Source organism: Ipomoea triloba, chromosome 4 (assembly GCF_003576645.1).
Source record: "Ipomoea triloba cultivar NCNSP0323 chromosome 4, ASM357664v1".
NCBI classification, from domain to species: Eukaryota; Viridiplantae; Streptophyta; class Magnoliopsida; order Solanales; family Convolvulaceae; genus Ipomoea; species Ipomoea triloba.
In genome coordinates this window covers 31,762,139-31,863,110 of record NC_044919.1, presented here as the reverse complement: position 1 = coordinate 31,863,110, position 100,972 = coordinate 31,762,139, and the positions used below count along the sequence as shown (strand labels likewise).

Here is a 100,972-nt window from a genome sequence, read left to right as displayed (position 1 = left end):
TATATATATATATATATATATATATATATATATATATATATATATATATATATATATATATATATATATATATATATATTAAATACTATTTTTGTGTAGGCTACCATATCTTTTCTTCGTCCTGAAATCGAGAATTATAAACACAAGAAAAATGTACTGACGATGCAGAAAGCGTCATTGCAAGAACAGTTGGATAGTATCACTCACATATCCAATCTACTTAAAGGTCGGTTAATAATCTCAATTTAACGCTTATTCATTCTTAAATCATATATTACGAGATTTTTGTGAATATTTTTTTTAGAGGAAATTGATGCGATGCAACGTGAAGTGCAAAAGCTTAAAGAGTTTCACGACACTCAAAAATACCAGACTTTTCAACTACAAGAGTATGAGCAAGAGAAGGAAAACCGCCCACAAGTTTTAGGAATGACAATGAACCAACAAAACATTTGGGGAATTGAGCCATATCTCAACATGGAACTTTGGGGCAATTCCATCTTCAATAATCCATAAAACCCATATTTGAAATGTTTATTTCCGTTTGTGGAGTTTATGACGTTCTCTATTATTTATTTATTTATTTTTAAAATTGAATTATACATTTTTACATTATTATGGAGTTGAGATGTTGATTTTGTTTTTTTGAAAATTAAATTGAGATATTGATTAATTACTCTCTGAATTAAAATTTTATTCTTTAAATTTCAAGTACCAATAAGAATATATAATCTTATCTTCTTTAATTAGCATTATACTTTTAAATTTGTCATCATACATCTTAAAGTAATCTTATCATATTGTATTGTGATACAATGATACATAACTACAACCTAATACACCCTAAAAAACTAAACATTATATTATAGATTGTTTTTAATAACAAGTTATCACTCACCACTAGGGATGTCTAGATTGTTTTTAATAACAAGTTATCACTCACCACTAGGGATGTCAACGGGGCGGGGTGGGGGCGGGGGACATCCCCCCATCCTCGCCCCCGACTTTCTTCCCCATTCCCCGTCCCCGTCCCCATCCCCGCCGGGGAAGGGAAAAATCCCCCATCCCCATCCCCACGGGGATTATTTGGGGACGGGGAATCCCCACCCCGTTTATAAGTTATAAAAAAATTTAAAAATTAAACATTAAAAATATTTAAATAAATAGCGCGTATATGTTTATCTCCAACTTAAAGTTGTATTTAATATTTTGCAATTAAACATGTTACCTAAATATGCATTTCATAAGCATGACGTACAACGACAATAATACTTCTAAAATTATATATATTATACACAAAGTAATACATATGTGTGTGTTGTGTGGCTATACATACATAATAAATAAATAAATATATATATATATATATATATATATATATATATATATATATATATATATATTTCGGGGACAGGGCGGGGCGGGGAGAGTACTCCCCATCCCCGTCCCTGTCGGGAATTCAAAATTATCCCCATCCCCATCCCCGATCCCCTATTTTTGTCCCCATCCCCTCCCTCGTAGGGGCGGAGAATCGGGTTCCCCGTCGGGTACGGGTACAATTGACATCCTTACTCACCACATGTCAATTGTATATGGTGTGTCATTTAAGAATAATCACATAGGCTTACCAACTAAGCAAGCAATGATTGCCAATAAAGTAATATAATATATCCTTCGGATTGGCCTAATCATGATTGATTATGAAGCATAACCCAGAAAATTTAGATAAATATTTAATGTAATATGTTTATTATTATTCTTTTTGACGCAAATTATATTTAGCCAACCTTACTGCTTAACACGAGTATAGAACGAGGACGGTAGCTTATCAATGATTCCACTTTAAGGGTATGTTTGAAAACTTGAAAAATGATTTCATTTTTTGAATATTCAGTGTTTGGTAAGAAAAAGGAAAATGTGGTCAATGAAAATTAAGAGGTTGGTCAAAAGAAAAGAAGGCCTTTTTTCGAAAAATGACTTTCGGACTTTTTTCCGGAGCCTTCATCTCTTCCACACGGCTTGCCCGCGTCTTCTCATCTGTGCTTTCGAAACCAGCCTGACTGGTTTCGCGAAAACCAGTCGGCCATACTGGTTTCTGCAACCAGTTTGGATTGGTTCGCGAAATCAATTGGACTGGTTTCCGCAAAACTAGACTGGCCGATGGGTTTCGCAAACCAGTCGATCAACTGGTTTGGGATTTATTTATTTATTTATTTTTGTTTTGGAAGATTTTGTTGTGTTTTCTAGATATTATTAATTTGTTATGAATGAATGATTTGTTATAATTGTGATATTTTTATTTTTTTTTGGATTGTGATTTTTTTCTTGTGTTTCTTAAATCATTTTATTGTTCATTTTCTGAAAAATGAACCAAACATACAAAGACAGTTTTTTGCAAATAATTTTCTGCTGCACACCCAAACATGGTCATTTTTCTACTTTCCAAACACACCTTAAATATTTTGAAAAGTTTTGTTTGGGTACCAAAAAAAATAATAATAATAATAAATACAATCAAAAGACAAGAAGAAGAAACGAATGAACCAATTATGTACATTTTAACCCTTTGAGTCATAGTGTTAGAGGTGTCCAATACAATGAGGTTCTTTATATTGTTCAACAATTGATCTAATACGTACAACTTCCACCAAATCAGTATTTTGTCCTGCTCACAATTTTAAATCTTAATATATACAAAATTACATTACTTAATATTCACAATTTTTAACTCTATATTCACAATTTTGTTATATAGATTCAAAAATTGTCTTATACTGTTCAATATAGAGTTATGAAATTGTAAACATAGTGTTCTAAAATTGTGAATATGGACCCGAGTCCATGACATAACAACCGCCAAATCCCTACCAACATTCAAGAATCTTTTTTATTAGATCCTCTCAAAGTCTTGAAACTCACTCGTAAAACTTTTAGTAGGCCCAATTCTTATTATAAAGTAGTGTTGTAAAAATCGCGCCTAGGCGCTTGGCACCGCCCAACCATAGCAATTTAACACCTAGGCCTCACCTAGTTGGTTGGCCGACTCGGCACTGTATCGGCCGACTCGGCACTATATCGGCCAACTCAGCTAAGTTAACTCGGTTGATTTGGCCGAGTTATTATTATTTATTTATTTTATTTATTTTTTTACAATCTCAGAGACATGTGTAATTGTGTGTGTGTGTATATATATATCCCTTGCTAATATATGTGCACACATTATTTACTTTTTTTTTTTTTTTTTTTGTATTCTGTCTAGGCGCTAGGCAGGCTTCTGGCGCCTGACTAGCACCTAACGTATTTTGCAACCTTTCTATAAAGTCAACGATCTACCTACTGACATTAAGGATGACAATTTCAATCTGTCTGGCAAGATATCTGTCCAACGTGGATTGATTTTTTGTGTAGTGCGTGGTGGGTCAAAGGTGAGTCTTAAAAAATAACCTATTATACAATGGGTCGGATTGCATACACGTTTATATACAAAACCCGCATAGAAACCAATTCGACCCACATGGTGGGTGTGTATAGCCAAATAATTATTAATATGTAGTTAATTCTAAAAGTTTTTGTAATTGTCATTAACATTTTACTATTTTTTAGTTCTAAAACTAATAATTTAGTTTTTTTTTTAAGTAGCACTTTAATTATTATATTTGAATATGTTATGTTTTAGCATAGCTAGTGAATTTTATTATGTGTAAATAATTTAAATATTATTGTTAGTTTTTGAAAATTTTTAATAATATTATAAGCAATGGTATCCGTATTCGGTGGAGCAGGAGTGAGTTTTGAAAAAGTCAATCCACTGCGAGGTCAGTGGTAGATGAGGGTTGAAAAAACATAAGGTGTACGTGTCGAGTGGTGGGTGTAGCCATCTCCAATCCATTGTCATCCCTACTTCCTGTAATGATTGTTAGACCTTTGCTATAACATTTACTAAATATTTTTGGCCAATTATTTACTCCGTATTTCTTAATGTTTTTTCGTTGAGTTAATGTCTATAAAGTCGCATTCAATACAATTTTATTTAAGAAATGATCGACAAAAATATAAGAGAAATGTTAAGATTGATATCTAAAAAAAAAATGTACACCATGATATTTATTCAATTAAAGATTAAAATAATTATCCATGAGAGTGTAGATAAGATGGTCACGTCTTTTATAATTTAACCATGTCAGGTGTTCAAGCCAATCTACGAAAAAGTGCTTGAAACAAAATTAACCTCAATATGTNCTACTTCCTGTAATGATTGTTAGACCTTTGCTATAACATTTACTAAATATTTTTGGCCAATTATTACTCCGTATTTCTTAATGTTTTTTCGTTGAGTTAATGTCTATAAAGGAAAAAACATAAGGTGTACGTGTCGAGTGGGTGGTGTAGCCATCTCCAATCCATTGTCATCCCACACTTTTTTTTTTTTTTTTTTTTTTTTTTTTGTATTCTGTCTAGGCGCTAGGCAGGCTTCTGGCGCCTGACTAGCACCTAACGTATTTTGCAACCTTTCTATAAAGTCAACGATCTACCTACTGACATTAAGGATGACAATTTCAATCTGTCTGGCAAGATATCTGTCCAACGTGGATTGATTTTTTGTGTAGTGCGTGGTGGGTCAAAGGTGAGTCTTAAAAAATAACCTATTATACAATGGGTCGGATTGCATACACGTTTATATACAAAACCCGCATAGAAACCAATTCGACCCACATGGTGGGTGTGTATAGCCAAATAATTATTAATATGTAGTTAATTCTAAAAGTTTTTGTAATTGTCATTAACATTTTACTATTTTTTAGTTCTAAAACTAATAATTTAGTTTTTTTTTTAAGTAGCACTTTAATTATTATATTTGAATATGTTATGTTTTAGCATAGCTAGTGAATTTTATTATGTGTAAATAATTTAAATATTATTGTTAGTTTTTGAAAATTTTTAATAATATTATAAGCAATGGTATCCGTATTCGGTGGAGCAGGAGTGAGTTTTGAAAAAGTCAATCCACTGCGAGGTCAGTGGTAGATGAGGGTTGAAAAAACATAAGGTGTACGTGTCGAGTGGTGGGTGTAGCCATCTCCAATCCATTGTCATCCCTACTTCCTGTAATGATTGTTAGACCTTTGCTATAACATTTACTAAATATTTTTGGCCAATTATTTACTCCGTATTTCTTAATGTTTTTTCGTTGAGTTAATGTCTATAAAGTCGCATTCAATACAATTTTATTTAAGAAATGATCGACAAAAATATAAGAGAAATGTTAAGATTGATATCTAAAAAAAAAATGTACACCATGATATTTATTCAATTAAAGATTAAAATAATTATCCATGAGAGTGTAGATAAGATGGTCACGTCTTTTATAATTTAACCATGTCAGGTGTTCAAGCCAATCTACGAAAAAGTGCTTGAAACAAAATTAACCTCAATATGTTATTATTAGTCAACTAATTGAGAATATTTGTAATTAGACTAAGTAAATAAATAAATAGACAAATGACTAACCCTCACACAAAAAATTAAATATTAATAAGGAAAAATGATTTTCATAAGAAACCGCCCGACAGTATATCCATTAGAAATTAGAAAGTGGATAAAAACAGAAAGTGACGTATAAACAATCGTAAACCAATTAAAAAACAGTGAAATTTGTTGAACTCTAATTCCCCAATCCCCATTTTCATCGCCGATTCATCTCCGCCATTGATCTGTGCACCACACAGCAATGGCGTGATTCATGTTTAGCGCCAAAACCTGACAAGCGGTAGAATCCCTTATCCTACCCACCAGATACACCTTTCCTCCCAGGGCTACCGAAGTCATTTCACATCCTTTGATTCCTCAATTGTAGCAAACTAAAACGATCGAAGAACCGTCAACAACTTATCGCTGCAACAGTGCGGCTATGGTGTGTAGTCTTCCTTCTAAGTCTTGCTATGGTTTGCTGCATAAATTGAAAATTCCCAGAATCTTGAGTTGCTGAGAATGCTTTGTAGTTTATGGTATATCTTTCCTTCAACTTTATTCAAAGAAAATCTCTTAGTTTTCTACAGTAGTTTGCGAAATTATCGTTTTTGAGAAGACAAGGTTTTTGTTAATCTGCAGAAGCGGAAAGGTTGGAATCTTGTGTACTGAATTGGATTTTTCTCGAATTAATTGTTTCCGGTGTTTCTAGCTTGTTTGTGGATACAAAAAGTTTGAAATTTTATGAATTGCTGCCAATAGAAAGGAATTTTCTGGCAGAAAACCTGTCTCCTTTATCTTTATTCTGGGAATTTTGAGCTATAGAGCTCTAGAAATCTCTGGCGAGAATGGCCACCATCAATGAAATTGCTTCGCTTGCGTATCTAGGATTGACTCAAGGTCGTTCCTCAAGAGGCTCTGGTTTTGTCAATTCTCCGAAGTGGCAGAAATTGAGAGTTCATGCCTGTTTCAGGGTTTCAGCTTGCATGTCGGGTCAAAACCCTAGTTTTGCGGTTCCTCGAAAGGGGAAATTTCGGGAATTCAGGCTTTTCAATTCGGTTGAATTAGATAGCTTTGTTACCAGTGATGACGAGGAAGAAATGGGGGAAGGGTTTTTCGAGGCGATTGAGGAACTGGAACGGATGACGAGGGAGCCCTCTGATGTGCTTGAGGAAATGAATGAGAAATTATCTGCCAGAGAGCTGCAATTGGTTCTGGTGTACTTTGCTCAGGAAGGGAGGGATTCGTGGTGTGCATTGGAGGTGTTTGAGTGGCTTAGGAAGGAGAATAGAGTTGACGAGGAAACAATGGAGCTCATGATTTCGATAATGTGTGGGTGGGTTAAGAAGTTGATTGAGTCGAAGAGTGAGAGTGGGGACGTGGTTGACCTTCTGGTGGACATGGACTGTGTAGGGTTAAAGCCGAGCTTTAGTATGATTGAGAAGGTGGTTTCTTTGTACTGGGAGGCCGGTGAGAAGGAGGGAGCTGTGGCGTTTGTGAAGGAGGTGCTTAAGAGGCAGATTGCTTACTCTGTCGGTGATTCTGAAGGGCACAAGGGTGGTCCAACAGGCTTTCTTGCTTGGAAGATGATGGTATGATCTATGCCTTCTTTTAGCATTCGGTTTATTTTGATGGTTGCCTTATATTTTGTGGTCCAATTGCTGTTTTAGTGTATGTAGAAAGTGTATCTTCTTGTAATTTAAATTGCATAGAACTGTGCTAACTGTATTATTGTCGAAGTGTCTGACAAAATTCTTGAAGTTGTTTTTGCCACAAAGGTAGTCTTCACAAACTTCATTGGTTTGGACACTTCTCTTTCAATTGAATTGAAAATTATATAGCCGTTGCCCGTTATGTTTGCTTCCATTAATTTTTGATTTTCTGTCGAGCAATCTATACAATATTTAAGATTTCCTTTTAAACAAAAATTATTCTTGACTCTGAAATCTGATCTATGACTGTACTGTAATCAGTATCAACCCAGAAATTTAGCAGTTTGTATTGCTGCAATTATTGGAACCCTGTTATCCGCACCATGGGAATATGCCATTCAACTTTAGTTGTCTAGGTGAAGTGAAATGCTCTTAATGTTCTGCATTGTGAACACTATGTTATGTTCAGATACTTGGCAAGATAGGATTAATAATGTCACCGTTTTAGTTTTCCTGTGTTCATTAACGCATTATTTGTCAGACATGGTTACTATTGGCAGCAGGATGAGTTCCAACTTCCAAGGCATAAAAAGTTCTCATCTTAGTAAATTATTTGTACTCAACATGATTAAATCTGTCTTTGGGTGATAAGGGAAACTCGCAGCCACTACCTGAGGGTGTGCACTGGGTAAACCTCGCTTTGTGACCCTAGCCGGCAAAGGACCACAAGGAGATAAACCAGCCTAGGTTGCCCATAGCTGACCAGCTCAAACCAAGTAGGTCAATAGGCCGCTCCCACTAAGAGTCGAACTTGGAATCTTGTGGTTACCAAACAACCTAACTTTGCTGGGGTTCCCCCATCTTTATGATTCAAGATCAGATAATTAGATCCATGGTTCTGCCTCGTTATGCATAGTTTAAAATGAGAAGTGTTTCTTTTATTTTCACTCTCTGGGGTTTGCAAATCTATGATACTACCCATTGTTTCCATGATCTAGGAATTAGCAAAAATTATTAGTTGCATCTTTTACTTGAAAGTATTTCTATTGCAACTATTTTGGTTGCTTTTAAAATTTTCAATTTAATGTTCTTCCTAACGGTGATAAATACTTCTGTCAGGAGGAAGGGAATTACCGAGAGGCAGTGGAATTAGTGGTTAACATGAGAGATTGTGGATTGAAGCCAGAGGTATACAGCTATTTAATTGCAATGACCGCTGTGGTAAAAGAGCTAAATGAATTTGGAAAAGCTCTACGGAAGCTAAAGAATTTCACAAAAGCCGGTCTAGTTGCTGAGCTGGATGTCGAAAATGTTGCTTCCATAGAGAAATACCAGTCAGATCTTCTGGCTGATGGCGTGCGCTTGTCCAATTGGGCAATTCAAGAGGGCGGTCCATCCCTCTACGGGGTGGTTCACGAGAGGCTTCTTGCAATGTACATATGCTCGGGCCATGGAGTCGACGCCGAGAGACACTTGTGGCAAATGAAGCTTATTGGTAAAGAAGTTAACAGAGACCTTTATGACATTGTATTAGCTATATGCGCCTCCCAAAAGGAAGCGGGCGCCATAGGAAGACTACTCACCAGAATGGAGACATCGAGTTCTCTGCAGAAGAAAAAAACTCTGTCTTGGCTGATGAGAGGCTACATCAAAGGCGGGCATTTTGAGAATGCTGCAGAAACACTAACGAAAATGCTCGACTTGGGTCTGCACCCGCAGTTTTTGGACAGAGCGGCTGTCCTTCAGGGACTAAGACGAAGCATCCAACAGTCGGGAGGGCTCGAGACTTATCTCAACCTCTGCAAACGCCTCTCAGACGCAGAATTGGTTGGCCCGTGCCTCGTTTATCTGTATATAAAGAAACACAGGCTTTGGATAATGAAAATGCTTTGAGTAACACAGGAGAAGGAAGAAGGTGTGGATTCTGAAGCTCATTATTTGTTCACCAGAATGTGTATAATATGTACAGTTTCAGATGGCTTGAGAACAGCCTGCTGATAGTGTGAGGACTGGGCTCTGTGACTTTCTTGAGAGTTTCTGAACACTGTTAAGTTTCTGGTTCTCAAGTCATCATGCCCATATATATAGTCTGTAAAAATAATCAATAAATCTCAACGGTATAAAAGAACATATTTATATAATTATTACAGAGTATATCCATGCTCCAGTTTCTGGCTTTGCTTGACTATATTCTAAATCCCATGAATTTGATCTCTAAGTTCATGAGGAGATAAATTGTACGGAGTATTAATTTTGCTTCGAGACTCAACATCAAACTATTTTAGGTATATTTCATTGCACATGTTGGTGTTTTTGTATGAGTTAGAGGTCTAATTAAATAGAGTTAGATATAAACACTTGGGATTGTGTTTGGTTTATGGTTTACATACTATGAATAGGAATCAAAGTCATAGTTAGTGTTTGATTAACAACATTTTAAAACGTTACTATGGATTTAATTACCCTTTCAATTAAAAGTCTCATTCCTTAATTAAAAATATGTATCATTTCATCTTATTGGTAATTTAATTTTTAAGTTTGAATTAGATTTTTGTTTTGATTTTTTTGTTCACATTGGCACTTTGGGGCCATTTTATTATGATCAATTGCCTTGATTTTTTTTTTTTTACATCTTTTAAATTTTTATTTCCATTACAAGGTCATACACAGCTATTAATATTAGTAATCATTCCATTTCCACTCTACTACCAAACATACAAAATACTTTCACTAAAACCTATTACCATTACCAAATTCTCATTCCAATCATCCAATGTGCAAACCAAACACATCCTTATGGTGTGTTTAAAGCTCGATTTTAACCTTTAAAAAAATCAAGTTCGACTGGTTGAAGTTTAGAATTGTTTGAGCTTGGACGGAATGGACTCAACCGAGAGTTTTTACTTTTTAGGAGTATTTTATTAGTATATGAATGTAATGGGTAAATTTATAATTACATATTTATATTATAGGAATTTCTTATGTGTTGATTGTTGGGAAAATCCAACTTGCTGTGACAAATGAAAATCACAGATTCGGTACGGTGCACAAATACAAGATAACACAATAGTCAAAAAATAAATAAATATGAGTGACACACAATTTATGTGGAAAACCTCAAAATCACGAGGAAAAACCACAGGACCACCACCAACAATATTTATACTATAACAAATCTTGAGTACAAAATTTTAGACTACCACACGAGCTAAACATACAAAAATCATCAAAGTTTTAGGCTACCACACGAGCCAAACATACAAACCCAACATTGATGTGCTAGACATAACTTTATAATGATATTTCATATTTGGGTTGTATTAGATACTTGTGCCGATACTTGTCAACCTCTAATGATAATATTTTATGCAACCGGATAGACTTGTCAATTTGTGTAAATAGATTCGTATTAACACAATAATGACACGAATATAATAAGGTTGAACACGGACACCAACTTATTAAAACTAATGAGTTATAATTTTAAACGTGTTATAGTTAACATAATTTTTATTCATTAGACAAGATATGACACTTTAGAAATGTTAATTAAATTTTTTTTATAAAATAAAACTTTAGATTTTTTTAAAATCTACAATTAAATCAACAAAATAGTAAATATAATTAATTAATTCATTCATAACATACTATAATATTCATAAAATAATAATATAAATTAATATCTAAAAATCATATTTAATCCTAATATTAATGGGTTTTGAACGGTCAATCCGTTAATGACTTAGAACAGGTTAATGCTAAACACTATCCCGTTAATTTTGTGTTTGATTTTGTACCATGTAAAGTGTCATTAGACCACAAGGTACTTAATGTTGATATACATTGTTCTAATTTGAATTAATGTGATCTCGTTATTTTTTTTTATTTTTTTTAAACCTTTATGTTTTATACTCCATATATGTAATATAAGAAATTTTCTCAAATGACTTGTTCTCGTGTTAAATTTCTTTATGTTTTATACTCCATATACTCCATATAAGATTTATTTAAAAAAAAAAAATCTTTTCTCGTGTTTCTAAAACTGAAAAAAGCAAGAATATATATATATATATATATATATATATATATATATATATATATATATATATATATATATATATATATATATATATATATATATATATTTCTAAAAGCAAGAATCTCAAAGAATATTTTGATTATATTGACTAGTTTTTTTTTTATTATTATTTTTAAATAATGACAAAAAAAGTGACTTGTAACAAAAATGTCTTTCAATTATTATTATTATTTTGACAAAAAGATAAAATATATAGAAATATAAAATCTCAAATAGAAGTCAATTATAGGTTAACCTTAAAAAATAATGTAAATATTTGAGAAATTGAAAATAGAGTAATTTACAAGTGGCATGACTCACTTGCTTTGCATGCATCTGATTTAGTTCATTGAACTGAGGAAAGGCATGGCACGTGGCTGACACGTTTCGGTGGAATGTGAAATGCTCAAGTCAAATGATGTTCTGTTTACAACATTAGCAAATGCTCTGTATCATAATATCATTGCTTGCAGAATTTAGTCACAAATCTAAAATGAAAGTAAGATTAAGTAGGTCCTGTTCTAATTTCGAGTATCAATTTTTTCTTTGAATCAATCAATTATAAACAGTTTAATATCGCCTCCCATAACCTCCCATTTAAGAGAGTCACCCGCTGGACCACAAGGTATTTGGAACAATTTATGTGAATTTACCATTTTGTAATTTTTTTGTTGATTAGGATTATAAATAAGTTTTACATAATACATATTTAAGTAGTGACTACAGACTTTGTCATAAATCAAAGATTAAGTAAGTGCATGGTTGAGGACGACCCAATCAAATTGATCGGACTGTTGAGTTGTTTATTGGTATTCTTGATTGAGCCGTTCAGCTATGAATAATTTAAATTGATTTAATTTATTGTGGTACTTTGCCCATTAAAATAACAATATACTAATTTTACTAAAAATGGGCATTTAAATAACGATTGTGGATCCAACAATGAGATGGTGGCGTGGTGTGTAAAAATTATGGATGGACCGACTAACATTATTATTGTTGTTGTCGACAAAAACTGGCTGTAATCTGTGGGTGTGCGCTAATTATGTTTTAGCAAAGTCAAATGTAGGATGGAGTTTATGAATCTTTCACGATTCCCTTCCAGCATAGAGGGGGTGGATTTCACTATTTTGCAGTTTACTTTATGTCAATTTTCAATGCTGAAATTACTCTCTTGATCAAATCGTTCACAGCATCATGCTAAAATGTTACGGAGTACTTTTCTTTTCCCACTTTATTTAATTTTTGTTTTTAAAATATCAAATATACATCCTGCATTCCTACGTTTAACAAATAGTGTAATTAGATCCTCAAACTAAAAAAATAAAAATAAAAAAATCAATGAGAATCTCTAGGGGTGTGCATTCGGTAAACCGAAATTTTTAAAACTTTAACTGTTAACCGAACAGATCTTTTTACTACCGAATTAATCGAACTGAAGCTTTTTTTATTATCGATTGATAAACCGATTAACCAAAAGTTTTTAGCTAAATTTTAAATTCTTAAATTATAAATAAAATTAACATTACCAATTACATCAATGCATATAATAATAAATCTATAAAAGAAATATACAATAACAATACAATAATAACACTACAAATATAAAAACACAAATTTAAAAAGTGTAAGTATAAATAATAATTAATCAAACTATATATNATATATATATATATATATATATATATATATATATATATATATATATATATATATATATATATATATATATAATTTCGGTTAACCAATATTTTTTAACCGAATTAACCGTTAATCGAAATTTTATAAAACCTTTAAAATCTTTAACTATTAACTGAACCAATCCAAGTATTTCGATTTAAAGAAGGGTTAATCAAAATTCTTCGGTTCAGTCGATTAATCGAATTTTTACCAAAGTTGCACACCCCTAAGGTTCTCTAAATAGTCACTATATGTCCATCAACAAACAAGACAATCATGGCTATCCAATTCTGAAAATGAAGGTAACCTTTTAGTTGTTTGTCAATGAAAATGTGTAATTATATCCTCTAACTGAAAACATAGAGTCATACTCTTAGGGTGTGTTTGGAAAGCAGGAAAATGGTTTCTGGAAAATGATTTCTGGAAAATGAGTCATTTTCCAGAAAATATTTTCCTTTCTTGTGTTTGGCTGTAGAACAGAAAACTGTGTTGGTGTGTTTGGCTCATTTTCCAGAAAATGAGTAGGAAAATGAACAGAATTATATAATTGAATATTTTAATTAATTTGTTTAAATGTAACAACATTTATAACAAATATACAATCCAAAAAATAAAATAATCACAAAAAAAAAAAATCACAACAAAATAATATCTATCTCATAAAAAAAATAAAAAATAAAAGTGGCCGACTGATTTCAGATGTCAAATAAAAAAAATAAAACTCATAATATCTATCTCATAATAAAAAAATAAATTATTACTTAAAAACAAAAAGAAAAAGTTGAAGATGTCAAGAAGATGAAGAAGTTAAAGCATTTAGGAGGCATAAGGAGATGGAAGAAGCAAAGGAGAAGGAAGAAGCAAACTTCAGGAAAATGACTTCCCCCCAAAAAAAAAGGAAGTCATTTTTCATAAAATTGAGCTTATTTTCCATTGACCAAGAAGTTCATTTCCATTGACTCTATTTTTCCCTCCTTCCCAAACACCAAAAACCCGGAAAATGATTTCCAGAAATCATTTTCCGGGTTTCCAAACACACTATTAATCAAGGAAAGGTTTTGCTTCGAAAGTCACATGAGTAGCCGAGTAGGTACGTATTGGCTCAAGGGAAATTGTTACTTATAAGAATTGAATTAAAATTATTTCAAGAATTGTCTCTACGAAAAAATTCATTTGTCATTTGAGTTACCCTTTGGGTCAAAGTAAAATATGGATATGAGAGGAAATTATGGATATATCAGCACAAGGCCTTTGCCACTGACTCACTGCCACATCAAGTTGATTAGGAAAATAGCATTTTTTTTTAAATTTAAAACTTGAGCAAAATAATATTTAATTTAAGTGTCATCTTATACAACAAACCAAATTTTGAAACACTCTATTCTAAGAAGAAAAAGTTTTTTTTTTTTTAATAAAGAAAAGAAACTCTCAGCAGGAATTGTCTAGTGGATGGTCTTCTTTATTTGAACCGGTCAATTATGAACAATCTAAATTAATTTTACCTCTTGGTGATCCTTTGAATTTTGATGACTAGGTCACAATATGAGATTTACTCTCTGTACACATTCAAAGTAGTCATTGCACGTCTCTCTCATCACTCAAAAAAAAAGGAAAAAACTCTTGCTTCAAAATGAGCGGTTCAATCACTTCAATGAGTAAAACATGATATTTATATCTAAAGGTCGCGAGTTTAATTCTCGGTAATATCAATGAAGGCAATACATAAACAAAACAGCTTAACACGTGACAATAATGCCTGAAAATTTGATCTTTTTCGTACCTGCACAAAATTTTGGTATGCAATAATAAGTAACAGTAGTTCCAAACATATACAAAACTCTGGAGAAAAGTTTTGTTTTATATGTATGGATATATCCACCAACTGTACTGAAATAATTAAACCAATATATAAATAAAAAAAGAGCTGAGTGGTCGGACGTGGAAGGAGTTGCCACCATAAACATCATTTTAATTCAATTAAGAAAAATAAGAAAAAAGAAGAATATTATTGTTTTTCTTAGATCTAATTGTTGTTGTCAGAGCTTGCAATTATCTTGGTCTTAAGGGTCCTTGTCCCTGTCCCTTACCTGTTCACAATTATTTAATGATAAAACATTTTCTCACGTCTAACCTTCAACAGCTGGTCTGATCTGATCTGTGTATCCAAAACCCAGTTTTTATATCACCTGAAAATGATAATAATATATAATATGTCTTTCTTAGTGTCTGCAGCCACTGTTTAACAGGTGGAGATTCATTGTATGTATGTATGTATGTCTGTCTTGTGAATTTGGTGAACCAAATTTTGGCTATTTCCAACCATTGGTCTGGTTTTAATTTGGAAATTTTAATGTTGTGGTTTTGGTTTGCTTCCAACATTTGATATCCAATTGTGAACTGAACCACGGCTGCATACAGAGTGGTTGCCAACTAATTGTTTAGAAATGATTGTGTGTTTCAACTTTCAATAAAAGAAACTTTGTATTTTACATTGGCGAATCTAACTTGATAGAGAATATTTTCTGAGTATACCTCCCTCTATGTATCCTATACATGCTCAGTATCTGGTCATGTCATCGAGGGGAATCATTCCCCGACTTTAACTGACCATAAGCTTGATATTCCCGATCTAAATGCCATAATCGAGCTAAATAAGGATTGCAGTAGCGCTTTGCTGTTTAGGGACTGACCTCAACCTGTTTAGATTGAGACGATCATCTCGAACAGGGCTACTTGAGTGTTTAGGCTTAGATTCTTGGCCTAACAAAACCCCATCCTAATGGGCGATCAGGGATCTAAGCGCACGTGGCTATCGACGATGTTCCCGTACCCACTGACTGCATGTACAACACGTGTCGTCATGCCGAGAGCCTGGCATGTGTTTCCCTTCCTCCGCTATATTTAAATACCGCATTTAATGCAAAAAAGGGAGGGACTTTATGACATTTTCACCTACCACATATTAGCTCGGGATTCTCTGACCCCAATACATCATTTATTGAGCTCGAGACTTAAACCAACAAACGGACTGTAATAGGGCCCAAATACAACCCGACCCCTTAGTTCGTAGGTTTTGGGACATCACAACGTATTTACACTATCAATACTGAATGGATGACGATATATATAATTCCTTACTACATCAAGGCCCACAAATTTTGGAATCCCCACTAAGGCCATCTCCAATAGTGGGAATTGGCACAAGTTTTAAGAAAATAAAATTTTGGAGTCAGACTTTGGACAAATGTGGAAGGTGAAATTTAGTAAGATATTTCTCCTGCAAAATTCAAAATTTTGCAGGCCATGTGGGCCCCACCTGTGGGCTTCATCACTGCGCCTCACTGGCGTGAGGCGTAGTGATGCGCCCAGGCGAGCGCATTAATCTACTTTTTATTTTTTTTTTATTTTTTTATTTTTTTGAGTCAGCTTTGTTTTATATATTTTTTTTTTCCTTTTTTTTTTCTTCCACCTCATCCTCTCTTTCATAATCACACTTACAAAATCTCCTCAAAATCTACACCAAAATTTACTCTATTGGAGAAGGCCTAAGAGGGATTCAATTACGCACTTTTTTGTTGTTGATATTGTTGGTGTCTGACTTGATTTCGTTAGTTTGATATAGTTTTAACAAAAGAAACTCTATATGATATATCGGTGGATCGAATATCTATTATGAGTGGATGAAGTACATAATTCTTCAACGCATCAAGGCCCTCATAGTTTGGAAACCTCACTGAGAGAGGTTCAATCACTTTTTTTTTTTTTGCTGACATTATTGGTGCCTTTAGTTTGTGTAGGTTTTTGTTTTAATTTATTGTATAAAAAATATTTTATTTAGCGTGTTGCCTTTAGATACCCTCATGTTTATTCAACGATTACTTATTGATGTTGCGCTTGAGGTCATAACTGTGAAAACCTTTATTAGTTGGTTTTAGATGTTCCCCTATCCATTAAGTTTATCCTCCAAAAAAATGTTTTGTTTAACGTGTTTCGTTATGATTAGCTATTAAAAAAAACACACACACACAACACACACCTTTCGGTTAATGATTGGTCAGCTAGCTAATTAGGATATATTTTTGTTTGACAAAGATTTGTAATGGTACTCTAGAGTTCAATCAATCTTAACATTTAGTTTTTGTATTAATGTAGTGATACTCCTCCGTTAAGCAAGTAATTAAGCTATTGCTTTATCTCTTCACTGAATATGATTGAGTTGATTCGGTGATATATATTTAGTATTGTTTTATACACATTTATCAAAGAATAAAGACAAGAAGATTCACATTGAAATCTACTTATAAGACATCAAATTATCTACTACAGTGCTATGATAGCATCGTTTTTTCACACTTGTAGACAAATTGATGAAGAAATTGAAAAGATACTCCACTAGAGAATTTCAATTATCATACACAAAGAAAAAGTTCAAGTTGCTTCAATATCTTATCCACCTCATCCTTTTCTCCAATCCCTTGCTAACACAAACCTACAAAAAATATCATATGATTAAAAGGAAAATATCATTTGGAATGCATTTTTTAAAACTGTAATTTGTGGTAAATAGAGATTTTTTTTTAATTTTTTGTTGGTAGTGATCAATACTGGTGCTAATAATATTATATTGAGTAGGTGAAACATGATTTTTGTACTAGAAGATCATTAGTTCGATTATTGGCAACACTCTCTCAATCGAGCTTGTCGCATAGGGCCTTTTGATTTACCAAATTTAGTTGTTTGATCATGTTGACAATTTAATTGTTTGATCATGTTGAAATGGAAGTTTGGCAAACAACTTTTTTTCCCTTAATTAATTAGTTGGCCCTAATTAGTTAAAATTCGAAATGTTGAGTAGCGTTTCATTATCAACTTATTAGATTTTATTTTAAAAGATTAATTTAGCCTTGAAAAGTCATAAAATCTCTACGCACTCTCAGACAACGGACTATTGTACACCTCATTCTCCTTTTTCTTGCATCCACTTCTAGCATTTTTTTTAAATATTTTTTATTTTACATCCAATGGAGGAACCCCAAGTATCCACCTCTAACATTGTTACAGAAAATCTCGTTCCCGCTTTGTTGGTGAGGCGGTGATACCTCTACTAGACTATAATATTATACTTTTTTGAGGTATTATCATCCCCACCTCCCGTTTTCAATTCAAAAAAAAAAAACAAAACAAAAACAAAAACATATGTAGCATTAGTTGCTCTCATGAAATTTGTGACTTCACAAAGTACTATAGGCATCATGTCAATAGTATGTAATATAATTATATATATTGTCCATGTTATATCTGATATTATCAATGTTATATTTGATATTACCAATGCTGAGCCATAGAAAAATTCGTGATAAATATAATAATTCTTTATATTTATTATAATCACCTTTAAATTGATTAGCAGATTATTTAGATGGGATCAGTTAGACAGTACAAGATTTATATAATAAAAAAATATATATGTATGTACAAGCAGGAATAATATTTTATTTATTAAAAAAAACCATAATTATAATCACACACGCAGCATGATAAGAGTGATACGACAGCTTGGCATTATTATTCGGCACAAAATATTACAAACAACGGTGGATTAGATCCACCCTCCACATATTGTTTTACCCTATTTTTTATTTTCTCATTTGCATCATCTCCAAGAAAAAAAAAATGAAATGAAATGAAAAAGATTCACCATTGTTGGATTCAGTGGATGAGTCCATAGGGCTTCATCATCAATTCATCACCACCTTCTCCACTAAAATCTTGTGTTTATGCAAGGGGGAGTTGGGATCATTGATGAGAGATTTTGAGTGGAGATTTTAGATTCATTGATGTCTACTTCAGGGCCTGAGAATGAAGTCAAACAAGGAGACAACAGTGTTTCAAAGTCGAGATTTGTGAATCTATTTCGTCAGTACTCTGTTCATCAAATCTCCAGTAGTATGCGGAGTTTCAAGCTGAAGGACCGGTGCAAGACGATCCAAGTCCACGCTTTTAACCCGTCGGAAACTTCCACTAGCGGCGGCGGCAAGGTGTACCGGCATCATCAGGGCCATCCCACGATTAACTCCATCCTGTCGGACTCGCTAGAGATCGTGTCGTTATCCGCGGCGGAGACGCTGATGCCGTATGGGCTCCCCACTACTGCGTCGCTTGAGCCGCCCATTGACCCGTTTCTCAAGCCCGTTGATTTCGTCGAATCCCTAGCGGGGCTCTACCGCCGGGTCGAGAAAAGTCCGGATTTTGGGAAGTTTTGGGTGTATTTGGAGCAGTTTTCGGTGCTGTGTAATCTGGGTGATCCGAAATTGCTCCGGCGGTGCCTCCAATCCGCTCGTCAACACGCCGTTGACGTGCATTCCAAGGTGGTTTTATCGGCGTGGTTGAGATATGAGAGAAGAGAAGACGAGATGGTGGGAAAATCTTCTCTAGATTGCATTGGAAGAATCATTGAATGCCCCAAGTCTGCTTTGATTCATGGGTATGATCCGGATTCGGTTTTTGCCCATTGCAATTGTTACCAATCACAGAATCAGGCCTGTGATCTAAGCATCTCAGATGGTAATATTTTCCATAGACCAGACGAAAAGGATGGGGAAGTGAGTTTCTGCATTGGCAATGAGGTGATTACCTGTCTCAGAGGTAAAATTGCTGCTCTCTCCATTCCTTTGAAAGCTATGTTGTATGGTAATTTCATGGAGTCTAAGAATGAAAGAATTGATTTCACCTTTATTGGGATATCTGTGGATGGAATGAAAGCTGTGGAAATGTTTAGTAGGATAGGAAGATTAGATACTTGTTCACCGAGTATAGTTCTAGAGATGCTTTCTTTTGCAAATAGGTTCTGTTGTGAGGAAATGAAATCTTGTTGTGATAGTTATTTAGCTTCATTGGTGTCCGATATCGATGAGGCATTGGTTCTTATTGATTATGCTTTGGAGGAGCGAGCAAAGCTTCTGGCAGCTTCTTGCTTGCAGGTGATACTTCGAGAGCTCCCGGGATACTTGTACAATTCGAAAGTTTTGAATATCTTTTGTAGCGCTGAGGCTAAGGAGAGATTGGGGACGGTGGGGCATGCTTCGTTTCTGTTGTATTATTTCCTTAGCCAGGTTGCTATGGAGGATAATATGGCATCGAAAATAACGGTTATGTTGTTGGAGAGATTGAGAGAATGTGCGAGCGAGAGGTGGCAAAAGGCCATTGCGTTCCATCAGTTAGGTTGCGTGTTGTTCGAAAGGAAGGATTATAAAGAAGCTCAATGTTGCTTTGAGGCAGCAGTCGAAGTTGGCCATGGCTATTCTGCTGTAGGTATTGCGCGGACTAAGTACAAACAAGGGCAACGGTTTTCATCTTACGAGATAATTGATGGTATGATCTCGACGTATAAAGCCACGGGGTGGATGTATCAAGAGCGTTCTTTGTACAATCTTGGCAAACAAAAGATTTTGGATTTGGACGATGCCACTAAATTGGATCCCACGCTTTCTTTTCCATATAAATACAGAGCTGTGGCAATGGTGGAAGAGAATCAGATTGAGGCTGCCATCTCAGAGATAAATAGAATTCTTGGGTTTAAGGTCTCTCTCGACTGCCTTGAACTGCGGGCTTGGTGCTTTATTGTTATTGAGGATTACAAATCTGCCATCAGAGATATTCGGGCATTGTTAACATTGGAGCCAAATTATATGATGTTTTCCGGGAAAATGAGAGCTGACCACTTGCTCGAACTCCTCGGTCTGCATGTTCAACAATGGAGTCCCGCTGATTGCTGGATGCAGCTTTATGACCGATGGTCTTCTGTTGATGATATTGGTTCGTTGTCCGTAATACATCAGATGCTACTAAATGATCCCGGGAAAAGTGTCTTACGATTTCGGCAATCTTTACTTCTATTGAGGTAAATCATTTTAGATAAATCTTCATATTAATTTCCTCTTTAGTTGCCACCGTATGCTGTACACTCTAAATTTTGAAATATGGATGAAATTTTATTATAATATTTCTGTTTATTGCACTTTACGAAAAAACGCTAATAAATGTTTATTGTTGATATCACTGATGCTATTAATTGCCAATAACATACCGACATCGAATTGTAGGTTGAACTGTCAAAAAGCTGCAATGCGCAGCTTGAGATTGGCTCTCAATCATTCTAGCTCGAAGTATGAACGACTAGTGTATGAAGGATGGATTTTATATGACACAGGACACCGTAAAGAAGCGCTTTCTAAGGCCGAGGAGTCAATATCTCTCCAGAGATCATTTGAGGCCTTCTTTCTTAAAGCATATGCTCTAGCAGATACGACTTTGGATTCTGAATCTTCATCGTATGTGATCCAACTGTTGGAGGAGGCCCTCAGATGTCCGTCGGATGGTCTTCGTAAGGGACAAGTACGTCCATTCCAACATTCCCTTGTTTTGATGTGTGTCCAGTTGCGTTTTTCATGTTTTGTATGTTTATTTGGCAGGCACTTAATAATCTCGGAAGTATCTATGTGGATTGCGGTAAGCTGGATCTTGCAGCAGACTGTTACGTCAGTGCCCTCGAAATCAAGCATACGAGAGCTCATCAAGGCTTAGCACGCGTTTATTATCTCAAAAACGATAGGAAAGCTGCTTATGATGAAATGACAAAGCTTATAGAGAAGGCACAAAACAAGGCTTCGGCTTATGAGAAACGATCAGAATATTGCGATCGGGACATGGCAAATAGCGATCTCAGCATGGCAACACAATTGGATCCTTTGAGGACTTACCCATACAGATACAGAGCAGCAGGTAGTATCTATTTCCCTTACTTTTGCCTAGGTATTAGGAAGTCGGACCATATAATATTCGTTCACTTGTTCACTCGTTCATTACTTCTTTTTCCCTTTTTCTAATATTTGCAATGCCATGCATCAGTGCTTATGGATGACCAAAGGGAAACCGAAGCAGTAGAGGAGCTTACAAGAGCGGTATCTTTCAAACCCGACCTGCAAATGCTCAATCTCCGAGCTGCATTCCACGAGTCCATGAGCGATTACACCTCGGCTCTCCAAGATTGCGAAGCAGCACTCTGCTTGGATCCCAGCCATAAAGACACCCTAGATCTCTACCACCGCACACGAAACAAAGCCACCACTCAGCATAAAGTATGCGCTTCTTTCTACAATCCAGCCGGTCTGGGATGATCACTTCGGTTCAGGGGCGAAAAAGGATCCACTCGGGATTTACCCTCGACTTGACTCTTCAGAAAATTGGCTTGTCGTTTGATCATTCAGTTGCAAGGTTGGTGATAACTTATATTACAATGAAGGTATCTGTTGGGGTGCGAAGAAAATGGAGTGTGTACATATCTCATATCTGTTGCAGCATTACATGATTGCTTAGGATCCTGACAATGGGGGTAATGTAGTTGATCCAAAAAAAAGCATTTCACGGCAAACAAATATCACATGAAATGTTCCCACGGTAAACAATCAATTTTGTGGATCTGTCTCATTGTGAACATCATTGATCCTTTCAAACAGATAATCAAGAAGTGCTCAAATTTTCTGCTCTACATTTTTCTTGAAAGTTTCATTCATGTTTCACAAGACTTTATTATTGTTTGCTGAACAAGTTTAGTACTGCTACAACTTAATGGCACAGATGACAGACCTCTCTGGCATTTGTCATCACAATTTGCAGATTTCCATGTGATTACACAGGACTTTTTACTTACTTTCCAACTATGCCAGAGAGGCTGATTCTACATAGGATTTTTTTTTTTTTTTTTTTTGAGTGAACGCTGAAAATTTACGATCACTATTTAAAAATGTGTACTGGGTAAGTTCTGTCTTGTGATGTTAATTGGTAAAGGATCACAAAGAAGTAAATCAATCTAGGTTGTTTTTGACCAGCTTTAATAGACTCACTCCTGTTGAGAGTTAGACTTGTCCAACTTAGCTGAGGTTGTCTGTTCTTACATATGATATTGTTTAGTGGAAAGCTTGAGGAAGAAAAATTAATGGCATTGGTTACATTGCAGAGAATTCTATATAGACAGCACACTGAAATACAGATGGTAAAGAACCCATTACAGATACATATATATATATACACATAACAGGTTAAAGAATCAATCAATCAGCACCATTCTTGATGGAGTCAAGTTGGCAGGGGAGGGGAATCAAAAGGTTAAAAATAATAACAGTAATAATAACAATAAGAATGACAACATGGGCGGATGACTTTGTAGTCTCATGGCATAGGCGTGAGACTCTTTTTACGAGGTCTGGAGATTGGTTAAGGTGAGTTTTGCTGTAATTTAAACCGTCTTAGATTGAATCAGTGGATAAAATCTCGAGCTCAGCCCACCAAAGAGGCGAAGTTTTTGGCATTGCACCATCAGGACCCATAGCTGTGATCTCCTTCAACCTGGAAACAACCTCTTTCACAGCTGGTCTTTGTGTTGGGTCTGAGAGGATGCAATCTTTCATCAGAGCAAACAGTTTCTCGAGCTCTTTCTCACCGTACGATTTCAGTGTAGGATCCACCATTTCTGTGTGTCGCTTCCCTTCCTTCAAGCAGCCTGTTACCCAGTTTTCAAGGGAGCCATTCCCATCAGAATATGGAAGAAGTTTACCGGTAATCATCTCAAATAGTATCAACCCAAAGCTAAAAATGCAGTCTTCATCTTCATCAGATGATGGAAGATCTGATGGCTCTGATGCCCCTTTCTTTGCTGCAATCACTTCATTCCAGAAGTTGAAATCTGATAACTTTGCTGCATAGTCTTCTGTTAGGTAAACAGAAGAAGATTGCAGGTTTCTGTGAACTATGGGAGGGTTAAGCTGGTACATATACTCAAGGCAGTAAGCAATGCCCATTGCTATTCGCAGCCGCATTGACCAATCCAAGTGCTCGGATTCCTTAACTGCAGACAGCCAGGATTCACATTAGTTGAGGTTTGTCAAACAAATGACAGAAACATGGGAATTAACAGACAACTTACTATGCAGATGTTCGAAGAGTGTCCCATTCGGGGCGTACTCAAACACCATCATCCTTGTGAAGGGATTTTCCTCTTTGCAATATCCAATAAGGTTCACAAAGTTCTTGTGGTTTATTTTCGATAAGGTGTCGATCTGAAAACAAACGAAAGTAATGAAATTTCAGCAATTTATAACCTTCAAATCATTTCAAGAACATTCGGGTTACTTGACATAATGACATGCCTTGTTTCTGAACTGAGTTTCCACATTCTCTGACCAATCTCCACCTGACCTTGCAGCAGTTGCTGTCACTGCTATTTCAACGCCACTCGAAAGGGTGCCTTTGTAAACTGTGCCATTCGGCAGAGAGCCAATTATGTTACTGAAATCTTCACAGGCCGTCTCAAGTTCTGATCTTTGGAGCTTTGGCACACCTGCAATATAACAAATTGATCAAGATTTGATGTCTAGAGATCCTAATACGTTCTTTGTGGGGAGCGAGAACTAACCTGTAACAAATGCTTTCTGCAGCTGTCCACTAAGCCCCGTTGCCCATGGTTTAACAGTAACAACCTTATTATTTCGGCAAAAGAAATACATAAGGGATCCAATGACTACTAGTACAATTGCCCCAGCTATACCACCTAATACATAAACCATATAACGTCTGAAGTTTTTTGCATATTTTGGAGCTTCACTCGGGGAAGGAGCGGGAGGAAGTGAGACAGAAGAGGTGTGCTGTGGCCTGGAAACAACTTCTGGACCTACAGAAGGCTTTGGAGCTGGACTTTTTGGAAATGAAGGAGCTGGTGAAGGGACGGAAAATTCAGACGGGGAAGGAGATACAGACATGGGGATTGAGGGAGGAACTGATATAGATGATAACGGTGCTGCAATGGGGGAAGAAATTGGAGCTGCAGAAAAGGATGGCTGTGGCGATGGAGATGGAGACAATGATCTGGAATTCCTTCTACCCCGTGTAGATCTCTTATTTCTTGTAGGACCAAATGATCCAGTAGCCTGCAAAATCCTGCGCAGACCTTGGTCCCCGGGTTTCCTCTCTGCCCTGTTCAACATTACAATCCACAACACATCACTCTCAGACAATCTAAAGTCTATGAAGAAGAACCATTTAATGTAATCTACCATTCAATCAACCTCTGAAAATTAACTTTTCTGGCTATAACTAGCAATGAACTCAAAGAATTGAGGCTCATAAAGGATTTCTTAAAACTAATCTACATCATTCACCAGAAACAAGGCTGCTCTTTGCAGTTAGCCATTTCAGCAGCACCACTTAGAAGGCTTTCATCCACTTGAGACTCAGAAAGGATTCCAAGTTCATGAATTTCGGGTGCTGTGCTTCCAATATATTTGTTGTTGTCCAACAGACTGCAAATCATAACCATGGAACACGAGTTACATAAAACCATCAAAAGCTATATAGCCTTTAATACTACCTTAGCTCCTTGAAGGATCAACTCACAGGATTGACAAGGAGAAGTTATTGCCAAGATCTATGGGAAATTGGCCACTAAAGTTATTGTGCCCCAAATCCAACACTTCCAGTGCCTTCAGTTCTCCAATATCTTTCGGAATGATTCCAGTAAATGAATTGTTGCGTAAAATTCTGCAGATATGAGCTAAGAATCAGACTGACTGCATAACTAAGCTAACTTTTTTTCATGACGAGAGAAATTCACAATTATCCTGAAACACGCCTTGTGACCTTAGTCGACAAAGGAGCACAAGAAGATAAACCATTTTAGGTTATCCATAGCGGGCCATAGCTAACTGCCTCAAACCAAGAAGGCCAATAGGCTGCTTCGGCTGGCACATAACTAAGCTAATTTTAAGACCATGATTCATGAGAAGATATCCTTACATGACTTGAATATATGTGAGCTTTGAAAGCTCAGGTGCCAAAGTCCCTCCAAGCTGAAGATCTCTCAAATTTCTGCAGTTATAAACATATATACATTCAATCCTTAATATCATGATCAGGGACAAGAAAACATGGATCATCGTATCAGAGGAATCACTCACAACGTTACAACTTTCCCATCCGAACACTCAACCCCAAACCAGCAACACGGATTCAAATCCCCATCGCCATTATACTTCCAGCTTGAAAGCGCCCCAAACGGATCTTCAATCACTCTTTCCTTAAACCTCAACAGCGCCAATCCTGCAATCAACGTTCACACTTGATCAAACCAAATCCCTCTCTAAAGCTACTAACAAATTTAAGATTTCGGACCAAACCTTCGCTGTTGGGCGACCAACACAAACCGAGATTATGATGAAAAACGCAGAACAGTACAAACGTTGTTGCTAAACGAAGCTCGAAACAGCTCATCCATCTCCATTTTACATCCATTTTCTTACCATAACAGCACAAATTCAGACGAACAGCTTACAAAAATTAGCAAAAAATGAAGAATCTGCTTCGATTAAAATATAATATACAGCAGTAGTAATACTCGTTCAACGGAATATAATAAGGTGGTGGATCAAATGAGAACAAAAGTGATTAAAAAAACATATATGAATACAATGGAAACGAGTGGGGTTTGTTAAAGCGCAAGCTATTATGGGCGAGTAGTGAAGAAAACGCGTCGGAAAAATCGGTGACGACGGCGTATGAATTGAAGGAAACTTACTGGAAAGCGGCGAGGAGAGAGAAAATATTTGGAGGTGAATGCAACTGGGCAATGAATTGAATTAATCGGCGATGAGAGTGAAAGAGAATCGGTGGGATGTTTGTTTGATCATTGGACTCAGTGGCAGCTCCCCTTTCTCCATGGATACATCTCTGATTCTTCTTCACTTTCCCTCTTCAATTCTTATAATGGCGCCGCCGTCCGAGATCCCAGTATGGAAACCACGTGCCGTCTCACGTGCTAAAAACATTCTCCATGTTTTATATGGGATATTTTTGTCCAATTCAAAAATAATAAGGCAAATTTTACTGTGGATCATGGTCGATAAAAGAAACGGCTTAATTAATTCTGTTTGTATAACCTATTTAATTTTATTTTAAATGCATTGTAATCTCATTTCAACTTAATTAAAATTTCATTTTATATCAACTACAGTTTCATTTAACATTATACATACAATAGTCTTATTACATTGAGATATGCTATTAAATTTTATTTTATACGCACTATAATTTTATTATAACATATTTTCTCTAAAAGCAATTGTTAAATCATATGTAAATTTTCTTGATGATAGTAATAATTATTTGTGGATTAGTTGTGTATATGGTGGTTCTGGTACGGTGGAATAATATATATGTATGTATATGCTGAATTAGCCCAAATTAGTTGGCCATAAGTTGTTTGACCTGATCGTCTCACTCTCATAATTACTGCTCCAATAATATTATGGTGAAAAGAATAATATTATTTGCATGGACTTTTAATATCAAATATTAGTATATTATATCTTCATATAAAGTCCTATATTATGGTCAACTAATGACAACATGGCCAATTCACTATAAAATGGATAAAATAGCTGCTCCAATTATACCATTCTCAGTTTCTCACCAAGCTTTATCTAGTGATTAAAATTGAAATAAAAAATAAGTTATCCAACTATTAGAAAAATATAATTAGGCAATTAAACTTCAACAAGTTTCAATTGAAATATTATTTTTAGTGTATTACTTGTTTATTTTTCTTTAAACGTTAATTTTTAGTGTGGTATGCTCATTTTTAGTATACTAGCTACTTAAAAATTAACCTATATTACATTAAAAATGAATCTTTAGTATATTAAGATAAATATTTATGTCCCCAAGATATTTATTTACTGGATGCAAAGCATCACTTAAAGCTTGCTTTTAGCAACCGACCAGGTGAGAGTTTGATCATTGTCATGAATATTGAGGGTTTGGGTTTGAGTTCGGTTCCTTTGTGTGCAAAAGTATGTAATTTAATGTCTAATATTAGAACTAGATTGACTCGATTTACATCTTCATTGGCCTGTAAATTAAAACAAGATTAACAATATAATTTGGCATCATTATTATTTTTTATTATCTATGATAAATTTGTCTTAACCACTTTACTTGGACCTTGTATTTTTTTATACACCCATATAAATATTTTTAAAGAAAATATTAAATTAATAACGTTCACATGCTCCCATTTGAACGAACATGCATGTAATATGAATATTGAATAGTACATGAATACTTTGAACAAATCTAGGCATTCCAAAGATCTCATTGTTTTTATATCTCAAACGTAGAGACTAAATCCCATTTTTTAAGAGAAATTACAAAAGTTATTTAGAACTAATTACATGAAAAATATTCCTCAAAAAAAATTACATGAAAAATATAATTACACGAAAAATTTACAAGAATATATAATGTTAGAATCGACTAGAAATATGGTAACCCCACCAAGTTAATTGGATAGTCGACTTGATAATTACAAAGTTTAAAGTTCGACTTTCCGTGAGAGCTGTCTATTAGTTTTCTTGATTTGAGCCGATCACAAGACTGAATTTTCTTGTCTAAATTAAAGAATCCTCGTGATCCTTTATCAACTAGAGACAAAGCTATTGACTCTGTTACAATATAGTATATGTCCATATATATATATATATATATATATATATATATATATATATATATTCAACCTATTGAAGCAGAAAGTGTAAATAGTCAAAGAAAAATTAAAGATAGATGTGATGTTCCAGTATTCCCACTAGGCACTAGGGACTAGGGATGTCCTAATGGAGTATAATACATCAAACTTTTAAAAATATAAAGGTTCATGATTTTGACAAATCTTGAAACAAAAGAAAGGGAGGGTGAAAGTAGAGAAGGGTGACAAGGATGGTGAGTCCATTGATTGGTAGTAGTGTTAATTAATTGATTAATTAAGGACAAAGGAATACGATGGTTGATTAATCCTTAACCAGTTGCATGTATACACTTGCTTTTTGGTTTTGTCTGCAAGCTTGATTGATGATGAAGCTCTTCTCATCTGATCTGCCCTGGTTTCTGCCCTCAAATTATATGAAAAATCCCTACATTTATATTTCAACTTCTATATCATTGGATTATAGGATAGTTCAAGTAGCCCAATAATTAAAACAGTAAAATTTTGTATTTATTAACTGGGCAAGTTGTTAATCGGTTGATAAGATGAACTGATGAGAAAGTCTACATCTAAAAGGTTACTACTTACTAGCTAGACTAGACTGGCTAGTTATTGGGATTGCAGGTTGGCACGTTGTCTAATTGAGATAGTTGAATAGACTGACGGATTGACCGCATCATCCCTCCAGCCCACATAAACCCACTTGTCGCTTGTCATTATGACTTAGACAGACTTATTGTAATAAAACATACAATAACTAAACTAATTCTGTTCAAAAGAGGTGACCTTCTCACTAGCTTAGTCGATCATGTTCAGTAGATATCTTATACTCTCATTCTTACTTATTCATTTGTATTTTTGTAGTAATCAATCGAATTGCATTGCTCTATATATCTATCCCAGATCAACCAACTGACTTTGTATGCAATGAATTGGTTGTAATGAATTATAGTATACAAATAATTAGTTGTAATTCCATATTGTAGTGGTATATGATAATTTTGAATTATATATAGAAATGTATGTAGGGATTAATTTAATCAGCAAGTAGCTAGAGTAAAGGTCACGGGCCAATTCTTGCAGCTGCTGCCTATGACATAAGACATTGGCCAATATAATTGACCATTCACCTCTCCAAACTAATACCTAGTCTTAATTAGCCATTTGTTTATAAGATAGGTTGCCGTCACATATATGATTATTATATTTTTTAAATTAATACATTTAACTAACAATTTGAACATGAGAAGTTTAATTATTGTAAAATTTTGAGTTTGAGCTTATAAATATTATAAAAGACTTTGCAAAAATTAAACTTCTCATGTTCAAATTGTTGGCAATAGTGGGACAATAGTGAATCTTGGCACCGCACAATGCGCGTCTTATAAGGGTTTTAGTATAATTTAGATTAAGAGTTATTAAAATGTGATGGTTGAGAGCGACTCGCAATTGGCTATTAAAAAGATTAATAGAAAAATACACAAGGGAACTTTCTTTCATATTGGACGTGTTATAAATATGCAAGTTGATTCAGTAGAATCAGATATGTGTATGTGTTTTCATATCCATCGTGAAGCAAATTATTGTACAGATTAGTCTGTAACGCAAGTAAGTCCTAACTTATCTTACCTACTTATTTTAGACTCCACACCTGATGAGGTCCGTCTTATCTTGATATGAGATAATATTAAAATAACAAGAATAAGAAAGAGGCTTAAGTCATCGCTTCAAATCCGATAAAGATTTTTTTATTTTCCACGAAACTCCTGTAATAATCACAATTTGTATAAAACTCATGACCAAACAACGAGCTGGAAGAATTCTTCCAACCCCGATTTAAGTCTAACCAAAACTCGAGTGCAAACAAAAAAATAAAGCATATAAAAACGGATTGCAACAGAAGCTTCCATATTGAACCCATGACCCGACAACAGGTTAAGGAGTGGTCGGACCCATAATCCAATAAACTTTTTTATGAGCTCGGTGGTTTTAATGGCAGATGGAGCCAAGAACTGTGATCTTAGTGGGGTTCGTTAGATTAGCAGTAAAAGGACAGCATACCCTCCGATCCTCTTCTTGAATCCACTTAAGCTAAGTGTGAAAACCATGCCTGACCTTAAAAATGGCAACGTTTGAACTCTGCTCTTTTACGGCTTCCAAGGAAGATAATCCTTCGTTGTCTTTTTATCAGTTGCATCTCACCCCTTCCATACAATTTCGTGTTGGTTCGCCTGTCCACATCAACCATACTAAATCTCGAAGAACCCTTCCTGCAGCTTCAACCTCACAAAATATCATATAGAAAAACGAAGAAAGAATATAAGGGCATTAGTCGAGTGGATGGAAAGTCTTACTTAAAACTTATGTTTTTTTTATGGATTTGATTACTGTCACGAATATTAAGAGTTTGAGTTAAATTTTTTGTGCCTAAAAATGTACAATTTAATTCTAATTCTTGAAACTAAATTGTCTTGATTTATCTCCTCACTATCTAAGATCGCATTCATGGTGTCTATAATATAGTACCAACAAAATCAAGAAATATGAGTTAAAATTAAAATAATAATAATAATATGTTCCCATTTTACGTAGAATCTGTCATGTAATGCTAGGTGATGGCGTGGTTGAAGGTTGTTGGCTAGCCACAATTTAAGATTTTATAAGTATAAATCTATGACAAACATTTTTTTTTTAAATTTGTGTAGTCTAACATGTTATCGGCTTAGGATAAACAATTTAAGCACTACCGTACCTATGATTTGGGATTAAAAAAAAAAATTAGCTTCAACCTAATTTTTATTTTATTAAAAAAAAAAAAAAAGTCAATGACGTTAGGGTCAAATTCTGTAAATTTGATGACGGATTTTTTTAACTTGAGATATAAAAATATAAAAATATAATATTATAGATTGTCAAATAACAAAGTGTGTGTAGGATTTGAATCAATTTGAGTACATACATTTTGTCTATAAAAGAGAGTATAACAATAAGACAATTGTAAATAGTTAGATTCAAGGAGAATGCAGAAACTACTATTTATAGCAATATCATCTTGAAATACTTCTTCTTTTTTTNAAAAAAAAAAAAAAAAAAGAAGAAGAACAGAGCACTTAAGCAAGCATGCAATTTAAGTATAAATTTTCGTAGTCCTAATGAGATCTACAAAGACATCCTAAATAGACAAAACTGAAAGACATTTCTCCATTCAAGAGATTGGCAAATTATGGTCCACACAGCTATGTGGACCATAATCAAATGTACATTTTTAATGTACTAAATGTACATTATTTTTGTACTGAATGTACATATTTTTTATACTATAAAAATATGTACATTAAGTATACAAATAATGTACATCCCCTGAATATAATGTACATTATTTTTATACTGAATATGCATTATTTAATAGTATGGTCCACACAATAATGATTGCAAAAGATTTTAGTAGGCCTGAAATCATGTTTGGGCTGTAACAAGTCTATTTCCATTCAAAGTATAAACCCATTAAACGGAAAAGTGCCCAATATTATATGGGCCTGAATACCTTAGCGGAACACAAAGGTCAAGAGTGCTGTACGTGTGGGCTGCCCAAAAATAAGCCCATCAAACAATTTGAGGGAAAAAAAAATGAATTTTTATTGATTAAACGCAAATTACATCATAAATTAGGGTTCACATTACATGATTGATGGGGATATTGGGTGTGGGCTGATTTATTGGGCTTGTGATGGTGGGCTGGATTGGGGTGTCCACGGAGGGGTGGGCCCGGGTCAGTGGGGGTGTCGCCGGCGGCGCGCCCAGTGCGCGGCCGAGCCGCGACCTGGCGCCACCTCGCGCCGGCCAGGCCGTGGTTTGGCGCCACCCCGTGCCGGCAGTGTTATAGGGGGTCGGGTGGCGTGCGTGCGTGGGCTAGGTGGCACGCTTGCATGGACCACGTGGCGCAAGGAGCTGGAATGAGATTTGAAGCGTACGCGTGGGCGAATCTGAGAGGGGGGGAGCCAGTATAAACAGGGGGGCTCGGGTATTCATCAGAGACATCAGAAAATTGGCAAATACTACGGTCTAGTGGTATCGCTCCTTATTCTCAACTCCCTGTCGCGGGTTCGATTCTTATAATTACTTTTGTAACCGCCTGGGTCCTAATCTGTTAGACCCGGCCTTCTGTATCTGGTTTATGGTGGACCCGATCCGTTAAAACCATCAATGATGAATCTTGTACCAAAGAGACATTGTTAACAATGTCAATCAACGGATCATGTTTAATAACATTATTATTTACTATATTTATAATATTTATTTTATATGTTCATAAACTTAAACTTTAATTCACATAAACTCTAAATTACAAGTATATCTTATATGTTTTCATTCACTCTGTAGCATATTCATAATATTCTTTTTATATATTCATAAAAACAAATCTTATTGTACATAAATTTTACACTGCAAACGCATCCAGTATAATAACATTCATCATATATTTGTTCTATATTATTATAAATCTAAACCTTAATGTGAATAAACGCTAAGATACAAGTACATTATACTATATATATAAACGCTATATATATATATATATATATATATATATATATATATATATATNAAAAAAAAAAAAAAAAAAGAAGAAGAACAGAGCACTTAAGCAAGCATGCAATTTAAGTATAAATTTTCGTAGTCCTAATGAGATCTACAAAGACATCCTAAATAGACAAAACTGAAAGACATTTCTCCATTCAAGAGATTGGCAAATTATGGTCCACACAGCTATGTGGACCATAATCAAATGTACATTTTTAATGTACTAAATGTACATTATTTTTGTACTGAATGTACATATTTTTTATACTATAAAAATATGTACATTAAGTATACAAATAATGTACATCCCCTGAATATAATGTACATTATTTTTATACTGAATATGCATTATTTAATAGTATGGTCCACACAATAATGATTGCAAAAGATTTTAGTAGGCCTGAAATCATGTTTGGGCTGTAACAAGTCTATTTCCATTCAAAGTATAAACCCATTAAACGGAAAAGTGCCCAATATTATATGGGCCTGAATACCTTAGCGGAACACAAAGGTCAAGAGTGCTGTACGTGTGGGCTGCCCAAAAATAAGCCCATCAAACAATTTGAGGGAAAAAAAAATGAATTTTTATTGATTAAACGCAAATTACATCATAAATTAGGGTTCACATTACATGATTGATGGGGATATTGGGTGTGGGCTGATTTATTGGGCTTGTGATGGTGGGCTGGATTGGGGTGTCCACGGAGGGGTGGGCCCGGGTCAGTGGGGGTGTCGCCGGCGGCGCGCCCAGTGCGCGGCCGAGCCGCGACCTGGCGCCACCTCGCGCCGGCCAGGCCGTGGTTTGGCGCCACCCCGTGCCGGCAGTGTTATAGGGGGTCGGGTGGCGTGCGTGCGTGGGCTAGGTGGCACGCTTGCATGGACCACGTGGCGCAAGGAGCTGGAATGAGATTTGAAGCGTACGCGTGGGCGAATCTGAGAGGGGGGGAGCCAGTATAAACAGGGGGGCTCGGGTATTCATCAGAGACATCAGAAAATTGGCAAATACTACGGTCTAGTGGTATCGCTCCTTATTCTCAACTCCCTGTCGCGGGTTCGATTCTTATAATTACTTTTGTAACCGCCTGGGTCCTAATCTGTTAGACCCGGCCTTCTGTATCTGGTTTATGGTGGACCCGATCCGTTAAAACCATCAATGATGAATCTTGTACCAAAGAGACATTGTTAACAATGTCAATCAACGGATCATGTTTAATAACATTATTATTTACTATATTTATAATATTTATTTTATATGTTCATAAACTTAAACTTTAATTCACATAAACTCTAAATTACAAGTATATCTTATATGTTTTCATTCACTCTGTAGCATATTCATAATATTCTTTTTATATATTCATAAAAACAAATCTTATTGTACATAAATTTTACACTGCAAACGCATCCAGTATAATAACATTCATCATATATTTGTTCTATATTATTATAAATCTAAACCTTAATGTGAATAAACGCTAAGATACAAGTACATTATACTATATATATAAACGCTATATATATATATATATATATATATATATATATATATATATATATTCATTGTATAATAAGTTCATAATGTTAAATCTATATATTTATAAAAACAAAATTTAATGTAAATAATCATTATACTATATATACATTGGACTGTAATGTGCATTGAAGAGTGCAAATGGATGTTAATCATGTTACCGTAAAACAACAACATTTTAAATTAGAATGCAGACCTAATCCATGATATAATGTTTATCGTTTAATATCTAAACATTATCAATTATTAGATCAAATTGAAACATGAACCAAATATGCCAATCCTAGTAAAGTGACATTAAATATGATAAACTTATGGACTAAATATGTGATGACAATCATGTGCTTGATTCCAAAACCACAAGACAGAAGTGACATATGTATTCGATGGCAAAACATAGTGGGAATGAATTTATTATGGTTTTTTGTTTTTTGACAAATGCAACATCATCACGTGTCTCATGTTTTCACTTGATTCACGACCACCCAAATCAAGAATACAGACTGTTATGGTCCTACACTTCTAAAAACTCCATTCACCCATTTACAGAACAAACTAAGTTACACTTTCAAATCGAGAAACCCAAAAGAAAATAAAAGGACCGGACTACAAAATGACATAAAATGAGGGGGCGGGGAGTGCAAATATTTTGTTTCTTCTTCTTTTTAACCTCGTCCCTCATGATTGATGACGTCATCCTAGCTAGAGCCAAAATCTAATCGCACGGTTCAGAGGGGCGCACGGGAGCAAGAAGGGCAGTTGATGAGACCGCTTTGACTGCAGGCCGTACAAGTCCTGAAGCCGCACTTTTCGCCGTGGCTGACGTCACACTCGTCGCAGAGGATATACCGGTGGCCGTCGCAGAGCTCGCACGTGTCGGGGTTGGCCGGCGGCAGCCCTTCCACGCACTTCTTCAGCTCGCCGGACTCGTGGAGGCGCCGGATCTCCTCCGCGCCGCCAATGTGCCTCCCGCCGATGAAGACCTGCGGCAGGGTTAGTTTCGTCCTTTCACGAACCCCCAGGATCCCCTGCAGCTCCTCCCGGAATCCGGCGTCGGCCGACAAATCCCGCTCGTCGATCGAGACGCGGAAGCTCCGGAGGACCGACAGAACGTCTCGGCAATCCTCGAACGTGCGGCGGACCACGCGGAGGCTCGTGAAGTACACCACTATCCGTTTCTCGGCCCCCGGGAGCGAGATCGGCGCGTGCGATTGACAAGTCGCATTATTCGATTTGTTCTCCGCCGGCTGCGGCGGCGATAGAGCGCGTAGAAACGCGTTGGCGAGGCGGACGCGGTGAAAGATGTAGTGCTTTGCGAATTGGGTCGGGTTCCGGCAGCCGGAGTCGTCGGCGATTAGGGTTTGGATGTCTTTGAAGGAGGAGCAGGAGAAAGTGTTGTTGCTACGAACCCGAATCTTTGAGTTGGTTCGAGTTAGCCACATGGATTCGAAGAAACAAGGTTCGACTTTTCGAATGAAATTCGATCGAGAGATTTAAGGTCGGGGAAATCTATATATTGTGCCGGAAATGAAGAAGAAGAAGATGAAGATGAAGAACAGGAGAGGGGAAAATGGTGACAGGCAGGCGCAGGAGTGGGTTGGTAACTGTTAAGTTGGCTTTTGTACTCCCCCATTCATATTACATTATTACTCATTGAAGGAAGAGATCAGAGAGAGAAATATAAAATCTGAGTTTTATTTATTCCATTTTTCATTTATTATTAATTAGGGGAGGATGGTCATTTACCTACTACTTATATTATATTTCATATATTTTATTTTAGTACTAATGACTAAAAAATATGAAATTTTCAATCACTCTTTCGACCATCTAACAAAATTTTAATATTTTTTTAATTTTTACAATCACGATTAATGGTGATCGACCAAAAGGATACATGCATAATGAAACAACCAGATGATACATTTGTTAATATATCATTCTTCTTGTTCAAGGACGTGCTTCTCGAGTAGGGCTCGTCATGAGCTAACAATGAACCTCCAGTATTAAACGTGTTAAGGAATACTCTAAAAAAATGGTTGGACCTATTGAGCAAGGTTATATGCTCGAATAATTAGTGCAACATGTGTGTAGTTGAAATATTATAATATTATCACATGCTAATGTATATTAAATGTAAATTTATTTTGAGTAGTCTAATTTTCTCAAATAAAACAGAGTAACATTAGCGATAAAAAAATTCAATAAGTCTGACACAAAATTTAAATTACCTCTTAAATATGAAAATACGATATCGGTATTAGAAAAATGCTCCCCCATTCTTACAATTATTGTTCCTTATTATTCACCCTATTTTTCTTAATATTATTTATTTTTATAAATTACTATTGAATTGACTAAACATACCGTTATTTGTATTTGGATTAATAGGACAAGGATAACAAATATAGTATACTGATAGAGAATGGTTGGTCAGATGTTGCTGTTTAATGAGGTGAAGGGGAGGTTTAAGGGGTGAGAGGTCCTGTTTTAAAGGTGGGATTAGATGTCAAATGGCTGAATACAGGGTAATAATAAATATCATGAAAAATGTTGAAAATAGGGTTCATAATACTTGATATGAGGAGGTATTTAAGCATCATTGAATAATGAATATTAGTTAATATGTCGTGTATAGAATCATTGTTGTAGCACATGAAACGAAATATCATATCAGAGGTGTTATCCGATCCAATAGTAATGTACAACTAGACTTTTAGTATTATATTCATGCCTAGTCTTAATACAACTAGTACAAAGATTCAATTTCCTCCATTTGAGCCATTCTTTTGCCATATCAACCATTGATAATTGTACTTAGGGAGCAATGATACACATTACCTTACCCAACACAATCTTATACTCACTCATTTATGTAACAATTTTTCCTTTGATTTATAGAAAAATCCTTAGTCGCTATGTAGCTCGATTTGCCTTGTAATCCTAAGTCATAAAGGACGATAAAAAATGTAAACTAGCCTAAATTGTTCATAACTGATCGGCTCAAAGTAATAATAATATCTTAATTTTATAACATTTCGGGTTAATTAAACACGAAAATGGTATACCAACTAAACTACTTGATATTGTTTCAAAAAAAAAACTAAACTACTTGATATATAATAAAATTGAAGATGTACATTTATGGGACCATAATTATGATTTGGGCATAGTCATTGCAAAGGCACAATCACTAAGACATGACAACCCCATGCTACATCTCACATGCGTCGTCCTCTTTTGGTAGAAGACATCAGATTCCATCAACAAAAGCCTCGTTTATTATCCACACATGATAAAGACGGATTGGATAATAAAAGAAAACAAAAGTTTACTCTTTTCCATTATTTGCAATAATATCACTTTTCCACCTTATTTTGTATATATTCATATTTATACAATTAATTCAATTAATAAAACTAGCATTATATTTCTTATGTTGTCTAATACATTTAAACTCAACCAATAATAAGAACGTAAATCAAATCATATGACTTTACATCACATGTTCAAACCTTTTCAAAAATAAATTGTTATACATTGATAAATATTCTCGTAAAAAAATTAAAGATCTCTTCAGGATGACAACGGGGTAGGACAGAGGTGTGGAGTATACTCCTCGTACCAAACCAAACATCCTTCATATCTAGATACAACTTTCCATTTCTCTATCTCCTCATTCCAAAACTACCCTTCCCTATTGGGATACAACGTAACTCCTCATTTCTCTCCCTTCCCAAAAGGTTGAATTCCCAACCCCAAGGGCCACGATAACTTGTTTGGACACAAAGACTAGATATTTGCTTACTACGCACAATGAGTCGCCTACTACTGCTGTTGAGACTCGATCCCTAGTCTCTTTCTAAATTTCACTCCTATGACCAACTAAATTCCAACCCGGCCCATAGATCCCAGTGCTCAAGGGTTTCTTTAGTTATCCGAGGCCTTGATTTAGTCCTGAACATATTTTTATTCCTTCTTGCCCACTTTTTCTCAGGTTATTAGCTAGCACCAACAGCTGTAGATTTAGTGTCTAAGTTAGATTTGGTGACCAAATGAGAAGGATCCAATGCATGATAATGAAATATGGTTTAGACCACACGTACAAGACTTGTGGAAAATAGTTAATAAAATATTGGTATGAAGCAAGAGTTGAGATGTCCTTGTTCTTTCCCTTTTATTCCCTTGGGGGGACCATATAGTATACATAATTACTGTGCCCCAACATTGCTTTGTATGTTGTAGCTAGTACTGGTAAAAGCAAGTAAAATAATTCATCCAACCAAAGTGAGTGCATTCTGAAAAAGTTCCAATCCCATGTGTTTCAACCAAAATATATAACTTAAAGTGCAAATCCTTGAACCTGCTTCACATGATACTCCACTTTGTTTTCTTCACCCTCACTACTTCTTACTTATCATTTTGAGGGTACAATATCATGTCATATTTTTAAAATAGAATAAAATTTGTGAAAAATATAAATATGTATTATTGTATATCATTGTTAATACTGTAAAATTTTCTGGAATAAAAAGTTTTTTTTTTAATTATTTGGTACAAACTAATTGAGTATAATACATAAAAATTAGCAATAAATCGTTTTACCAAGGATAAAAAATCAATAGATGAAATGAGACAATACTCCGAAAATCAATAATTAGGGATGTGCAATGGTTAGTTTTTGGTTAATTATTGGAAAAAAAAAATTAAGATGATCATAAATTCATAATCAACTCAAAAATCATAAATAACATACATTTTTTAAATTTCATAACTAATAACTGAAAATTGCACACCCTAAAATTGAATTTTCCTATAAGCTCTCAACCATCAAGATAGACATGATTGACCCGTAGCTAATAAGTGAAAAATCATTTTAAAAAAAATTATAATTGAAAATTTTGATTGATTTGATTATCGGTCCTTGGTTTTTTTGGTGTCTTGGTTAGGGGTGTGCAAATTTCAGTTAACCTACTGAATCGAGGAATTTCAATTAATTGTTCTTTAACCAAAAAATTTCTGTTCTGGTAATGATTAAAGAATTTGCAAAATTTTGGTTAACAATTAATTCGATTCGAAACTATCGGTTAACCGAATTAACCGAACAGTTAACCAAAATTATATACATAATGGGCCGAATTAATGGGCCAAACCTTTGTGTCCTCAACAAACCAACTAAGTACAAAATACTTAAATGGTGGGCCCATTATACATCCCAATTAAGCCCAAGATTGGATTTGCAATTGAATTCCATTGGGCCAGTGGAGCCCAATAACAAAAGGGGGATAATTTAGTCATTCACGCTTTCGTCTGTATACGGACACAAATATACAATCGAGCTAAGTAGCAGATCACTGTCGCCGAGAAGTAAGCAGAGAGGCGAAAATGGAGGAAGGAGGAGGCAGCGATCCTCAGAAGCCGACTGCGATTACTGTGAATGTGAAATTCGCCGGAAGGAATATTCCGGTGGAAGTCTCCGCCGACGCGACGGTCAACGAACTTAAGTCTCTACTTCAGCCGCTCACAAATGTCCTCACTCGCGGCCAAAAACTCATCTCTAAAGGTTCGCTCTACTCGCAGAACACTTGTTAGCTGAAATAGTTCGATCCGATGAATTCAATTCACGTTTCTTGTGCGTAATTTGTTGTGTGGATGCGGATAGGGAAATTTCTTGGTGACGAAATGACACTGAGGTCCTCGGGCATTGTTAATGGCTCCAAGATCATGCTCATGGGCGCCCAAGGTCTACACCAAGGGGTATCTTTCTCTCGGAATTTCATTTTGCACTTTTCTGTTTTTAGAATTCTCATAGCATATGTTCGCATGCGATATTCAATTTTGTTTTGTGTGTGTGTTAATTTATTCATGGCAGCAGAAATTTTCCGAAACTAATCACATGCAGTTGAAGTGAAAATTAGTGATAGAATAAGAGATTAGGATTTGATTCGACTAAGCCTTTATTTGTGAAGGAATTATTATGTTTTATGTTTCTAAGGATGGGCCAATTACAAAAGAAGCTTCACCATTGTCAACTGTGAGAAGGCCACGTGAATCTCATGGACCAAAAATGGAAAAATCTCAGGTTTATGTTGACAGGAATGACCATGAAAAACGGTGGAAGGCTACTGGGGTATTAGGATTATCTGATAGAGGTCTGAAGGTAAGATGGATGCACATTATCTACTATCCATCTCTTATAAATTTTTCTTTTAATGTTTGAAATATATCACCAGCTGAATCTATTGTGTCTTATTTTCTTGAATTCTTTACTTGTTTTTGTTTTCTAATTGGAACTTGGAAGGCCATTCCTGATGAAATATGGAACTGGGGACAATATGCTAGACTTCTTGATTTGAATAACAACTCAGTGAAAGATGTTCCGGCTAAAATTAGTTGTTTGGGTTCTCTTATGGTAAGTAAATCCCCCTTGGTAAAGTTTTTCTGAAAAAAAAAAAGAGCTTTATTTTATTAACTTATCCGCAATGGTGGTAATATATACATGTTGGTTTAATTTATAGTTGTAAATTATTTCACAGAAACTATTCCTTAATGCGAATGGCATTGAGGATAAATCTCTTAGCTGGGAAGGGATAGCATCTCTGAAACATTTGGAAATTCTTTCTTTGAATGAGAACCAGTAAGTTGCTTCTATTCCACAAAGATTAATTTTTCCATTTCTAATTGTCAAAGATGACCAAAAGTTACTACTAAATGCCTTTAAGGAAGAATATACAACTCCTTTATTAACATTAATCATCCTTCCGGACCTTCCCTCCCTAACTTATCTTGTTGGTACTCCTTAAAATTTGGCTCCATATGTATATGCAATTAAAAGTTCTGATAATATTATTTAATGGCTCTTACAAATTACAATGATTACTTTGGGTGATATAGCAGTAAATAAGCCAGAGCACCCTAAGATAGAGACTCTGCACACATTTGGAATTTTATTTAATCCGTCTCTTTAGAGAATAGTATTTTATTTATTTATATTTGCAAACATCTTCTTGTTATTTAGCTGTGTACCAAGCTATGAAGTAAAAATCATGTTGTCTGTATCTGGAATGACATGCAGATTAACAATTATACCTTCCAACCTGGGCGCGTTGAGAAGCCTGCAGCAGCTTCATATTGCAAAGAACAAGTTAACCTCTCTCCCCACTGAGATAGGCCTTTTGACTGCACTTGAGGTTTTGAAAGCCAATAATAACAGGTAATATGCGATGGGAAATTGGTATTATTCCATGTGCACCTCTTCTCTTCCCCACTGACTGACTCCCTTTTCCCCATGGAATGGATATTCTTAAAACTAAGGGTCAAATGTTCTCGTGTCTCTAGTGTCTGTACCTTTTACTTCTTTTGTAGTGCAAACAAATTGTTTGTTTGTAAGTTTTCATTTTGAATTGGTTTAATGTTACTCATTCTTCTATTTGGTCAGATGATTTTATATATATATTTTCCCTTCAATTGCTGCTAATATCATATGTTGCTCCCAGTTTTCTTTCATTTATCCCCTTCCTGAAATTGTAAATTGATGGGTGCCCATCAAATTCTAACTTATGAATATCTAGCGTACAACAGGTTAAACACCATTCCAAATAGCATAGGTGGATGTGCTTCTCTTGTTGAGGTATAACTCTCTATCTCTCTCGTTCATTTATTCTTTGATTTCTTTCTGTGCATTATCATTTGAACATTGCATAATATTTGGAATATCCACCATCTCAAATTTTACTGGTCTGTTAAATCTCGGAGTTACATATATATGACTACTTGGTTTGGTGCAGATTGATCTTTCCTGTAATCTTCTCACTGAACTGCCGGATATGCTTAGCAAGCTGAAGGATTTGAAGGTCAATCTGCCTTAAATTTCTTTGACATAATGTTTATTTTGCCTCTTTTATCTTGTAACTCGGCCTCTGTTACAAGGAAGATGCTTAATCTGACCTCCCGCACAGTAATATGTTCAGCTACATGTGTACACTTTAGAAAAATGGAACTGCTGGAGGGTTTATCCTCATACATGTCTGTTTTTATGTAGGCATTGTATCTCAAAAACAACGGTCTTACATCTCTTCCTACTACTATATTCAAATTCTGCACTAAACTCTCAACACTGGATCTCCATGCTACTGAAATAACAGTAGATTATCTACGCCAGGTTAGCAAAAATTATTATACCCTACATTGAAGTGTGACATTTTCGTTTTGTCTCAAACTCTCATAACCTATATATCTTGACAGTTTGAAGGATGGGATAGTTTTGATGAGAGGAGGCGTTTAAAGCATCAAAAGCAGCTGGATTTCCATGTGTCTAGCTCAGGCCAATTTGATGAAGGTGCTGACAAATACTGAACAGTGCAAAAAACTCTTGCATGAGTTGGCTGTCGGATGATATCTTTGTACTCCATCCATCACATTGGCAGTCATTCCTGACCCACGATAGATACAAGTTCAATCCCCTTACCCCCAACATTGATAGGGATCTACAAGCTTCTGTTGCACAAGGAGGGCAAAAATGACAGTATGTAACTATAATTGTATGTGCTTATAGATTTGTATTTGCTATAGAACACCCCATTCCCCAAAGGATAGTTGTTATGATTTTGGGGTTAGCGATATCACTATATGACTATAAGCAGGCAGCCATGCAATGAGCACATAGCGAACTATTCTCGCCTTTTACTAAAGATATCACTATATGACTATAGTTAACGTGTTTAATTACAATTTTTTTTTGAGTTAATTTCACTTTTTGACCTACATTTATAGGTGACAGTTCACTTTTAATTTTATTTTTTTTTTTGAAATTAGAACATCCACTTTTAGTCCTTTATCTACAAAACTATTTTAATACTGTTAAATACAAAGGCATTTCGATCTTTAATTACGGATTTTTTCAAAAAAATAAACATAAAAATATAGTGGAGTCAACTCACTTTGTATGAAAATGATCGAAATGTCTTTATTTTCAATGATATTTCAATGATTTTGTTGACGGATGAGTAAAAATGGACATGTCATATTAATACTAGAACTAAATGTGAATATTTTGATTAAAAAAAATAAAAGTAGATTGTCACATATAAATCTAGAACCGAAAGTTGAATTAATTCTTTTTTTTTTTTAATTTAAAAACCTATTTATATTTTGATATAAAATTTAAGAACTTATTTTTTTGAGTGCTAGTGACTCTGTTACAATGTAGTATCTGTTCATAATTACTTTCTCAACCTAATGAAGCATAACTCACTCCCATCATCAATGTGAGAGTGTTAACCGAGATATCGGAATTACTTTCTCAACCTAATGAAGCATAACTCACTCCCATCATCCATGTGAGAGTGTTAACCGAGATATCGGATGTCACTAGACCACAAAGTCTTTGGCATTTAAGAACTTATTTAATCATTTTTCTTACTTTTCTTAAAAAGGCAGGCGCTTGAGAACAAGCAGAAATAAGTTAAAGACAGTTTTTTTTAATGAAGAAATTTAGATGCTACTAATCAACCTAATGTCAGCACCAAATTATACCCGTCTACCGTGTACAGGTTCACATAGTAGTTGCCTTCAAAGTTGTCCAGTTCCTATAGTACAGCTAAATTGACACTTTACTAATTTAACACTGCGTGATAATGGTATTTTTTATGTTTTCTTCACAATAACATGTAAATCAGCTTTTATAGTGAATTTATATAAATTATAAACCAACTTCTAGAAGAAGAAATCTCGCTGATTAATAAGAAATGTTACTGGCACAAGAGATTTAAGTACTCGAAAAAGACAGTCAATCTGAACAAAAGTCGTAGTAGAAAGTGACTGATACGTGCCCAAAAGTACGGGGAAAGATGGATGTCAGGGGAACATACAAAGAGCTCGCTCTATCGATAGTAAACAGATATGAGAGGGATGTCGATGTCATTATCATCATCATCCTCACACGCAACCACAACATCCAAGTGCCTACGATATGGCGGCAACTCCACCTTGGCGACGTCCCTTGCCAAATCCACTACTTTCTTATCCATTCGCTCCTTGTGCCTTGGAAACATGCTGTTGAAAAGCAGGCAGCTTCCACATGAAATGCTGTAGGCATTCAGGCCCTTGTCTGCAAGCCATTGGATAAGCTCCTTCAGTGTCGGGTTGTCCTTAATAATCCATCTATCCCAAACAGTCCAGCTCATATCCTTGTGCTTGATAACCTTCGGGGGGACAGGTTCAGCCATGGAAAACAGAGGTAGTGCAAGGTTAGCGAATGTGTTGCGATAGTCCTCCACTTTGTGGCCCTCATCTAGAACCTTGTACAGCTCAAGGCAAACCAAGCCAGTAGCCATTGCTGTAGAGGTTGCAATTGCAGGGATAATCCTTCCAGCAATAAATTTGGCTTTCAGCTTGTCTACTTCTGGTATACTGTAGTTTCTAGCCCTCATATTAGCAAGCCCAGCAATCATATCCATATGGTAATTTGTGTCATCATCCTGCTTAAAACAAAATATTTTCACAAGTTAAATTTATATTCGAGTTAAAATATAATATAATAATTCCTAAAAAATGAATATAATTAATAATTTCGACCTTCTCAAATTGAATAGGCTTCATCCTGAAGTTTGGAGGTAGATTCTTCCTACACTGTTCCACCTTCATTATTAGTTCATTGATAACTGCAGCATCATCTATTGACGAAGTAGTAAGACTGGTGGCCTTCTCATCAGTCTCAATTTTCACACCTTTCTTGGGTTGAAAGTCCGGGACAATGATACTATCAACAGCTTCAGCTAATTTCTGTGGTTGCTTGGCCCAGTCAGGAATAGGGATTCCATATGTCTCAGCACGTAATATGGATGCAGCCAAAACTAAATGGAGATGGCTCTGATCTTTAGAAGAGAACTGAAGAGGTTGAGGGAAGCGCTTAGGGGCAGACCAGAAAGGTGCTCCAGTACTAGTTGCAGCATCTTCGGGAAATGTAAAAATCAATTGTTTGACACGATTTGCAAAATAGTCTTCAAACCTGAAAAAGAAGAGAACAAAAACAAAGTCAGGAACTGTAGAAAATGATTCTTTTATCCAACTTTATTTTTGGGGGAGAAGGGCTTGGCGGGAAAGGAAAATAAGAAAGCACTCCATAAAGATTCCGGGAGAGAACAAAAGACAAAATGTTGGCTGTCATACTTGTGTCGTGCCCATGCAATGCAATTTTCGAAGGTTTCACATCTTTCCCTGTCTAGGCACTCAAGAACACGTTCCAAGTTATCCCTTGCTTGAGCATCACCAGCTTGGATCTGCGCAGATGTATACTCACTTGGATTAGAGAGATAAGCATTTGCTTCAGCGGGTGTCTTTTCAAGCAAGCCCTCAAACTCTGAACGGGCCCAAGTCAAGCAATGGTCAATGTTGTGTGGGAAAGAATGCACAGTGCACATGGGTGCTTGCTTCTCTGGAGGATCTCGTGATGCACCATAGTTTTCTGTCAGGTGAGGGATGACCATTTGGGTATTGCATTTGGCACCAAGGGTTCCTGACTCAAGAAGTGGCTTCTGGAAATACAAGCATCTCTGATCAACATAGAGCCTAGCATTGACATTGTCAAGTGCATTTATGACAACACTAAGATTCTCCCAATAGGTATCATCAAACACATTTTCAGTTTCAGGACCCACACGGTTCTGCAGAGCTTCAATATGGAACTTAGAATTTATTGATGTAGCAGCAGCAGCAGCAACTGTGGATTTGGCCTGCCCAATGTTCCAATCACGGAAGAGGAACTGTCTACTAAGATTACTTTTCTCTATCACATCATCATCAGTTATTGTTAGTTTTCCTTGACTGCCACATGCAATTCCCATGAGGGCCAAGTTCTTCAGAAATTCACATCCCAGTGCACCAGATCCAACAACAAATACCTTGGCTTCTTCGAGTTTCTTCTGGAGCTTTTTCCCAAAAACAGCAATTTGTGCATCATAACGACTATTCAAAGGCATAAAATCACTAGGGTCCAGTGTGTCAGTAGGAAGTGACTCCACAGAATCAAAGTAAAAGAACTGCAAAAAGATAATGGAGTAAATTAAAAGCCAGCTTAAATACATAAGGGGGATAATACAAAGGGTAAACGGGGCAAAACAAATCAATCATTGTTAGACCTTATTAAAAAGAAAGTACAAAGGGAAATCAGAACCTGAAAAAGAGGATGAAACTTCCCAGAGCATGCCTTCACAACCTCCTGCCCAACAATACCACCAAACATAGCAGCCATGGGGTTAAGTACAGCACGTGCACCAAAGGATAAGTGTCTAAGAAGTTTTGGGTTTATATCTTCCAATTTTGCATCTCCAGAGCTTTCATTCATTGCACTGGCAATAGAGATCAGTTTCTGTGCATCATCTTCAGAGCCAGCTATGGGGAAACGTCCCAACTCAGACCTGAACTTATCCAGTGCTTGGAATGCCAAATGCAGAAGTGGTGGGCGATCAAACTTTGAGAAATCACTAAGAAGAAAATCGCCAGGGTCCTTAAGTGCTTCACGTAATGGTTTAAAGTTCAAAATTTTTGGTTGCTTCACCTGAGTCACTATACCACCTCTTTCATATGCACCAAACTTTGTTGTATCCTCTTCAAGGGTGAAAGAATAAGGCCTAGCAGTTAGAATCTTTCTTGGCTTCCCATCATTAAGTTCTGTCATGCCCCGAACTTCAGAAAATACAACAACATCCCCATCCTGAAACTCAAGCCTCTCATCATCCACACATGACACAAGAGCAGGGTTATCATTGCTGATAGAAGCAATGATGCCTGTATGAGGTTCCTCGCCATCAACATCAAAGACTGCAAACTGAGGACCAAAATCACAGAATATGCTTCCAAAAAGGCCTCTAACATCAGCTTTGATGAATGCAATTGGTGGTTGATTTGTATGACAAAAATCATCAAATTCAACTGCCTCCTCTAAGCTTATATCAGTGAACACCACAGCCTGCATAACAATTATCATTATCAAGATGAAGACACATGATACAATATATAACTATTAGACTAAGCAGTGTGACACTGAAACAGCAGGATAACCTTGCCTTGCCAGAAAAATTATCAACATGAAAAGTTCAAACAGTGCTTAAGTGCATGAAAACAAGTACATGTTACAGAAATTTCAACAGTGGTGTAAAGGTTAAGCAGTAATAAGGAGTTAACATCAAATCTAAAGTGTTGAATCAAACCAAGAATTGATATTAAACAAAAGGACTATTTCTGCATATGGTAGCACAAGAAGCCAAATAACATAACAAGATTGTTCCAAATGGATATAGGCAGCTATCAACTACAATCTGCTCAAATTGATCAAAAGTAACAGAGAGGTACACATACATAGACATACATAGCAGGTAAAACTTCATGCTAGATTCCAAGTAAGTATTGAATTATATCAAAAGATACATTACGTCAAATCAATTGAGTTTACATAGTACAAAAAATTAGACAAATATTTATACTTTTAGTCATTAAGATCTGTAATGCTACAGCCCACCAAAAAGTAAGGCTTTACAGAGTAATAATAATGACACAGAAAGAAGTAATAATGTTCCTTTACATAGGAAAAATCAACTCACAAGTTCCGTATAGAAGAATCTAAGTAATCAATTAACGAATCATTAAGGTCAAACCAACAAAAAGTCAAAAACACAATTCATGCAGAAACCATGAGTTCCATAGATAATTGAAGAGATGAAAATGCACTACCTGAAACTCAGAGAGCTTTTCTTTCGTCAGTTTTGTGGTCAAGGTTGAGACAATAACAGCATTGTTGAGCTCTTGAAGTTTTTGTACAGAAGCAAGTGCCCTATTCTTGCCAACATCAGTCTCTGAGAATAAAAAATTGCTTGACAAATCCCAAAGCTCCACCGTGCCTTCATCATGCAGTGTCACAGACTTCACACCAGCAAGGACAAGATTCTTGGCTGCAATAATATCAAAGTTCAGAAATCAAACATGTGCAAAGCTAAAATAAGAAGTTCACACCTGACAGGCCATAAAATGCACCAAAGCACTGCTTAACATTAATATTTATATAAGAAAGTAAGTTTCACACACATTAATATGCACAATGAACTGCTTAGAATAGCAGCTTCAGTAATTGAAAAATGACAGACTTGAAGTCCTTCAATTGCTTGCTGTTAAAACCTTACCTGATTAAGAACTCATTAGAAGATGAACAAAGATAATGAAGAAGGTTAAGACATCCAGTTGGTTAGTACAGAAAATACAAGCTCCCATTTGACGTGATCAACGGTACAATTAGTAATGACATTAATGTTCTGACGTTCTGTGTTAGTTCAATTGCGTGATTCAAAACCTCATTTATATAAATTTACTTTAAAAGTAAATTAAGATCATGAGGTAAGCACAATCATCTGAATTGAAATATGGACACATGGACTTAACTCCTCTCTATTTGAAGTTATATCAGGCAACAATTACAACAGTGTTGTAAAAAATTGGCCACCTAGGCACAGACTAGGCCAAAAGTAAGAATGGGAAAATCAGTCTTTTAGGTGCTTATATTTTTTTAAAAATTTCGTTTGTTTCGTTAAAACAACATAATTTTGAGCTGAGCAAAACAAACCTAAAGCAGCATCACGGCAATCCATCACATAACATGTATTTGCCTACTTGGATATTGGATTCTGGATATTTGTAGTATTTCCTGTGTAGGAGATTTGAACATATTATGTACTGTGTGTGTAATTGCTACTTTGATGGATTGTATGTGTTATCAATGTTCAAAAGGCATTTTTGAGGCGTGCCTCAGTATGAGGCGTTGCCATTGCACCCGAAGGCATACGCCTTGTGCAGGTGAGGCACATCAGGGCTGTTTTTGAGGCAGTCCTAAATATTTGGACTGTAACTAGTAGGCCCAATTTTTTTTAATTGTTCCATACAATCTAAACCCTAATAATAGTAAAAGAAGGAAAAAGAAATAGAAAGAAGAAATCAGCAAGCGTTCAGACCAGCAACCTTCATAGACCAGTAGTGATTTGTGACCTTATCGGCTCTTCGAGCAATTGCAACATCAATGGTGAGAGATGCCAACCTTAGTAGAGCAGTTGTGACCTTTGGCAACCTTCTTCCAGCCATTTGTGTTTGAGATTTTTAGTCTTTTTAATGATTCTTATTAGTTTTGATGATATCTTCAATTGGTTGTTGAACTTCTGAAAGTATTTATTGATATTTTATGGGAACACTTTAAGGCTGATGCATTGAAGCCCCTTGCAGCTTACACCTCGGCTCTCAAATAAATAATCTCTTGAGGCCCATTTATGGCTTTTTAAACCTAGTGTGTTATAGTTGGAGTATTATGTGTATTATGTGCTACTGAATACTTGTATGTTATGGGAATAATACTTGCTAGAAGTCTTAAAGAACCAGGTATTTTTTTAGCTAGGCCCCTATCAAACACCAGATGAGTGCCGGCAATTTTTACAACATTGGTCCAGAATAATCTTAAGAATGCATAATTGCTATTAAAAAAGCAGTAGCACAAGCAAAAAGAGGGGAATATCCATAACCTATGGTATACCAATATGCCAAATGATACAAGTTAAACAGAACAGATACCAGAAAGGTCCAGAATTACTAAATTACTATTGCAGTATAAGGTGAGACCAGGGACAAAATCATAGAGCATAACCACTGCAGTATGCTACATAAATGAAACCTAAGAAATGATCATTTTGGCATGGGAAGTCCAAAACTATATAAGCAAACTGAATAGACCGAACTCAGCAATTACAGATTCACTAGCAGGTGAAAATCTTGAAATCAAGAATGTAATCATAGCCCATAACAATGTATAACATTCAACTAATGGCTGAAATGTGCAGGTTAGACTAGAACCATAGGCAACAAAAACATAGTAATATGATGATAGTAGGTAGCATAAAAATCCATACCGATCTCAGCACCAAGGCCTTGCAATCCCGAGACAAGAACATTGGAAGCAAAAAGCCGGCGCATAGTCTCGCGTCCATACACGGCAAGCTGCCGGCTATGGAGATCCTCGTCAATGTCGTGCGGATTACCATCATCAAACGCCATGTCCTTCAGCGACGGCTCACCAACACTCTTACTGCCGCTGGCGCTACCGTTGGTGCTAGAGCCGCTCTTCCCTATGCTGTCGGTGTCGCAGGAGCCGCTAGTCTTCTCTGTAGCTGCGGAGGAGATCAAACAACCGATCCGATGCTTCTTGACGACGCTCTCGGGATCAACGCAAGTGCTGCTACCGTCAACAACCTCGCCTTCCACAGGTCTCTTTCTAGGAAGCATATAGTGCAACACGCTGCTGAAACCTCCACAAAAACCCAAAGAAATGATCAAAACTATGCATGTAGTCAACAAATTAAGATCCGGAAATTTCAAGAACGAAATTCCAGCTACGATCGGTAACATCAAAACAAATAACCACCACCACCGCCTCGTGAACAGTGCCATAGTCAATCGATTGAATCTAAGATGATCTAAGAAGCAAAGAACAAAAATTAATCTAAAGAGATACAGAGAGGGAGAGAGAGAGAGTACCGATTGGAGATGAGGAGAAGAAAGGAATGGAATCGGAGATGGAGAAGAGAGCAGCAGTGATTGAGTTAGGCTTCGGTTTTGGATTTTAGCTTGGGGAAGGGTAACTTGGTGAAGAATTTTCATAGGGGGGAGCGAAGGGTATTTACGGGATTTGAAGGGAAAAGAGCTTTGTGTTAGGGTTTTGCGAAGAGACAATAGTTTCTTATCTATGGCCCTCTATGGAGAAGGCGATACAGAGAGAGAGAGAGAGAGTGGCTGATGGACCATAACGGGGAAATGGAGCTCCGGAGACAAGACGCGTTTCTTTTATACGGCGTCGTTCGTGGATTGAGATTAAGTGACGTCGTTGCTCCTGAATCTTGATTCAAATCATAATTATTGCATGGACCGTGGACCACAGTCTAAAAATAGTATCATTAATTTTATTCTTTTTCCCACGACTCACTGCAACATACATGTTTATAACCAGGGCCGTATCTGAACATGTTTAACATGTGCAGTCGCACAGGTCCCAAAAAATTGGGGGCCCCATATTTTAAAAAAAAATATTTATATGTATATGTAGTTTACAAAAATTTAGACTAAATGTATAAAGCTTGGACTATTTGTGACAAGATGAAATTGAACCCAATTGACAATTGCTCTAGAAACAAATATATATATATATATATATATATATATATATATATATTCTAATCCAAAAAGATTGCCAATTCCGTTCCGCAATTATATTTCATAAATCATAATCACACATCTCAATTAGACAATTAGCAAATTCTCAATTCCCAACCCTATAAAATACGGTAATACCGTAACGAAATTCGACAATTCAACAGTTCCCAATTCACAATTCGGTAATTTCGTAGATCGCAGACCGCAACTAAACTAATTCTTCAATTCTTCTTGAAACAGATGAGTTGTTTTCCAAATGCTACTATTGCATACCGGATATTATTGACTATCTCGGTTACTGTTGCCTCTGCAGAAAGGAGTTTTTCAAAGTTGAAATTGTTGAAATCTCACTTACGATTAAGTATGTTGCAAGAGAGACTCAATAGATTAGCTTTAATCTCCATTGAAAATGAGCTTTTGGAAGAAGTTGATATCAAAAGTTTGATAGATGATTTTGCGTCTAAATGTGCATGATGCATGTCACTTTTTAAATAAAATTCTATATGTATTTTTTATACAATATTTATATTTTGATACAACTTTTTAAACAACCATTATTTATATATAGAAATTACTCGAAAAAAAAGGGCCCAAATTCAGATATGGCACAGGACCCCAATTTTTATTGGAACAACCACGTTTATAACTTATAATATACATTATTCTAACTTATCAAGTATATTATTTTACTTCAGAAATTTTATTATTTTAACACATAAAATATATTATTCTAACACATAAAATGCATTTTTTTTTAAAACCATAAAGTGCATTATTCTTACATGTGGACCGTAATTTGTCTATTCAACCACTCCGATGTAGAAACTAGAATGTAAGATCTTACCTTTCTTAAAAAGAATTGAAATCAATCCAGCGAATATATTTCTGACCCAAATGTCATAGGACCATAGCGTTTCCGTTACTGCATAAGTGATGGCCCAATTAACTTACTCCCAACCATCTAATTCTTCGTTCGTTATGCTAGGGACTCGAGTTAATATTCACAATTTTATAACTTTATATTCAAAGAATATTGAGTAATGTAATTTTGTATATTGAGAACTACAATTGTAGATATAGAGTTCTAAAATTGTGAGCATATAGTTCTAACATGTGAACATGGACTCGGGTCCACCTTGCAAGGTGAGGTGGACCCGGGTCCATAGCATAATTTTNAAATATATATATATATATATATATATATATATATATATATATATATATATATATTCTAATCCAAAAAGATTGCCAATTCCGTTCCGCAATTATATTTCATAAATCATAATCACACATCTCAATTAGACAATTAGCAAATTCTCAATTCCCAACCCTATAAAATACGGTAATACCGTAACGAAATTCGACAATTCAACAGTTCCCAATTCACAATTCGGTAATTTCGTAGATCGCAGACCGCAACTAAACTAATTCTTCAATTCTTCTTGAAACAGATGAGTTGTTTTCCAAATGCTACTATTGCATACCGGATATTATTGACTATCTCGGTTACTGTTGCCTCTGCAGAAAGGAGTTTTTCAAAGTTGAAATTGTTGAAATCTCACTTACGATTAAGTATGTTGCAAGAGAGACTCAATAGATTAGCTTTAATCTCCATTGAAAATGAGCTTTTGGAAGAAGTTGATATCAAAAGTTTGATAGATGATTTTGCGTCTAAATGTGCATGATGCATGTCACTTTTTAAATAAAATTCTATATGTATTTTTTATACAATATTTATATTTTGATACAACTTTTTAAACAACCATTATTTATATATAGAAATTACTCGAAAAAAAAGGGCCCAAATTCAGATATGGCACAGGACCCCAATTTTTATTGGAACAACCACGTTTATAACTTATAATATACATTATTCTAACTTATCAAGTATATTATTTTACTTCAGAAATTTTATTATTTTAACACATAAAATATATTATTCTAACACATAAAATGCATTTTTTTTTAAAACCATAAAGTGCATTATTCTTACATGTGGACCGTAATTTGTCTATTCAACCACTCCGATGTAGAAACTAGAATGTAAGATCTTACCTTTCTTAAAAAGAATTGAAATCAATCCAGCGAATATATTTCTGACCCAAATGTCATAGGACCATAGCGTTTCCGTTACTGCATAAGTGATGGCCCAATTAACTTACTCCCAACCATCTAATTCTTCGTTCGTTATGCTAGGGACTCGAGTTAATATTCACAATTTTATAACTTTATATTCAAAGAATATTGAGTAATGTAATTTTGTATATTGAGAACTACAATTGTAGATATAGAGTTCTAAAATTGTGAGCATATAGTTCTAACATGTGAACATGGACTCGGGTCCACCTTGCAAGGTGAGGTGGACCCGGGTCCATAGCATAATTTTCCATAATTATTGGACTAGTATATTTCCATCTAATGTTGTAAAAATCGAATTGGACAAATTCCAAAGGCAAATTTTACCGTGGACCACGGTCTATATAGTAACGTGATCCATAAAATAAGTATGTAGTATCATTTTAATTATACTTTACTTTCATTTGATAATATTGCTCTATTTTTCAGTTTTATTTTCCACACACACTAGTTTCATTATAGTATTACCAAAGTATCATTTTAATTATACTACAGTTTCATTTGACAATATATATTATTGTATGAGCTTTATTTTGTAGTTTCATTTTCCACACACATTAGTTTAATTGTAATAATGCTAAAGTATTATTTTAATTACACTCCACGTTCATTTGACAATATATGTTATTGTATGACTCTGGATTTTAGTTTTATTTGTCACACACACTAGTTTCATTTTAACAACATTAAAGTATCATTTTAATTATACTACAGTTTCATTTAACAATATACGTTGTTGAATGAACTCTGTTTGTTAGTTTCATTTTTCACATACAATAGTTTCATTTTAGCAACACTAAAATATCATTTTAATTACACTACAGTTTCATTTGACAACCATGGTCCACTATACAACAACTTAATCCCACACGACTAACTCAGTTAGTTCGACTTATCACCCTAAAATCTTGATTTTGCAGTAGTATGAGGTCCGAACTTTGAATCTCACTATAAATATGAGAGGTCATTTGGAATAGAAGTGGCAATGCGGACTAGTTTGTCCCATTAGGCCTGTCACACCGCGACTTGTAATTTTTGTAGGCCGGTCCTTAGACTAGAATGCTTCAATCCTAGCCCGCCTTATACGGGTCCGCAGACCAACTTCAAAAATTTTAAAATTTATTATTATTATTATTATTATTGTACGAAGTATATTCTAATAATTAAATCTAAATAATACTCTCTCTGTCACATTTTATTTGTCATACTTATTATTCATTTTGATTAAGAGTTAATCGGAGAGAGAAAATCCCCGTCCTCGCCTAATTCCCCGCGCAAATAGGGATAAGAACTATTTTCAATTCTCTGACAGGATTTTGACGACGGGGATGGAGAATATACTCCCCGCGTTGCCATCCACTTATCTCCAATATATTTATCATATTCAACTTTTTTTATTTATAGAGACGTACAAAAATTAGAGCATAATTATTCGAGATTAGTTAGAATACTATTATTTTATCGTATCCCAACCAAATTCGATGGGGTAGGCGTTTGTACTTGGGCATATGCAATTGCATGCATCCTATAAATAATGGCATCGCCCAGCAATGGGTGCCACATATAACTTTGTGCACCACATATGCTGTGTCCGGGAATAATAAACGCAGATCTGCAACTTTTAGGTTAATTTATAAGAATTTAGGTAGCTGTTAAGTAGTGTTTAGGTGTCATTTAAACAATTTAATCTCTATATATTATGAACTAAGTAGTACGGAGTAATAATTAAGTTGGAATCATAAAAGCTTTTGGTAACAGCCCTTTTGGGTTTTGACTTTTGAAGTGTACCCATCTTGAAATGTTTAGACATCATTCGACACCAAATGACCAAATAGATACCATTTTGGTAGGATTTCAAATCATTCATGTACAATAGGTGTTTTTTTTAATGAGTAATACTATCCGCCCCTCCAATCTTCCTCTCCTTAGATGACATTTTTTAATTAGACAATTAATTAACTTTCTTTTTAATCAATGATGAGGTCACTCAAGTCATGAATACCAATGATTTTAAGCCACATCATGAGGAAAATATTAGGAGAAAATTTAGAGGAAAAATATCTTCTTTTTTTTTTTTCTTTCTTTCTTTTTAACGAAGAAAACTCTCGGCCACCAACTTATGTTTAATAAATAACTAATAGATCACACAAGAAATGTAAACTACACAATGAAGACCTTATGTAATGAACTTAACTAAGAAAGTGGTGATAAAAATTGAACTCGTGATTTTTAAGTACGAAAATTATGTTCTACCTACTTTGTCACCCCTTAAAAAGACATTTACACCAAGTTTGATTCACAAAACATGTTAGAAACGAAATATTTATTTCACTGTTCAATAAATCATTTTATTTTTTTATAATTTTATTTCCATGAATAGTATTTTCAAAAATGAGCAATTTCCCTTACAAAAAGAAAACCTTATTCCAAGAGAACTTGGTATTTATGCTACTTGATATACGGGCAATATTAACTACAAGATACGATGCTAGGTTGGTTCCAAATACGACCCCTTTACGTAATTTGCTTGTTGGTTTAATTTACGGAACTCGAAATACGTAACAATGAGTCAAAGACGCCCGTGCATATACTTAGCATGTAAGAATAGCCAAAAGATCCCTCCTAGCAATAAATGTATTATTTATAGGGATGTCGAAGGAGCAAGTTCCGATCTTGCAGCAAGTAGGGCACGTGGAATCCATAAACAAGCTCAGGCCGGAGCCCAAGAAGGTTTAACCACGTGCCCAATACTCCTTAGGGTATTGCCTTTTACTATTGGAATTAATTCAGTAGGTCGATCACGACCTGCTTGGATCGGGACACGATGATTACACAAGCATATGCATACGCTACTCTCCAGAGGTGCTCAGCTATTGATAAGGTCGGGAGAACGATCCCGCCAGGACGGAAGAGGTCGATCTGAGCTTCTCTCATACTTGGGCGGCTGCCAACCATCAGCAAGGCACGAATGTCGAGGAATAATCCCCATCACTACTCTTGAATTTTCAAGAATTTCTTATTAGTTTTGGTTATGCCTAATTCGTCATTAACAATTTGTATTTTGTATTAGAAACATATTTTATTCCTTCTAGGCTTCTACCAACCAAATAATGAAAGAAAATTCATACTCCATACATGACCTATATTTATTCCCTGCATATTCCATTTATTCCGGAATAAGATTCATATTTCTCAACCGTCAAACCATCTTAAGTTTCATAGTCATAATTAATGACCTCAATGAGTTTCACCAAGACAGCCGCTAATTGTGCTAAGGACAAATGATTTTAAGTGATCTTTGACTAATGGAAGGCATAAAGTTTACTTTAATGAAACATTTCTAACACTCTTTTTCTCTAATCAAACAAAGACCAACAAAAATGCAAAGGATGTCAAAAGAAGTGGCTGGGAGATAAGGGAATACTGCAACTGGAATTCCACACAAAACTACAAACAGAACAGAACCTGTTTCAGTCTCAACAATGGAAATCATAACCTGCATTCAAACACAGGAAAATCAAAAGCATTCCTTCTCACAACAGAAACCTTCATTGACCAGTCTTCTGAAGAATATGAACAGATAGTGTAGACTAAATAGGACGCGCTTTCTCAACCTAGGAGAATCTGATACAGGAGTAGAAGATCTTAGGTTACTGCAATCATGAATTGAAACAAATGCCTGAATTTGAAGGCTAGAGACAAGGTTGTCCTGATCATCTCCAACCTATTAGACTTGGAACTATTGATGGTTAGGAAACAGGAGATCTCTCGTCACAAGAAGACAGGCCGAGCCTCCTGGTGGGAACACCAGTGCATGAATCTATTAGGTGACAGCTAAAAGAAAGAAACCCAATTTGACAGATCCAAGGAAAGACTTGCACTGTATATGCTGGACCCTTGACTTTTAATCTACATTCTATGGAGTTGGAAAATGCACGATAATAATTCCAAATAGAAAGAGAACAAGTTAAAAGATTTGGAATTCTACATCTCAAGGTTAAATCCATCCATCCAAACCCACCTTCAAAAGCTGGTCCATATTGATAAAAGTTGGAGCTTTATTAAAGGGAAGGATTACGTGTATAGTATAATCTCCTCTTTTGAGACACAAAAACCTGAGGTCATTCACACGGGCCCAGGGATACCCACCACAAAATCAAAAAAGAAAAAGCTACATACAAAAGCCCCCAAATTAATCAAACCTGTTGGTCTGCCATCATTCCAGTCTCATTCTCATTTTCTGCTTTTGCGCACTTATTAATTCTAACTACCTGCAATATAGCAAGGGTAGGTCACTAAGAATAACAGCAACCCGAGGAGAGAACATAATTGGACTCCACTAGTCACATCTGCAACACGAAACATTATGCGTGTGCTTTAAGGCATAATGTTCCATGTTAAAAGAGTGAACTTTCGACATTGCCTTTAGTTATGTCATGCTAAGCTAAAGAATAACATAGTATTTCCACAAGAGTCCAAGGAAAACGAGATATACTTTTCTACTAGAACAAGGAAATTAATTTCATACATCTTCGCCAGATAGCAAAACCAACAGAAACACCCCTTCTTTATACATTTGTACAAGGTGGAAAGAGGTCATTACCTAGTATTATTGTTGCTATTATTGCTAGGACGTGTCAAAGTTGCTAAAATTTCGGAGAACTGAGGACGCTTTGAAGGGCAATTGTTCCAACATTTCGTCATCAAAGATCTCAGCATTTGGGGGCAATCCTTGGGGATTTCAGGTCTAAGGCCACAAGCAGCAATTCCAACAGCAGCCTGCACTGGCGAAAAGGCGGAATATGCAACCTCACCGGTTACTAGTTCCCATAGTATCATCCCAAAGCTATATACATTACTCATCCACGACTCTGTAACATTTTCGGGGTCACCTGCAATGATCTGTTACAACCAAAAACATGGCTCTATCAATCAGGCATACCCCCAACCACAATTTAAAAAAAAAAAAAAAACATAAACAAAGCAGAAGAAAGATGAAAACAAAATGAACGAGGGGAGGGAACAAATGGCACACATAGGAGAACCTTTTTTGTTTACCATCATTAAAACTATGGCCCCACAAAATAAAAGTGTTTGCCAGCTCAGAATTTTTGCTATGGGGAAAAACCAAGATTACTATTCTTATTTTCAATATAATCAAAAGTATTAGAGATAAGAAGCACCTAAAGCAAACAGTCCCATATGGTGTAAAGCATAAAACATAATGAAAATTACTTGCGCATGCTTAAATAATGATGCATAACATAAAGTTCCATTCTGTAGATGAACCAAGAAAGGCCCTTTCTGTCATACAGTGAATCATAAATGTATAACAAGCCAAATAACTATCTGTAATTGTCGTTAGCAATTTACCATATTAATATCAGTACATGACTAGTCGCAGTGCAGTGCCTATATAGTTAACTGATCTGTCACTCATATACAGGTCTTTGAAAAGATATTATAGTCAAGTTCATCTACAACATTGGATTTATTAGCAGACAGCATTTAGGCTAGATTCTGTATGGTCCTGCATAATCCTGTGAAAAACTACTCTTGAAATGATGAAAAATGAAAGAAAACAATGCATTTGCTTTTGACAATTGGCACCAATTCATCCAAAACACTTCGTGTGTAATTGACTAATTGTTACTACTAGGTTCATCTGCAATGATGTCTGGCCTAGTGGTCTGAACTGTACGTGCAAAACAACCTCTAACCCAAAGTTAAATTTAAAAGTGGCTTAACTTGGCTGCAGTTAAAGTCTTGGCCAGAAAATGTAAAGAATGAATGATGCAAGATCAAAAGATTACGGTTTCCTATGTTTAAAAAGAAGTTCACAAATACTGAACACGAAAATGATTACGTATAATAAAAGATAGAACATAGTAGGGGAGCAAACCTCAGGAGCTAGCCACCTATACCCATCGGTTTCGTACTCCATAGCTTCACCAGTACTATTGCAAGCAGCCACTATTCCCATATCACCCAAGCAAGCATTCCCGTATTTGTCTAACAAGATCTTTTGAGTATTAAGATCTTGATAAGCAACTCCATGATCATTCATGAACTTAAGCCCTTCGGCCACATCACTGGCAATCCTCATAATTTCTCTCGGCTGAAGCTTCTTGTTTTTCAAGAGTAAATTATGAACGGATCCGCCTTCCATTAACTTAGTCACAACACACAAGCCATGATTTTCATCAATGCACAGGCCATAAAAATGCAGTATGCTCCTGTGTTCACAAGTCATCAACTCCAACAAATCTTGTCGAAGCTCGAACTCATATGCATTCCCCTTGTCACACCCCTTGAGCTTCTCAATTCCAACCTTCTTCCCCCTGCATACCCCTTTGAATGTGCAAGGTCCAGTCTGATCACTAAACTCGAGGATATCGGAACTCAAAAGCCACTTCTCAATCTCATCCCCATCAGATTGCACTGTCTGCCATTCATCCACAGATACTATAAATGAAGAGCTGGGCAAAGGTGTTTGCAGCTGAATTTTCGGGCTAAAATTCCCGCTTCCATTCTTGTAATTAGGTTGATTGCAGTCATCCTCAATCTCCCCAACCTCTCTCCCTCGAGTATTCTGTTCTTGACACCCACAGAGCCCGAAAGGGAGCTTCATAGTTTTTGGCTTCTTGAGAGCGGATTTAATAGCGGTTTCGATCCGAGTTCTGAACATTTTCTCCTGACCGGATTGAACAGAAAGCAAAACAACCCCTAATGTGAACCCTTTCTTCTCGAAGATCTGTATCTTTTTACAACAAATCGAGGCGCTATCAAGTGCCCCGGACATGGCCGGCCAGGAAATAGAAGAGTTACAAGCAAACGTGAGCCTGAATAGTTCGTCATCAGAGACCTCTTGTATCATAATCGCCGGGTGATCCTCCATTGAGGCCTGCTCTATCAATTTGATGTGTAGAAAAACTTCCTTCATTTCAAACCCCGCTTGCGCATAGCTAAAAGAAGAAACCTAATAAATCACCGGAAAATGGAAAATAAGAAGTAAATCTATAGCACAGTAAGATAGGATAGTAAACCTTAGAGGCAAAGAATCGTAATGCTTGCGAATATTGGAAACGAGCTTTTCGGGGAGCTGACTGCCGGGGTAGAGCTGAGTGAGGCTCCGTACAACGCTGGCCCACACGTGCTTCCGGCAGGTCTCGGTTCGGCCCGTGGGAGACGGGGCGGGCGATTCGCGAACCGAGTCGAGGTTAAGCGAGTTTTTGAACGAGGCAATGGCTTCGGAAACGTTGCGGCTCAGCTTCTGGAAGCGCTTGTGCATCGCGGAGGACTCCTTGAGGGCTCCGGCGGCGGCCACGGCGCAGGCGTCGGATGAAGAGGAAGAGTTGTCCGGCGTGCCTTCCGATCTGTCGCTGGTCCTCATGAGGACTTGCTCCACCATATCCTCGTCCGTACTGGCCCGGCTCGACCAGCATTCCAGGGCGGCTGCCATGGAGAAGCTCGGCTCCACAATGCACTGGGGTCTAGTCAAGGCTAGGTGGAGACGCAGAGAGAGAGGGAGAGAGAGAGACTAGGAGGAGGAGTACGATGAGGTATGAGAGTGTACCATTTTTTAGTTTACTTACATTTGGCGTCTGACAGGGAGATGGTGGGGAAAGGACCGAAGATTCAAGGGCGAAGGGGTATACTTTATATAATTAAAATTGAGTTTTTTTTTTTTTTTAAATAGAGTTTTTTGAGTTCTTTTAAAATAGAGTTTAAAAATTAAAACTCTCATTTTTATTATTAACCCAAAAAAAAAAAAAAAAACTTCAGCTTCAGGGAATTATTTTTTTTAAAAACTTCAGCTTCATTGATAATATTACTAATAGAGAATATTCTCCGATTTTGACCTCGCTTTACCGTCTTTACTCTCTTTTTATAGTCGAATGAAAGTCAAATTATTCGAGTCAGATGTCCTATAGTCAAAGTCAATATTTTATACCTATATAAAGTGTCTTAGTCCTTCATTTGGGGGATGTCTCTCTTGGCATGATCTTTCTAGACACCCCTCGAGAGACTTTTCCTACTTCTTCTCAACCTTCTCTCTAGATGACACTTACACATTTTTCCTCTCTACTCTCTACAAGCAACAATAATAAGGCTACTTAGAGCCAATTTTTCCAGATTTAATTTGATCTTCATATATTAATACCTAGTTTATATACACAAAATACACTAAAAAATTAGTTTCATTAATTACTATATCACTTATCTATAATATTTTATCATACTTTGTAGCGAATATAATAATTCTAAGTTTTTAACATTATCAATATTCTTCTTCTCAAACGAAAAAAAAAAAACATTATCAATACTCTAAAACAAGGGATAGTTGACAAGGCCATAATAGTAACATACACATAAAAAAGTATAGTAGTAATAATAATAATAATAATAATAATAATAATAATAATAATAATAATAACAATAACAATAACAATAACAATAATAATAATAATAATAATAAAGGGTCACACTTGTGTGAGACCGTCTCACGGATCCTTATTTGTGAGACGGGTCGGGTCGAGTCAAAGCACCATGCAAATGTCATACTTATATGTGCAAATCTCACACTTATATGCTCAAATATAACACTAATCAAAAATACAATTTTTGTTACTTATAAGAGAAAAAGTAATACATTTTTCATAATAAGTAATGTTGACAAGTACCTCTCACTTATAAGGGCAAATATAATACTTTTGAGGAAAAATGTAATACTTTTAAATCGAAATGTAAAAGTATTGTATTTTTCCCTTAAAAGTATTAAATTTACCCTAATAAGTAACAAAAATTTTATTCCTGATTAGTATTATATTTGAGCATATAAGTATGACATTTGTGCATATAAGTGTTACATTTGCATCTTGACCCAACCCGTCTCATGGTGAGACGGTCTCACACAAGTTTTTTCCAATAATAAGAGCAGCCAAAGTGATTGATCACTCTCTGGCCATAGCTTCTTGCGCGTATATTGGACGAGAGGCGTGAGATGCAAATATCTCTCATTGTATTCGTGATTTGATTTCGCAATAATAGTTTGCTTTGATGGTTGTTTTTTTAAATACAATATAAAAATTAACATAAACTTTGGTCAATTAATTAGCATAACGCATTGCCCATTGATGAAGCGGTACACTTAATTTACAATCTATATTTAACACATATGAGAAACTATGCCTATTATCATTATCTTTTTGGGGAAGAAGGATTTGGTTATTTGTTTTGAATGTACATTACGCCAAGACACTAAAATTGCAGTGAAGCGAAAATATCTTATCAAATCAAGAATTCATCCTTGACGAAAGTGGCAACAAGAGGAATCATGTATCACGCTAATTAATAGGATTTTGTGTTGCAAAAATAATGCTTATGGTACTATCTAGTGATGATGCTTCCCTCTAAAACTATGGTCGCACCGCCAAGATATTTAAGGCTGCCCCATGCCCAAAGCCAAGGATCAAACCCTTAACCTTTGGTTAAAAGTAAATGAGTCCCTTCCACTCAACCACACCTCCAAGTTTTTTTTTTTTTTGAAAGCACACCTACAAGTTATAGTTATGCATTATTGAAATATTTAATTTTATGAAAATTTTGACAATATTGTACTGATATATGCCAGGATACTAAATGATACTTTGATAAATTTTAAAAAATGAATTTAAAAATATACATTGGACATTAAATTATTATGCACATGTATGGTAACGAATAAAAATTACTCAAAGAAAAACAAAAAACGTGGAAGTAGGATTTTGATTAGGAGTAGGAAGGAACAGGATGATGAATGGGCGGGATACTGGTTTGTGGAACGTGGGGTTAGGAGTTGGGTCGCATAATAGAATCATGTAAAGCTATGGGGTGTCTCTGGGTTATCCAACACCCTTGGGATGTGGGTCTCATTAGTTTCGTGATATTAGGCCTTTTGTTCCCACACCGGTCCCTCGTTACGATAGCCGAACAAGATTACAAGACTGAGGACTTCGAGGCCACCTTGTATGATAGATAAATAATACGGAATTGATTTTTTTGAAAGGTATACATAAATTGACAAAAAGTAATATTAATATTGTATGTATATAAAAGTAATATTAATAGTGGTTTTCAAAAAAAGAAGAAGTAATATTAATAGTAATAAATTTATATATTTATAGTATTAATTTTTATGAATCAAATTTATATATATATAAAAGTTTATTTTAAAAATATTAAAACGAGTATTATCTAAGAATTTTTAATTATAATTCTTAATAATATTTTTTATACATTAATGTTATTTAAGTTTCAATTAAAATTCTTAATAATATATTTTTATACATTAGTTTATTTGTTAAAAAAAGAGAAAAAAAAAACTAAGGATTTAAATTTTTTAGATAAGGTGAAGATATAACTACTGAGTTGGGATAAAGCTTTCCAACATTTTTCGAAAATAATAATTGTGAAAAGAAATTACTGAATTTTAAATAAAAATAAATGTAATTTGTTTCTTTCTATTTTCTTATTTGTTATTTTTTAGTTAAAATTAATGTAGATGTCAACTCGTATTTTTATCGTTCCATTCACATTTACAACAACAAAATAAAATAAAAAATATTAGAACTTAATCAAGAAAAAAGAAGAATGAAAGAAATTCATGGTAACCTTAATCAAGAAATAGAGGAATACAATTGTCTCTATCTAATACAGCTGGACGGAGATGAGCCCAGACTTAGAGGAAGATCATTATCTCTGTCTAGATCATGCTACATGAGCCTATTTACAAAACCCCAAATGATGGATTGAGATGAAACACGATTCTTATACTTTGATATTATAAATCTGTTTTTTATCAGTACCATTTTCATTGAACCCGTCCTATAAAACATTTTTAATAACATGTACACACCATTAAATAGTGAGTTTGCAGCCCCCCGACATTAGCACAAGTGGTTGATCACTTGACCTCAAGTCATGATGATAGCACAAGAATAGGGTGAGGATTCGAACTCCATACCAAATATTATTGGAATTGGGCTCTCTATGCTAGAGTAAGGTGTGGGTTGGGCTCATTGTAAGTACAGTAAAACGATAGATTGACTAAAGAACTACTCATGCAACTCACAATTTACCACATTCAAAAATTCTAGTGATGAAATCTAACAAACTAGAATTAGTTTTGGCATTGTGAATTGCGAGTTTCTCTAGTCATTATAAAATACAAAGTACACGCAGTGAGTTGTTAGTAGTATATTCCGTGCGACACGTTTGGGAGATGAAATTGTTAAAAACGTACGGAGATTATATTGCAATTATGCTGAATAACGAATACAATGCATTTAGTCCATTTATTTAGTTTCGCTTAATTCCTATGTGGTTTGAAACAATAGACATCCATGACCCTCCCCTAGTACTTGCCATTCATTGCTGACCAAGAGTTAAACAACCTTTTTTTTTTTTTTTGAATAGTGGTCCAATGGCATTCTCTTTATACGGGAGGTGGTGGGTTCGAGCCTTAGTGGAGGTAATACTGATTCTTGTGTTTCAATAGGTTGAGAAAGTAGTTATGAACAGATACTGCATTATAATAGAGTTAAACAACCTTTTAATAGACAAAACACAATCTCCAAACAACACACCATATTTCCTCACACTTTCTTTCTGCCTTATCTTCATCCCCTCTGATCTCCACAGCTACCCCACTCTCCCATACTCTCTGTTGGTGGTTCACAACAGTTGGAGGTGAATGTCTCACCACATTACTCGTCCTTCTCAACCTCCAACTTATACGGTTCGCAACGTAACGCAAAGTAATTGAAGTGATGAAACGTTTCAATTTGTGGGGTTGGGTTTATTACTTTTACCAGATTAAAGTTTAATTAGTTTAGATGTATAGTCCGTCAAAGAAAGAACAACAAAGATAAAATTATCAAGACAACTCATTTTTTCTTCCCAACTCTCATAGAAAACAAAATATCATGTCATTCCAAAGATTTTATTTTCCTCAAATATTTAAAAAAAATTATTTTTTAATTAAAAATAAATCACATGAACCAAACAGTGAAAAATAACATTTTCCTCCGCTTTAAAAAAAATATTTTTCACCAAATTTTTTTTTTATCCAACAAAACATCCTCCGAATGTTCCACATGGGATCAACATGGTCATCATCATAACTTTATTGGGTTTTCTCTTTAGCCCAAAATATATGTTGGATTGTCCAAGGTTTTCAACTGGATGAATCCAACGGCAAATAAGGTGCCTTGTCAACGTCATCATATATTTCCCCAACTCTGATCCTTTTTCTTTTTTTTTTTTGAAGTCGCCCAACTATGATCCTGTGGTCCATGACTTCCATTTGGCATCAAATGAACACTTTCCAGTGACACCAATTATAAAGGCCAAGGCCCAGATTTTTGTCCATAACCATAAGTTGGACCATTTTATCCAAAAACATTTTTATCTTCAAGTTTTCAAGGGTTAACTAGTTATAGTCCACTTATACTTTGACCAATATATATGCGACGCAGGAGAGTGCAACACCACAAAAAAGTTGACAAATTATACTGTGAACCTTACATGGTAAGATAAATTTTTATTTTTAATATAGTAAATGTTTATTTTAAATATATTAAAAGTAAAATTTTTCTCTCAATAAAAAAGTAAAATTTTTAAGTTGTATACTCAAAATAAATTTGCATGACGAATGAAAACATGTCGTCATTATATTAGCATGTGCACTAAATAAATCTAATTCATGTATAATAGGAAGACCATGTGTGACAAACTTAGACGAGAAACTGTTGGTAAAAATCGAACTCATGACAAACTACATAGGAAAAGTAAATGAACAACACTAGAAAAATGCTATGCGACTGACTAGACCAAGAAAATATCAACAACAATAAAACTCATAACTTTCTATTCAATGAGACAATGACCCTATTTGGTAACATAGTTAGTTTATCAGTCAATCTTTGGCTTGTTTGACTTGGTTAAACAATCAATATAAGTGTTTGATTAATTAGCTTTTTGTAACAACTTATTGCTCCAAAATGCTAAAATTCAGCTTTTTGAAAAAATAATTTTACATGTACTCTTTTATCAGCTAACAACTAATTTACCAAACATTTTTCTATAATCAATTAATATTATCATTTAGTTAAACACACTAACCCAATTAACTAACAACTATTTACCATCCCAAAAATCAGGGTCGGTTTTTTTTATTTGCGTGGCCCTGTGCGGGTAAATAAGTGAGGCCCTATCAAAGTATAAATAAACTACGAATTGAAGAAAATTGTAAAGAGAAAAATGCAAAAAATTCAATTTTGGACCAATATAATCACAAATACATAAACTAACTATTAGGTCAGGACTGGACTAGGGTCCCCAAAATTTTGGGGCCCTGTGCTGTTGCCCATCTTGCACGCCCTAAAATCCGGCCCGGCCAAAAATCAATAAGTATACTTCATTCATTCACCATTTCTCCCACTCTTTTTGGGCAACAACAAAATAATTATTGAGCGTGAAAGAGAATAACATTTTGGCATGGAGCGTGAAGTGGGAAACGATACAGTCATATACTTTTGAAAAATTGGGAGGCAAAACTGACAGAATCTCACGTTTGAAAGTTGAGTTTGAAGGCTTTTTCACAACAATAGCCCATGGTCCCCTAACCTCTAAAGAAGCCAAATTCCCTAATAAATACAACAATAATTCAATTCCAATAAAAAAAAAAATTCTATTAATACAATTAATTAGAACTACAATGAAAAAAACCCTAATGCTGCCTTCCTTTTCTCTCTAAAACCAAACGCCTTTCTCTGCTGCTCAACTGCGGCTTCCACCGCCGGCCTCCGGCCGGAGCTCTAATGGAGCTTTGAGCCGGCGGTTTTGGTCACCTTCTACGTTTGCTCTCGCTCTTCTTCCGCCCTGACCATCGCCACAGATCTTCTTCTTCCGTTTTCTTTCGCTTTGAATAAAATAATAGTAGGTAGGTATTGGGGTTTGTGTTGGTAGTCTTGAACTCCCAACCCTACTTAATTTGACTTTATCCACTTTTTATTTTCTCTATTATTGTGCTTTTCTCTCGTTACTTTCGCGAGCATTTTTTCCTCTCGTTACTTTCACGAGATTTTCATTTTCATTAGCATAAATCGTTTAGTTTGGTTTCGGCAAGTGTTGATCTTATCCTGGGCGAGCAAAAAAGAATGATGATGAAGACCCATATCTTTGATGAAGCTTTAAGTTCCCTAAAGAAACATAGCTTCCTAGTTATGAAACAGTCTGCGATTCAAGTTTTCTATAGCATAGTTAGAAAAGTTGTTTCTATGTCTGACTGTAAGTTTTCTATAGCATAGTTAGAAAAGTTGTTTCTATGTCTGACTGTAAGGGATGGTTTACCATTTCATTGATCGTTAATGTAAACGTTTTATGTTATGAATTAATGGAATAGCTACGTAACCTACGTTTACCTTAAAAAAAAAATTAGAACTACAATATTCAATAATTATATTTCTATATAAACTAATAAATATCATATATACATATGAACAACAAATGAGTTTTCAAGGGCACTATTCTGTTTACGTAAGTTTAAATTTCTGAATTGGTATTATTTAAATCATTATTATGTATTCTGAAGTTTACCTTTTAAAATGAAAACTGATGCATACAAGTTTTATATTTATATTATTAGATTAGATTTTGATACAAACTCATTTTAATTTTAACGTATTGTAAGCTAAAGTAAACATATACAATATACACTACAAATGAATCTATAGAGTTAATACCCAATTTGATCCATCGACTATTATGATTTCATCACTTTAGTTTTTAACTACTAAAGTTGTTCAATTTAGTCCCTAATTATGCTATTTTTTACCTAAAATGATCCATCGACTATTAAGATTTCATCACTTTGGTCCTCGACTATCAAAGTTGCTTAATTTAGTCCCTAACTATGCACTTTTTTTTATCTCACTCGACTACCAGGATTTCACCATTTTGGTCCTCGACTACCAAAGTTGCTCAATTTAGTATTTTAGTCCCAACTATGCAAATGTTAACCTAAAGTGTAAGTTTATTGTGGATTTAGAGACCTTTTTTGAGAGTCGATGACTAAGATGGTAAAATCCTAATAGTTGAGGATCAAAGTGGTGAAATCCTAATAGTTTAGAGACCATTTTAGGTATAAAAAAAATTGTATTGTTAGGGACTAAATTAAGCAACTTTGGTAGTCGAGAATCAAAGTGGTAAAATCCTAATAGTCGAGGAACCATTTTAGATAAAACTAGCATAGTTGAGAATGGAATTGAGTAAGTTTGGAAGTCAATAACCAAAGTGGTGAAATCCTAATAGTCGAATGATCAAATTTTGTATTAACTTTGATTCTATATTCTATAGAGTCATTTCCATTTTTGGTCCTGCTGTTATTAGGGCATTGCCAATTTTAGTCCACTTCATTAATTTTTGCCACATTGCGGCCAGTCTTATTTAGTCATTGCCACTTTTAGTCCACCGTTAAAATTTTCGTCAAATAACAGTCCAAAACATGGGTATTTTGATCCTTTCATGCTTTGATAATCTCCTTTACCCTTTTGTAGTGGTTTTCCTTACAGATTTTCATCCCATGAAGAGTTCCGGCGAAATCCATGGCTTTGTAATGTGGCTCACATGACTTTCGTCGGACCTCTTCAATGGATGAAAATGTGTAAGAAAAACCACTGCAAAGGGTCAAGCTAAGGAGATGACCAAAGCATGAAAAGACCAAAAATACCCATATTTTGGCCGGCAATTTGACGAAAAGTTTAACGGTGGACTAAAAGTGGCAAGAACTGAATAAGACTGGTCACAATGTGGCAAAAATGAATGAAGTGGACTAAAATTGGCAATGCTCTAATAACAGTAGGACCAAAAATGAAAATGACTCTATTATATACTATACTTATAAAACAAAATAAAGAGTTTATTACTGAAATGGTCTCTCAATTATTGCAAAATTACCAATTTGGTCATCGACATATTTTCTTGTCCAATTAAGTCATCGACTTTGAAAAATTTAACTAATTTGGTACTCCGTTTATTTTGGTGTTAAACATCTGTTAAATCGAGACCAAATTGGTACTTTTGCTATAATCAAAGGGATCATTTTGGTAATTAAGTTTTGACTGAAATGGTCTCTTGACTATAGTGAAATTACCAATTTGATCCCGATTTAACGGATATCAAACGGTAAAATAAAGGGAAGACCAAAATGGTTAAATTTTTTAAAGTTAAAGACTTAATTGAGCAAGAAAAATTATCAAGGACCAAATTGGTAAGTTCACAATAATCAAAGGTCTATTTCGATAATATATTCTAAAATAAAACTTAAATTAGGGGTCTATTTTGCTAACCATAATCCATGGTATAAGCATTGGGTCTAGTCATCCAAAAGATACCAATGGCCCCATGCATAATTGTACTGTTGATACCACATTAAAGTGGAACAATACAACATAGCTATTATATTAAACACGTACAACTTTAATCAATAATGCACAAATAATGAATCTTTATTAACAATCTCAACCAACAAATTTAACATTTAGTCTATGACTATTATGATATCATCATATTTACTCATACTATTTTAATTATGTCACATTATATCATTAATTTTTATTTATTTTCCACAATTAATCTTCCTTTTAATATTTTTATTATATCATTTAATAAATATGGCTAATATATGCGTAGTTTAATTATTAAATTAAAATAATTTTCAAGAGGGAGAGAGAAAGTAAATATTAGGAAAAGATGTTTGAATAAATGAATAATAAAATGACATGTTAACACTGTTTATTAAATATGGTGAAATGACAAAATTTTAAATTGAGGACTAATTGTGGTAAGTAAATACAAGTAAAGGATATAATGTGGCAAAATTTAAAGAACAAAACTAAATATGATAATATAACAATAATCAATGACTAAAAGTGAAATTTAATTTGCTCAAATATAAACATATCCATAGTGTCATACTAACTTAATGAACTTGAAATAATACATTATGCTATAAAAGTTGTACTACATAATATTTTGGACAAATATATCCCTACCGTTATAACTTTCGTTATCTTTTCCGCAATTGTTACTATGCACCTGCATCCACCATATATTTTCTTATCTTCTTCAATAACAATAATAATATATACACATTAAATATTAGAGTTATGCATTAGTTATTTTTTAAAATATAAATATCTAATTTATAAAAAATATTTTACATTATTATTATTATTATTATTATTTACTATATTAAAATTTAAATAAATTTAAAATTTTAATACAAAATACTAATATTGGGCACATATTTTTGCGCATCGCGCATAAGAAAAACTAGTATAGGGATAAGTGTTAAATACTCTCAAACTATACTCATTTGTGCAATTAGGCCTTTCAACTTCAAAAAGCTCCAATTAAACTCTCAAAATTGTTATTTTGGAACAAATAAGTCTTCTAACCTATTTGTGACCTGTAACTGTAGGTTAATTAGACTTCCAGCCAGCTCCGGCGAACGAATATAATCCGACTGAATTCTGGTGAGTGAAACAACATCGGCGACGTCACGTTCTGTCAGAGAAAGCTGGTAGCCTTCTCCGACAGTGGAGATGGAGACCAAACTGGTCGCCATCTCCAGCTGCCGGAGTTGGTCGGAAGTCTTGTTGACATGCAATTACAGGTCACAAATAGGTTAGATGACTTATTTGCTCCAAAATAACAAGTTTGATGGTCTAACTGGAGTTTTTTAAAGTTGGATGGCTTAATTGAACAAATAAGTATAGTTTGAATGTCTATTTGACCCTTATGCCAATAATATATTCTTGAACTTTTCTCTCTCTCACATATATGCATGTATCAATCAAATTTTATCATGTCACTAAAAGGAAAAAAAAAATGTACAGTAAATATAATCAAAATTAGTTGCATACACTATTTGGTGAAAGTAGCTAAATATGTGAATTATGATTCTCGTTCTAAAATATCATAAAATTAATTCTTGCGAATATTTTTTTTTCATTGAACTCACACAGGAACAAAATTGATTCAACGAAAACCATCGATAAATGGATGCAATTTCCATTAGATTTGAAGAGTGGGTAGGAGGCAGTAAACAGACTAATGCCATGCGTACAACTACAACTTAATAACTCATGTACTCGTGTGTATGCGCCACGTACAATTCAAACTCACACATAAATAACAGCATTCAATTCATAACCAACATCGATCATGCCAAGAAGATGACAAAATTGATTACAAATGTCCCAATTATATTATGTATATATTTTTTCTTTTTCTTCTTCCAAAAAATTGAATTCCAAACTACTAATGCTCCCACACTCCGATCCGACATAATACGTAATTAATCATAATAATTTAGTGACTCAATAAAAATGGCCAAATGTTAATGTGCATAAGAGATATGCCTACTTTGGATACTGCTACTGATGTGTTCCGAACATTGGTCTCTAACTTCTCTTGAATATTATCAACTCAAATGTTCTTTTTCTTGTAATCATACTTTTTCTTTTTCTTGTTTTCACATCTAGGATAAATATATTTTGAAATTAGATTTATTATTGTTGTGAAATTAGATTTATCAACTCAACACTTCTTCTTCTTCTTCTTCTTTTTTTTTTTTTTTTTTTTTTTGCTATTTTGGATGGATGGATTAGTTGAACAATATAGTATAGTACTATAGTTCATTACAACTATTTGAACTATACATAGTGAATTACACATTATGATACAAACATCATTGGCTAAAATATTATATCAAAGTCATATATTATTTTATCTTTTTACCGTCACCATCTTATTATTGAAAAACTAATTTCAACAAATAATTTTCAACATTCAATTACATTTGATAATTTGCTAATTGACATGATACTGGACATGAAAATAATAATTAAGCTAATGTTTGCCCATAGCGTGCCCCAATTATTTACTGGTTAACCTGTTAAGAATCCATTAAATGTCGTGTCTTAATGTGCAAATCCGTTAAGACTAGTATTAGTTAGGATTTTAGATATTATTTTTAACATTTTTATGAATATAATGATATGTTATGAATTAAATATATTTACTATTTTGTTGGTTTAATTGTAATTTTTTTTTAAAAAAATGTTAAAGTTGTTTTAAAAAATTATATAAACATGTCTAATGAGTTTCAAACGGATTATTGTGTCACGTAGATTCAAAATATGTTAATTAAACGTGTCTATCATGTCAATTCATTTATATAGATTGTGTGTTATATTCGTGTTTAAAACTCTAACCTGTTATCATTAATGAGTTGTGTTGGTGTTTAGCTTTATTATATTCTTATTATTATCTTATCAATCCGTAAATGAACATATTTATACAAATTCTCTGGTCTACTTTCAGTTAACTTTTTAATTTAGGCATATGAGCAACCATTAGTCCGCGGCTCAAATAATTTCAGTGGCTCCATCCCAGTGCGTATATGATTTGAATTTTGAAAGCGTTATATCCAATACTAAATTAAACAAAAGATTAACCTATATGTATACGCAATTACATATCTTGTTGACTTACTATGATTAGGTATGTAGTGGCACTAGTGGGCAACACTACCACAATAAGAGAATTGTTTAAATTTGGGCAATTCCAGTCAAGTTATGGTTGAACGTTTGAATTAGTAATCATAATAATCATAATATTTTAAGTTCGATTATTTGTGAAAATTGTCTATTGACCTTTTTTATTTGAGCCATGACAATCAATTATCTTGATTGTTTATCACATTGTAGTCTTTGCTTTGAGTCCCAAAGCAAATTTTATCCAGAGCACATCATGAATTATTATAAAGAGCATGGTTGAAAAAATCGCTAGGCGCTCCTCGGGCGCTTGGGGAGTGCCTAACGCCTAGGACGCCTAATAATTATAAATTATATAATACTTTAATAGTTAATACTAATATTAAATATTAACCTAAAAAATATCTAGAGTTTGTACAATTTAGGGTTATTTTGCTCAAAATGATGTTGTTTTGAGTGAAATAACCTATTAAGAGAAAAAGAACAATAGTTAATCAGCCAACTAGATGGCCTAGTCGGTGCCTAGGAGGTCTAGTCGGCGCCTAGGAAGCCTAGGCGGTCGCTAGGCCAATCGCCTAGACCACAATTTAAGATGATACGCTAGGCGGTCGACCAATGCCTAGCGCCTAGACGGGGATTAATCGATGCCTAGGCAAGATTTTTCCATGGCATTGACTTCTCAATAAGCTAATTAACATGATGTAATAACTTCTTTTTTTTTTTTTGAAAAATGATGTAATAACTTATAAATATTAGTATTATCATAACTTGTATCGTATTCTTCACAACACTAATACGCTATTCTTACAATCTTATTCATAATCGTTGGTAATTGATAGCTTTTTAATCTCTATACTTATTCATTGTTTTGTATATAACTCTAAAATCGTAGTTTCATCTCTAGGAAAATGGTCAAATAGACCATTGAATTTTACACTAAAAAATAATTAGGGCTCTGAACTTTAAAATGCTACAATTAAATACGTCAATTTGTTTTTGTATATTTAGGCCCATTGATCGATCATTCGCCTGTTATAATTAGTAATTAGGGTTCCTACAACTATATGTCTGTACTGGCGTCACCATTTGTCAAAACCCTAATCACCAATGGATTGGATGACCAACTATTGTGCCCATATATACATAAATGTCAAATTGATGTCTTAAATTGTACATTTTAAAGTTCAAGAGTCAAATTTCTTTTTCGTATAAAGTTCACTGGTCTATTTGATAATTTTCTATCATTTCAATAGTTGTATATCAATCTAATTTTTATGATATTATTTTTTTCAAGTAACGAAGGAAGTCCACGATCACTATTCAAAAGTATGTCATGACTAAATCTTATTCCTGTGTAATAGTCAGACAAATAACACTAAAAAATCCCGTACAACGAATTTGATAGATAAAAATTTAATGAAAATAACTTATAACTTTTTAATAAGTTAATTATTAAAATTTTAGTGTCAATTTTTCTCCCATTCCACGGAGAGGACTGACATTTGGAATCCCACTGCAATAATCTGATCCTAATAATTTTGTAAAGGCAATCAAGTTGGCTTGGAGAATTGCGCCATTTTATATATTTTGGTGCCACAAATCATACCACCGCGGGACGCCCCAAATTATTGTCATTCTTTTTTAATCTTATAATGTTCTTAAACTACTAAAATAACTCAAGTAATCTTCCATTACAAATTATTACTACTTTGAAAAAATAGGACAAATGTCAAAAAGTATTCTTTGTTGGATTAGTCCTAAGTGCAATTGTGATAGCACCTAAAATAAAAAAAAAAATAAAAATTATATCTTGTCTCTCAACAATTCACAGTACAATTAGTCATTTTAGGTAATAAATTTTTGTTTTTTCTGTTTGCAGTTATAATATATCCAGTGAGGTATTGACTTTCTGAACAGTAACCGATAAAGAAAATATAGAACATATACCATTTTAGTACCTTGTAATAGAGTTAGTATTCAAAAAATATCCTTAATTTTTTAAAAAATAATTGGTATTTTAGTCCCAAGAGTAAGAAAACTATTAAATTGCATATGAGATGCAATTTTAGTGTTTTTTTTTATTGTCTTTTTCTTAATAACATTTTAATTTTGATATGCATAAAAAAATTATCAACCTTCTTGTTTACATTTTCCCTCTGCATATTCAATGTGTCTTCCAGGCTTCCCCTTACACGAACTTCTTAAAATCATTTTTTTCTATTTTACATATAAAATATTAAGATTGAAGAAAAGTTATAATTAAAGAAATAATATTAGAAATTTATTAAAATACACATGTATATATTATGTAAATCACTAATAAAACTGAACAGTTTTGTTGGCTGATGAACTAGAACTGTAACTCTTTTGCAAAGCTAAGGGTATATTGTAAAAATAAAAAGTTATGGACTATAATGACAAGTGGAGATGAATTGAAGGACTAAGAACACATTTTTCAAATTTTGTTAAACTACAATATTTTACTTAAAGAATTATATTTTAAAAACTAAATTAAATTATTACATATTTAACTATTTATACAATTATATCTTACGTAAACTGTTACAAATATATATATATATATATATATATATATATATATATATATATATATATATATATATATATATATATACACACACACACACACACACCCACTTCTCATTTTTGAAATACAATATTCTTACATAAAATATTGTAAAATTTTCATATAGAAATATGTTTCAAGATATGAATAATACATGTTTATATTATTAATATCATCTTGAATAAATAAATTAATACACAAGGTTGTACGTGCAAAGTAATAATTAAGATTTTTTTTGAATAATGAAGAAGTCCGCATATATTATACGATGATATGTATTATAAGTAAACTCAGAAATCATATAGGAAATAAAAATCACACTAAAAAGATCTTGTGTGACATACAGAGAGTGTGGCCACTAGTGTATTGTAAATTACTATAGGAACGTAGCTGACATATGCATGCTCTTTCAAATTATTTTTTCGATATCTAGTTTTTATATTATTTATTTATTTGTGGTGGTGGCCAGTGAAATTTATTAAACAACCATTCATTCTCCATGATAAGTTTGATTAAGATATATAGATTATATGCTGATATGAAACTTTTTTAGGTTTGATTCTGTTCATTTCACTTTTAAAGGTAAATGGACGAATTTAAATTATATATATATATATATAAATGTAATTAGGTTATATAATTTTTTAACGAATACAATTGACTCCGTTGAACAAGTAAAAATTTGTGAAATTAGATCAAAAGTAATTGATATTTCAGATAATGTGAGAACTTGGTAAGGTTGGTCTAGTTATATGCCAAACACATTGCCTGGATATTACTATGCACTTCATGTGAGAACAAACTCCAACTAAAATGTTATGACTAATTTGGTCCATTTATTTAGCCCAAATGAACGATTGACAGTTGCTGAAAAATAAAGGTAGAAAAGACCAGATCAGTTTTATAATATTTGCAACAACTCTTTATTTTTTAGTAACTCTTAATTGTCGATATATCTAAATTGATAGATCAGATCAATCATCACTTTTTACGTCATAGTCTGTTCTCACTTGAATCCTCACACACAGATGCAGGTTCAAGTGACTCGATAAATGTTTGTATACTTAGTTTTGGAGGTTAAAAATGTCATTTGGTCACTTTAAAGATATGAGTCGTCGTTGGATGCTTGTCAAGATGAATACTCTCCAACCATTCAACAATCAAAGTCATTCCTTGCAATTTCCAACCCCCATTATGATCAAAATGGCATATCTAGTTAGCAATTAGTTGTTATATCTAGCCATCTAGGTATTTGGCTTGCATTACTTTAGTTATAACCGTTAAATTCTTTTAACAATATAAAAATTTTATATTTGTGTAAAAAATTTAATTACAGTTTTATTGAACTTAATATTTTTTATTTCTCAAGTCCCTCGAGTGAACTAATTTACTTTCTTCTCCCTACAAACACTATACTTCTTTTTATTAGTTTCATAGAATTAAGAAGATGAGACTTACTATAACAAAATGTTGGTAGCATTATAATTTGTTTAGGCATGAAGTAGAGGGGGGTTCATACAACGGTGGGTGTTGTTGAATGGGCAAAAAATGGTTGGCAGCTGGGAAAAAGGGGTTGAGAGAATGTGCTTGAAGATTGAGGAACTCCTTTGAAGTTATCAATAATTTAGTTAATTATTATTGTATCATATTTATATCATAGACGAGTTGATGGTATTTAAGGAGGCTTATTATATTCAAAGTTTTAAAGATTAATGTGAACAATCACTTTGGCTCTGATAGAAAGGAATGATGAGATGTCGAGTGTCATATATCCACAAGGATATATGGCTAATACTATCAATGCTATGGGAGAATTGAAGAAGATGAAACCAACTACGAAACCATTGAGCTCAATGATTTATCAGAAGAAATCATAGTCAAATTTGATTCTTACGAATCCATAATGTGTGAGATTGAGAAATCCCTATGGATGTTTGGTTCAATTTATATAACATAATCAAGGGAATTTGACATTTCAAAACTTATATTTTCATGTTTGATTCATATTATCTTACTTTTACAAAAGAATACAACATAAAATCCACCCTGGATTTTAAAGGGAATGTAATTTTCTTACAATTCTTAAGTTAACTAAGATTGCCATGTATATATACTATTTTTGTCATTTTAATTATAATTATTATAATATATATATTCTATGTTATCTTCTTATATGTATCATATTTAATTATTTTTGTATATTTATACCAAGTTACTTTTAATTATAATAATTTATAATATATATATATGATAGCGTAAATGTAAACGGTTCTACGATTACGCTACGAATACGTGTGTTACGTGTGGTGAAGAATGTCGCTCGGCCGGTCAATCGGTCGGTCTACCGGTTAACGACTGAGCGGTAAGAAGCTATGTCGCTCTACGGGTGACGAACAGTAACAAGGAGAGAGCAAGAGAGACGAATGAGCAAATCACAAGTGTATTAGTGTAGTATTGATGAGTTCTCCTTAGTGAGGGGAATGACCCCTATATTTATACAAAGTGGATCACTATGCACATGGTGTCTGATATGCAAGTGGATGGCATATTTGCATGGGCTGAACAGTCACTCCGCAAAATGCGCATTGGTTCTCTCGAAGTGGTTGAATTACTCGAGGTGATGAAAACACGGATCCCTTGTTCCCGAAAAGTTGTCGGTCGTCACATCAAGCAATTATTGCGCTCGTGAGCCTCCAATCCACAAGGTGTGTTGCTCCGATCATGCGGCCGACGGACCAGTTGGGTGACCGTCGACGGACCGATTGGGTGACCGTTGACGGACAGGTTGGGTGACCGTTGACGGACAGGTGATTTACGGACCGACTAGTACATGTGCATATTTACCCATCACAAGTCCCCCACTTCTTGAATCTGCGAGAGTCGTCAGGTTCGAGAAGTAGAATATGCTCTTAGGCGGCTAACTTGTTGCGAGTAAAGTCTCCCTGGTTTGAATGCCTTGATAGTCCGTGATGAACTCCTCAAGTTTGAGTTGAGCAGGGGCGTGATTTACGCGGGTTTCCTCGTTAAAAACCTTAGACTAAGAAAAACCCTATCGGAAAAAACCTAGCTAAGGGAAAAAGAGTACAACCGAAAGCATAATCATTAAAGACGGGTTTGTCTTGGTTGTTTCCGATCGTCGAGCAATGGATCATTCAGCGGATTTTGTTCACATCTTTTCCATGGTTTGGAGATGGGTCTTCCCTTGGTGATACCTTGGTCAAGTAATAGTTGACGGACCAATCAAGTTCTCCACGGCTGGGGATGAGGAAGGTAACACATACGAATCACCGAGTGGTTGACTTGACCAGGCGCATCCAGACCAAATGGGGTGATTGTTATCGGTCAGCTGAGTGATTTTTATGATCCGACCACCTGCGTGTATATTTCCTCCAGTTTGACACTTTGGACTTGCCAAGAACAATGCTCCCACCAGTAGTCTTCCAAGCTATCAAAACAAAAAACAAAAAATACTTTTTTTTTGGACCAGATCTGGAAAATCCAGATCTGGTCCTGTAATCCAGTCGACGACCGCCAACTGGTTGGTCGACGTCGACCAGCCCTGGTCGACGTCGACCAGTCGGTTGACGTCGACCGACTGGATCGGTCGATTTTTTTTTTAACAACCAGTACAAGTGGTACAACTAGTCCAATCAACACAAACCAAAAAATTACATGTGGTCTAAAAGTTGATAACACTTGTTCATGTTGCATTGCTGACTCTATTCTGGTGCAAGTCGCTTGGTATCGTTGGTAGTCCTGTGCAATTTGCTTGCCATTCAAGTGGATGGTCGGTCAACATATCACTTTGTCAGTCGCAAGTCGTTTGACATTGAAGTGGTTGTCGATCGTTGCAGGTTGCTAGGCTTCCAAGTGGATGATCGACCAGATTGCATGGCGTCCAAGTGGTCAAATTTTCCGGGCTGGTTGCACGAAGTGCTTAGCCGACTGGTGCAGGTTGCTTGACTTCCAAGGTGTTTGTCGACCGATCAACCATCTTGCAAATTTCTTGACATAAGATAATATTCAAGCTTCTCTATGCTTTCTTGCAGTTTTTCAAGTAGTACATTCTCTTAATTTCTTCAAGCTTCTCTATGCTTTCTTGTAATTTCTCAAGTAGTATATTCTTCCACTCAATACCGCTAATCAAACTTGCACAACTTGCTGCTCTGATGGCACATTTATTTGAATAAATTCGTGCAGGTCGAATAAAGCCCAAACGGAGATCCGTGCAGGTCGAATAAAACCCCAAACGAATACTCGTGCAGGTTGAACAAAACCCCAAACAAAGATTCGTGCAGGTCGAGCACAACCCCAAACGAAGATTCGTGCAGGTCGAACACAACCCCAAACGAAGATTCGTGCAGGTCGAACAAAACCCCAAACGAAAATTCGTGCAGGTCGAACATAACCCCAAACGTGCAGGTCGAACACAACCCCAAACGAAGATTCGTGCAGGTCGAAAAACCCCAAACGAAAATTCGTGCAGGTCGATCAAAATCCCAAACGGAGATCCGTGCAGGTCGATCAAAACCCCAAACGGAGATCCGTGCAGGTCGAATAAAACCCCAAACGAATACTCGTGCAGGTTGAACAAAACCCCAAACGAAGATTCGTGCAGGTCGAGCATAACCCCAAACAAAGATTCGTGCAAGTCGAACAAAACCCCAAACGTGCAGGTCGAACACAACCCCAAACGAAGATTCGTGCAGGTCGAAAAACCCCAAACGAATCCGTGCAGGTCGAACAAAACCCCAAACGAGAACGTGCAGGTCGAGCACAACCCCAAACGAAGATCGTGCAGGTCGTTTTTTTTTTTTTTTTTTTTTTTTTTTTTTTTTTTTTTACTTACACCAAGCAAGATTACAGTGAAAAAATTCCAAAAACACTGCGACTTAATTATTCTAGATGCAAGTTACATTCCAACAACTAAACTACATGTGAAATTTAATAAGGTGCTCAGAGTTCCACACTCGGGCGACTAATCGACCAGAAATAGTCTCTAACTTATAGGTACCTGGCTGAACCATTGCAGAGACCTTGTAGGGTCCTTCCCATTTCTTGGCAAATTTTCCGTGATCAGTCGGTTTGCTAGCTTCCCTCCGCCGTAGGACCAGATCTCCTACTTGGAAATATCGTGGGTTCACTCGACCGTCATGGGCTACTTTGGCATTCCTCTGATATTCTATTAACCTTCGAGCTGCCATGTCCCTTTTTTCGTCTATGAAATTGAGTTCCGTACCTTGCATCTCATCATTCACTTCCGGATCATAATTTTTTTCCCGGGTGGTAGGGAGCCATGCTTCAATCGGCACTCTTGCCTCGAATCCATATGTCAGCGAGAAGGGTGTCTCATTCGTTGCCCGACGCGGGGTGGTTCGGTATGTCCAAAGAACATATGAAAGTTCATCAACCCAGCCTCGACCTGCAGTTTGCAACTTCTTTTTCAATCCATCCAAGATCGTCCGGTTGGTGTTCTCCACTTGACCATTTGATTGCGGGTATGCTACGGCCACTCGGGTATGCTTTATGCCCAAATGAGCCATGAAGTTCTTAAACGATCGGCTGTCAAATTGCGTCCCGTTATCTGTGATCAATTGAACAGGTACCCCGAAGCGAGTAATCACATCTGTGATCAATTGAACAGGTACCCCGAAGCGAGTAATCACATTTTTCCAAAGGAGAACAGGTACCCCGAAGCGAGTAATCACATTTTTCCAAAGGAACTTTTGACACTGTTGGCGAGTAATCACATTTTTCCAAAGGAACTTTTGACACTGTTGAGAAGTGATGGTTGCCAACGCTTTTGCTTCCACCCACTTGGTGAAGTAGTCGATCACCACTATCACATACTTTTTGCGTCCGGCTGCCATCGGGAATGCTCCGATCAGGTCCACACCCCACCTTGCAAAAGGTATTACTTCGCTCACTGGTTGATAGTAGGTAGCTGGTCGACCTGGTAACTTGTGAAATTCTTGACAAGTGGCGCATCGTCGAACGTATTGCTCGCAATCCAGGTTGATCGAAGGCCAATAGTAACCCATCAGAATGATCTTTTGCGCGAGTGTTCTCGGTCCTTGATGGGCAGAACAAATCCCCTCATGAACTTCTTCCATCACAACTTTTGCCTCGTCGCTGGTTAAACACCGGAGAAGCGGTCCGCCGTATGATCTTTTGTAGAGCCTATCATCAACCAATTGGAAACGTGGTGCCCTTAACTTAACTTTCTTTGCCCGGGAGGAGTCGTCCAGTAGAGTGCCATTGGCGATGTAATTCTTCAAGTCGTACATCCAATCTGGCTCGCCTATCTCAACCGGTCGGACTTCTGTGACATCAATGCTTGGCGCTTCAATTTCTTCAATGCGTGCAATCTTGGACACGTATTCAGGAGCTTCTTGAGTCAACTTGGAGAGCATGTCAGCGTCTGTGTTCTCCATCCTTGATACTTGGATCAGCTCGTATTTTTTGAATTGTTGCAACAATTCGAGCGCAATATCCTTGTACTGTATCATTCGATCTTCCTTTGCATCGATCATGCTGGATAGCTGTCCGATTATCAACCGGGAGTCTGACCGTGCCCTTAACCGTTCGGCCTTCATCTGCTTGGCCAGTCGCAACCCGCCTATGAGTGCCTCGTATTCTGCTTCGTTGTTGGTAGGTTGAAATTTGAAAATCAAGGCTTGATTAATCTTGAAACCCTCGGGGGATGTGAGCACAATTCCACCCCCACATCCCTTCTTATTTGACGACCCATCAGTAGAAACTTCCCACCATGGTTCTTCTAGGGCAGTCGGTCGGTCAGGTTCCAGATCGCGTGCGGTGCATTCGACGATGAAATCAGCCAATGCTTGACCCTTGATGGCAAGACGGGGCTTATACTCAATCGCGAACTGGGTGAGCATCATGGCCCATTTGATCAATCGCCCTGATGATGTTGGATTCCTGAGGATCGTCCCCAACGGTTGATCGGTTAGCACTACTATCGGGTGAGCTTGGAAGTAAGGTGCAAGTCTTCTGGCCATCACCCAGAGCGCCAACGCGGTCTTCTCAAATTTTGTGTACCTCAGCTCTGCTCCTTGAAGAGCTTTGCTCACGTAGTAGATCGGCTTTTGAATTCCCTTAGCTTCTTCACGGACAAGCACGGATCTGACCGCTCGGTCGGACACGGCCAAATAAACGAATAAGACCTCATCTTTCTCCGGCTTCGAGAGGACTGGTGCGGAGCTCAAGTATACCTTTAGACCTTCAAAAGCCGATTGACACGCCGGTGTCCACTCAAAACCATTTGATTTTTTCAAAATCTGAAAGAACGGTAGAGACTTTTCGGCTGACTTGGATAGGAAACGGCTAAGCGCTGCTAGTTGACCAGTCAGTCGCTGAACATCCTTGACCGATCGGGGGGGTTGCATCTCCATTATCGCTCTGACCTTCTTGGGATTTGGCTCAATCCCCCGCCCCGTCATCATGAACCCCAAGAATTTTCCCGTCTGAACAGCAAAGGTACACTTACTTGGGTTCAGACGCAAGTTGAAAGTTTCCATCACCTTGAACGCCCGGGCAAGATCGGTAGGATGAGTTTCTTTTAATCGACTCTTGATGAGCATGTCATCCACATATGCTTCCATAGTTGATCCGAGCAAACCTTTAAACAATTTGTTCACCATCCTTTGGTATGTAGCTCCAGAGTTCCGCAAACCAAACGCCATTACCACGTAGCAAAACACTCCGTCCGGGGTGATGAAAGCAGTCTTCTCTTCATCTTCCTTGCTCATGAAGATTTGATGGTATCCTTTGAAGGCGTCCACGAAACTCAACAGCTCACACCTGGCCGTTTCATCAACTATCTGGTTAGGATTTGGTAGGGGATATGGATCCTTCGGGCAAGCTTTTTTCAAATCGGTGTAGTCAACACACATTCTCCATGTTGGCGGTTTAGGCGCGAGGACTACGTTGGCTAACCACTCCGGGTAGAGGACCTCTCGGATGTGCCCTACCGACAAGAGGGTGGCGGTCTCCTTTTTCACGAATTCTCTCCTTTCGCTTGACAGGTGCCTTTTCTTTTGCTTGACTGGTTTCGAACCCGGTTGAATTGATAAGCGGTGGAAAATGACAGACCGATCAACCCCGGGCATGTCTTCCGGTCCCCAAGCAAAAACGTCTTTTTACTTCTGCAACACTCCGATGATGTCCTCACGTAGGTCTGCAGGGAGTCCCCGACCGATTTTAACCACCCTTTCTGGTCGGTCGGAGTCAAGTACTATCTCTTCCAATTCTGAGGCAGGTTGCGGTTTTTCCCTCTCTTCTCCGCGGTCTACCTGCTGGGATATGGTGTGAATCCTGCCTTCCTCCCGGTCCGACTGTTTGACTACTCGCACCTAGCACTGTCGAGCAGCACGTTGGTCTCCTCGAACCACTCCAACCCCATTAGGTGTATGGAACTTCATGCACAAGTGGTTCATGGATATAATAGCAGCTACGCGAGTGATACCTGGTCGCCCAAGTATGGCGTTGTGAACACACTTCAATTTCACTACCACAAAGTCCATGGTAGTCTTCAATATGTTTGTTTGGCTGCCCAACTCCATATTCAAGCTGATGACTCCCTCTGTTTCTATGGAGTCACCAGTGAAACCAGACAGCGGGGTCCGAATTGGGGTTAACTGATCGGTGGACAGACCAAATCGAGCAAAGACATCAAAATATAAGATGTTCACCGAGCTCCCCGTGTCAACCAACACCCGCTGGACATCCGTTCCGTTGACATCTAGTGTGATGACGAGTGGATCATTTTGGGCTTCCCCATGGAGAGGTAGATCATCGTCAGTGAAAAGTATTGGCTCTGTACGCTTTCTCTTCTCTCGAGGTTCCGAATGAATCGTCCCAACGTATAAGTTTCTCGCCCAATGCTTCCTTTGTCGTGAAGAGTCGCCTCCTTCAGGGCCCCCGTAGATGACGTGGATCACTGGTTTCTTTCCGACCGCCTTCTCATCAGCTGACTCGGGTGGGACGAATGCCTTGTCGTGCTTTTCGGGATTCCTTTTCATCACATTCCTTTCCGTTTTTCCTTGATTTCTATCCTCCTTCATCACAAATTGCCTCAACTCTCCCTTCTGAATGAGTTGTTCAATGAGCATGCGCAAGGCCATGCACTCCGAAGTATTGTGTCCCTTGACTCTGTGGAAAGCACAATACTTTCTCTTGTCCTCCCCCTCGGGTATCGGCTCCGGTGGGTGGATCAGATTGCATTGCTCGGCAAACTGCAAGACTTCCACCAGGAGTCTGTTCAACGGAGTGAAACGTGGTACATCTTCTGGTCGATTGTATTGTTTGACGTGTCTGAACGGTGGTTTATTTTTCCTTTGATCGTGGCCTCTGTCCCGATTGACTGGCTGCTCATCGCGTCTCTTTGCCATGTTAGCTTCGGTGGCATCTGCATGATGTTTGGCTCTGGTGATGGCCTCCTCATAGGTTCGGGGGGGATTAACTATGAGGTCGTAGTAGAGCGCCCCGTAACAAAGTGATGCAAGGAAAGCTTGGATTGCCACCCGGTCCTCCATCGGTTCAACCTCATCAACCTCACGTTCCCATCTGAATAGGAAAGTAGACAACGGTTCTCCCACAGCTTGGTTTACCTTGTTCAGGCAAGTGTAAGATTTCTTTCTCGATTTACTTGCAGCGAAACGCTTTACAAACTTATCGGCCAACTGACCGAAGTTTCTGATCGACCCCTACTCCAAACCCTTGAACCATTCGATCGCCTTACCGACTAAGGTAGCGAAGAAAGCTCTACAAATGATCGCCTTACCGACTAAGGTAGCGAAGAAAGCTCTACAAATGACCGCCTTACCGACTAAGGTAGCGAAGAAAGCTCTACAAATGACCGCATCGCTTACTAAGGTAGCGAAGAAAGCTCTACAAATGACCGCATCGCTTACTAAGGTAGCGAAGAAAGCTCTACAAATGACCGCATCGCTTACTCCGGTAGCGAAGAAAGCTCTACAAATGACCGCATCGCTTACTCCCAACATCAACATGTTGCCATAGTACATGTCGACATGCTCTTGCGGGTCGTACCGTTCGGAATAAGTGTGGGCCAGCGGGATTTGGAGGTCCTGCGGATAGTGGGCACTCATGATGTCGTCCGTAAAGGGGGTGGCAACCAGCGAGCATGATGGTTCTTTTCCCGCGCCGACTCTCTCGCGAAGCTCTTGTTGTAAACGATCTATTCTTTCCTACATCCTGGCCATTTGGAGTCGAGGACTATCCTCTTCATCGAGTTGCCTCTCTTCCCTAACCGGTTGATCGCCTACTCGATTGGTCCGCCGATCACTCACCCGACCGACCGGTCGGGCCCTTCTGTCAGCTAAATGGGCGTCCCCATGTTGTGCACTCCCGGTGCTGCTTTCCTCTACAGTCATTTGATGTTGTGCACTCCCGGTGCTGCTTTCCTCTACAGTCATTTGGGGCCTTTGTCTCGCGGTGCTGCTTTCCTCTACAGTCATTTGGGGCCTTTGTCTCGCGTGTTTGCTTTCCTCTACAGTCATTTGGGGCCTTTGTCTCGCGTGTTCATTGTTATTCTGGGGCCCCAACCGAGATCTAACGCTATTCCGGATGCGATCAAATGCGCTCCTACATTGGATGGGGTCATACCGACGTCCCTCTTGATCGGACCTCCGTGTGCGATCCATAGATTGGACTTCCTCCAAGTTACGATCTTGAGGTTGGGGGTGCGACTGTTGCCTCTGGGAAGGTCGGGGCGCCAGTTGTTCCACGGCAGGGATTTGAGGAATTGTAAGCATTTGGGGAGTGGGTGATACAACATAGTATACGGGAGTTCCCGGCCACGGTTGGTACACCGGAGTCAATCCTTGTTGTGGAGTCCCTTGCAACGGGTTCCCCCCAAGTGCACCTGGTGTTGGAGTCAGCATTTGGCCAGTTGGGGGCAACATGGCATATGTCACTGGAATTTGAAAGCTCGTTTGCCCTGCATGTCCGCCTGCATTCGGGTTGACCGGTTGGGTAGGTCGTGCATCTTGCCTCTGGTTGGATGTCAACTCGTTCATTAGGCTCCTGGATCGATCCAACTGGCGACGTAGATCATCTTCAGGGAGTGTTTCAATTACATTGTCAGGGTGAGGTCCGACCAACCGAGTCGGGCTCCCCCTACGCGCATGAGTTTGGCTCAAACTTTTCCTGCTGTTCGTCTTTTTGAGGACAATAGAAAGTAGTGAGAAAAAATAACGGGATATACGAAGTGACTTGTCCAATCCCCACAGACGGCGCCAATGATAGCGTAAATGTAAACGGGTCTACGATTACGCTACGAATACGTGTGTTACGTGTGGTGAAGAATGTCGCTCGGCTGGTCAATCGGTCGGTCTACCGGTTAACGACTGAGCGGTAAGAAGCTATGTCGCTCTACAGGTGACGAACAGTAACAAGGAGAGAGCAAGAGAGATGAATGAGCAAATCACAAGTGTATTAGTGTAGTATTGATGAGTTCTCCTTAGTGAGGGGAATGACCCCTATATTTATACAAAGTGGATCACTATGCACATGGTGTCTGATATGCAAGTGGATGGCATATTTGCATGGGCTGAACAGTCACTCCGCAAAATGCGCATTGGTTCGCTCGAAGTGGTTGAATTACTCGAGGTGATGAAAACACGGATCCCTTGTTCCCGAAAAGTTGTCGGTCGTCACATCAAGCAACTGTTGCGCTCGTGAGCCTCCAATCCACAAGGTGTGTTGCTCCGATCATGCGGCCGACGGACCGGTTGGGTGACCGTCGACGGACCGATTGGGTGACCGTTGACGGACAGGTTGGGTGACCGTTGACGGACAGGTGATTTACGGACCGACTAGTACATGTGCATATTTACCCATCAATATATATATATATATATTATGTATCAAAAACCTTGAAAAAATTACTGTTACTCTAATAATTTAACACTCCCAACAAATCTAACATTCTTTTTAGATAATCTAACATTATTCAGTGAACCAAAAGCATCAGTATTTAATATTGTACCATATTAGTATTAATAAATGGATATGTTTAGTACTGGTGGAAATGGACAAGATGATGAAAATAGCAAATGGGGAGAAAGAGTGGAGGCCCCACCCGCGGTGTGGCGTTGAATAGTAAACCCTGCTGTCACATCCCCATGGGGCCACCATGTGATTTCTTCCATCCCCTTCTCCCTCTCTACGTGACCAGACGGATTCATCATCTCACTCTCTGCGCTTCCAATTCATTCTTTTCCTCTCATTCATTCATTCACATTCTTTTTAACGTCCCATCACATCATCTTCAATCTTCTCCCTCTCCTTTTCCCACTGCAAATCCACTCTTCCCACGCTAAAAAGGGGACAAAAACCCTTCTTCTCGTGAGTAAAAATCTCCAATTCGTTCCTTGCTACTAAACTCATCTGTTCTTGATCGGTGGCTACTAAACTCATCTGTTCTTGATCGGTGAGAGTTGATGGATTTGGCGGATCATAGCGGCGGAGGAGGAGAAGGAGGGGAGGGGCAGGCGTCTGTTTCTGTAAGTGTTAGCGGCGGGGCGGCGGCGGGAGCGGAGGGAGGNGGGTCCAAAACTACGTCGTTTTTTTTTTTTTTTTTTGTAAACATATTGCTGAATATAGAGTTGTCCAAAAATGTGTGAATGTAGAGGTTTCAAAGTGTGAATGTAGAGTATAGGAATCATGAATGTACAGTTATGATTGTGTGAATGTAGAGTTACCCAGAAATGTGTGAATGTGAAGGTTTCAAATTGTGAATATAGAGTATAGAAATCGTGAATGTAGAGTTATGCATGTGTGAATCTGTAATAGAGTTAAGAAGTTCTAGCAACTTGTAGCCCTGTAATGTGTGAATGTGAAGTTTTCAAGTTGTGAATATGGAGTATAGGACCTGTGAATATAGAGTTTTGAATGTGTGAATGCATAACAGTGGTAATATAGTTACTAAACATATAATCTTGTAATGTGTGAATGTGGAGTTTACAAAGTGTGAATGTAGAGTATCATATAATCATGTAATGTGTGAATGTAGAGTTTACAAAGTGTGAATGTAGAGTATAGTGTATGTGAATGTGGAGTTTACAAAGTATGAATGTAGAGTATAGTGTATGTGAATGTAGACCCAGGTCCACCTTGCAATGTGGACCTGGGTCCACGGCATAACAATTGAAGCCAATGGCCCATTCGTGGAATAAAAGCCCGTTTGCAGAGGGCCCACTCCAATGACATTACACACGCATATATAAATGAGGTACCAAAGAAAAAAAAAAGGAAAAAAAAAAAGAGGTGCAGAAAATTGACAAACTGTATCAAGGTTCGCCGACAAGGTATCGAGAGAGTAGATTTGAGTTGAATGCGTTGCCCAGCTAACTTATCTCCTATCGCTTTCTACAACAACTATAAAAACCGGCAATCTTGTCATCTTGACAAATCAATAAATTGTTAAATTTATTTAAATTGTAATGGGAAAAAATCAATCTAATATAAATCGTTTTCATTTTTGATAGTTCAACTTTTTACCACTTTCTATTATACCGTATTATAAAACAAAAAATAATTGAGATACTCTAACGAATAAATTTGATGTAACATAATACTTCGTATATTTTAACTGATTATTGGCCATAATAGACCAAATATTACCTTGTAAAAATTTTAATTGACCATTAGATTAACATTTTTTATTTAATAGTTAATTTAACATACATCTTATTTAACTTGTAAAAATTCTAATTGACCGTCAAATTAACATTTTAATTTAATAGTTAATTTAACATACATCTTATATCATTCACACCTTATTCAAAGCTGTGAATGACATTTTAGTGTGATATTGTCGCTCCAATTTTTTATTTTTTTATTTTATTAAAACTGTGCTTGAAAGGTAATTTGTAAGCTTTTTAAACATTGTTTGTGGCGTGGAGTAAGTATATATGTAGGAATTCAGATAGACAAATAAATGGTTAGTTGGTATATGCAAGTGTAAGTAGGCGGGGTGGTGATGGTGATATGTCAACGAGTTAGCTAGATATGTGACATTAATGGGAAAATGATCAAATAACCTCCTAAACATTACTTGAGAAGTCAATTAGGCTCCTAAGGCCTAATCATTTAAAAAAGTTAAATTAGTACAAAAATGTATATACTATGATTATATATATATATATATATATATTATACAATAAGAAAAAATTAATACGAAGCATATAAACAATAGTTGAATAATAATAACTTAATAAGAGTTAATATCATATGAGATCCTCCAAGTATAAAGATTAATACTATCCGTACCTAATAAGTTAATGTAAAAATTACTAACTCCTGCTCATTGTGACAGATTCATATCTGCTAAGATTCCAAATAAAGGAACTGAACCCCATTTATACAATCTGGTCAAAAAACATATGATTCATGGTCTGTGTGGTTCTCTAAATACTAATTGTGCTTGTATGCTTCACCACCACCAAGAAGTTGCTCCATCTTGCAAAAATAAGTATCATCAATCCTTTAATGATGAGACTACATTTGACAAAAACTCCTACCCTATATATCGTAGGATGGACACTTCATCATACGTTGTAGTCAGAGGTTATCAACTTGATAATATGTGGGTTGTTCCTTATAATCCATATTTGTTGGCGAAATTTGATTGTCATATAAATGTTGCAGTATGTGCCGGGGTCAGATGTGTGAAGTATATATATATAAATATAAATACAAGGGACACGACAAAATCGGCCTAAGTTTATATGCTGGTACTGATGTTCATGAGTTTGATGAGATTAAAGAACACCAAAGTGCAAGATGAGTTTCACCACCTGAAGCGGCTTGGAGAATATAAATATGATTATAGTGTTCACGTCGTTGCTTCCAAATGCTATTTGAAAATCCCTAGTTTGTTTGACCTAACTCAATATTTTCAACTGTGTTTACGAGAAGGTTCATAGAGAATAAATTTTAAAAGATTACATTAATTAAAATTGTCACTCTTTATGGGCATCTTCTCTTAAAATTACAAGCGAAGGGCAAATTCTATAATGCACTTCATTTTTAATGTTTTGTATTTTGATACATATTTAGTTTAATATATTGTAAGTTAAAATGAATATATAATATGCTAAAAATAAACTCACATTCGTGTATCAAGAGTCCATTATGTTAAGTGAACTTGGTTCAAGGTATAAACATTACAAGCAATGCCTTTGATCTATTTATTATATCTAAACTAGATGTTCTTCAGTTTGGGCTGTTGGATTACCATTTGGGCTTGTGTTCCGACGGAAGGCCCACGGGCAGAATGTTCAGACACAAATTCAATTTTCATTTCCATATCAGTCATCAGTCAATGGCGACGACCACCACCGGCCACATTTTGTGTACCAGGGACTCACTGAGCATGTAGCCTGAGCATCATCGATGGCGTCTCCGACTGCTTTATTAGCCACATGCGTTCTATTTCTCATCGTCCCCACCCTTTTTCCGGTCAGTGTGGGAGCCGTAGGGGTGAACTGGGGCAGGGCGGCGTCTCACCCTTTACCGGCGGACAAGGTCGTCCAGATTCTCAAGGCCAATGGCATCGCCAAGGTAAAGCTCTCGGAACCCTACCCCGAAGCACTCGAGTCCCTCTCCGGTGCCAAAATTGACGTCACTGTGAGCATTCCCGATTCCATGCTTCGCGGCTTGAATTCCTCCTTGAAGGCCGCTCAGAGCTGGGTCCATGATAACATCACCCGCTACTTCTCCGAGGCCTCCTCCAAAGTCCGAATAGAGTACGTTCATGTGAATTTCACGCTTGCATCCTTTTCATTTCTCACTGCTTAGTTTTGTTAAGAAACCCTGCATTCAAGTTTTCTATGGACTTGTGAGCATTTTATTTGATTGATTAAATTTTGTTTTAATTCGTTTTAGCTAGAGTGTGATTTTGTTGTTGTCGAGAATCCTTAGCTTCAAACATTGGGCTGCTAATATCTCTCGCTTATTTGGAGTTTGCTGCATTCATAACATCAGAATCACAGCTTTAATTCAAAATATCTTTTATTCCTTATAACATGGAAATAAAGTTTTTATACATGGTATAAAATATTGCTTATTTATTTAAGTTATGGATGTCCTTTGCTACTTATATGAAATTATAAATCCACTTACCAATTTCCAATCAATGTTTCTGGAGAATTACTCCTACTATTGATTTCATACTGTTTTTGCCTTCATTGCTTAAATACTAAATTTTCATTTCACTATATTGGAGATTTGAGTCTTCTGGTATCCAACAGGAGAAGTGAATTTTATTTGCTTAAATTTATAAGTGCATTGCAGTTAGCTTGTTATCTGGCATGTATCCAATACATTTGTGTGGAACTGTGGATTTCATCAACAAATACAGCCATTATGCTTGCCTCTCATCTCTTTTTTTTGGGTGACGGGGAAACCTTAAGTCACTACCCGAGGGTTTGCACTGAGTAACCACAATAGGTTGCTCATGTTGGGATTCGAACTTGATTACCAAGTCAACAGTTTGACCAACTTAGCTGGAGTTGCCCCCGCCTCTCTTGTCTCTTTTCCTTAGATTATATGCCGTCTTTTTATTGAATGTAATTAATGTTTGCTCCTATGTACTTGTTAGACCTTTATATCTGTATGCACTGCTAAGGCGCTATATACAGGTATATTTCGATTGGAGATGAACCCTTCCTTGAGACTTATGGCACACAGTTCCATCCTTTTCTTATTGGGGCAGCCACAAACATTCATACTGCATTGGTGAAAGCTAACTTGGAAAAAGAGATCAAAGTCGTAATTCCATGCAGCTTTGATGCTTTCCTCTCAGAAACTGGCATGCCGTCAAGAGGACATTTCAGGGCAGATATAAACAAAACCATGATTCAAGTTCTCAAATTTCTTAGCCAGCGCCAATCTCCTCTCTTTGTGACTATTTCTCCTTTTCAAAGTTATCGTCAAAATAAGAACATCTCCCTTGACTTTGCTCTCTTCAAGGAAACTGCACGCCCTCATAATTACAGTCGCAAGACCTACAAAAATAGCTTTGATTTGAGCTGTGACACTCTTGTCTCAGCTTTGTCCTCTGCTGGATTTCCCCAAATGGATATAGTCGTCGGGCAAATTGGATGGCCAACAGATGGAGCTGCTAATGCCACGTCCTCCAATGCCGAGGTATTCCTGAAAGGCCTTATGGAACGCCTTCACAGCAAGTCTGGAACTTCGTCAAAAGCCACTAAACTGCCACTCGAGACTTATATTTTAAGCCTTTTGGACGAAGACAAGAGAAGCGTAGCTAGTGGAAGTTTCGAGAGACACTGGGGCGTGTTTACTTTTGATGGCCAAGCAAAGTACCATGTCGATTTCGGGCAGGGCTCAAGAAAAATGGTGGATGCCCAAAATGTCCAGTACCTTTCTTCTAAATGGTGTGTAGTAAACAACAACAAAGATTTGTCCAATGCAACTGCCCAAGCAATAGACGCATGTTCCTCTGCTGATTGCAGCGCACTGTCACCTGGAGGATCCTGTTTTAACATTAGCTGGCCCGGGAATATTTCCTACGCATTTAACAACTATTATCAACAGAACAATCAGAATGCAGATAGCTGCAACTTTGGAGGCTTGGGCTTGATAACTACCGTCGACCCCTCTGTGGAGCCCTGCAGGTTTTTGGTTCAACTGAAGACTTCTGTTTCAGTCTCACTTCTCCCATCTGCTCTTTTCCACTTGTTGGCATCTCCTGTTGTATCCATTTTGCTATGGCTACTAAATGGAATTTGATCTAGTGTAATATCTGTCATCTATTGCAGCATTATTGAATACCTGTCTGGTGTGTTTGAATGTTGTGGGAGGAAACTGGGATGAGCAAAGTTAACATTTTTGATACTTTGATTAATGAATTTAGGCAATCTTCAATTTTTTTTAGAAACTCTCTTCTGATATGCAATGAATTTAGATTGGCTGCTTGTGGTTGCTATGGACTAATGACAGCGTTTATTTAGAGTGTGATGAATATCCTTCATGGCAAAATTGTTCATATAGATGGCGTTTTAGTATTTACGTGGATTATATTGTACAATTTATTATTATTATTAGTTTATTCTTTTGAAAAATTTCAAATTGGTCGGTGCAAACTCACTCGAAATTTGTCACGAAAATTTAAAAATTTCGTAAGAAATTGATTTGTAATTTTTGAACAATACTTTTTTAAATTTTAATTTCATCGGGTCATGATATGAATCAATTGCTCACTAGTTATGCAAATTTAAAAGAGCAATATTACATATCTCTTGAACTTTTTTGTCAGGTATGTAAATTCAAAAGTGTAATGCGACATACTCTATAGTCTTGCATTTTCTTTATAATTTTTTCCCCTAAAGTGCTATCATTTGATTATACTTTTAATATTCACTTGAAGTAACTAAATTTATTTTTTAATTAAATATGCGAGAAATTAATTTTTTTTTAAAGGCAGTAAATCAATTTATGAACACCCAACTGACCCAAGGAATAAAATTCTCACGGGTAAAGATTGGATGGGAAATTCACAAAGGGAAAACAACTTTTTTCAATTCAAGATGGAAAATCTGAGATAGTGTGTGGGGTATATATATGTGTGCAAATTAAAAATTTGAAGGCGCCAATTTTGTTTCTCTCAGAATGTCCGTTGAAGTCTCGCGGCAAATCTTCCTCTTCCGCTCTCTAATTGAGAACCGAAGGTTAAAAAACTCGGACCGACTTGCTTCTCTTCCTTTAGCTCTGCTTCAAACATCTCGTTTTTATTCATGGATTTATTGTGTGCCATGTCTCTGATCTGCAGATTCGATGACGGAACTCTCCGAGTTCTCGAGTGCATTTTGGCCTCCAACGACGCGAAATCGCTGATCGGTATCGTATCCGCTTTGAATGATTTCATGCGACGCGAGTCTCTCTCTGTTCTTCGTGAAGTTAGTGCTCTCAGATCTGTTGACGATAAGCTTCTGATCGTTGAATTTCACGTTCGCGTTTTTGCTCTCATAGGCGATGTTGAGGTATGCGGATTTTACTATCCTTCTTTTGTACAATGCCAAAATATCACACTGCATATCCTCGCGCGTATTTTATATTTATATATGTAGTCTATAGGTTTCTCAATCTATTTAAATTTGTGCGTTCTTCTCATTGAGCTAAATCACTTTCATATTTGATCTCTCCGCTATAACTGTCAATTTCAATTTACATTTTTAGTTTCAATAATTTTCTGCACATATTTATTGGTGGTTGAAGAAAATTAAATGGAAAATTTAATATATATATTCCTATTGCACATGGTGGGATGGTTGTGCTGATAACTGATAAATTGATAATACAATGACAAAAAGCTTGAGAAATTAAATGAGATGATGTATTTACTTTTATATTTTTGCTTCATCATTCTCACCATCTTTTTGCTTGTTGATTTCTTTCCTTGGAAGAAACCTTATACAATATGAAACTGAGCCTGTTGTATTTGAAAACATCTGCCTTTATTTGGAACTACTCCTATGGAATACTATAGAAATTAATCAATTATGGATTGAATTAGCTATGCTAAGACTTAAGACTGCCTATGGAATATCAAAGCCACGTACTTCATTTTTTTTAAATGTGATAATTAGTTATTCGCATGAATTGGGCTTTGAAATCGGAATAATTGTTTTAATGGAATATGGATCTTCATTCTTCAAACTAGAGACTATAAATTGTATCCCAAAAAGAACTTTCTGGTGTTATATATCATCTAGCAGAATTCCTGATTTTTTAACTAGCTAGTAGTATTTTGTATAATATTTTGCAATTTTGCATCTAGTAGAGTTGCTTGGCCTTGAGATACGAAGCATTGCTCATGCGAGAACAAAAGGCTACTAGTGATCAGAAACTTCGAGTTTCATGTATTGAATGGCTCACCTTTGCGCAACATTCATTTCAGAATGGCTTTTATTCTATTGCAAGAAAGGTAAACTTTATAGGATGCAGCACTTTTAGTCTTGAGTCACCATATGAAATCAAGCTTTGTCTCACATCCGGCACGCTTAGCATTTGTTAGATGTATTTTTTTCTTCAACATGGACAAATTTTCAAACATTTATTGTGACTGTAGTTTGTATTTTTGTCTTACTTTCAGACTTCCATGAGTCCATCTGACTTTCAATTTTGTAGGCATGTGAGAAGGCATTATTATGCTTTGATATGAAAAGCAACATAATTGACACTCAGACAGGTGACCTCTTCAATAATGTTCAATTGATTGAAAAAATCGAGGAGCTCAAATATTATGCTGCTATCACAGCTTCTTCACAATCTGGTATGTCAACTTTTTATATTAGGTAAGAGACAATCAATACTTTGTTTGACTTGTCAAAGATGATGTTCCAGGTGTCATTGGTTTGAGGTTTAATAAAGAAAAAGAGCTTTGACTTTGTTTTCTAGTAATTGTGTTCACTAATTAGCCTAATGAGAAATGATATGATAAAAGCAGTGGTTTAATTCCCACATATTCAATTTAAAGGCTAATGTGCATTTTGCATGGGATTCTTTTCCCTGAACAGAGATAACTATTTGAAGGTCTTGATTGGCTTAGAGACTAAGAGCTAAACCGTACCATTGATGGTTAGGTCATGGATTCACCCTAAAAATAACCCCTGTTGAAGTGGTATGGTTCCATCCTTCTCAAACTGCATTATGCAGTATGTTCCAAGTCTGACCATTTACTGATGAGTTGCTAGAGGTGGTCCTCTTCTGATCATAGTGCCCTGCTTTTATTAGGTTTTATAGGTATGGAGGCACATATCTTGTGCTCACATATGCACTGGCACAAGATATCATAATTAACACAAGAAAGACAAGCAATTAGAGGTTCTGTTCTTTTAAGACCCCAACATTTTTGAATATGGAGACCTGGCCAGAAGTTCAACAAGAATATAATGATGCATAATCTTGTCTCAGCATCAATCTTTGCACCTTAAACAGATTTTGTTTTATTTGCATTTTATATGAGAATTAATATAATGGAAGTGAAAGACAATTATAATTATCTCATGGTTGGAAGTTTCACTTAAATCAACCCTACTTTTTACATTATACTAAAAAGTCTACAAGCTGCATGATCTGTTTTTTTTTTTTTTTTAATCTCCCACTGTTCTACGTGGTTACAGTGCAATGATGTTCTTTATGTCAAGTCTTATCTGTGGTGTAAGTATGAAACTTGGAGTTAAGTGTTTTTTTTGGACTTGAAAAAGTGGCGGGAAAGGAGGTCCTTACACCATTATATTGTTAATAATGTCTGTGGGTATATCATCAGTGCAGGCGCAGGCAGCACAGTACTTGAAGAAGAAAGCAGTTGACCACAGTTCAGATCATCCTTTTCCCGTTATTAAAGATAATGATTCCGGAAGTGCTCAATTCATAAAAGGAATTAAAAGACGTCATCTACGGCAATTGCATCATGCCAGAAGCCGCTTGCCGTCTTCTGCATGCCCTTGAGAAATGTGCTGAAAATTTTTGAGGTCCCTTCCAATCTTTATTTACCAACTTCTTAGCTTGCCTTGCATAATAATATCTCCTCGCAGTTAAGGTGAAAAAATTCCATCTACTTTATTTAGAGTGACAAGTAAAAAAAAAGACTTTTTTTGATATGGTTTGTGTTTTTAAAGTTGGTCATATTTGGGATAATCATAACCAAGTTGGTCAGACCGTTAGCTTGATAGTTAGAAAATTACAAGTTGGACTCTCAGTAGGAATGACCTATTGGCTTTTTTAGTTTGAGATGGTCAACTATAGACAATCTAAACTAATTTATCATTTTTTTGCCAACTAAAATTACAAGGCGGGATTTACTCAATGTATACTACCTCTTAGATAGTAGTTGCGGGTTTCAATTCTCTCGTAACCCAAAGTTGGTCATATTTCACAGGCCGCCGTTAGTATGCATGCATTAGGAATTATTGTTTTGCTGGTAATGTGCTGGCTTCCTGCGATGACCAATTCGTTTTTTCTGTTGGTCAAGTTGTCAATCAGACAAGGTCAAGCTGGACTAGTCTTGTACATTTATCTTCCAACCATGAACCTATACTAGCATCTGCATGGCAATAACAGCCCTTGTAGAATATGATATTTGTGCTGATGAAATACTTAGGGAATCTGCAATTAATGCCATGCAAGAAACAAATAGTACATTTGCAGCAACAAACTAGCTTGGTCCCCTCTCCGTGCTGTCACGTGCCTAGCATGTGCCTGTGTCAATGGTCATTGCATTCTGGGTTTGGTTTTTAATTAGTCAGTCACATACATTCCGTAAGAGAGATTTAATTAGCTGTAGCTACATGGAAATTTGCATTTGGGATAGAACTAGAAGCCTCGGGAACCAAAGGCTAAGAGCACAGTTTATGTAACTGTGTAGGTGGCCGGTGACCTATTCAAACTTCCCAGCACCATAGAATTGAAGCTGGCCGGAATTGTCAAAGCTTTAGATTTCTCAGAATCTCCACCGCATTTAGAATTTTAGACAAAATTTAAAAAATATATATTGTAGAACATCCATTGTCCCAATAATGGAATCTTCCATATCACCAAGCGCATTCAATGTTTGCATCGGAGGTTGCGTGTTTTTATTTTCTTCAAGACGGTGAAGATGTCTGTTTTTCACCCATTCTTTATTCAAACCATCTTAAAATAAACACGTCATGGGAACATAAACAATGTTTACAAGCTTCTCATCCTGTCCACCCTGTCTCTTCTCCCTAAGAGCGTAGTTGTTTGAAACTGCGAAAACTCATACGCGTTTTTTAAGGTACGTAATTACCGTTTAAGATATTCAACATGCTGTAATTACGAGTTTGACTAACTTTAATTTGGTGCATCAAATGAACATATAAATCGTCACACAGAAATTTTTTACATACTGATCGAATAGTTAGGGCGTCGGTTATTATAAATAAAAAGTAATACTTTAATAGTTGTGTGTCATGATGTCTTTAGTTTAATAATAATAGCTATCTTAAAAGTGTGTTTGTATAAAGTCTATATTGTGATCCTAATTGACAAAGGGTCAGAGGTAGTAAACCAATATTGTGACCATAGTCGTCAAAAAAATTCACAAGGAGTTAAGTTAACCTAAATTCTTCATAGATAATCAGCTCAAATCAAGAAGGTTAATATTCACATTCACCATGAAAATGAGTCGAATTTAAAACCTTGTAGTTTTCAAGTTAGTTGTCTGATTAACATGGGTGGGATGGCTCCCTAGATATAGTTATAAATCTAATTATATTGATTGTCTTAGTAGTAGTGTTAATAAAATAATAGTTTAAGAGAGAACGGATGAAACTTGTTTATGAGCTAAGGCAGGTCATAATATTTTACTCCTAAGAAGAGCTACAGTACTAGGGAAAGAAAGCTGTTTTTCTCGGAATAGAAGATTAGGAGTTTGGAATCATGTGGAAGACATTAAATGCAGAAAGAGAGAATCAATAAGCTAAGGCCAGAATTGAAGCTGATCCAGATTTAAAATTTTTGTTTAATTAGGGTTTGCAATGCCACGGTTGTGGAATCTTTTCTTCTCATGCCAACTAACTGCTTAAATTCTTGCACGTGATCACCTTATTATTGAATTACAAACCCCTCCTATTGACTAATTAATTGTGGAATTGTGTGGTTATATGCTGATTAACAGCCTTCTTTATGTAGAAATTACTTTAGTTACCGTACATGTTTTCATACACACAGATACTTACAAGATCGAAGAAATATGGGCTGAAACCTCCATTAATCTTCTTGATAAGAACATTATGGTAAAGACATCATAAAACTTGCATGATTAAATTGATCGCACTCAAGATGTTATGGTTTTATTAGTTTCTGTGCTTGCAAGATTGTGTATAAATTTTTGTCTTTGGTTACACATATACATATTTGAGATTTGTATAATTTTACCAATATAATTATATATAATTCCATGTGATTAGGAGTATTTTGGATTGGACAAAAAATAAATTGCATATATAAGTGAAAAGAAAGACACTTAAATGTATGTTCCAAAATTTTTGCGGTTCCTCCATGTGAATGTCCGCCAACAAACATTCACGTCGTCGAGCCAAACTTTTAGTTTCACTCTCTCTTGCTTCGGTCTAGGGTTTTTGCATCGTAACACATCCTGGTCTCTTCTTCTTTACTAAGCCCTAACCCTTGATGTTCTCCCATGAATTTATTGCACTTGTCTTATCTACTGTGCTTACAATAAACAAATACCACTACTTTTGTTTTGTTTTGTTTTTTTTTTTAATTGCAATGAATGTGATATCTTAAATTATTTGATGTAATACAAACATATATATACATACATACATACATAATTTATGGTGTTAATAGGTATTGTATGACAACTCTCATCACGGTTAAACTTAAAACTTTGTTGTTTTGTTTTTAAGAGTCAACAGTCACCTCCAGATTCAACAGGAGTATAAATTGGGTGCTACTAACCACAAAGTCTTTGACTAAAATTTTATAGTTAATAAACTAACTATAAACTATCCATTCAATTGAGTTATGATTGCTCAACTAAGTACTATGGTGACACTATTCTCATAGCACTCGGTACAATCCAAATGTCACATATAATAAGGTTGTATATGAATATATGATGCAAATTAGTAGGACTCCGTTCTGACACTTTAAATTTTTATTAATTTATTATATTGTGAAATCAAATAATTTATAATATATGAAACTAATTATAATGACTTTCTCAAGACTTTCACAAGCTAGGTCGATCTTTTTAGCAAAAAAAAAAAAAAAAAAAA

At 35.9% G+C, this 100,972-nt stretch overlaps 10 protein-coding genes across 15 annotated transcripts; 5 read left to right on the top strand and 5 right to left on the bottom strand.

Annotated features, from left to right (window-relative positions):
• Positions 1-5,664: 5,664 nt before the first annotated feature.
• Positions 5,665-9,285, top strand: LOC116014733 (pentatricopeptide repeat-containing protein At2g30100, chloroplastic). Of its 2 annotated transcripts, XM_031254681.1 has the most exons (3): positions 5,665-6,005; positions 6,109-7,058; positions 8,238-9,285. In XM_031254681.1, exons 2-3 carry the CDS (start codon positions 6,315-6,317, stop codon positions 9,009-9,011), a joined length of 1,518 nt encoding a protein of 505 aa, XP_031110541.1. In that variant the 5' UTR covers positions 5,665-6,005; positions 6,109-6,314; the 3' UTR covers positions 9,012-9,285. The 2 variants fall into 2 exon arrangements, with proteins under 2 accessions (XP_031110541.1, XP_031110540.1); XM_031254680.1 differs by having other exon boundaries at positions 5,665-7,058.
• A 9,177-nt stretch (positions 9,286-18,462) lies between these two features.
• LOC116014731 (ethylene-overproduction protein 1) lies at positions 18,463-22,423 on the top strand. The gene is made up of 4 exons (XM_031254677.1): positions 18,463-20,776; positions 20,979-21,270; positions 21,348-21,657; positions 21,784-22,423. The coding sequence occupies exons 1-4, from the start codon at positions 18,714-18,716 to the stop codon at positions 22,050-22,052; spliced, it is 2,934 nt and encodes a 977-aa protein (XP_031110537.1). The 5' UTR covers positions 18,463-18,713; the 3' UTR covers positions 22,053-22,423.
• Positions 22,424-22,857: 434 nt separating this feature from the next.
• On the bottom strand, positions 22,858-26,642 carry LOC116014732 (inactive receptor-like serine/threonine-protein kinase At2g40270). Of its 2 annotated transcripts, none has more exons than XM_031254679.1 (10): positions 26,501-26,642; positions 26,103-26,220; positions 25,884-26,025; positions 25,723-25,794; positions 25,324-25,467; positions 25,089-25,229; positions 24,347-24,903; positions 24,081-24,271; positions 23,858-23,990; positions 22,858-23,779 (listed from the first exon to the last, which is right to left on the bottom strand). In XM_031254679.1, exons 2-10 carry the CDS (start codon positions 26,215-26,217, stop codon positions 23,181-23,183), a joined length of 2,094 nt encoding a protein of 697 aa, XP_031110539.1. In that variant the 5' UTR covers positions 26,218-26,220; positions 26,501-26,642; the 3' UTR covers positions 22,858-23,180. The 2 variants fall into 2 exon arrangements, with proteins under 2 accessions (XP_031110539.1, XP_031110538.1); XM_031254678.1 differs by having other exon boundaries at positions 26,103-26,252; positions 26,501-26,634.
• Positions 26,643-34,956: 8,314 nt separating this feature from the next.
• On the bottom strand, positions 34,957-36,255 carry LOC116014735 (uncharacterized protein At5g39865-like). The gene has a single exon (XM_031254683.1). The coding sequence runs from the start codon at positions 36,014-36,016 to the stop codon at positions 35,303-35,305; it is 714 nt and encodes a 237-aa protein (XP_031110543.1). The 5' UTR covers positions 36,017-36,255; the 3' UTR covers positions 34,957-35,302.
• A 3,661-nt stretch (positions 36,256-39,916) lies between these two features.
• On the top strand, positions 39,917-43,320 carry LOC116014734 (LRR repeats and ubiquitin-like domain-containing protein At2g30105). Its single transcript, XM_031254682.1, has 10 exons — positions 39,917-40,137; positions 40,237-40,331; positions 40,570-40,734; positions 40,876-40,986; positions 41,111-41,211; positions 41,650-41,787; positions 42,156-42,204; positions 42,362-42,427; positions 42,616-42,735; positions 42,819-43,320. Exons 1-10 carry the CDS (start codon positions 39,960-39,962, stop codon positions 42,927-42,929), a joined length of 1,134 nt encoding a protein of 377 aa, XP_031110542.1. The 5' UTR covers positions 39,917-39,959; the 3' UTR covers positions 42,930-43,320.
• Positions 43,321-44,286: 966 nt separating this feature from the next.
• On the bottom strand, positions 44,287-51,415 carry LOC116016798 (ubiquitin-activating enzyme E1 1). 3 transcript variants are annotated; one of them, XM_031257206.1, is made up of 7 exons: positions 51,138-51,415; positions 50,513-50,908; positions 48,303-48,520; positions 46,747-47,541; positions 45,744-46,612; positions 45,150-45,582; positions 44,287-45,052 (listed from the first exon to the last, which is right to left on the bottom strand). In XM_031257206.1, exons 2-7 carry the CDS (start codon positions 50,883-50,885, stop codon positions 44,456-44,458), a joined length of 3,285 nt encoding a protein of 1,094 aa, XP_031113066.1. In that variant the 5' UTR covers positions 50,886-50,908; positions 51,138-51,415; the 3' UTR covers positions 44,287-44,455. The 3 variants fall into 3 exon arrangements, with proteins under 3 accessions (XP_031113066.1, XP_031113064.1, XP_031113065.1); XM_031257204.1 differs by having other exon boundaries at positions 50,513-50,901; XM_031257205.1 differs by having other exon boundaries at positions 50,513-50,898.
• Positions 51,416-57,253: 5,838 nt separating this feature from the next.
• LOC116016799 lies at positions 57,254-61,562 on the bottom strand. 2 transcript variants are annotated; one of them, XR_004097785.1, is made up of 5 exons: positions 60,992-61,562; positions 59,848-60,910; positions 58,549-58,847; positions 58,148-58,216; positions 57,254-57,441 (listed from the first exon to the last, which is right to left on the bottom strand). XR_004097785.1 is itself a non-coding variant. In XM_031257207.1 (4 exons), exons 1-4 carry the CDS (start codon positions 61,405-61,407, stop codon positions 58,213-58,215), a joined length of 1,782 nt encoding a protein of 593 aa, XP_031113067.1. In that variant the 5' UTR covers positions 61,408-61,562; the 3' UTR covers positions 57,931-58,212. The 2 variants fall into 2 exon arrangements, 1 of the variants encoding a protein (XP_031113067.1); XM_031257207.1 differs by lacking the exon at positions 57,254-57,441 and having other exon boundaries at positions 57,931-58,216.
• Positions 61,563-84,508: 22,946 nt separating this feature from the next.
• Positions 84,509-85,690, bottom strand: LOC116016166. Its single transcript, XM_031256328.1, has one exon. It carries the CDS (start codon positions 85,688-85,690, stop codon positions 84,509-84,511), a length of 1,182 nt encoding a protein of 393 aa, XP_031112188.1.
• A 5,831-nt stretch (positions 85,691-91,521) lies between these two features.
• Positions 91,522-94,086, top strand: LOC116017197 (glucan endo-1,3-beta-glucosidase 9). The gene is made up of 2 exons (XM_031257730.1): positions 91,522-91,930; positions 92,825-94,086. Exons 1-2 carry the CDS (start codon positions 91,578-91,580, stop codon positions 93,936-93,938), a joined length of 1,467 nt encoding a protein of 488 aa, XP_031113590.1. The 5' UTR covers positions 91,522-91,577; the 3' UTR covers positions 93,939-94,086.
• A 682-nt stretch (positions 94,087-94,768) lies between these two features.
• Positions 94,769-97,728, top strand: LOC116017198. The gene is made up of 5 exons (XM_031257731.1): positions 94,769-94,876; positions 94,978-95,188; positions 95,989-96,132; positions 96,336-96,480; positions 97,477-97,728. Exons 1-5 carry the CDS (start codon positions 94,818-94,820, stop codon positions 97,656-97,658), a joined length of 741 nt encoding a protein of 246 aa, XP_031113591.1. The 5' UTR covers positions 94,769-94,817; the 3' UTR covers positions 97,659-97,728.
• The last annotated feature ends 3,244 nt before the right edge of the window (positions 97,729-100,972 follow it).

Bases quoted from the DNA above. Each gene is read 5' to 3' on its own strand.
- LOC116014733 (XM_031254681.1), top strand. From the start codon at position 6,315: ATGGCCACCATCAATGAAATTGCTTCGCTTGCGTATCTAGGATTGACT. The intron at 7,059-8,237 runs GTATGATCTATG...TACTTCTGTCAG, and splicing joins TTCTTGCTTGGAAGATGATG to GAGGAAGGGAATTACCGAGA.
- LOC116014731 (XM_031254677.1), top strand. From the start codon at position 18,714: ATGTCTACTTCAGGGCCTGAGAATGAAGTCAAACAAGGAGACAACAGT. The intron at 20,777-20,978 runs GTAAATCATTTT...ATCGAATTGTAG, and splicing joins CAATCTTTACTTCTATTGAG to GTTGAACTGTCAAAAAGCTG. The intron at 21,658-21,783 runs GTAGTATCTATT...GCCATGCATCAG, and splicing joins ATACAGATACAGAGCAGCAG to TGCTTATGGATGACCAAAGG.
- LOC116014732 (XM_031254679.1), bottom strand. From the start codon at position 26,217: ATGGATGTAAAATGGAGATGGATGAGCTGTTTCGAGCTTCGTTTAGCA. The intron at 25,468-25,722 runs GTAAGGATATCT...TCATATCTGCAG, and splicing joins CTCACATATATTCAAGTCAT to AATTTTACGCAACAATTCAT. The intron at 24,904-25,088 runs GTGAATGATGTA...AATGTTGAACAG, and splicing joins AAAGAGCAGCCTTGTTTCTG to GGCAGAGAGGAAACCCGGGG.
- LOC116014735 (XM_031254683.1), bottom strand. From the start codon at position 36,016: ATGTGGCTAACTCGAACCAACTCAAAGATTCGGGTTCGTAGCAACAAC.
- LOC116014734 (XM_031254682.1), top strand. From the start codon at position 39,960: ATGGAGGAAGGAGGAGGCAGCGATCCTCAGAAGCCGACTGCGATTACT. The intron at 41,788-42,155 runs GTAATATGCGAT...AGCGTACAACAG, and splicing joins TTGAAAGCCAATAATAACAG to GTTAAACACCATTCCAAATA. The intron at 42,205-42,361 runs GTATAACTCTCT...GGTTTGGTGCAG, and splicing joins GATGTGCTTCTCTTGTTGAG to ATTGATCTTTCCTGTAATCT.
- LOC116016798 (XM_031257206.1), bottom strand. From the start codon at position 50,885: ATGCTTCCTAGAAAGAGACCTGTGGAAGGCGAGGTTGTTGACGGTAGC. The intron at 48,521-50,512 runs GTATGGATTTTT...ATATTATTGCAG, and splicing joins AGGCCTTGGTGCTGAGATCG to CCAAGAATCTTGTCCTTGCT. The intron at 45,583-45,743 runs GTATGACAGCCA...CTTCTTTTTCAG, and splicing joins ATTGCATGGGCACGACACAA to GTTTGAAGACTATTTTGCAA.
- LOC116016799 (XM_031257207.1), bottom strand. From the start codon at position 61,407: ATGGCAGCCGCCCTGGAATGCTGGTCGAGCCGGGCCAGTACGGACGAG. The intron at 60,911-60,991 runs GTTTACTATCCT...TTCTTCTTTTAG, and splicing joins TACGATTCTTTGCCTCTAAG to CTATGCGCAAGCGGGGTTTG. The intron at 58,848-59,847 runs GTTTGCTCCCCT...TGGTTGTAACAG, and splicing joins ATAGGTGGCTAGCTCCTGAG to ATCATTGCAGGTGACCCCGA.
- LOC116016166 (XM_031256328.1), bottom strand. From the start codon at position 85,690: ATGGAGGACCGGGTGGCAATCCAAGCTTTCCTTGCATCACTTTGTTAC.
- LOC116017197 (XM_031257730.1), top strand. From the start codon at position 91,578: ATGGCGTCTCCGACTGCTTTATTAGCCACATGCGTTCTATTTCTCATC. The intron at 91,931-92,824 runs GTACGTTCATGT...CGCTATATACAG, and splicing joins TCCTCCAAAGTCCGAATAGA to GTATATTTCGATTGGAGATG.
- LOC116017198 (XM_031257731.1), top strand. From the start codon at position 94,818: ATGTCCGTTGAAGTCTCGCGGCAAATCTTCCTCTTCCGCTCTCTAATT. The intron at 96,133-96,335 runs GTAAACTTTATA...TCAATTTTGTAG, and splicing joins TTTATTCTATTGCAAGAAAG to GCATGTGAGAAGGCATTATT. The intron at 96,481-97,476 runs GTATGTCAACTT...GTATATCATCAG, and splicing joins CACAGCTTCTTCACAATCTG to TGCAGGCGCAGGCAGCACAG.